We start from the raw sequence: 127475 nt of genomic DNA, 5'->3' as shown, positions 1-127475 counted from the left end.
TCTTAGAAATAATTTCTATTGTTAATTACTCTTAGCAGTAGAAAATTTTTGATCTCAAGGATTGATTATTGCTATCGTGGCAATAATTTCTACTACTAATTACTCCTAACAATAGAAAATTTGTAATTTCAAAGGTTGCTATCTTAGCAATAATTTCTATTTTAATTACTCTTAGCAGTAGAAAATTTTTGATCTCGATTGATTATTGCTATCGTAGCAATGCGTGAAATTAAAAGGAAAATAAAATGCGCATGCGTGAAAAGGAAGAAAATGAAATGCGCATGCGCAAAACAAGAATAGAAAATGAAACACGCATGCGCGGAAAGAAAGGAAATGGAATGCGCATGCGCGAATTAAATTGTTCGCAGCACCACGTGAACTTTCCTCTCATTCGTTCGTTACTCTTCTACTCTTTATGTTTCCTCGATTTATTCTCACATCCAGTTAATTAAAATTGAATAAAAGTAATAGGTGTATTATTTCTAATACACCGAAAAATAAGGGGAAAATGGAAAAGTGGAAAAAAATACAATACATATATTATAGTGTACCATATAATATAAATATTATACTAGAATTGTCTGTTATAGACCGTTACTCTTGATGACTTTTTGTTACTAAATCTACTGAATACCAACTGAACGCTTCTCTTTAAAACAAAGGTACGAAGGTTTTTATAGATATTTAGTTATTTTTCTATTTAGAGAGGATGTCTCCAATTTTTCAGCGGGAAAATTTCTGTTTTATAGATGGAGTCCCTGGTGGAGTCGTTAAATACCACAAAATAGTTTACTTGGCTGTCCATAATTGCGTGCGACCATTTTTAAACACGTTTTGCAACGATGGCGCCAGGTAGTTCTTCAGTTATGGTGTGGAACCGGAAGAGCTTATTTAAAAATGACCAACACGTGGATTTCGGGTAAAACTACTTTTTCATTTGCTGCTACGATGTCTGCACTCTTCCAAAGCTCAAAAAGAAATAGGAAATTCTTCTTTGTATTTTGAAGTATTATCCTACATAAGTACTACACAAGTAAGTTACTATCTTAAGTACTAAACTAAAGCTATCTACTTAAGTACTAAATTAGTACTTCAGTTACTATCTTAAGTATTAAGTTATTACTTAAGTTACTATCTTAAGTACTACATAAGTAATTTATTATTCTACATTAAATTTGAATTATTTTTAATTAATTATCTTGCGTTAAAGTACTAAGTTAAGTTACTTAAATTACTATCTTAAGTACTACGTAAGTAATTTATTATCCTACATTAAATTTGAATTATTTTGAATTAATTATCTTGCGTTAAAGTACTAAGTTAAGTTACTTAAATTACTATCTTAAGTACTACGTAAGTAATTTACTATCTTACATTAAATTTGAATTATTTTGAATTAACCATCTTACATTAAAGTTACTGGCTAAGAACTAGATTTTCTCTTATTCTAACATTACGCTATCTTAAAACTACCCTTAAGTTATTTTATTCTATTTTATTTATAGTAACTTAGTCTGGATGTTGTGTGACTTCTGCTTATCGATCGCCACATAATAATTTACTTTCCTTTCTGTTATGTTGCAGTTCCATTCTACACATTTGGCGTTGAAGTTCTCTGCTATCGGAACGTCTGTGTATTTGCAGAGCTTCTTAATAAATTCATTCCGTGTTTTATACCTTAGTATTTGGTCTGTAACAGCCTGCTATAATAAGAAGTTATTATAAAGAGGTAAACTTATTATTTCTACTATTATGGTGTTTATTTCTGTCTTAAAAATGATTGTCTAATATGATAAATTTTATGTTGTTTGTAGAAAGGCCATATGCCCTCCTCTGGCGGAAACTCTATCACTACGTATTTTTTAAAATTTATGTGAAATGGTTGATCAGGTCCGAGCCAGGTTTCCGTGATTATCAATATGTCTGTTGCGTTTGCCAGAAGTTTGACCTCTGAGATTTTCTTATTTATGCTGTTACAATTCCAAAGGATAACTTTTAGTTTGCTGTCCATATTTTTGTTTTTTAATTTTGTTATATTACTAATAACTTCCTTGTTTGTTTTGCTTGCCCTTTTGTATGTTCGGCTGTATATCTCGTTGACATATGTTGCATGTGTGGCTTTTTGTAGTTTCAGAATAATATACCTTCGCTTGTGGTTAAGGTTTCCTGTCCATCCATCTTCTTCATGTTTAGTATTTTTAAGGGTTGACATTTCTTAGAGCCAGATAATTTTCTCTCGTAGATTCGAATACTGAACTTATGACTTTGATGATGTATTCTTCCAGCTTCCCAGACGTTAACATTTTTTAGTGCCATAATTAATTGTATTCCTTTCCCTTTTGTGATGATCAGACATTTAGGGTCCTTGGTCTGATGCCTATCTTTAAGGTGCGTACAATTTCCTTGAAATGCCTTGGTGCACCCTGTTATGTTGTGAGCGTTCTTTCTCTGTCCACATTCTTTACAAATTTTTGCGCTTCTACAGCTTTTGGCTGTATCCAAATTTGTAACAGTCGAAGCACATTCTTATGGGTTCAACGCATGCTTCTACTCTAATGTTATATAATCCATAGATTTTAATTGTATTTGGCAATGCTGTTCCTTCGAAACTGAGGACTACCAAATTGCTTGAAACTCATTTAGATTTGCCAGTCTCCTAGCTTAGAACCTTTTGGCAAACTTAATTGGACGCAGTGATTCCGTGTAACTTATAATATCCTCCAGTAGGTATTCCTCATCATAACCCTTGATAATACCTTTTCTTTCTTTTCTGTAATTTGGTATAAGTGCCTGTACATCATTTTTACCCAAATTGCTTTTTCCCCAGATTTGAATTTGGTATCAATTCTTCTGCTCCACATTTCGCTTTGCTTATAATTTTTTCCATGGCCAACAGAAATTAGCTTCAAGATTGCACTTTTCTTGTATTCTGGCATTTAATTACTACATATGCTGACCCCGTATGGATATAATTGAAGGTCTGCGGTGTTTGAAATCTGCTTGGATTGTTTCTCCTGCATTGGCCTCTTTTTTTCAGTTTTGTGATCAAATTCTGAACTCTCTGATTCTGTGCTTCTTCTCCTTTTCTTATTTTCCTTCTTGCTTGGAACCATTTTTCCAGTTTGTAACAATGGTTCATATTGTTTCCCCTGGAAAAACCTCCATGGTCTCTTTTCCTACGCTCCAGGCCACCTGGCCTGCAGTTCAGAAATTAACTGTTGCCCCAACGCTTTGTATTTTGTTTCTTTGCTTGCTGGTAAACTAAAATATCGCCTTAGCCTTTGGAAAACTGGTGCACTATATTTGTTCAGCATCTCACTGACAATGATTTTGCACTAACAGCAAAGTCGACTGGTAGCTGACAGTTTATTCTGAATCAACAGACTATTTTGCAATCAATTTACATAGAATAATAGAACAGAATGACCTGATTGTCCACAACACAGACATTAAAAACAAAAGCAGGCACACACATACGCTCAGATAACAATTTCGATCTTGCTTGGACCACTATTTACTAAAAATAGTAATGCAAACTAAGAAAAATATGCAAACACGAGTGCCCAATAAAATTTCCAGCAAAAGGACGAACTGAGAACTATACGATACTTTACTACAGCAAAAGGAGGAATACTTGCTCTCAGGAGAATTCTCACAACGATCTACTGAAGAGCAATACAACACATCTATTGTACTTTAGTAGATAGCAATATTTTCTATTGCTAATTACTCCTAGTAACAGAAAATTTTTAATTTCGAAGGTTGCTATCTTAGCAATAATTTCTATTGTTAATTACTCTTAGCAACAGAAAATTTTTAATTTCAAAGATTGTTATCTTGACAATATTAATGTTGGTAATAGTTTAACAGGAAATTATGTAATTTAAGTTTAATTATTGTATCATAGTAAAATAATAAAATATAAGAAGTACATATAATATGTGGTAAAATCTGAACAATTAATATTGGAAATAGTTTGACAGAAAATTATTTAAGTTTAATTATTAAATCACAGTACAATAAAAGATAGAAAGGACACAACACGCGGTGAAATTCGAACTTTAATGCTAGAAATTATTTAATTTAAATTTAATTATCAAATCGTAGTAAAATAAAAGAAAAAAAGGAACACATGTAATTCTTGTACAACAAGCAATAATTAAGAAAACCGAATGTAAAGTTTAATAAAATGTTAACTGAAATTTTGAAATTATAACAGAGTTTTTTAAACTAGTGGATCGCGAGCCCAATTCATGGTTTCTTAAGCTTTTTGGTGTGAGAACCACATAATATTTATGAACATTTTTGCTTGAGCACTGCAGACAAATATCCTTTGCAGTTTTAGGCTATTAACTTTAAGACAAAAGGCAATGTGAAAATTTTCAGTAAGTACTAAAGTTAAAAAATATAATACAATAATAAAAATATTTTTTAGCGACCTCAGCAGAGATCTTTCAAGTTTGTTATTTATTGTTTAAAATATTTTCTATTGCTAATTTCTTGTAACAGTAATAAATCTGCAATCTTGAAGATCTTAGTAATAATTTCTATTGTTAATTACTCTTAGCGATAAAAAATCTGCAATTTCAAAGATTGCTATCTTAGCAATAATTTCTATTGTTAATTACTCTTAGCAATAAAAGATCTGCAATTTCAAAGATTGCTACCTTAGCAATATTTTCTATTACTAACTTCCCCTAGCATTAGAAAATTTCTAATCTCAAAGATTGCTATCTTAGCAATAATTTCTATTGTTAATTACTTCTAGCAGTAGAAACTTTTCAATCTCAAAGATTGCTATCTTAGCAATAATTTCTATTGTTAATTACTCTTAGCAATAAGAAATCTGCAATTTCAAAGATTGCTACCTTAGCAATATTTTCTATTACTAACTTCCCCTAGCATTAGAAAATTTCTAATCTCAAAGATTGCTACCTTAGCACTAATTTTTATTACTAACAGTTACAATCTCAAAGATGGATATCTTAATAATAATTTCTACTGTTAATTGCTCCTAGCAATAGAAAACTTTCAATCTCAAAAATTGCTACCTTAGCAATATTTTCTATTGCTAATGTCTAGGAAAGAGTCAAATGTAAAGGGTTAAACTTATTCCACAACATCAGAGTTGATAACACGTTAAGCATGGGTATAGAGAAAATATTGTTTCGCTAAGGACAGCAAAAAATTAGGGGGACCAGTACCAAAGTAATGTCGCTTTCTTAAATTCAATTCAAACGAATACATTTTTAACAAGTTTTTATTTTTAGTCATTAATGTAATCACCTTCGTTATCAACAACCTTTTGCCATCTAGTGTGCAAATTTTCAATGCTGGACCGATAAAAATCAACTGGTGTTTGAGTGAAATATCTCGAGATGGCATTTTGGACATCATCCAAATTTTCAAATTTTTTGCCACTAACAAAATATTGTAGCGATCGGAATAAATGGTTATTTATTGATTTTAATAATTAATCAATTAATTGATTAATTTTTTCCAAAGTTTGTCTTGCACAGTGCTTGCATTGTCGTGTTGCAGAATAATGCCTTTTCTGTTGACAAATGACGGATACTTTTCGATTAAAGATTGGTTTACTCGATCCAATTGTTCAGAATAAAGATCTGCATTAACAGTTTGTCCAGGTTTCAGCACTTCAAAATGAACAGTTTCGCGTATACTCCATCAAACACACAGAAGCGCCTTTTTGGAATGCAAACCCGGCTTCGCAGTACTTCGTGGTGATTCATTTGGAGACAGCCACTGCCTTTTGCGTTTTGGATTATCATATAGGACCCATTTTTCGTCTCCAGTGATCAAGCGATCAAAAAACAGCTCTGTATGGTGCCGTTGAAGCAACACGTTGCATGCGATGGATCGATTGGCTCTGTTTATTTTTCCAATCTGCTGCAAATGTTCTTGGATGGTCGACCAAGGTTGTTTAAGGGTGTTTGAGAGTTCTTCGATTGTCGACATGTATTTGCTTCCACTTCTGCCCTTAGCATGTCGTTGTCTAATGTTGTTGGTCTTCCTGATCGATAGAAGTCAGAGATCAAAATTACCGGATCTGAACTTAGAGAACTATCTTTGGCATTTACGAACGTCTAATGCACTTGGATAAACATCGCAAATGTCTTTGGTCGCAACTGTTACCTTGCAAAACTCAAAAAGCATACAATGCTGGATATGCTCTTTTGATATTTGGCTGGCCATTTCACCCAAAATTGCAAAAAAATTAATTATTTAGAAGTAAACAAGCCTCAATAACTTTAAAATGTCTTTAACATGACTTCGAAGTACACAATGAGCTGACAAATTACAATCAAATATCGATATGCGCATAAACGACATTACTCTTCGGTCCCCCTAATATTTTCGTATTATTTTATTAGCACCAAATTTAAACTATATTCGTTAATATGTTCGAGGACAGTAAAAGTTTCTGCGAGACGCAAAAATCAAGTCATTTTATTTTTAAATTAAATTTCACTTCAAATCTCATTTTGTTTTTAAATTGGTTGTGATATGCGAAATTTGATTAAACACATTTTATAAGGGTAGTCAGATCATATTTTAATCGTTATATGCAATGAATTCTATACCATTCACGACAATACAAGATAATACGGTTATATAAAATTAAATTCAAAATAATTCACTTTAAGATCTGAATGCTACGGTATTCATATCATTCTGCATTATTATAAAATGAATGCTATAACATTCACGTCCGAGAACGTATTATAATAAGAGAATTCCTTGATGTGACGCTAGTTAAAGTAGAGCAATCAGTGAGTCACTAATTCTATACCACGCCATGCCAAACACATAGTATTAATCGCTATAAAATATAATTACGGAGATTATACTCATTTTCTCAAGTTTTTTACATTGAAATAAAAATTTTCTATCGCTGACTGCCTTTGGCGTCACGTAAAATTTCAACAAGTGACTTACAACAAATGTTAATTTCCACAGAGAAATTGGAGATTGAACTCTCTATTCTCAGCAACAAGTTATTATTATAATATTACAAATATAAATTGTTTATGCTGAGTTTTGTAGAGTCAATTTTATATCAATTCAGGGTAAGATCAAGACTGAGATTTGAGTGTTCCATGGACATTCTTATATTGTTCATTATTTTATATTTTAATTATATTATAATTTATATTTTATTGTTCATTATTTTGTTGAGAAAAGGACCTTAATCAAAGGATGGATTTTGACTTTTGTCCAGATGCATGCCAAATGGATGACACTTGCTTGTTTTACAGTCATCATTGTTTTACAGTCAGTTTGTTTTAAATTGTTTGTAAATGTATTGGTCATCGCACTGACGTGGTTATAGAGCAAGTCGTCTTAAAACTTAAACTGCCTTTATTAAATATTCAGTTTAGCCCAGGGAATTTTAAAAACTTTAAACAAAAATTTTTTTCACCAGAAAAGAATTTAAGTCACCCACAGTTTCAAATATAATTAAATTAAAACTTTTCTTGGTCTTAAAAATAGTTGATATAATTATTGTTTCGTTAGTTTTTCATATTTTAATAAATAAATGTAATAAATAAATGTAAGGTAGTGTCTAAAATTAAAAAAAAGAGAGTGAAGTTATTCACTATTTCAAAAATCATTAAATCAAAACTGCTCTTCTTTTTACAAATTTTTTTCATTGATCTTTAAGAAGCATCATAATTAATTTACTAACAAATGTATAAGGTAGTACCTAAAATTGAAGCAAAGTGAGTGAAGTCACTGAGAGTTTCAAAAATCATTAAATCAAAACTGTTCTTCTTCTTAAAAATTTTTTTCACTGATCTTTAAGAAGCATCATAATTAATTTACTAACAAATGTATAAGGTAGTACCTAAAATTGAAGCAAAGTGAGTGAAGTCACTGAGAGTTTCAAAAATCATTAAATCAAAACTGTTCTTCTTCTTAAAAATTTTTTTCACTGATCTTTAAGAAGCATCATAATTAATTTACTAACAAATGTATAAGGTAGTACCTAAAATTGAAGCAAAGTGAGTGAAGTCACTGAGAGTTTCAAAAATCATTAAATCAAAACTGTTCTTCTTCTTAAAAATTTTTTTCACTGATCTTTAAGAAGCATCATAATTAATTTACTAACAAATGTATAAGGTAGTACCTAAAATTGAAGCAAAGTGAGTGAAGTCACTGAGAGTTTCAAAAATCATTAAATCAAAACTGTTCTTCTTCTTAAAAATTTTTTTCACTGATCTTTAAGAAGCATCATAATTAATTTACTAACAAATGTATAAGGTAGTACCTAAAATTGAAGCAAAGTGAGTGAAGTCACTGAGAGTTTCAAAAATCATTAAATCAAAACTGTTCTTCTTAAAAATTTTTTTCACTAATTTTTAATAAGCATCATAATTAATTTACTAACAAATGTATAAAGTGCTACCTAAAACTAAAACAAAGTGAGTAACATCTCTCAGGGTTTAAAAAATAATTAAATTAAAATTGTTCTTTTTTTTTTAAATAGCTAATATAATTATCTTTTATATTATAAAGCATATATGCGTTTGAGGGAAGTCATCCGTGTAGCCTAAAACCGCATTTATGTGTTTTCTCTAAGTCATCGCCTTGGACTAAGTGCGCATATATGCGTTTGTCGATTTTTTCAATCAATATGCAATAAGTTTCGTGTAAAATTAATACAGCGGCACTCGTTAGTAATTTGCCTTCGTTAGGTAGCGGTTGGGCAATATTAGGGTCAGAAAAATCCCATTTTACGTCTCATTCTCAAACCAATTAGATTTCAAAATTATTCATTCCTGTTGTAAATATCAAATTAAGTTTTTTAGTTGATTGTAAAATTTAATCTTTTAAATTGTTCATGTTTATAATACATAATTTTAATGCTGAAAAATAACAGTCTTTAACTATTTAACCCCCTGCAAAAGAATCACTATAATTTATTATTTTTATTAGGAGCATTCAGAGCTCAAAACTTTAAAGTCAATGTAGTTTAGTAATCTTGTTATTTTTTAAAGAATTAGTTGAGAAATTGCTTTAAGAAAAAATACGAAATGATACAGATGAATATTTTAAATGAAAAAGTTTCATAGAAAGATTTTTTATAAAATCTTCAGATCTTAGAGCTTCAGAACTGAAAACTTCAGAACTCATAGCTTCAACTTTTAAAGTTTCTAAGGTCAGAGCTTCGACTCTCAAAGCATCAGAGTTTAAAATTCCAGATCTCAGAGCTTCAACTGTTAAAGCTTCAGAGCCCAAAATTTCAGATCTCAGAGCTTCATCTCTCAAAGCAACAGAGCTCAAAATGTCAGATCTCAAAACCTTCTGCAAAAGAATCACTACCCAGACAACACAAGATAAGAGGGTGGCGACACCATACCGGCACTGTAGCGACACTTCCGAGGAGTGTCAGCAGATCCGTAGTCATCTACGTCCGCACTGGTTAGCTAAAATGCCGGCACGCAGTGGCAGCACGTTCTAGTTACCAGCGTAACACGCGTGCGAATGACACTGCGCCAGCACCAGCGTGACACGCGTGTCATCGTTCCATTCAAAAATTTTTTCTGCATTGGCGTAGGCGTCACATTTGTTAATGGAGAACCACCTGTTATTCCGTACAAATTAAATACGTCAGAGTTTAGATATCCGCATACGAGTACTGACAGACGTTTTGATAGTTCTTTGCCAACATTTATAGTTACTGAGAGAGCCATATATATTTTTTCAATTCGTCAAATTCGAAAATTCATGCCAATAGAGAGTATTAAATACGATGGCAGCATATTGTTTAAGGAAATGTAATAAATGATACATTTACTTATAAAATGTTGAACTAATTAAGTTACGTTCACTTTACTAGCGTATCACAATTTTCAGGTGAAAATATTGAACGTAATTATTTGTTTTCCTTTGGTACATATATTCTTGTGCTAAATGGTTTTATCGTTTGTAAGGATTATTAAATATAAAATATGCCTTTGTTACATGAGTTTTTAACGATGAGTTGAAAAAAATATTTATAAAATAAGTGTATATATTTTTACGATAAAGTAATTAACGACTTTTCTGAAAAAATCGCTGTATTAAGTTATAGTTTATAGAAAATAATAAAAAGAAGTTTTTCTATCTTTCTTTCGTGTCAGTGTATCTATTTTCGAATCGAAATAAATAAATTGCTTAGTTTAGTCAGTTTTAATATTCGTTTATAATTTTTATGCAAACAGCTTCTTCATTGGTATATATTAGCCTACGCCACTGCCACGCGTGTCACTATGGTGAGCTGATAGTGTCATTGGCACGCCGTGTCGCCCCTGTGCTATATCGCCGTGCCTTGATAGTGCCGTGACGCGCAGTGTCGCTCCAGTGCTAGCCCTGTGCTGTTACGAGAACTGAGAGGTAGCACCGTGCTAGCACAGTGCTTAGAGTTCCACCCGGTGCCATTGGCGCTACAATCGCTGGTTGTCTGGGTATAATTTATTACTGTTTGCGTGTTGAATAGTCACTTCAGTGTGGCAAAAAAGTATTTTTTAGTCCCTACGAACCGTTTTGGCCAGGAGTATTCAGAATTCAAATGGTTTTAAAGTCACAAAGAGGGTACACTTATGTTTGCATGATAAAAGATAATCTTTTATAATTTCAATATATTTTAATATAATATAATGTTAATTGAAATTATAAATATATAATTAGAGGTAAAATGCTATTCAATATTATTGATATGTACTTGTTTATTAAATAAATTCAACTCAGATATAAATATATAAATATATTTATTAATAAATTGAATTATTATTTTGTTATGTTTATTATTAATTTATGGGATAAACTATAGGTTAATATACATGTATAATTAAAATGTGTAATAAAGGACAATCTTTTATAATTTTAATATACTTTAATATAATATAATTATAGTTGAAATTATAAATATATAATTAAAGGTAAAATGCTATTCAATATTATTGATATGTACTTGTTTATTAAATAAATTCAACTCAGATATAAATATATAAATATATTTATTAATAAATTGAATTATTATTTTATTATGTTTATTATTAATTTATGGGATAAACTATAGATTAATAAATATATATAATTAAAATACAGTAAATGTAATAGTAATATAAACATAAAATTTGATATTATAAATAAATATTTTATAATTTAACTAATAATGATAAAAATTTGAATAATTAATATAAAGTTTTAATAAAAATATATATTAAAAATTTTATTTGATATGATATAATGATTGTATTAGTAATATAAATAACATTATATATGTAATGTAAACTTTTATATATATATGGTTTTACATTATGTGTAAACGTGAATGTTTGAAAATAAGAGAATGTACAATTTTGAGAGTGCTCGATGAGTGAATTTATATAAACAATGTGTGCACGAAGAGAAAAATCAGTCTTTAAAAGAAAAGCAATGGTGTATTACAATATTAAAAACAAATTTCTGTCATTTTTCCTATACATTTTATATTTTTTAGTCTATAATTAGTATTAATTTAATTGCATATCGCTGTATTATACTTTAGTATAATAAAATACGTAATAACTAATAATAAAATATTAAGAAGTAATATCTAAATAGTAAATAGTAAATACTAATATTAAACTAAATATTACATATTAATATTAATACTACATACTAATATTGATACCAGATACTAATATTGAACTAAATACTAAATATTAATATTAATACTAAATACTAATATTAAATTAAATACTAAATATCAATATTAATACTAAATTCTAATATTAAGCTAAATACTAAATACTAATATTAAGCTAAATACTAAATAATAATATTAAGCTAAATATTAAATACTAATATTGGTACTAAATACTAATATTAAACAAAATATTAAATATTAATATTAATACTAAATACTAATATTAAGCTAAATACTAAATAATAATATTAAGCTAAATATTAAATACTAATATTGGTACTAAATACTAATATTAAACAAAATATTAAATATTAATATTAATATTAATATTAATATTAAATATTAATATTAATACTAAATACTAATATTAAGCTAAATACTAAATACTAATATTGATATTAAATACTAATATTAAACTAATATTACATAGTAATATTAATACTAGATACCAATAATAATACTGAATACTAATATTGGTACTGAAACAGAATATTTAATATTAATATTAATACTAAATACTAATATTAAACTAAATACTAAATACTAATATTAAACTAAATATTAAATATTAATATTAATACTAAATACTAATATTTCAATAATAAAATACTAAATACTGATATCGTTAACATTATTTCATAATAAACGCATGACCATCTCTATTCCACACATTATACAAACTTATAAAACAATAATCCTCACTAACTTCAAACCGTATCTCTGACAAAAAGCAGTACATAGAATAATTTATCAAATATAACGTCACGCAGGAACAATTTCCTAAATCCATCAAACCGACCAGCGATTGTTCGAAGCTGATCACGAAATCGAGGGTGTCCGTGTCCTTTTCACTCCATGCCCCTGGAATTTAAATAAAAATGCAGCCCCACTAAAAATAGCCAAGCAACGATAAACAAACGAGAGCCTGGCCGCGTCGACAGATGACGAAGCCTGGCGATCTCTGCTGTTATTCACAATATTCATCCCAGTTGACCTCGGCTAGGAATCTCTAATCCATGATTCCGCTACGAGCGACAGGGCGATCGTCCATCGGTACAATCAACCCGACACGGCTCGCACCAGCGCATCGATTCTCAAACAAGCCCACCACATCAAACAATCATGCCAGAATTGGCGCAAACTCGCTTCAATTCGCTCTAATCTACTACTAACCACACTGTCGTACCCCATTATGTCACAAATGGAGAATCAATGCACATTCAACGAAGAAAAGACCAAGAAAACCAAGCACAACTCGCAAAAATAGGACTACAAGTTGACAAAACACGCATTGGACGAAGAAAAGACCAAAAAACTAAGCATAACTCGCGAAAATGAGACTATAAGTGGGCAAAACACGCATTGGACGAAGAAAAGACCAAAAAACCCAAGCACAACTCGCGAAAATGAGACTATAAGTTGGCAAAACACGCGTTGGACGAAGAAAAGACCAAAAAACTAAGCATAACTCGCAAAAATAGGACTACAAGTTGGCAAAACGCGCATTGGACGAAGAAAAGACCAAAGAACCCAAGCACAACTCGCGAAAATGAGACTACAAGTTGGCAAAACAATCACGCCAATTCACGCAAACTCGCTTCAATTCTCTCTAATCTACTGTCGTACCCCAGTGTGTTGCAAATATAAAATAAACGCACGTTCGACGAAGAAAAGACAAGAAAACCAAGTACAAATGGTGAAAATAGGACTACAAGTTGGCAAAACACGCGTTGGACGAAAAAAAGACCAAAAACCCAAGCACAACTCGCAAAAATAGGACTATAAGTGGGCAAAACACGCATTGGACGAAGAAAAGACCAAAAAACCAAGCACAACTCGCAAAAATAGGACTACAAGTTGGCAAAAAACGCATTGGACAAAGAAAAGACCAAAAAACCCAAGCACAACTCGCAAAAATAGGACTACAAGTTGGCAAAACACGCATTGGACGAAGAAAAGACCAAAAAACCAAGCACAACTCGCAAAAATAGGATTACAAGTTGGCAAAACACGCATTGGACAAAGAAAAGACCAAAAAACCAAAGCACAACTCGCGAAAATGAAACTACAAGTTGGCAAAACAACCACGTCAATTCACGCAAACTCGCTTCAATTCACTCTAATCTACTACCAATCACACTGTCGTACCCTATTGTGTCGCAAATAGAAAATAAACGCGCATTCGACGAAGAAAAGACAAGAAAAAGCAAACCCAATTCGCGAAAATGGGACTACAAGTTGGCAAAACAACAACGCCAATTCACGCAAACTCGCTTCAATTTGCTCTAATCTACAACCAATCACACTGTCGTACCCTATTGTGTCGCAAATAGAAAATAAACACGCGTTCGACGAAGAAAAGACAAGAAAAAGCAAGCCCAACTTGCGAAAATGGGATAAGTTGGCTAAACAACCACGCAAACTCGCTTCAATTCCCTCTAATCTACTACCAACCACACTGTCGTACCCCAGTGCATCACGAATATAAAAGAAACACACGTTAAACGAAGAAAAGCCAAAAAAAAGCAAACCCAACTCGCGAAAATGCGACTGCAAGTTGGGTGGAAGGTTCAGGGTGGTTATTGGACGATTGGTAACGTCGTGATCGCGTTTGAGAACCCATGTGGTCGACGTTTACACGCACGTCGATCGTTTTCCCGGATGGACCCACGGAAACCGGACACAATGGGCCCGTTTCCGGTGAGCACAAGGCCAGAAATCGGACGTGGGGAGCCCACCGCGCCCGTCCACCATCGCGTTATCTCTCCACCGTGTTCTCTTCTGCCCCCTATGGCTTTTGCCTATACGAGCGAATCATTCATCGAGACGACGTGGAAACCCGCCAACCCCCGCGCGCGTCGCGGTTTTTTTCAACATTACTTCCACGGTACGCGACCATTTTTACCGGCAGTTCGATCACGAGTGCCGCGAGCGTTGCATGGGATTGGTTCTGATGAGTTCTCGTCGGTACGTTCCTTCAGTTGACAGTAAATCAAAAAAGATTCCGTGGTGAGAGTTCTGAAGACCCCGTTTCCGTCTGTCGCGGTTTTCCTCGAGGTGGACACGCGCGTGCAACTCTCTTCGTACTTTAAGGGTAAGTAAGAGCCATATCGTGCGAGTTTGTCTTTGACAATTGCTAGGTAGATGTAAAAGAATGTTGGTTTTTAACTGTTCAGTTTTAAGCAGTTATAACTTCTTCTTTAAGAGATTTTGTTAATTAAAATAAGAACTATTTGGCGGTTTTCCTCGAGGTGGTCACGCGCATTGAACTCTGTTCGTACTTTAAGGGTAAGTAAGAGCCATATCGTGTGAGTTTGTCTTTGATAATTGCTTGTTGGGTTTTAATTTTTCATTTTTAAGCGGTTATAACTGTTTTTCTAAGAGCAATATCGTGTGAGTTTGTCTTTGAGAATTGTCAGGTAGATGTAAAACGAGTGTTGGGTTGTAATTTTTCATTTTTAAGCGGTTATAACTGTTTTTCTAAGAGATCTTGTTAATTACAATAAAAACTATTTGGCGGTTTCCGTCAAGGTGGACACGCGCGTTGAACTCTGGTCGTACTTTAAGGGTAAGTAAGAGCGATATCGTGTGAGTTTGACTTTGAGAATTGTTTGGTAGATGTAAAAGGAATGTTGGTTTTTAATTTTTCATTTTTAAGCGGTTATAACTGTTTTTCTAAGAAATTTTATTAATTGAAAAAATAAATATTATAATTAAAGAAATTTAGAATAAGAAGCATTGGAATTAGTAGCAGGTTGATACATGAGATATAAGTTTATTTATGTGTGTAGTGCTAAATTCTGGGGTTCTGGAGCCGATGGAAGTGTTCTAGGCGTATTTTGACATTGTCTTGGGTTTTTAAGTAGTTTTTTGGAGCTTTGGGAGTTGTAGCTTTGACGTTTGAAGCTTTCAGAGCTAAAGCTATGAGATCTGAAGTTTTTAGTTCTGAAGCTGTAAGATCTGAAGCTTTGGGAGTTGAAGTTCTGAGATTTGAAGTTTTTGGAGTTGAAGCTCTGAGCTTTGGAGCTTTGAGAGTTAAAGCTCTGAACTTTGAAGCTTTGAGAGTTGAAGCTCTGAGATTTAAAGCTTTCAGTTCTGAAACTCTGAGAGTTAAACCTATGAGATCTGAAGTTTTCTGTTCTAAAGCTCCGAGATCTGAAGCTTTGAGAGTTGAAACCCTGAGTTTTCAAGCGTTTAGAGTTGAAGCTCTGAAATTTCAAGCTCTGAGATTTAAAGCTCTGAGCTTTGAAACTTTGAGAGTTGAAACTATAAGATGTCAAGTTTTGTGTTCTGAAGCTCTGAGATTTGAAGTTTTGAGAGTTAAAGCCCCAAGCTTTGATGATTTGAGAATTGAAGCTTTAAAATCTGAAGGTTTGAGAATTGAAGTCCTGAGTTTAGAAGCTTTTAGAGTTGAAGCTTTAAACTTCGAAATTTTGAGAGTTCAAGCTCTGAAATTTCAAGTTTTCAGCTCTGAAACTTTGAGAGTTGAAGCCCTGATCTTTGAAACTTCAAAGTTGATGCTCTGAGTTTCGAAGCTTTGAGAGTTGAAGCTCTGAGAGCTGAAATTTTTGGCTCTAAAGAATCGAGCAAACTATCATTGTATCGCACGTTAGTTAACAGTATTTTGGTCAAAAGCTCCGTTAATATTGCGAGCCGTCTCAGTTGCTTTTCGACCTCGTTTCAACTGTAAATTGCTCTTAATTGCTTTTTTATCTAGCACTGTTAAAATGATCAAAACCTAGCTATAATCGATCTTAATTAATCGATCATATAATATTTGTAATCAAAATAAAGAGCAGAGTCTCAGCTTTAAAATGATATATATACATATTGACAATATTTGTCATAAAATTTATGAAAATTTCTTGAAAATTGTTGAAAATTTCAAAGATGAAGTTCAATCAAATGTAAACCAAAATTCCTTTTGCATCGATCTCATAATATTTGTAATCAAAATAAAGAGCAGATTCTAAGCTTGAAAATGATCTATGTCTTGACAACATTTATTATAAAATTTATGCAAATTTCTTGAAAATTAATGAAAATTTCAAAGATAAAGATCAACCATATCATATATTCAAGGATCAAGTTCAACCATATGAAAACCAACATCCCTTTTGCATCGACCTAATAATATTTGTAATGTCATTCAAAATAAAGAGCAGGTTCTAAGCTTTAAAATGATATGTATATTGACAATATTTGTCATAAAATTCAGGAAAATTTCAAAGATGAAGTTCAATTAAATGTAAACCAAAATTCCCTTTGCATCGACCTAATAGTATTTGTAATCAAAATGAGAAGCAAATTTTAAGGTTTAAAATCATTTATTATAATATTTATGAACATTTCAAAGATAAAGTTCAACCAAACAAAAATCAGCATTGCTTTTGCACCGACCTAATAATATTTTTAATCAAAATAAAAAGCAGATTCTAAGCTTTAAAAATATTTATTATAAAATTTATGAAAATTTCTTGAAAATTATTGAAAATTTCAAAGATAAAGTTCAACCAATTGTAAACCAAAATTCCCTTTGCATCGCCCTAAACATGTCAGATGGTGCATAATTTCGTGAAATAGAAGTGAAATTTGAACGAAGAAGAACAGTACTGAATGGAAAGAAACGCTTTCAAGTTCTTCAGCAGAGATAATTTAGAGATAAGAAAAATGGAGAAACACTTTTCGAATTTTCAGAGACATATTTCTCAGTCTAACGCAAATTTCATTTAAAAAATTTGTTAAACTGAGACTAAACGAAATTTTGCCCCAAAATTATTACTAAATTTTGAATTACTTTAATTATGAAGAAATTATGAAATACTTTCGTGCTGTAATTCGAAGATTGTTTATAATTAATTTCAGTGAAAGACAATTAGTGTGAGAGAAATGTTCAATTTTTATTTCGCGATACATTTGCAATTCCTTATTGTAAGTTTTATTTTTTATGCATTTTCAATTTTATAATTCTATGGCAACCTAGGAGCATTATTTAATTGTCCAAATGTTATCTGAATGTATTTTCTCGAATTCAAGGTACTGCAATAATATTTGGTCGATGCAAAAGAAATGTTTGTTTTCATATGGTTGAACTTTATCTTTGAAATTTTCATAAATTTTAAGATATTATTAAGCTATAACTCTCAAAACTTTAAAAAAATACTTAAAATATCATTTTAAAGCTTAGAATCTGCTCTTTATTTTAATTACAAATATTATTAGGTCTATGTAAAACGAATATTGGTTTTCATATGGTTGAACTTTATCTTTGAAATTTTCATAAATTTTATGATATTATTAAGCTATAACTCTCAAAGATTTAAAAAAATACATAAAATATAATTTTAAAGCTTAGAATCTGCTCTTTATTTTAATTACAAATATTATTAGGTCTATGCAAAAAGAATATTGGTTTTCATACGGTTGAACTTTATCTTTGAAATTTTCATAAATTTTATGATATTATTAAGCTACAACTCTCAAAGATTTAAAAAAAATACATAAAATATAATTTTAAAGCTTAGAATCTGCTCTTTATTTTAATTACAAATATTATTAGGTCTATGCAAAAAGAATATTGGTTTTCATATGGTTGAACTTTATCTTTGAAATTTTCATAAATTTTATGATATTATTAAGCTATAACTCTCAAAGATTTAAAAAAATACTTAAAATATCATTTTAAAGCTTAGAATCTGCTCTTTATTTTAATTACAAATATTATTAGGTCTATGTAAAAAGAATATTGGTTTTCATATGGTTTAATTTTATTTTTGAAATTTTCATAAATTTTATGATATTATTAAGCTATAACTCTCAAAGATTTAAAAAAATACATAAAATATAATTTTAAAGCTTAGAATCTGCTCTTTATTTTAATTACAAATATTGTTAGGTCTATGCAAAAAGAATATTGGTTTTTGTTTGGTTGAATTTTATCTTTGAAATTTCCACAAATTTTATAATAAATATTGTTAATATATAGATCATTTTCAAGCTTAGAATCTGCTCTTTATTTTGATTACAAATATTATTAGATCAATACAAAAGAAATATTAGTTTTCATATGGTTGAACTTTATCTTTGAAATTTTCAATAATTTTCAAGAAATTTTCATAAATTTTATGATAAATATTTTTAAAGCTTAGAATCTGCTCTTTACTTTGATTAAAAATATTATTAGGTTTATGTAAAAGGAATATCGGTTTTTATATGGCTGAACTTTATCTGAGAAATTTTCATAAATTTTATAATAAATACTGTCAATAGATAGATCATTTTCAAGCTTAGAATCTGCTCTTTATTTTGATTACAAATATTATTAGATCAATACAAAAGAAATATTAGTTTTCATATGGTTGAACTTTATCTTTGAAATTTTCAATAATTTTCAAGAAATTTTCATAAATTTTATAATAAATATTTTTAAAGCTTAGAATCTGCTCTTTACTTTGATTAAAAATATTATTAGGTTTATGTAAAAGGAATATCGGTTTTTATATGGCTGAACTTTATCTGAGAAATTTTCATAAATTTTATAATAAATACTGTCAATAGATAGATCATTTTCAAGCTTAGAATCTGCTCTTTATTTTGATTACAAATATTATTAGATCAATACAAAAGAAATATTAGTTTTCATATGGTTGAACTTTATCTTTGAAATTTTCAATAATTTTCAAGAAATTTTCATAAATTTTATGATAAATATTTTTAAAGCTTAGAATCTGCTCTTTACTTTGATTAAAAATATTATTAGGTTTAAGTAAAAGGAATATCGGTTTTTATATGGCTGAACTTTATCTGAGAAATTTTCATAAATTTTATAATAAATATTGTCAATAGATAGATCATTTTAAAGCTTAGAATCTGCTCTTTATTTTTATTACAAATATTATTATATGTATATTGACAATATTTATTATAAAATTTATGAAAATTTCAAAGATAAAGTTCAACCATATAAAAACCAACATTCCTTTTGCATCACCGTAATAGCTCTGTTTTGCGGTTTTTAACAAAATTTCTACAAAAAAAAAGGTGAACTTACTTAATAATAATAAACTTAACAATAATAATTATTATTAAAATTAATAATAATAATAATAATTAAAAGTAATAATAATCATAATAAACTTAATAATAACAGTTATAAACTAGTAAATAAAATACATATTTACGATCACGAAATTCATTCTAAGTAAATCTATCTTCTTCCACTTGATCTAAATAATGGAAAAAAATTTGTATTTGTATTGTAATTTGTATTGTAATAAAAATTGTGTACAATTTCTACTCAAATTTTAATTCAAATAAGAACATTTGCACACGTTCAGCTTTTTTTTCAGGTATTCATCGCGTCAAATAATTAGCGACGCGTTTATTCGTTGGTACAACAGGGTGATTGCATGAAATTCAGTGATTTCTGATCGTGTAATTATTTCGACGAGATATACAACATTAAATTGGTGGCTCGATTGGTCAGAATTTATAATTTTCACTCGTTCGCCGTGATATTTAATTATCGAACGAGCGACCATCCGCTTTGGATGGAGGGCTGTGATTATCGAGGCGATAAAGCATAACGCAATTAACACTAGACTTACCAGACCAGTCATTGGTTAACTGATCATGCAATTTCAATTGGAAATTCCTATTTCATGTAACATTTATTTTCTGAAATAATGTTATGACTTTTGTAGCTATAAATGTGCCCATAATTATGAAAGTAGTTTAAGTCAAAATAAAAAAAAATGAGTTTATCAGTTATTTCACAGCACATTATTTGAAACTAAATTTTATTCAATGTCATTTTTACGATATCGTCAAAAATGAACCATTAAATGGTTGTTGTAATTTCAACATTATATGGAATTCATTTAGTGTTAATTATAAAAGTGGTCTAAGTCAAAATTAAAAAACAATGAGTTTATCAGTTATTTCACAGCACATTATTTGAAACTAAATTTTATTCGATGTAATTTTTACGATATCGTCAAAAACGAACCGTTAAATGGTTGTTGTAATTTCAACATTATATGGAATTCATTTAGTGTTAATTATAAAAGTGGTCTAAGTCAAAATAAAAAAAAAATGAGTTTATCAGTTATTTCACAGCACATTATTTGAAACTAAATTTTATTCAATGTCATTTTTACGATATCGTAAAAAATGAACCATTAAATGGTTGTTGTAATTTCAACATTATATGGAATTCATTTAGTGTTAATTATAAAAGTGGTCTAAGTGAAAAATTTAAAGACATTATATAAACATAACTTGAAAATGGCGCGTGGTCGGTTATAAATCGATTAAAATAATAGTTATATTTCTTTTAAAACGTCCAACATGGACATCAGCATTGGTTAGTAATTACTTATTCCACAGCAACTCTTTCAGAAGGTTTTCCTTGGTTTTTTATTGAAATGGAATAAAAAATTGTTATTCTACATTTTCAACTTATTTTTTCATCTAGAATCATCTGTTCTTCATTTCAAACTAAGTAGGCTGTTAGTTCTATGCAATGCGATGGCACTTTTCTATCAAGCACACCCATACCCAATAAAAATTCAAAGTCGATTATCTCAAAAACAAAGCCTCGAATGAAAAATTGTTATTCTACATTTTCGACTTATTTTTTCATGTAGAATCAGCTAACCCTTTCGGTTGTATCACCAATTATCGAACAACCTGTATAATTGGAAACTTGAATAATATGTATATATGTATATACATATATTTTTTTGTAAAAGTAAAAAGTTGAAAAGAAAGATAATTGTTTGCAGTTTTAGGATCTTTTGTAGTAAAGTTTTAATATTATTTATGGTAAAGGTGTAGGATTATTTGTAAGAAAGTTTTGGGATTATTTCTAGCAAAGTTTAGAATTATTTAGAGCAAAGTTTTGGGATTTTTAACGTAAAGCTTTAAAATTATTTATGGCAAAGTTTTAGGATTATTTCTAACATAGTTTTAGGAGTATTTAAAGCAATGTCTTGGAATTATTTAGAGCAAAGTCGTGGGATTATTTGAAGCAAAGTTTTAGAATTATTTATGACAAAGTTTTGGAATTATTATGAAATTATTATGCTTTAAAATTATTTGTGGCAAAGTTGTAGGATTATTTAATCCCAAAGTTTTGGGATTATTTAGTGCGAAATTTAGGGATTATTTAGAGCAAAGTTGTACAATTATTTATAGAAAAGCTTTAAAATTATTTCTAACAAAATTTTAGGATTATTTAAAGTAAAGTTTTGGGATTGGAGTTTTGGAATTATTTAGAACAAAGTTTTAGAATTATTTAGAGCAAAGTTTTAGGATTTGTAAAGTAAAGCTTTAAAATTATTTATGGCAAAGTTTTAGGATTATTTCTAACATAGTTTTAGGATTATTTAGAGCAATGTCTTGGAATTATTTAGAGCAAAGTCGTGGGATTATTTGAAGCAAAGTTTTAGAATTATTTATTACAAAGTTTTAGAATTATTTACAGCAAAGTTTTAGGATTTTTAAAGTAAAGCTATAAAATTATTTATGGCAAAGTTGTAGGATTATTTAGTCCAAAGTTTTGGGATTATTTAGTGCGAAATTTAGGGATTATTTAGAGCAAAGTTGTACAATTATTTATAGAAAAGCTTTAAAATTATTTCTAACAAAATTTTAGGATTATTTAAAGTAAAGTTTTGGGATTGGAGTTTTGGAATTATTTAGAACAAAGTTTTAGAATTATTTAGAGCAAAGTTTTAGGATTTTTAAAGTCAAGCTTTAAAATTATTTATGGCAAAGTTTTAGGATTATTTCTAACATAGTTTTAGGATTATTTAGAGCAATGTCTTGGAATTATTTAGAGCAAAGTCGTGGGATTATTTGAAGCAAAGTTTTAGAATTATTTATTACAAAGTTTTAGAATTATTTACAGCAAAGTTTTAGGATTTTTAAAGTAAAGCTTTAAAATTATTTATGGCAAAGTTGTGGGATTATTTAGTCCAAAGTTTTGGGATTATTTAGTGCGAAATTTAGGGATTATTTAGAGCAAAGTTGTACAATTATTTATAGAAAAGCTTTAAAATTATTTCTAACAAAATTTTAGGATTATTTAAAGTAAAGTTTTGGGATTGGAGTTTTGGAATTATTTAGAACAAAGTTTTAGAATTATTTAGAGCAAAGTTTTGGGATTTGTAAAGTAAAGCTTTAAAATTATTTATGGCAAAGTTTTAGGATTATTTCTAACATAGTTTTAGGATTATTTAGAGCAATGTCTTGGAATTATTTAGAGCAAAGTCGTGGGATTATTTGAAGCAAAGTTTTAGAATTATTTATTACAAAGTTTTAGAATTATTTAGAGCAAAGTTTTAGGATTTGTAAAGTAAAGCTTTAAAATTATTTATGGCAAAGTTGTAGGATTATTTCTAACATAGTTTTAGGATTATTTACAGCAATGTCTTGGAATTATTTAGAGCAAAGTCGTGGGGTTATTTGAAGCAAAGTTTTAGAATTATTTATTACAAAGTTTTAGAATTATTTACAGCAAAGTTTTAGAATTTTTAAAGTAAAGCTATAAAATTATTTATGGCAAAGTTGTAGGATTATTTAGTCCAAAGTTTTGGGATTATTTAGTGCGAAATTTAGGGATTATTTAGAGCAAAGTTGTACAATTATTTATAGAAAAGCTTTAAAATTATTTCTAACAAAATTTTAGGATTATTTAAAGTAAAGTTTTGGGATTGGAGTTTTCGAATTATTTAGAACAAAGTTTTAGAATTATTTAGAGCAAAGTTTTAGGATTTGTAAAGTAAAGCTTTAAAATTATTTATGGCAAAGTTGTAGGATTATTTCTAACATAGTTTTAGGATTATTTAGAGCAATGTCTTGGAATTATTTAGAGCAAAGACGTGGGGTTATTTGAAGCAAAGTTTTAGAATTATTTATTACAAAGTTTTAGAATTATTTACAGCAAAGTTTTAGAATTTTTAAAGTAAAGCTATAAAATTATTTATGGCAAAGTTGTAGGATTATTTAGTCCAAAGTTTTGGGATTATTTAGTGCGAAATTTAGGGATTATTTAGAGCAAAGTTGTACAATTATTTATAGAAAAGCTTTAAAATTATTTCTAACAAAAGTTTCGGATTATTTAGAGTAAAGTTTTTGAATTATTTAGAAATAAGTTTTAGAATTATTTACAGCAAAGTTTTAGGATTTTTAAAGTCAAGCTTTAAAATTATTTATGGCAAAGTTATAGAATTATTTCTAACAAAGTTTTAGAATTATTTAAAGCATATTTCGAGCAAAGTCTTGGGATTATTCAGAGTAAAATTTTAGAATTATTTAGGGAAGTAAAGTTTCACAATTATTTAGAACAGAAGAGTGTAGCATGTACTCATTAAAAATTCAAAGTGGATTATCTCAAAAACAAAACTTCAGATGAAAAATTGTTATTCTACATTTTCGACTTATTTTTCATGTAGAATCACGCCCCTTCGGTTGTATCACCAGTTACGGATCACTTTGTGGGACCAATTATGGAGATTTTAACAGATTACTCAACAGCTAAATCGGTTTTAATTAATTTAATAAAATACTTTCATTTCAATATATATATCGTAATTGTTTATGGTTCTAAATGGTTCGAGTTCTTCAAATAATTAGCTACAAACGTCGTCGTTTTAAAACATTCACACGAAAAACTCATTTTGAATCCTACATTTGAATCTTAATAATTGATTAATTTTTAATAAAAATATATACTATTATTATATAATATAATATTAAGTATATAATAATACTGAAAGAAAATGAAATTCTTATTTATATAATAATAATATATATTTAATATTATATATTTATATATTAATTGTAGTAATATTATTACAATATTATTATTATTATATTAATTTTATTTTATTAAAAAATAATATATATTATTAAACATATATTATTATTTTTATATAAATATTTAAATATATTTAACACTTTGACACATTTCTGGCCATGCGATCGCTCTCAAAAATCCATTTTTTTTTTTCGATTGTTTATGACTGCCAGATGAAATGAAAATGATCACATTTTACCACAGTTTTTTTCCAAAAAACTTACGACGGCTATAATCGTCATTTGCTCAGCATGTCATTTTTCTATTCCCAAAGCAAATGACGGCTATAACCGTCGTTACGATTATACGCCATTTGCTTTATTAATTCAATGTATCTACTTAATTCATGAAAAAATACTTACAGAATAAATGGTTCGTCTTCACAGAATCATCTTTCGACTGCGTGAACTGAAATAGACTGAACTTTTGGTACGACTGCGTGATCGACTGTTATAGCATGAAAATTATTAGCAATAGAAACTAATAGCAATGGAATCTATTACTAATAGAAATTATTAGCTATAGAAGTTATTAACAATAGCAACTAATAACAATGGAATCTATTAGTAACAGAAACTATTAGCTATAGAAGTTATTAACAATAGTAACTAAAAGCAATGGAAATCATTAGCAAAAGAAATTATTCGCTATGGAAATTATATTGGCTATGGAAATTATTAGCTATAAAAATTATTAACAATAGTAAGTAAAAGCAATGGAAATTATTAGCTATGGAAATTATTAGCAACAGAAATTATTACCAATAGAAATTATTAGCGAAGGAAATTATTAGCAATAGAAATTACTAGCAATGAAAATTATAAGTAATGGAAATTATTAGCAAAAGAAATTATTAGCTATGGAAATTATTAGCTATAGAAATTATTAGCAATAGTAACTAATAGCAATGGAAATCATTAGCTATGGAAATTATTAGCAATAAAAACTAATAGCAATGGAAATTATTAGCTATAGCAATTATTAGCTATGAAAATTATTGGCAATAGAAATTACTAGCAATGAAAATTATTAGCTATAGCAATTATTAGCTATGAAAATTATTGGCAATAGAAATTACTAGCAATGAAAATTATTAGCTATAGCAATTATTAGCTATGGAAATTATTAGCAACAGAAATTATTACCAATAGAAATTATTAGCGAAGGAAATTATTAGCAATAGAAATTACTAGCAATGAAAATTATAAGTAATGGAAATTATTAGCAAAAGAAATTATTAGCTATGGAAATTATTAGCTATAGAAATTATTAGCAATAGTAACTAATAGCAATGGAAATCATTAGCTATGGAAATTATTAGCAATAAAAACTAATAGCAATGGAAATTATTAGCTATAGCAATTATTAGCTATGAAAATTATTGGCAATAGAAATTACTAGCAATGAAAATTATTAGCTATAGCAATTATTAGCTATGAAAATTATTGGCAATAGAAATTACTAGCAATGAAAATTATTAGCTATAGCAATTATTAGCTATGAAAATTATTGGCAACAGAAATTACTAGCAATGAAAATTATTAGCTATAGCAATTATTAGCTATGAAAATTATTGGCAATAGAAATTACTAGCAATGAAAATTATAAGTAATGGAAATTATTAGCAAAAGAAATTATTATCTATAGAAATTAGCAATAGAAATTATTAGCACTGGAAATTATTAGTAAAGGAAACAACTATTAACAATGATATTCTATTAGCAATGGAAATTATTAGCAATACCAACTATTAGCAGTGGAAATTATTAGCAATACAAATTATTTGTCTCTAAATACTCAAATATTCCAAAGCGAAAAAAAGAGTAACTAATATGCTGTCTGGCATGCTATCACTTTTTTTCTAGATATGTTATTTGATAATTTAACAAGTGTATGCGTTAGTACACTTCGTACTAACGCTGTTCTTTTTTTATTGATCAAAATATGCACAGCGGCTATAACCGTCATTTGCGTACATATTGTCAAGGATCTGACGGCTATAGACGTCATTTACGTCAAAGTGTTAAATAGATAATATCAAATATATATTATTATTATTTAAGTAATAATTTCATTTTTTTTTAGTATCCTTATATAAATTAATATTATATTACAATATTATATAAATAATAGTAATTATTTATATATATAATATTAAATATATCTTATAATTTATTATCAATTCCTTAATCATTATTAAATTACTATTATATAAGTAGTAATTTCATTTTTTTTCAGTATCGTTATATAAACTAATATTATATTACAATATTATATAAATAATAATATATATTTATATATATGATATTAAATATATCTTACAATTTATTATCAATTCCTTAATCATTATTAAATTATTATTATATAAGTAGTAATTTCATTTTCTCTCAGTATCGTTATATAAACTAATATTATATTACAATATTATATAAATAATAATACATATTTGTATGTATAATATTAAATATATCTTATAATTTATTATCATTTCCTTAATCATTATTAAATTACTATTATATAAGTAGTAATTTCATTTTCTTTCAGTATCGTTATATAAACTAATTTTATATTATAATATTATATAAATAATGATATATATTTATATATATAATATTAAATATATCTTATAATTTATTATCAATTCCTTAATCATTATTAAATTATTATTATATAAGTAGTAATTTCATTTTCTCTCAGTATCGTTATATAAACTAATATTATATTACAATATTATATAAATAATAATATATATTTGTATGTATAATATTAAATATATTTTATAAATGAACCTGCACAAGTTATTATCCATCTTATGAAAAAGTCACTTTGGACGAACATTTCTGTCACATTGAAAGCGAGCAGAGAGAACGAGCACGGTTTTAATGGAATTCCTCGACATCGTTCACCCTGAACACCTCCACACGTTCGCGCTCCCCCTAAATCCTGCAAAACCAACGAACCGTATTTCCAACTTTCAAATATTACGCTATTACGTGCTTGTTTACCTGCTGTCCCTTCGATTACCGTTATCTGCGTCTATGAGTTTGCTTTTTTCAAAATTGGCAAATTCTCTTAACTTTATTAACCCTTTGCACATGAATATCTCATCCAAGAGGACATCAGCATTGATCAGTGATTATTTATTCCACTGAAAAATTGGCAAAATTGATGAAAAGTTCTGAAACAAAAAGATTTATTATGTAATGAAGGATTATTAGATGAGATTGGTGAAAAATTGGAGAATTTCATTTCAGTAATTACCAACGATTCATTTATTGGACTGTATTATAAGAATGGTTAATGTAAGAAGCAATGATACTGTTCCTCAGTGGCTCTGCGCTGTCATAAAAACTATTATGTGCCTATAATTATGAAAGTGGTCTAAGTCAAAATAAAGAAATATGAGTTTATCAGTTATTTCACAGCACATTGTTTGAAACTAAATTTTATTCGATGTAATTTTTACGATATCGTCAAAAATGAACCATTAGATGGTTGTTGTAATTTCAACATTATATGGAATTCATTTAGTGTTAATTACAAAAGTGATCTAAGTCAAAATTAAAAAACAATGAGTTTATCAGTTATTTCATAGCACATTATATGAAACTAAATTTTATTCGATGTAATTTTTACGATATTGTCAAAAATGAACCATTAGATGGTTGTTGTAATTTCAACATTATATGGAATGCATTTAGTGTTAATTATGAAAGTGGTCTAAGTGAAAATAAATAAAAATAAGTTTATTAGTTATTTCATAGCACATTATATGAAACTAAATTTTATTCGATGTAATTTTTACGATATCGTCAAAAATGAACCGTTAAATGGTTTTTGTAATTTCAACGTTATATGGAATTCATTTAGTGTTAATTATGAAAGTGGTCTAAATGAAAAATTTAAAGACATTATATAAAGATAACTTGAAAATGGCGCGTGGCCCTCTTTCACGCGTTTCTGAACTACATAATAAACCGATAAATGATACACTTTTGATAAAACGAATGTCGCAGCCGAATTTTATTTCAACAAAATTACTAGAAGAGTCGACAACAAGAAGAGTAAAAAATACCGCGGACGAATCTGTCCCTTCGCTGCAAATACGATGGATGAGATTCTTGAAAAATGAACCTTATCAAATGTTCTATAAAACTTCTTTAGATGATTCTGAATTCCACGTTTTGGATCTTGCAACTAAAAGAGGAAGACCAAAAATATACGGAAATATTAAGCTACTTCCATTATACACCACCACTAGCCCAGTAACGAAAGAAAAACATAAAGATATTATCAGTTTTTCAGGAACATTTGACGAATCTTAAAAACTCGAAATGATAAAAATGGATCACTTTTTTAAAAAATAATTAATAAATGTTCATGAATTATTTCAGTAAAGTTATTGTTTTAAATAAAATTCGAAATGATAAAAATGGATTACTTTTTTAAAATAACTAATAAGAGTTCATGAATTATTTCATTAAAATTATTGTTTCAAATAAAACTAGAAATTATAAAAATGGATTACTTTTTAAAAATAATTAATAAATGTTCATGAATTATTTCATTAAAGTTATTGTTTCAAATAAAACTTGAAATTATAAAATTGGATTACTTTTTTAAAATAGTTAATAAATATTCATGAACTATTTCATTAAAATTATTGTTTCAAATAATAAAACTCATAGTTTTTTATTGCTTCAAGTCATTTATAGGACATTCAGTTAATTTTGAAAGTGGTCTAAGTCAATTCAAACGTTAAAAACAACATTTTCGTATGAAATTCACACAAAATTTCCTATTCATAATAAATTTCCATTAATCAAGACTAATAAAATTCTAAATAAAAAGGTCGTGAAAGCTAAGAAAGCTTCGAGATCTCAGAAAGCTCAAAAGCTTTGAAAGAATAGAGAACTTCGTAAGCTCAGAAACACAGAAGTTTCGAGAGCTCAGAAAGATCAGAAGCTTTGAAAGCTAAGAGATCTTTTAGAGCTCAGAAAACTCAAAACTTAGAAAGCTAAGAGATCTTTGAGAACTCAGAAAGCTTTGAAGGCTAAGAAAACTTCGAGAGCTCAAAAACTCAGAAGCTTCGATAGCTCAGAAAACTCAAAAGCTTTGAAAGAATAGAGAACTTCGTAAGCTCAGAAACTCAGAAGCTTCGAGAGCTCAGAAAGATCAGAAGCTTTGAAAGCTAAGAGATCTTTGAGAACTCAGAAAGCTTTGAAGGCTAAGAAAACTTCGAGAGCTCAAAAACTCAGAAGCTTCGAGAGCTCAGAAAACTCAAAAGCTTTGAAAACTAAGAAAATTTCGAGAGCTCAGAAAGCTTTGAAAACTAAGAAAATTTCGAGAGCTCAGAAAGCTTTGAAAACTAAGAGAACTTCGAGAGATCAGAAACTCTGAAGCTTTGAAAATTAAGAAAATTTCGAGAGATCAGAAACTCCGAAGCTTTGAAAATTAAGAGAACTTCGAGAGCTCAGGAAGCTCATATTTGCTTTGATAGTAAAATACGAATTTGTATCAACAATTCTGATCGTTATCGAAATTATAGTGTAACTATGAGATTGAACTTTAGCTTTGAAATGTAATTTCCCACATTTACCTATTTCTGGTACATTAAGGAGTGTTTAAGGGGTGTTACAATTTCTTACTATTATACAATACATATAATATCAGAAATTGTGCCTATCATATAGTAATATTAAATATCTAATAACTAACTTTTTCTGTAATAAAAAACTTAAAAATTTTAAGACTGGATTTAACATTAGTACTTTTTTCAGTTGCCAAATTGATTAACTCCACATAAGACATAGTACTAAAATAGGAATACCACGACGTTATTGAGATTATCCTGATGCTTATTTTTTTTGTAATTCAATTTCATCAATTGGATCAATTATATCAACTAATAGATTGATTATAATAATTTTTATTATTATAGAAAGGATAATTACTAAACGATTAATTATATTTAAATTTAATCAATAATCTTTAGAATGACTAATAAATTTTCCCTCATTAAATCACTTCTTTACTGAAAATCCTATTATTATTAATAATAAAATAAAAACTTTCTTCACACAATTTTAATATGGCAGATAAGTGCACTAGATTTAAGATTTATTAATATTGTTTTATAAGCATTTATTAAAAATTGCAACTTGACAACTATATTTTTTTCAAAATTCTAATTCTCCTTACACTGACAATTTAATTTCATTTCATAATTTAATAATAATAATTATAATTATAATTATAATATTAATTACAATAATTTTAATAATTTTATTTGCTAATTGATTCTCAAATCGATTTTTATTAAAAAATCATACTATTGAAATTATTTGAACAATTATTCCAATACTTATTTTAATACTTATTTGTTTCCTTTCATTAAAAATCCTATATTATATTGATGAAATCTTAAACCCAATCTTTTCAATCAAATCAATTGGTCATCAATGATATTGATCATATGAATATTCTGATTTTATTAATACTGAATTTGAATCATATATAATTAATGATAAATTAAATTTATTTCGATTATTAGATGTAGACAATCGTGTAATTATTCCTATAAAAACAGCTATTCGATTAATTATTACGTCAACTGATGTTATCCACTCATGAGTTATTCCTTCATGACACAGTCACATAAAAACTGTAACATTATTGACGATTATTTTTTTGGCTATTCTTTCTTATTAAGTTTATGTACCGTTAGATGAAAGCTATATCTGTATTTATGCATTCTACATTATATATTTGAATTTATATTATAACAGGAATTGTAAAAAACAATATATATTATTTTTAATCGCATTTCTCAACTTTTTGTTTTATGGAGTTAATCGATGTGTGCACTGAACGGCTCATTTAGTAATTTTCTTTTTTTTCAGAATTTCGTCGTTGGGATGACTACTTGTGATATTCACTTGAACAAATGAAGATGAAGAAATCGAATACATCGAATTTGTCACTGTACATTTCCATTCTTGCCACGCTAAGGGTAATCGTAAATGGTAAGTGCGAAATCTTTTTGAATTATGTAAATTTTTTTTGCTTTTAATAGTCGTTGTACATTGTTTCCATTGTTGCAAGTGTTTATCAACGTAACTTCAATCGAAACAATTGCTTACAGTGAAATCCGCTACATCGAGACTTGACGAAGTGCAGCCATACCCAAGAAAAATTCAAAATCGATTTTCTCGAAAACAAAGCCTCGAATGAAAAATTGTTATTCTACATTTCCGGTTTATTTTTTCATGTATATTGTTTCTGAATAGCTTGACTTCAATTACCAGCGAGAGGAAGTGAGATCCACTATATCGAGATACTCAAAGTCGATTTTCTTCAAAACAAAGCCTCAAATAAAAAATTGTTATTCTACATTTTCAACTTACTTTTTCATGTATATTATTTCTGGATAGCTTTTCTTCAATTACCAGCGAGAGGAAGTGAGATTCACTATATCGAGACTTGACGAAGTGCAGCCATACCCAACAAAAATTCAAAATCGATTTTCTCGAAAACAAAGCCTAGAATAAAAAATTGTTGTTCTACATTTTCAACTTATTTTTTCATGTATATTGTTTCTGAATAGCTTGTCTTCAATTACCAGCGAGAGAAAGTGAGATCCACTATATCGAGATACTCAAAGTCGATTTTCTTCAAAACAAAGCCTCAAATAAAAAATTGTTATTCTACATTTTCAACTTATTTTTTCATGTATATTGTTTCTGAATAGCTTGTCTTCAATTACCAGCGAGAGGAAGTGAGATTCACTATATCGAGACTTGACGAAGTGCAGCAATACCCAATAAATATTTAAAGTTGATTTTCTTCAAAACAAAGCCACGAATAAAAAATTGTTATTCTACATTTTCAACTTATTTTTTCATGTATATTGTTTCTGAATAGCTTCTCTTCAATTACCAGCGAGAGGAAGTGAGATCCACTATATCGGGATACTCAAAATCGATTTTCTCGAAAACAAAGCCTCGAATAAAAAATTGTTATTCTACATTTTCAACTTATTTTTTCATGTATATTGTTTCTAAATAGCTTCCTCTTCAATTACCAGCGAGAGGAAGTGAGATTCACTATATCGAGACGTAATCAAATGCAGCCATATCCAACAAAAATTCAAAGTCGATTTTCTTGAAAACAAAAATTCAAATGAAAAATTGTTATTCTATATTTTCGACTTACATTTTCATGTAGAATCACCTCCGCCTTCGGTTATACTACCAATTACCAATTACTCTGTATATGTAAACGAATGAGAAATCGTGTGCTTTCGAGAAACTGTGGGTGTTTCTGTCCCTCTGGTGGCGATTGTCGAAAGGTCATCACATAATCTTGGCTGTAGCAAGCAATAAATCCAAAAAACGACTCGACTTGATCATTAGAACAACGACAAAAAGATTCAAAATAGACGATGAAGACCTTTAGTATACTTGACTTCGAAAATAATGGCTTTTTGGATATTATTGAAGATTCAGATTCAAAGTAGACGATAAAAACCTTTAGTAGGTATGTGTACTAAATAATAATTAACTCAACTTCGAAAGTAATGGCTTTTTGGATATTATTTAAGAATCAGATTCAAAGTAGACGACGAAAACCTTTAGTGGGTATGTGTGCTAAATAATAATTAACTCGACTACAAAAGCAATGACTTTTTGGATATTATTCCTGCTATGCACAGCTGCTTGCCAAATGTGACTACATTCGACAATCTCCAAAGCAAATTAGCATTTTACGTAATCAGTGGACCTGACTAAACCTCTCTTTGCTTTATACTATATTTCAAAATGAATTTTAATGGGTCAATTATCTTTCAAAGAAATTGTACTTCATCTCATTGGATCGTCACACGTGTTACTCATGCAGGTAAAAAAAAAAATTATTCTGGTGGTCTTTGGTCGCGCCCAAAGGAAGCAACTGATCTTTGTGTGGAAGAGAAAAATAATAATATTTATTTGTGAGAGAACGAAAGAAGGAAAAAGGGAATAACTAATGATTGTATGCTTTCAGGACAAACAACGTGTAATGGTGGCTTAGGTCGGGTCGTTTATGAGAGACTTCCGGACCAACAGCTTCAGGGTTTCGACGAAGATATGGTAAGGAATATTTTGTGTGAAACGTTTGCCTTTTAAATGTTCAGTTTAGCTCAGGGAATTTAAAAAACTTTGAACAAAAATTTTTTTCAGCAGGAAAGAGTTTAAGTCACTCACAGTTTCAAAAATAATTAAATTAAAACTTTTCTTGATCTTAAAAATAGTTGTTATAATTATTGTTTCGTTAGTCTCTAATATTTTAATAAATAAATGTAAGATGGCGTCTAAAATTAAAATAAAGCGAGTGAAGTTATTCATTGTTTCAAAAATCATTAAATCAAAACTGCTCTTCTTTTTAGAAATTTTTTTCACTGATCTTTAAGAAGCATCACAATTAATTTACTGAAAAATGTATAAGGTGGTATCTAAAATTAAAGCAAAGTGAATGAAGTCACTGAGAGTTTCAGAAATAATTAAATTAAAACTACTTTTCTTTTTTAAAATTTTTTTCATTAATTTTTAACAAGCATCATAATTAATTTACTAACAAATACATAAGGTAGTACATAAAATTAAAACAAAGTGAGTAAAATCACTCAGAGTTTAAAAAATATTTAAATTAAAATTGTTCTTCTTTTAAAAACAAATATACAAGGTGCCCTAAAATTAAAGCAAAATGAGTAAAGTCACTCACTGCTTCAAAAATACTTGAATTAAAATTTGTCTTGACCTTAAAAATAATTAATATAATTCTTTCGCCACTAATCTTTCTAACTTTAATAAAAATCACAATTACTTTACCAACAAATATATAAAGTGTCCTAAAATTAAAGCAAAATGTGTAAAGCCACTCACAGCTTCAAAAATACTTGAATTAAAAATTGTCTTGATCTTAAAAATAATTAATATAATTCTTTTGTCGCTAATCTTTCTAACTTTAACAAGAATCACAATTACTCTACCAACAAATATATAAATATCCTTAAGTGTCCTAAAATTAAAACAAAGTGATATAAGAAGAAGAAAGTTTAGCAGTACGAGTCGTTTAAACAAATTTATTCATTTTTGCTATACTATTAGGCGTTAAAGATGTAACTAATTAATTGATCACAGGTACGAGACTCAGCACCACCTTTTAGAGTCCTCGAGAAGTGTCAAGAATTGTGTCTGCGCGATAGAACAGCGACGAACAATTTAGTTCACGCTTGCACCAGCTTTGACTTTCAACCTGGCAGCAGAATCGCTTCTTTCAGCGGTGCTGCTGAGTACGAAGAAAGTACTTGCTATTTAACGAGAGAACAAGCTCAACCAGAGGGTATAGGAAATTTAATGCTGGTACCAAATAGCGTTCATTTCACGGAAGTCTGTCTTGGTTGTAAGTCCATTGAATTATTTAGTATTCAGATCATCTTTAATTATTTCACATTCAAATTGACATTAGCAATTTCATTGCTAAACAACTGTATTTTTACTTTTCTTAAATAATATTTTCAGTTTTAATTATTTATAATGCAATATAACACAATTTATTGGGTCTCATTTTATTCCACCAATTGCTAATCAACTGTATTTTCACCAAACAAACTTTTAATAGCAAATATTAATTTCTATACATTTTCTTAATTAATATTTACAGTTTTTACAACTGTATTTTTATTTTTCTTAAGTTTCTTAATTAATATTTCAAATTTTAGCCATTTATAATGCAATATAACATAATTTATTGAGACCCATTTTATTCCACCACTGCTAATCGACTATATTTTCACCAAACAACCTTTTAATAGCATATATTAACTACTATACATTTTCTTAATTAATATTAACAATTTTTACAACTGTATTTTTCTTAAGTTTCTTAATTAATATTTCAAATTTTAACCATTTATAATGCAATACAACACAATTTATTGGGCCCAATTCTATGCCACTATTGCTAATCAACTATATTTTCTCCAATCCACAATCAATTAATAGCAAATATTAATTTCTATACATTTCCTTAATTAATATTTCCAATTTTAATCATTTATTTGTCATATACAACGAAAAGCATTATATTTTCAATTTTAATTCTTTATAATGCAATGCAACACGATTTATTAAGTCCCATTCTATGCCACCATTATTGCTAATCAACTGTATTTTCACCAGTCCACAATCTGTTAATAGCAAATATCAATTACTAAATATTTTATTAATTGATATTTCCAATTTTAACCATTTATAATGCAATATAACAATGTTTATTAAGCCTTTTTTGTTTATTAAGCAAATTTATTAAGCCTCATAATTTCTGCCATTGCTAATCAACTGTATTTTTAGTTTTTTTCATTTTCTTAATTAATATTTGGAATTTTAACAATTTATAATGCAATACAACACAATTTGTTGGGTCCCATTTTATTCCACAATTGCTAATCAACTGTATTTTTACCAGAGAATTTGTTAATAGCAAATATTAATTTCTATATATTTTCTTAATTAATATTTCCAATTTTAACAATTCATAATGCAATACAATACAATTTATTGAGATCCATTTTATTCCACCATTGCTAATCAACTGTATTTTTATCAGACAATCTGTTAATAGCAAATATTAATTTCTATACAATTTCTTAATTAATATTCCCAATTCTAACCATTTATAATATAATATAACTCTAAAATTCGTTGAAGTCTATTCATAAAAAATTCTTCAACAATTTTTCGTATTAAATTAGATATTTATTTATTTCTCTGTCCTCTTCAAAAAATAAAATCTTTTTCTTTTTTTTCTTTTCACATTTCTTTGTGTATTGTACGCTTTAATTGAAATAACTTGGTGTGAAGCTGACAGGATAGAAAGAGAGTGCCCTAATCGGCGTTACGTATTTGAGAGACACCCCAGAAAGAAATTGAAGCTACCACTGACGGATATAAAGGAAGTCAGTGCGACCAACAGAACAGACTGCGAGGACAGGTACCAATTTGATTAAATAGAATGTAAACGAGTTAACTAGCTGTAATTAATTTCTAAATGATGTACGTTTTTTGTTTTGAAGGTGCTTGAACGAATTTAGTTTCATTTGTCGGTCTGCGACATACGATACTGCTTTGAGAAGTTGTGCTTTGAGTCGTTTCACGAGGAGAACGCATCCAGAGTTGTTGGAAGACGATCCCAATTCTGATTATCTTGAAAATACTTGTCTTAATGGTGTGTATTTTTCTTTTCTTTTTTGTAGTTTTGATACATGCGTTTTTTAATTTTTTATTTTTTTTTTTTATTGCCCTGGAACTGTTTAATATTAATCTTTTTATGTGTTTGCAATTTTTCTTAAAATTTTCAAACAATCTCAATACATACACTGAATCTACAAAATGTTATTTACATGTGTACAAAAGGTGATCATTTTTTTTTTCCTTAATTTTGGTCATTTACTCTTACTCTCTACTACTGTCGTAATCGACAGAAAGAGTAGAAATTTTTTAATATACATATATTACGAAAGGCAACTATTTTTTTTCTTCACTCAATATAAAAAAAATATAAACTTCTTCCTTCAAAAAATATAAACTTTTTAATATATATTACAAAAGATAACTGTTTTATTTTTTCCTTAATTTTGATAATTCACTGATTATTCCTAATTGACAGAAAAAAATAAAAATTTGTCAATATACATTACAAAATATGACCGTTTCTTTCTTTTCTTAATTTTGATAATTTATCAATTATTCGTAATCGATAAAAAGAATAACAGTTTTTTAATATATGTATATTACAAAAGGCGACTGTTTCATATTTTTCCTTAATTTTAATAGTTTACTAATTATTCGCAATCGACAGAAAAAAGTAGTAATTTTTTAATATATATTACAAAAAGTAATTGTTTCATTATTTTTCCTTAATTTTAACAACTTACCAATTACTTGTAATTGACAACATTTGTTAATATACAATATTACAAGATATATATTAACAAATTAATGTATGTTACATTATTAATATATGTTACAATCAACAAAATTTGTTAATATATATTACAAAATGTGACCATTTTTCCTCAATTTTAGCAATTGAGTAATTATTCGTAATTCAGAGGAAAAAACAAAAATGTTTTAATATATGTATATTACGGAAGGCGACTGTTTCATATTTTTCTCAACTTTGATAATTCACTAATTATTCGTAAATGTGACCATCTTTTTCATCAATTCCAATAATTCACTACTTATCCCTTTCTTTCTTTTTCTCAAGTTTGATAATTCTCCAATTATTCATAATCAACAGAAAAGAAATAGAAGTTTGTTTAATTTTTTTTGTAAATATTATGAAAAGTGAGCGTATCTTTTTTTAATATATATTAACATCATTTGCAGCATTTGTTAATATATATTAACAAATCAATATACATACATTGTTAACATTTACTACAATCGACAAAATTTGTTGATATATATTACAAAAGGTGACCATCTTTTCCCTTAATTTTGCTAATTTACCGTTTTAACTATCCGCAATCGACAGAAAAAAATAGAAACATTTTAGTCTACATTACGGAAACCGACTGTTTCTTTTTTTTCTCAAGTTTGATAATTCTCCAATTATTCATAATCAACAGAAGAAATAGAAATTTTTCAATATACATATTACAAAAAGTGTTCGTTTCATTTTTTTCCTTACTTTTAATAATTCACTAATTGTTCGTAATCGACAGAAAAAAATGTTTTAGTATATGTATATTGTAAAAGGCAATAGTTTCTTTTTTTTTTCTCAAGTTTGATAACTTACCAATTATTCGCAATCAACATGAATTTGTTAATATATATTACAAGATATACATTAACAAATTAATGTATATTACATTATTAATATACAATATTACAATCAACAAAATTTATTAATATATATTACAAAATGTGACCATTTTTCCTCAATAATTTAATAAAATATTTAATAATTCAGTAATTATTCGTAATCCAAAGGAAAAAAAAAATTGTTTAATATATGTATATTACGGGAGGCGACTGTTTCATTTTTTTTCTCAAGTTTGATAATTCACCAATTATTCATAATCAACAGAAGAAATAGAAATTTTTTAATATATATTATAAAAAATGATCGTTTCATTTTTCCCTTTAATTTTAACAAATTACCAATTATTCATTATCAACAGAAGAAATAGAAATTTGTTTAATCTCACAGCGGAACGTCGTTGCGACGGTTTGGCGGTATTCGTGAAAGAGGAAAACAAGCGTCTACGCGGGCCGTTTGAAGTCGACATTTACACGAATCTGACCCTCGACGAGTGTCAAGCCCTCTGTCTCAGAGCCGAGAAGTACTTCTGTCGAAGTGTAGAGTTCGACGATCAAACGCGACAATGCGTCATTTCCGAGGAGGACTCTGTTTCTCAGAAGGACGACATCGGAATCAGCAGCAGCCCCAGCCATCATTTTTATGATTTAGTTTGTTTAGACAATCGTAAGTATGCTGTACTACGTATGCGAGTTGTTTTTTTTACTATTTTTTTCTTTTTTCTATAATGAGACAGAAATATGAATTTTATATAAGCACTATATTTTTAATTTTTATTTTTTATAGTGCAATATACGATTTATTAAGTCCCATTCTATGCGACCATTGAACGTAATTAATTGTATTTTTACCAAATCACAATCTGTTAATGGCAAATATTAATTTCTATACACTTTGTTAATTAATATTTCCAATTTTTGAAACGCTTTATATTTGCAATTTTTATTTTTTATAAGGCAATGCAGCATGATTTATTAAGTCTCATTCTATGCCACCATTGCTAATCAACTGTATTTTTACCAGAGAATTCGTTAATAGCAAATATTAATTTCTACACATTTTCTTAACTAATATTTCCAATTTTTGAAACGCTTTATATTTGCAATTTTTATTTTTTATAAGGCAATGCAGCATGATTTATTAAGTCTCATTCTATGCCACCATTGCTAATCAACTGTATTTTTACCAGAGAATTTGTTAATAGCAAATATTAATTTCTACACATTTCCTTAATTAATATTTTCAATTTTTGAAACGCATTACATTTCCAATTTTAATTTTTTATAAGACAATGCAGTATGATTTATTAAGTTCCATTCTATGCCACCATTGACCATAATTAACTGTATTTTTACCAAATCACAATTTGTTAATGGCAAATATTAATTTCTATACATTTTCTTAATTAATATTTCCAATTTTAACCATTTATTTTTCATATACAACGAAATGCACTATATTTTTAACTTTTATTTTTTATAGTGCAATACAACACGATTTATTAAGTCCCATTGTATGCTACCATTGCTAATCAACTATTTTTTATTTTTCTTAATTTTCTTAATTAATATTTCCAATTTTAACTATTTATAATGCAATACAATACAATTTATTGGGGTCCATTTTATTCTACCATTGCTAATCAACTGTATTTTCACTAGACAATCTGTTAATAGCAAATCAAAAAGAACAATCTGTTAATACCAGTTTTAACTATTTATAATGCAATACAATATAATTTAATGGGCCTCATTTTATTCTACCATTGCTGATCAACTGTATTTTAGTCAGACAATCTGTTAATAGCAAATATTAATTTCTATACATTTTCTTAATTAATGCACTTCGAGTTATTAGTTATCGCAAGCAATAACAACAACAAGCCAATAAGTTTGAAAGTTTGCTTTAAATGTCCTTAGAATTACATACAGCCATTTTAATTGATTTAAGTCAGGATGGCAAAACCTTTTTAAGAATTAGGTCAAATTTTGCTCATCAGTTCTTTTTAAATATCAGTTTGTGTGTCACTAAATCACTTGGAAGAGGAGATGGAAGTAAATAAAAAGGATATCAATAATATAAAAATTTATTAGAAGAAAAACGTGATAGTTGATAGTTTATCTCGCATTTTAAAAATTCTCTACAAAAAGATTTGATTTTCTTCTGCTTTTACAATACTTCCAAATGAGAAGGAAAAAATAAAAGTCGACGTCGAAATATTGTTCGCCATCACCAATCTAAACAGTGTTCAATCTTGATTCCAGAAACAAATTTTAAAAGTTAATAGTAGATGTTGAAACAAGGTGATCACTGCGAACGACTAATGGTGGTGAAACGCTATCCATCATGCATAGTACAATTCGAATAATTTTGTAAATTTGAAAGAGACATCATAGAAGGATCCTGCGGAAGGATCCGTTAGGGTTACGCGTGGGGCTATTGAGTTATTTGTAGCAAAGTTTTAGGATCTTTCATGGTAAAGTTTTAAAATTATTTAGAGGAAAGTATTACGATTATTTCTAGCAAAGATTTGGGATCATTTAGAGTAAAGTTTTAGGGTTATTTAGAACAAAGTTTTACGATTATTTTTTTACAAAGTTTTAGGATTATTTCTAGCGAAATTTTAGAATTATTTATAGCAAAGTTTTAGGATTATTTAGTGCGAAGTTTTAGAATTATGTAGACTAATGTTGTGGTATTGTATATATGTGTTGTGGTTATAGTATAGTTTTAGGATTATTTAGAGCAAAGTTTTGGGATTATTTAGAACATAGTTTTAGGACTGAAGAATTAGAATAATAAATAGGTGGTAAAAATCTCTGTGAGAACGAAACAATCAATTACAGTACACAGTGGTACGCAACTCTTTGCCAGTCTAAATTTCTCGCTAGAGTTGCAAAATTTGCCATCCATTAACTAATATTTTCGTTGTCCATCGTGCATAGTACAATTCAAATAATTTCGTAACTTTGAAAGAGACATCATAGAAGGATCCTGCGGAAGGATCCTATTGTATTATTTGTAGCAAAGTTTTAGAATCTTTTATGGTAAAGTTTTAAAATTATTTAGAGAAAAGTTTTACGATTATTTCTAGCAAAGTTTTGGGATTATTTAGAGCAAAATTTTAGGGTTATTTAGAACAAAACTTTAGGGTTGTTTATAGCAAAGAATTGTTTTAGGATTGGAATTGTTTTAGGATCATTTAGAGCAAAGTTTTAGAATTATTTATAGTAAAGTTTTAGGGTTATTTCTAGCGAAATTGTAAATTATTTATTGCAAAGTCTTAGGATTATTTAGAGCAAAACTTTAGGGTTACTTAGAACACAGTTTTAGAATCTTTTATAATAAAGTTTTAGAATTATTTCTAGCGAAATTTTAGAATTATGTAGACTAATGTTTTGGGATTGGTTATAGTATAGTTTTAGGATTATTTAGAAGCAAAGTTTTGGAATTATTTAGAACGTAGTTTTAGGATCGGAGAATTAGAATAATAAATAGGTGGTAAAAATCACTGTAAGAACGAAACAATCAATTACAATACACAGTGGTACGCAACTCTTTGCCAGTCTAAATTTCTCGCTAGAGTTGCAAAATTTGCCATCCATTAACTAATATTTTCGTTGTCCATCGTGCATAGTACAATTCGAATAATTTCGTAACTTTGAAAGAGACATCATAGAAGGATCCTATTGTATTATTTGTAGCAAAGTTTTAGGATCTTTTATGGTAAAGTTTTAAAATTATTTAGAGAAAAGTTTTACGATTATTTCTAGCAAAGTTTTGGGATTATTTAGAGCAAAATTTTAGGGTTATTTAGAACAAAACTTTAGGGTTGTTTATAGCAAAGAATTGTTTTAGGATTGGAATTGTTTTAGGATCATTTAGAGCAAAGTTTTAGAATTATTTATAGTAAAGTTTTAGGGTTATTTCTAGCGAAATTTTAAATTATTTATTGCAAAGTCTTAGGATTATTTAGAGCAAAACTTTAGGGTTACTTAGAACACAGTTTTAGAATCTTTTATAATAAAGTTTTAGAATTATTTCTAGCGAAATTTTAGAATTATGTAGACTAATGTTTTGGGATTGGTTATAGTACAGTTTTAGGATTATTTAGAAGCAAAGTTTTGGAATTATTTAGAACATAGTTTTAGGATTGGAGAATTAGAATAATAAATAGGTGGTAAAAATCACTGTAAGAACGAAACAATCAATTACAATACACAGTGGTACGCAACTCTTTGCCAGTCTAAATTTCTCGCTAGAGTTGCAAAATTTGCCATCCATTAACTAATATTTTCGTTGTCCATCGTGCATAGTACAATTCGAATAATTTCGTAACTTTGAAAGAGACATCATAGAAGGATCCTATTGTATTATTTGTAGCAAAGTTTTAGGATCTTTTATGGTAAAGTTTTAAAATTATTTAGAGAAAAGTTTTACGATTATTTCTAGCAAAGTTTTGGGATTATTTAGAGCAAAATTTTAGGGTTATTTAGAACAAAACTTTAGGGTTGTTTATAGCAAAGAATTGTTTTAGGATTGGAATTGTTTTAGGATCATTTAGAGCAAAGTTTTAGAATTATTTATAGTAAAGTTTTAGGGTTATTTCTAGCGAAATTTTAAATTATTTATTGCAAAGTCTTAGGATTATTTAGAGCAAAACTTTAGGGTTACTTAGAACACAGTTTTAGAATCTTTTATAATAAAGTTTTAGAATTATTTCTAGCGAAATTTTAGAATTATGTAGACTAATGTTTTGGGATTGGTTATAGTACAGTTTTAGGATTATTTAGAAGCAAAGTTTTGGAATTATTTAGAACATAGTTTTAGGATTGGAGAATTAGAATAATAAATAGGTGGTAAAAATCACTGTAAGAACGAAACAATCAATTACAATACACAGTGGTACGCAACTCTTTGCCAGTCTAAATTTCTCGCTAGAGTTGCAAAATTTGCCATCCATTAACTAATATTTTCGTTGTCCATCGTGCATAGTACAATTCGAATAATTTCGTAACTTTGAAAGAGACATCATAGAAGGATCCTATTGTATTATTTGTAGCAAAGTTTTAGGATCTTTTATGGTAAAGTTTTAAAATTATTTAGAGAAAAGTTTTACGATTATTTCTAGCAAAGTTTTGGGATTATTTAGAGCAAAATTTTAGGGTTATTTAGAACAAAGCTTTAGGGTTGTTTATAGCAAAGAATTGTTTTAGGATCATTTAGAGCAAAGTTTTAGAATTATTTATAGTAAAGTTTTAGGGTTATTTCTAGCGAAATTTTAAATTATTTATTGCAAAGTCTTAGGATTATTTAGAGCAAAACTTTAGGGTTACTTAGAACACAGTTTTAGAATCTTTTATAATAAAGTTTTAGAATTATTTCTAGCGAAATTTTAGAATTATGTAGACTAATGTTTTGGGATTGGTTATAGTACAGTTTTAGGATTATTTAGAAGCAAAGTTTTGGAATTATTTAGAACATAGTTTTAGGATTGGAGAATTAGAATAATAAATAGGTGGTAGAAATCTCTGTAAGAACGAAACAATCAATTACAATACACAGTGGTACGCAACTCTTAACCAGTCTAAATTTCTCGCTAGAGTTGCAAAATTTGCCATCCATTAACTAATATTTTCGTTGTCCATCGTGCATAGTACAATTCAAATAATTTCGTAACTTTGAAAGAGACATCATAGAAGGATCCTGCGGAAGGATCCTATTGTATTATTTGTAGCAAAGTTGTAGGATCTTTTATGGTAAAGTTTTAAAATTATTTAGAGAAAAGTTTTACGATTATTTCTAGCAAAGTTTTGGGATTATTTAGAGCAAAATTTTAGGGTTATTTAGAACAAAGCTTTAGGGTTGTTTATAGCAAAGAATTGTTTTAGGATCATTTAGAGCAAAGTTTTAGAATTATTTATAGTAAAGTTTTAGGGTTATTTCTAGCGAAATTTTAAATTATTTATTGCAAAGTCTTAGGATTATTTAGAGCAAAACTTTAGGGTTACTTAGAAAACAGTTTTAGAATCTTTTATAATAAAGTTTTAGAATTATTTCTAGCGAAATTTTAGAATTATGTAGACTAATGTTTTGGGATTGGTTATAGTATGGTTTTAGGATTATTTAGAAGCAAAGTTTTGGAATTATTTAGAACATAGTTTTAGGATTGGAGAATTAGAATAATAAATAGGTGGTAGAAATCTCTGTAAGAACGAAACAATCAATTACAATACACAGTGGTACGCAACTCTTAACCAGTCTAAATTTCTCGCTAGAGTTGCAAAATTTGCCATCCATTAACTAATATTTTCGTTGTCCATCGTGCATAGTACAATTCAAATAATTTCGTAACTTTGAAAGAGACATCATAGAAGGATCCTGCGGAAGGATCCTATTGTATTATTTGTAGCAAAGTTGTAGGATCTTTTATGGTAAAGTTTTAAAATTATTTAGAGAAAAGTTTTACGATTATTTCTAGCAAAGTTTTGGGATTATTTAGAGCAAAATTTTAGGGTTATTTAGAACAAAGCTTTAGGGTTGTTTATAGCAAAGAATTGTTTTAGGATCATTTAGAGCAAAGTTTTAGAATTATTTATAGTAAAGTTTTAGGGTTATTTCTAGCGAAATTTTAAATTATTTATTGCAAAGTCTTAGGATTATTTAGAGCAAAACTTTAGGGTTACTTAGAACACAGTTTTAGAATCTTTTATAATAAAGTTTTAGAATTATTTCTAGCGAAATTTTAGAATTATGTAGACTAATGTTTTGGGATTGGTTATAGTACAGTTTTCGGATTATTTAGAAGCAAAGTTTTGGAATTATTTAGAACATAGTTTTAGGATTGGAGAATTAGAATAATAAATAGGTGGTAAAAATCTCTGTAAGAACGAAACAACAATTACAAATAAACAATTACAATACACAATGGTACGCAACACTTTGCCAATACCTACTTACGAAGCGTAGATCCGCCCATAGCACGTGGTTCCGAATACCCGGACAGCAGCTCGTCCTCGCATCTCTTCTCCGATGGACGACGACCGGACACTGCATTCCAACGCTACCGAAATTCTCGTCTGAGCGGCGAATTTCACTCGGAGATAACAGGACGCAGCTTAAGCGAGTGCCTCGACGAGTGTCTTCGACAAACCAGCTTCCAGTGCCGCAGCGCCGTCTACTCGGAACACTACCATACTTGCCGACTGAGTCGGTTCAACCAACGCGATGGCCACAGAATCATCTACGATGCGGATTACGATTACTATGAGAATCTTATGCGTGAGTGTGGATATATCTTGAAGCATTTTAGTTTTTTATCCATTCATTGCCAGCTTATCAGGTATTTTGTGGTAAACGTTTATGTATCAAAACTACCAACTTACGAGGTATTTTGTGGTGAACGTTTATGTATCAAAATTGCCAATTTATGAGGTGTCTCGTAGTAGGCGTTTTTGTATAAAAATTGCCAACTTATGAAGTATTTTGTAGTAAGCGTCTATGTACAACTTACCAGATGTCTCGAACTTTGTGTTACAAAAAATTGATTGCGATTCATCATGGTATAAGCATAAACTTGAAAAATGAAATCTTGGCGCTAAGAGTAAAAACGGTCTAATTTAACGTCTGGCAGTGCATGTTAATGTATTAGAGTAATGCTTTCGGATTGTTTATAGCAAAGTTTTAAGATTGTTTAGAGAAAAGTTTTAGAATTTTTTCTATTAAAGTTTTACAATTATTTATAGCAAGGTTTTAGCAATATTTCTAACAAAGTTTTAGCAGTAAAAGGTGCGAACCGCTACAAATTCGAAAACAACCTTTAAAGCCCCAATTCTGGCACTTAGAAAAATTCAAGTAATAAAGGAAAAGCTAAATAATATTTAAAAATCCTAAAAAATAGCTAGTTAGTTGTATTCGTACCATAATCTTGGTTCTGTAATTAGAAAGACGATCATTTTCGCAGCACAGCAAAGTTTCTATTTACCTGAAGGAATAGATAGTAAATACGATCGCATCTCTGGATCGATGAAGGTTCTTCAAACATGTCTTACATTATATTCTACCCAGTGACTTCCTAGATAATATGTTATCTAAATTTCGTTTTATATAACACTGCAATATGCTTGATTTTATTATATACGGTTATTATATATATATATCGATTATTATATACCGATTTTATTATAAATAATATTCAAATATTATTTATAATATTTTATTTTAAATAACAATAACAAACTGTTATTTGTTTCATAAATTAAATAAAAATAGTATTAAAAATAAAATAATATATAATTAAATAAAAATAGAAACGATTTTATTTATAATAAAATATTATTATAAAGTATATTATTATAAAATATTCATTTATAATATAATATTATTAATTTACTTATAATAAATTTATGTATAATAAATTAATAATGTTTTATTATAAATAAAATAAAACATTATTAAAACAACATTAATATAATTAGTATAATAAACATAAATATAATAAAACATTATTAATTTATCATAAATAAATTTATTATAAGTAAATTAAAAATATTTTATTATAAATGAATATCTTATAATAATATTTTATTATAAATAAAATCGTTTTTATTTCTATTTAATTATATATTATTTTATTTTTAATATTATTTTTATTTAGTTTATGAAACAAATAACAGTTTAATAACTTAGGCATTCTGCGATCTATGGTTCCATCAAGTACAACGCAGTGGTAACAGACTTATTCAATTTCCATAAAAAGTCATCTTCATCCTCGTCCTCTGCATTGCGATCAACCAAGCTTCCTTCTTATAATCTTCGTCGATCCAAAGTTGCAGAATAACTGTAATAAATACTTTTTCCAGCTCAAGTAATTAATGATACATGTTCACGCAAAGTTTCTTCACGATAAACAGATCAGTACTTGGAAGGGGACAGGGACAATCCTGGGTACAGGCCAGACCCTTTGGGACAAGACACGAATTTTGGCAGACCTTCTCTGGGTAGACCTGGTAAATTCTCTTTTTCTAATTATTTTTATCAATAGAACTGAATTGTCATAGAATAATAAATTCTTGTTTGTTCAATTCGAACAGGCGTAGCTCATGCATGGGTGCTGCAGAGCTGCAGCACCCTCTATTTCCACCTGATATTCAACAAACCTTTTTTTTCTTCGATTCTTTGGCTAAAGTGAAAAGAAAAAGATAAGAAAAAAAATATATAAATAATGAATAATAGATAAATAAAAAATATATGAAAGAAATAAATAACTTGACTTAAAAGAAAAATAGAAAAAAAGGAATAAATAACTTAAAATATAAATAATCCAATGCCAAAATTCATAAATCAATGAATTCTAAAAAAGAAAAGAGTTACAAACAATTACCTTGAAAAGGAAAGTCATACACGAGCACAGAAGGCCAAGAAGCAATTATTAATAATATTTTATGATGTTCGTTAATAAAATCAAACGTTTCACACGATTTTATTAGAAAATTCGTATAAATCGTTTCAAAATATTCGAGAAACTTGTAAAATAACTAAAACAGTTAACTCGTATCACTCTAAGAATTTTATAGATTGATTTCTAGCTGATTCCAAGCAACGTAATGAATTTTCTTTTTTCATAAATATATTTTTCATAATTTTCTTCTTTCTTTTTTATAAATTCTTAATGACTAGATGGAGCTCGAATTGTCACACCTGTGATTTAAGCAAAAGAGAAAGAACAAAAAGGGTCATTCGATTTTGCTAGAAGCACTTCTACTCATCTTAGTCACGAGCATAACACGAAAATCGTTAACGAGCAAACATCGCGATAGAAACATCGATCTAACGAGACGAGACAATGGGCATGATGGACGAAACTCGAACTTAGTTAATTACTACGAGTGGAAACATTGGCTGCGACTTGTTACCGCTCGTCGATCCTTAAAGATGAACTGGTATCATTGTTCTGTGATTTCTTTTTCGCTAGCAACTGATCTACGAATTTATTAACTCTTTGAAAACGTATTTCGATAATTAAAGAACTGGATTTCTCTTATTTCTTTGTGTTATGAAGAGAATTGTTACTATAAACATTAACTCTTTGCACTGGGCTTCTTTCAAGTCGTTAGCAATAGAAATTAGTGTTAAAATATTGCTCAAAAATTGCTAACGTCTCTCAGCAATAAAAACATGCATTTCTCGAAAAACTATGATGGAACAAATTTAATTAATCAATTTTATTCAACAAGATTAATTAAATCAATTTTATCCTCTGTCATAGAGAGTCCATTAGAGCCTTTAATTTAGAAACTTTGTAGTCACTAATATTTTTCTAGCAGTTTGGATATCAATTACACCAATAAAGCTTTACAACTCTGCCATAGAAAGTCCAATAGAGCCTTCAATTCAGAAACATTGCAGTCACTAATATTTTTCTAGCAATTTGAATGTCAATTACACCAATAAAACTTTGCAACTCTCTGCCATAGAGAGTCCAATAGAGCCTTCAATTTAGAAACATTGCAGTCACTAATATTTTTCTAGCAGTTTGGATATCAATTACACCAATAAAGCTTTGCAACAACCAATTACACTTGCGTCTCCATTCCATTTTAAAGCTTGCAACGTGTATCTATTAAATAAAAAAGAAAAAGTATATCAACGACAAAGAAAGAAATATATATTTCCTGTAAGAAAGCTAGCTTACAAAAATTAAAATAAACGCCAGTCCATCTGGTGACGACGCAGTAACACCAGTTAATCCACAAGAACTCTTACAATACGATTATCGACACAGCTCCACTCGTCTCCATAGATCGATCATAATTAAAAAAACAATCCATCCCAAATTTATAATCTCATTACACACCTTTACAGGCTATCCAGAGGATTACGACAAGGGATACAGCAGCAGTGTGAAGCCAGCTCGATACCCAGACCGTCATCCAGATCGATATCCAGATCGTTATCCAGATCGCTATCCAGACAGATATCCTGACAAATATCCAGACAGATATCCTGACAAATATCCAGACAGATATCCTGACAAATATCCAGACAGGTATCCTGACAAATATCCAGACAGATATCCTGATAAATATCCAGACAGGTATCCTGATAAATATCCAGACAGATATCCTGACAAATATCCAGACAGATACCCTGATAAATACCCAGACAGATATCCTGACAAATACCCAGATCGTTTTCCAAGCGACAGATACCCTGAAAGGTATCCCACAAGTGGACAATATCCAATCGAAACACCTGGAGACATATTTCCAGACCCCATCGATCGCTATCCCATCAGTGATCGCTATCCAATAGGCGATCGATATCCATCCTCGGATAGATACCCAATTTCTGATCGATTTCCAATCAGAGGCAGTGATCGTCGTCCTGTTCATCCTGACAGATATCCCATTCCTGATCCAGGGATAGACGTATATCCAACAACGCATACCAGATATCCTAGTGGAATTGGTGGTCGATACCCAGCTGCTCCAGGTCGATATCCAGTTGATCGTGATCGATATCCTAATTCCATCGATCGGTATCCTGTCCCAGAAGATCCCTTGGATCGATATCCTTCAAGTGTAGGGGCTGCTAGACCTCACGTCGATCGGTATCCTATCAGCGAGAGGTATCCTGAGAAAGATCTGTACCCTAATCGGTAAGTTTAAGGAGATTAATGAGGTATTCTGAATTCTGTTAAATTTTAGTGTTGGGTTCGAATGAGTATTACTATACATATACACTACTGTGTGTAGGTATTTCTGTGGAAAGATCTGTACCCTAATCGTTAAGTTTAAGGAAATTAATGAGGTATTCCGAATTCTGTCAAATTTTAATGTTGGATTCGAATAAGTATAATAGTGTGTAGGCATTAGTATAGTAATGTGTAGGTATTTGGGGTGTGGTTTGTGGTATTTCCTATATCCTAAACAGTAGGTTTAAGGAAATTAATGCAGTATTCTGAATTCTGTTAAATTTTATTGTTAGGTTTGAATGAGTATAATAGTGTGAAGGTATTTGGGGTTTGGTTTATGGTATTTCCTGTACCCTAATTGGTAAGTTTAAGGAAATTAACGAGGTATTCTGAATTCTGTTACATTTTAATGTTCAGTTCGAATCAGTATAGTAGTGTGTAGGTATTTGGGGTTTGGTTTGTGGTATTTCCTGTACCCTAATCAGTAAGTTTAAGGAAATTAATGAGGTATTCTAAATTCTGTTAAATTTTAGTGTTGGGTTCGAATGAGTATAGTAGTATGTAGGTATTTGGGGTCTGGTTTATGATATTTCCTGTACCCTAATCGGTAAGTTTAAGGAAATTAATGCAGTATTCTGAATTCTATTAAATTTTAATGTTGGGTTTGAATGAGTATGGTAGTACACACGTAGATATTTGGGGTTTGATTTATGGTATTTCCTGTTCGTCTCGAGCAGGTGAAATAGACTAGACCCAAATGCCCTCTGTTATGTCTTCTTGGGCAGTTTACTGGTAGCATTAGAAGAATATTGGCGAGCTTAACCAGTTCACCAGGTCTTGTACTGGGTGATAAAGTTTTATTTTAAAGAAAACATGGAACTTCACAAAATCTAATAATATTAAGTCACAGATGTAGTATTGAAATGGCATTTACAGACCAGCCTTTCTAATAATTCCTAACTGGAACGGCTATAAACTTATTTCAACTGCAATCTATATTGGTTCTAAACTTCTAGTGCAAACTATGAGGACGGGTTAAGGGAAATAAAGAGTTTCATGAATGTATCCTTTGAATCACCTGCAAGTGGTATCTCATAATTTGTCACTACTCGTTCATTGATATATCCAACCAGTTCGAATAATTAACGCATCTGATTGTTAAAATTATAAATACCCCTCTAAAAATTTGTACAAAGTTCAGTATTTCGTTACAATATTCTTTGATGGCGATTGAGTCACTAGTAACTTTGCAGACCCCTACAGCATATTCTATTTAAAGTGTGCTATAGGTGTATAACAAATGTACTCTAAATAACAAACAACTAACAATCTAACAAGTGTACTCTAAATAGAATGTGCTGTGGGGTTGTAACAAAGTTACTCATGACTTAATCGTCATTAGAGAATATTATAGTGAAATCTTGAACTTTCACAAATTTCTAGGGGAGTGTTTACAATTTTACTCATTTAAGGTTATTTATGATTCTAAATAGAGTGTGCTGTAGGGGTCTGACAAGGTTACTCTTGACTTAATCACCATAAGAGAATATTGTAACGAAATTCTGAACTTTCTACAAATTTGTAAGGGGGTGTTTACAATTTTACTCGTGCTGTAGGGGTCTAACAAGGTTACTCGTGACTTGATCGCCACAAGGAAATACTGAATTATCCATGCATCGCAGAAAACTAACTAAATCTTCATCTATACAGTAAAAACAAAAGCTCATTGCCCTACCAACTCATAGCAGATAAATACGACCAATAGACTCTACTTACCTACATCAAAAAACCCAATACTTATAAACCAGCCACCATACTTATCTCTTTACAAACGATAAACACTTTATTGCTTAATAAAAACTTACATCCAATTGTTCTACATACGTACAATACCTTACAATACCTTGAACTTCATCATTTTTCATTAATTCTCAGGTACCCACCCCCATCGCACGGAGGATACCCACCAACTTACCCAGTGGACGACATATACGTACCCCAAACGCACCCAGACCGCACCCACTACGGCATGGCAGCACCCACACGACCATTGGGCTACAATGGCTTCGCCAACGAGGGTGGAATAGTCGGTGGAGGCTACATAGGCGAGGGTGGCGTCTACAACGCGCGACCATTCGGTACCAGCGGTGGCCCAATAATCGGTAGACCCCCTCTAGTATCGAAATGCGACGAGCAGGACAACTTCCGCCAAGTGGGCCCTCACACGAGGGTGCGCAAACCGTTCGTCAGACGATACACGACTGCTTCTTCTCTGGCCCAATGCGAGAGGGAGTGCGCGGACGCCAGGGACTTCGTCTGCAGATCGTTCAACTATCGACCGTACGCGGCTCCATATGGCGCTGAGAGGGACAATTGCGAGCTAAGCGATCGAGATTCCAGGGACATGGACATGGGCAATCCAGTGTACTACGATACAGGCTCCGATTACGACTTCTACGAGAGGAACAATGGCAGGCAAGGGCCAGATGCCGAATGCCTCGACGGTAAGCGTCGTTGGAGGCCTTGGACGCCGGCTACGTGGGTCACTTGGCAGGACTTTTATAGAATCGAGCCGTATTATACCCGTTATTGATAAAAAAAAACCTTCAATTATTGTATGGAAGATTGTCACTCAGACTGAATACAAATTAAATAAACCGTATGTTTGTCTCGTGAGACCTCGTTTTGCTCTCCGTTCGATGATCATCTCCTTCGCGAATTGGTCGCGGGGTGATCGAGCAGAGCCACTCGTGAATTATGATTGTGGTCGTTTCAGTGAGTCAGGTGTGTAGCGAGGACGGGATGGAGTTCACTTTGAGGACACCGGAAGGCTTCATCGGCCGCATTTACACTTATGGCTATTACGATCGATGCTTCTTCCGCGGGAATGGTGGAACTGTAAACGTGCTTCGTATCAGTGGACCTCAAGGTTATCCAGAGTGTGGCACACAACGGGTAAGACATTCAGTTCGAGGCTAACTCTTTCTAGAAGTACCTCGATTCTGAGCTGAGAAATCGGGTAACAACAACAACTTTGCTTAAACTAAGTCTGAACAAGAGAATCCGTAGTTTACGTGGAAGTGTGGGAGTCAAGTGAAATGACTGCTTACGTAGGTGGCACTTGGTGGTCGTCGTTCTTTTCATGACATGGTCAAGTCGAAAATTGTTATTCCACATTCTCCACTTATTTTTTCATGCAGTATCACCAATTACTGAGCACAAATGTATTCGAATGGAATTTAGCAAGGCTTAAAGTAAGTTCTAAATAAGTGCAGAACGAAAGAATTTCTGAAATTCGTTGCTCTCTCACTCTCAATTTCTGAATTTCTGAAGCTTGTTGCTCTCTCTTTTTATAATAAAACATTGTTACAGTTTAAAGCTCGCCAATAGAGCACAAGTGTATTCGAATGGAATTTAGTAAGGCTTGAAATAAGTTCTAAATAAGTGCAGAAGGAAAGAATTTCTGAAATTCGTTGCTCTCTCACTCTCAATTTCTGAATTTCTGAAGCTTGTTGCTCTCTCACTCTCAATTTCTGAATTTCTGAAGCTTGTTGCTCTCTCTTTTTCTAATAAAACATTGTTACAGTTTAAGGCTCGCCAATAGAGCCCAAGTGTATTCGAATGGAATTTAGAATAGCTTGAAGGAAGTTCTAAATAAGTGCAGAACGAACAAATTTCTGAAACATAAACATTGTTGCTCGAACGATGATGGATCTCTCTTTTTATAATAAAACATTGTTACAGTTTAAGGCTCACCAATAGAGCACAAGTGTATTCGAATGGAATTTAGTAAGGCTTGAAGTAAGTTCTAAATAAGTGCAGAACGAAAGAATTTCTGAAACTCGTTGCTCTCTCATTCTCAATTTCTGAATTTCTGGAGCTTGTTGCTCTCTCTTTTTATAATAAAACATTGTTACAGTTTAAGGCTCGCCAATAGAGCCCAAGTGTATTCGAATGGAATTTAGTATAGCTTAAAGTAAGTTCTAAATAAGTGCAGAACGAACGAATTTTTGAAACATAAACATTGTTGCTCGAACGATGATGGATCTCTCTTTTTATAATAAAAAATTGTTACAGTTTAAGGCTCACCAATAGAACACAAGTGTATTCTAATGCAATTTAGTAAGGCTTGAAGTAAGTTCTAAATAAGTGCAGAACAAACAAATTTCTGAAACATAAACATTGTTGCTCGAACGATGATGTATCTCCCTTTTTATAATAAAATATTGCTACAGTTTAAGGCTCACCAATAGAGCGCAAGTGTATTCTAATGCAATTTAGTAAGGCTTGAAGTAAATTCTAAATAAGTGCAGAACGAACGAATTTCTGAAACATAAACATTGTTACTCGAACGATGATGGATCTCTCTTTTTCTAATAAAATATTGTTACAGTTTAAGGCTCACCAATAGTGGACAGCGACTGAGTTTGTTAAATGATTGCAGTATGACGACACAATGACGAACATCGTCGTGGTGCAATTCTCGGACTACGTGCAAACGGGCAGAGACAAACGCTTCAATCTGACCTGCCTATTTCGAGGCCCTGGCGAAGCTGTCGTCACGTCCGGCTACATCGGTGCCGGGTATGCCAGGTCATATCGATTGAGAGACCGTGTCTTGCACCTGGTACATCTAATTGAAGTCAATCCGATCTGTTATCGGGTGTAGAATGCGGGATGCATCGCATTCGATTATCGTTAACCCCGGTGCAGGCACACTTGATATACCTATGTTACTTACTTGCTTGTAGTACTCTGCGAATTTCGCTGTTGTCGAAGACCAGTTCAGGTTTAGCGATCTGAAACTAGTGGAATGAGTGGAATCAATATGTATCAAGATGAAGAAAATTGGGTGTGGGAGTTTTTTTTTAAGTTCAGTCTTCATGTGCATTAGAAGTCATAAGTGGAATTTGGGTAACTTGTAATTTCTAATAGGCATACGGTAGAATTTGAGTAACTTGTGACTTCTAATAGGCGTATAGTGGAATTTGGGTAACTTGAGACATCTAATAGGCATATAGTGGAATTTGGGTAACTTGTGACTTTTAGTAGGAATAAGTGAAATTTGGGTAACTTGTAACTTCCAATAGGCATATAGTAGAATTTGGATAACTAGTGACTTCTAATAAGCGTAAAGTAGAATTTGGATAACTTATGATTTATAGTAGGAATAAGCGAAATTTGGGTAACTTGTGATTTCTAGCAGAAGTATAGTGGGATTTTGGTAACTTGTGACTTCTAATAGGGATATAGTAAGATTTGGATAACTTGTGACTTCTAGTAGGAGTAGGTGGAATTTGGGTAACTCGAGGCATCTAATAGGCATATAGTAGAATTTGGATAACTAGTGACTTCTAATAAGCGTAAAGTAGAATTTGGATAACTTATGATTTCTAGTAGGAATAAGCGAAATTTGGGTAACTTGTGATTTCTAGCAAAAGTATAGTGGGATTTTGGTAACTTGTGACTTCTAATAGGGATATAGTAAGATTTGGATAACTTGTGACTTCTAGTAGGAGTAGGTGGAATTTGGGTAACTCGAGGCATCTAATAGGCATATAGTAGAATTTGGATAACTAGTGACTTCTAATAAGCGTAAAGTAGAATTTGGATAACTTATGATTTCTAGTAGGAATAAGCGAAATTTGGGTAACTTGTGATTTCTAGCAGAAGTATAGTGGGATTTTGGTAACTTGTGACTTCTAATAGGGATGTAGTAAGATTTGGATAACTTGAGATTTCTAGTAGGAGTAGGTGGAATTTGGGTAACTTATAACTTCTAGTAGATGTATAATGGAATTTGAGTAACTTGTGACTTCTAATAGGCTTATAGTAGAATTTGAGTAACTTGTGACTTCCAATAGTCGCATAGTGGAATTTAGATAACTTGTGACTTCTAATAGGGGTAAAGTGGAATTTGGGTAACTTGTGATTTCTAATAGGTATGAAGATTGAACTTACAAAAAGCTCTCAAACTTGATTTTCTTCACCTTGACGTATGTTATTAAAGATACTCTCTTGAATAGCATTCATCAAGTTTAAGCCGCCAATTGTTATTTGGCTATTAGCCTAAAGTTATTAAATAAGGAATAAATTGAGAAATGCCTGCGTACTATTGTTGGAACTCTTCGACATAGAAATTGAGGAATTCCACTGTGCTCTGTTTGGAAGTTTGAGACGTAGAAATTAAGAAGCACTATTGTGCTACTTGAAACTTTGAATAGTAGAAATTGAAAAGCAGCATCGAGTTCCTCTTATTCAATACTTAAAACTGCTAGCTAGTCAATGAGGACTGCACGCTGGACGCTCTCGAAAATGGTACAACAACAATAACACAAGATTCTTTACTGATAAATAGAAAAACAGAGTCAACGTGTTGTTTGGAAGTTTGAGACGTAGAAATTGAGAAGAACCATCGCGATGCATGGCACTTTCTTTATTAATAACTATTGAATAAACAATAATCAGCGACTTAAACCTATTCAATGTTTCTTAGAAAGCTATCCTTAATAGCATATATCAAGGTCAAGAAAATTGAATATGGGAATTTTTCAGAAATTTATTCAGCGTGAGCAACGATCTTCTCTTGCAAGTCAAAATTAAATTAAATAAACAGAGTTGGCCATGAAATAGTCAATCGAACAAATTATAATAAATTACTTGAATCATTTATAACGAACTTACCAAAAATTAATTATTTTTTTACATACTAATATAACTAATATAACACATTAATAATAATAAATCGTTTCCAAAACAACAATTCGGTGTACGCGATTTATCTTCTATTATTTTCGTGTTCAAATACGATAATACTGTAATACTGTATGCATCTGCCTGCTGTACTGTTCAAAACTTGTTCTCTGATCATCCTGGCACGCTTGTGATAGTACACAAGCAGAAGCAAACAGTTTTACTGGTCGTCAGTTGCTCACTACTGATACAAGAAATAATTAAGAAATTAAAAAATACATTTTCTTTGTTCCACTAGCTTCTGTATGAACAGTGAATGAAATTGGTATTTTGCTTCATCACTTATTGGTTTCACTTTGTACCATTATTTTTATTTCTTACTTTTATTCATTGGTTTTTAGGAATTCTACTTTATTGTATCTATTATTTGAAGCGCTGAGAAGTTCAGTGAAACCTCCCATAGACTTTACAATTCTGTTCTTGATCGTTACAATTAAAAGATTTAAATGGTATCTCGTGTGGTAACAATGAAAAAAAAGATTTGTGGCGAAGAAAGAGTTCCTGAAAAAAATATATTCCATCTCTTATTGTCTTTAACATTGAAAAGAAAGGATTGTTCACGACGTGGTGCTATATATGGTGAACAAATTAATAAAACTGAAACTTGCACTGCGCAGATCAGGGTCTCCAATCCCCATCGAGTACCTCCCTGCAGAGAACACCTTAAGTTCTCGAGTGCGTTTGCTGATTCTGTATCAAGGAAGGCCAACGACGACCATCGCTGTTGGGGATCCACTAACTTTTAGACTGGAAGCTCAAGACGGGTACGCATTACTACATTTATTACAAATATATACCAACAATAAACGCTACACACCTATCCTTTGATTTACACTGAAGATGGGTTCCTCAAAAAAACTGTGTAAGTCGAAAATAATCTAAAATTAGGATAATTCAGTGATTTATTTCAAAACTAGTCAAATAAAACTAAATATATCTTAAAAAGCATAAGAATAATATAGGTCTATTCATAAAATGATAAAAGTATTGTAAGAAAGTGCGGAAAATAGAGATAATTAGATGGTTCAGTATCTATTGGGAAAGTTTATGAATGAATGAGCTTAAGAATGCCTTCTTAGGTCATTTGTGCTAGCTTTGAGGACACCTCTAACATTGTGGCCCATCTGAATGTTTAAAGCCCTGGAGAGGATTTGTTACCTGATAATTTTTACAATACAAAGGTATATACAGTGTGGGGCAGTAATTATTAGCACCTCAGATATCTTCGAAACTACAAGTTTCACAGAAATATTTGCTGACATAAAATTGCACAGTATAAAGGGGTCCATCTGTTGACGAAAATAGTTTTTTTGTAAGTGGAGGTATATCGGAGATTTGAAGGTCACCTTCATTTCTTTAAATGGATTGGTATGTTTTTACTTCTGTATTACGATAGAGCATCTTAAAACAAGTTCAACAACTTGTAACATAAAGCCATTGAAGGTCATAGAAAGTAGAGAAAGGCGATAATACGATTTTGATAGTAAATGAAGTATACGTTTATAGTAGGTGTTCGAAATGATGTCCTTCGCTGTCAGAATTTATTGACGTACAGGCTGTAATAATGTAAAAAAGTTAAAGCTATGAGATCTGAAGTTTTGAGTTCTGAAGCTCTGAGATTTGAAGCTTTGAGAGTTGAAGCTTTGAGATTTAAAGGTATGAAACTTGAAGTTTTCAGTTTTGAAGCTCTGAGATCTGAAGCTTTGGAAGTTGAAGTTATGAGATCTGAAATTTTCAGTTCTGAAGCTCTGAGCTCTGAAACTTTAAAAGTTGTAGCTTTGAGCTTTGAAACTTTCAAAGTTAAAGCTATGAGATTTGAAGTTTTCAGTTCTGAAGCTTTGAGATCTGAAGCTTCTAGAGTTGAAACTCTGAGCTTCGAAGCTCTGAGATCTGAAATTTTCAGCTCTGAAGAATCGAGCGAACCATCATTGTATCACACGTTCGTTAGCAGTATCTTGGCCAAAAGCTTCGTTAATATTGCAAACCGTAGGATATAGCTACTTAAAACGAGTTCAACGACCTGTAACATGAAACCATTGAAGGTGATATAAAGTAGAGAAAGGTGATAACACAGGCTATAATAATTCGCTGTTGCATGTCGTAAGGTGTAGTTGGTACTTTTTGTACAGTTTCTCTTTCAGTATTCCTTACAGAAAGAAATCTAGAAGTGTTAAATCTGGTGAACGAGCTGGCCACGATATTGGACTGCAGCGTCCAATCTAATGACTTTGAAATTTTTTATTCACTTTCCTTCGTGCAATCAATGAATAATATGCATCGTCGTGTAAGTAAAGGTATTTTTCTAGCAAAAGACCCAATGTAAAATTGGCATTGATGTCATGAATGCGTCATAAAGTCAGTTTTCGAAGACCCCAAGTTTATTGCTGCTCGACGTCGGTCAGAACAGACTGATCGATTTATCGATACTGATCTTAACATGTTTAACTTATCCTGCAAACTATTACCGCTAATTAACTTAAATTATCATGTTTAACTTATCCTACAAATTGTTACTACTAATTAACTTAAATTATCATGTTTAACTTATCCTGCAAACTGTTACTACTAAAACCGTAAATATTGTCGCCTTTCTTTACTTTCTATGACCTTCAATGGCTTCATGTTGCAGGTCGTTGAATTCGTTTTAAGATGCTCTATAATAATACGGAAGTAAAAACATACCGATCCATTTAAAGCAATGAAGGTGGCCTTCAAATGTCTGACATACTTCCATTTACAAAAAAACTATTTTCGCTAACGGATGGGCCCCTTTGTACTGTGCAACTTTATATTAGCAAAAATTTCTGTGAAACTTATAGTTTCGAAGATATCTGAGGTGCTAATAGTTACTACCCCACCCTGTATATAATATTATATACTTAATATAATAATATAATATAATACTATATATCTCGACTATAATAATAATTAATAATACTATAATATTCAAACATTTGGTATGTAAGATTCCCTAATTATTGGTAGGCACATGAATATAGTAATAAATATAACATAATAAGTATATAATAATATAAGGGGAATTTTAGGTAAGTAACAATTCCTTAATTATTATTATATGGACTGTTTATTTTGAAAGTGGTGTAAGTCCTTTTTAAAAGAAAAATGAGACATGACGCAATTTGTGCTTAATTTAGTGTTTCTTGTTATTATTTATAAACAAAATTGGATTCATATGATATATATATTTTAAGTGATATTTGTTATCTCAAAATTGAAATTACATGATATTTACAATTGACTAATTATGAAAATGGTGTAAGCTCATTTGTAGCCTGGAAATAGTAAATTATTTTAGTTAAATTCGCCTAAAAGAAATTTATATAATCAGATTACATGTTGATAAACTAGAACAAACATTCCCAGACTTCACATAATTAGTCTATATTTTTTAATTGCCAGATCTGCTAACATTCAATTTTCTCGAAACAAAAGAAAATGGACTTGCACCACTTTCAAAATAAACGGTCCTTCTGCATTTGCACACAATCAGAATCGTTCCATCCTCCACATATATAAAAACAAGAGGCGCAAATTAGAAAATTTCAAAGAAAATTTAAAAACCGTGCAAAAGTGAAATCGTGTAAATGAAGTACAGTGTAAATCGGAGGATAGGTGTATTTATTACAAATTTAACATAACAAACATACTCTAGTCCTCTCTACGCTATACAAATTTCCTAAAAATCTAAAAAAAGTTTCAACATGATATTCTTTCAAGTTATAGAGCAGTTACTAAAGAATTAACTAATTTTGTGCAGATACAATTACGTAACCGATATCTTCGCTACGAATGTGATAGCAAGAGATCCATATTCTGGGAGAAGCGTTCAGCTGATTGATCGATACGGGTAAGCTCTATATAAATTGTTATTTTATAGCTGCTATTTTATAATTGCTATTTTTATAGCTGCTATTTTATAATTGCTATCTTTATAATTGCTATTTTATAGTAATATAAATAATAGCAATTTATGTTTAATATCTAGTTTCATATTATGATTAATATCATAAATAAATAAAATTTGATATTAAATAATTTTATATTATGATATTAATATCATAATTTCGTCAACATAGATTGAATTATTTAATATATTTTATAGTAATATTAATAATTTAATTTTGTTAATATTATTATATATATATATATATATATATATATATATATATATATATATATATATATATATAATTTTATTACTATTAATTTTATTAATAGCAATATATTTCTATTACATATTTCTATTCAATTTTGTTAACAATATCTGTTTTGGAATTAATAGCAGTCTATGTTTAATATCTAATTGCATATTAATATCATAATTTCATCAGCATAGATTGAATTATCCAATATATTTTATAGCAATATTAATAATTTAATTTTGTTAATACTATTCTATATATACAATTTTATTAATATTAATTTTAATAATAGCAACATATTGATATTACATATTTCTATTTAAGTTTATTAAGAATATCTACGTTTTAGGATTCAATTAACTTTACTGTTCCTTTAAACATTTAACCAATTTGATCTCTCAATTTGATCATCAAAGTTTAGAAGCTCAGAACTTCAACTCTCAAAGCTACAAAACTCAAAACTTCAACTCTCAAAGCTTCAGATCTCAGAGCTTCAGAAATGAAAACTTCAGATCTCAGAGCTTCAGAAGTGAAAACTTCAGATCTCATAAGTTCAACTCTAAAAGCTTTAAAGCTCGGAGCTTTAACTCTGAAAGCTTCAGATCTCAGAGCTTTAAAACTGAAAACTTCAGATCTCATAGCTTCAACTTTCAAAGCTTCAAAGTTTAGAGCTTCAACTCTGAAAGCATCAAAGTTCAGGGCTTCAAAACTGAAAACTTCAGATCTCAGGGTTTCAACTCTCAAAGCTTCAAATTTCAGAGCTACTGAACTGAAAATTTCAGATCTCATAACTTCAACTTTCAAAGCTTCAAAATTAAGAGCTTCAACTCTCAAAGCTTCAAAGTTCAGGGCTTCACCTCTCAAAACTTCATAATTCAGGGCTTCAACTCCCAAAGCTTCCGATTTTAGAGCTTCAGAACTGAAAACTAAAGATCTCACAACTTCAACTCTCAAAGCTTCAAAGTTCAGAATTTCAAATCTCAAAGCTTCAAAGCTCAGAACTTTAGATCTCAGAGCCTGAACTCTCAAAGTTTCAGTTTCAAATTTTAAAGTTTTAAAGCCCAGAACTTCAACTCTCAAAACTTCAAAGCTCAGAACCTGAACTCTCAGAGCTTCAACTTTAAAAGTTTTAAAGCTCAGAACTTCAACTCCCAAAGCTTCAGATCTCAGAACTTCTGAAGTGAAAACTTCAAATCTCATAGCTTCAACTCTCAAAGCTTCAAATCTCAAAACTCCAAGAAACTACTTAAAAAACCAAAACGATGCCAAAAAACGACTTGAACGCTTTCATCGCCTCCAGAACCACAAACTTTTACGCTACTGGCATAAATAAACTTACATCTCGTGTGTCAACGTTCTACTAATTCTAATATTTTTTATTTTAATTAATAAAATTTCGTAGAAAAAAAGTTATGGCCGCTTCAAAGTGAAAAGTTGAAAACCAAAATTTATATATATTATAAATTTATTTATTCTCAATTAATACTAAAATAATTACCATTTTAATAAAACTTTATTTATTATTATAATAATATTTATAAAAATAATTAAAATTTTTAATTACATATAAACTTTCCAGTTTAAATGAAATATTTTAATATTAAAATAAAATTTTTAATTTCCAAATACATTTTCCAATACATTTACTATGTTACAATTTATTTCACTTATAATGAAATTGATGAGCAATTTGTACACCAAATAATATTAATTTCAATTTTAATAATTACTGAAATTTACTCTTAAATTTTATTTCAAATTAATATTGAAAATAATTATTCAATAATTTAATTAATTAAAATTCATAAAATCTTAAATATTCTACATTTTGATTTGAATTATAATTCATAAATTTTTTTAATTATAATATTTAATTATAATCTAAAAACAAGAATACATAAAAATTATTCAAGTATATCTTATCGTGCATCATCAAATTAGTTCATAAATTTCTCTAATAAAAATATATGACCGCCAAATTTAAAATTGCAATGATTTACATTTATTCCTTTTGCATCGACCCAACATTTACATTCTATCAGTACTGATTCGAACATTTACAGACCCTCGTACTATTTATTATAATTTTGGAACTAAGTAACGTATTATAATGATATTGGACTTATATGAATTAATTGAGATCGAGAAATGTATATTTGGAAAAAAAATCAATATTTTATTGTTTACAATTTTGTATAGTATGATAAATTTTGAAACACTCCCCAATATGCATTGCAGGCTGATTAGTGCATGTTTCACAATAATAATTTGTTTGACGCCTGCCACCAGGTGTTTTCCTGTCAGAGCACACAATACAGTCTCGTTTTCTTTGTCCCACATTGGGAATATGTAATTTGTTGTCCACTTTATTGTCCGCAGAAGAATATGCATTGCAGGCTGATTAGTGCATGTTTTACAATAATAATTTCTTTGACGTCTGCCACCAGGTGTTTTCCTATTAGAGCACACAATACAGTCTCGTTTTCTTTGTCCCACATTGGGAATATGTAATTTATTGTCCGCAGAAGATGTGGATGGACGCGTTCTCGACGCATGAAAATCGCCCCTCAATTGGTCAATTAGTGCTTTGACAAACTTGTGGTCAAACTTGTGTCATTGGCGTTTCATTATTTGTTTGCTTTGAGATACGATATATTATCTATGAGTTTATCACACACATTTTCAACCCCCCAAAAAATAACTTTCTCCACCATTTCAATGATTCAATCAACTTTCGCACGATCCACACGACCCATATTTGCCGTATATCCTAACATCATTTCAGGTTTATTCACTGTTACATCTCCACCGCGTAATGTTCTGTGGGTAGATTGTAATTGAGTGTTATAATAATTCGTGAGCATGGTAATAATTCTTTTATCTTTCCACGCAAGAAGCGTAGTATTATTTTTCCTGTATGCAACTGTTTTATTTGTTGAAAATGTTGCTTTTTTTATTTTCGATTAGTTTTTATAGTGCCAGTCAGATGACAATTCATCTTTCGCAATTCTTCCGCTAAAAGGATACTCGTATAGTACCTGTCGGTGAACATATGGTATCCTTTTGCATCAGGAACTCTGTCTAATAATTTCTAATAATTTATTCTGTATGAACAGTGAACGAAATTGGTATCTCGCTTGATCACTTATTGGTTTCACTTTTTACCATTATTTTTATTTATTACTTTTATTCATTGGTTTTTAGAAATTCTATTTTATAGTATTTATTATTTGAAGCGCTGAGATGTTCAGTGAAATTTTCCATAGACTTTACAATTCTGTTCTTGATCGTTACAATTAAAAGATTTAAATGGTATCTCGTGTGGTAACAATGAAAAAAGATTTGTGGTGAAGAAAGAGTTCATGAAAATAATATATTCCATCATTTATTATCTTTAACATTGAACATATGGTATCCTTTTGCATCAGGAACTCTGTCTAATAATTTCTTACACAAATGTAGCGGAATCCTTGTGCTTACTGGAAGATCCTGCTTTGCCTTTTTGTCCTTACTGGAAGTTATGCTGCCATAGTATGGAATTATTGTGAAAATACCCCGCTTTGTTGGCTTGTTCGGATTATAGGTGATGAATGATATTCTGCCTTTGAATTTTACAATCGATTCATCCACAGCGACTGCTTCATATGCTATGAAATATTGCCTAAATTTTCCATCTATATATTCTAAATAATTGCTGACTTTTGGAATACGCATTCTCATCGTTGTATTTCCTTGCGTGGGTTTCTTCAAATGTAACATCCAAAATATCTGCACGAATCTGAACCTGGTAAATGTTTCCGGAAAAAAAGGGATTCTACTATTGTCAGCAGTAGACCAGTATTCCTGAATGCTAAAAATTTTTCTTTGGTGATATCGTACCACTTGTGCCAAGTTGACTTTTGTGGAAACTGTTTGTTTCTAATTTCTTCTTTTGGCATAATTGTTTGTTTCTTTTATTATATTGTCTACCAATTCTTCAGTAAAATATAATGTAAAATAGTCTATGGGCTCTTTTATGTTACTCAGTACTTGTGGTCCGGCTATTTCTTCGTGTAAATCAAAATTTATTCTTTATATTTATATTCACTCTTCACTTGACGATACGTTGTCATGTTGCCGTGTGTTTTCTTCTGTACTACTGTGGCGGTTCGTTGAATGTGGGAGAGCTTGTACGAATTGAAAACCACGTGTATTTCACGAGAACTACTTTCTGTTCGTCCTGTGTTGCGTCTGCATACCCCTGAGGTTCCAAAAGGAATAGGACGCTGCTTTTCATATTTTTTCTTACATGGTTCTTAGACTAAGTGTTACCAACTATCTTATTCTAGAGTTATTAGCTAAGGACTAGATTTTTTCTTATTCTAATACTATACTATCTTAAAACTACCCTTAAGCTATTCTACTCTAGTTTACTTATTCTAACTTAGTCTAGATGTCACCCTATGTGACTTCCGTCTGCTGGTTGCCACATCACTCCCCTCCGAGTGAGCTTGTTTACAGGCTCGCGAATCTAACTGTCTTTTTATTAATGTATGTTTTCGGCGTTCCTTGAGTTTCTTGGCTTTGTTCGTGCTCCTGGAACGCTGGTTTTAACCGTTCTGTAGAAATATTTACTAATCTTCCATTGTGGTTAATTTTGTAGACCTTGTCTGATGTTCGTTCTATTATCTCGAAGGGTCCTTCATACGGCGGCTCCAATGGCTTCTTGGTGGAGTCGATCCGGACAAATACATGTGTACATGTGTGTAATGTCTTGTGTACGAATGTTCTGTGTTTACTGTGGTGTGCTATTGGTTGTGGCTTAATATGTCTGATGTGTTCTCGAAATTTATTTAGGAAATGGTGTGTATCTGTAGAGTCTTCGGTGTTTGTGAAGAATTCTCCAGGTAACCGTAAGGCTGTACCGTACACCATCTCTGCAGCTGAGGCCTTGATGTCTTCTTTGTAACTGGTTCGGAGTCCCAGCAATACTGTGGGTAGAATCTCGACCCAGTTTTTGTTCTGATGACACATTATTGAAGTTTTAAGTGTGCGATGCCATCTCTCAATGATACCATTTGACTGCGGGTGATAACCAGTGGTTCGGGTTTTTTCTGCTCCTACTATTGTGGTCAACATCTTAAATAGTTGTGACTCAAACTGTGGTCCTTGATCTGTGGTCACAGTTGCTGGAGCTCCGAACCTAGCTATCCACCCTGAATATAACGCGTTTGCGACTTTTTCTGCAGAGATGTCTGTGAGCGGCACTGCTTCTGGCCACCTGGAGAACCTATCTATTATTGTTAGGCAGTACCTGTAATTATTTACTGTTGGTAGTGGTCCGATGATGTCTACATGTATGTGTTCGAACCGACCCTGTGGTACTACTATTTTCTCCGGGGCTGGCTTGTTGTGAAGATTTATCTTGCCATGCTGACAAGCAAGGCAAGTGCGAGCCCACTCGGTGACATCTCTATTCATAAACGGCCAGACAAAGCTTTTGCTTATCAACTTCCTAGTTACTCTTCCACTAGGATGTGATAGGCCGTGTACTTTATTGAAGATCTGTCTTCTTATTATTTGTTGCACATATGGCCTGAATCTACCTTTTAACATGTCTCCAAATAGGTATTTATCTGAACTGTCCAAAAATTTCTTTTGGAAGTTCCACCTGTTGGAGTTTTCTGTTAATATTTTCTCCAGCTCTTCATCGTTTTTCTGCGCTGTCACTAACTCGTCTGTCAAGATAATGACAGGCATTTCGATGGGCTCTATTCTCGAAAATGCGTCTGCTATAGTATTATCTTTTCCTTCTATGTATCTAATTTTTGTAGAAAATTGGCTGATATAATCTAATTGTCTCAACTGTCGCGGGCTGGCTTTGTCAGCTTTTTGCAGGAATGCATATACCAAAGGCTTGTGATCCGTTTGGATAAGCAATTCCCTGCCTTCTACAAAATGTCTAAAGAATTTGAGACTTTTGTAGATGGCCAAAAGCTCTCTATCGTACACACTGTACCTTGTCTGGGCCTTTTCTAATTTCCTAGAGAAGAAACCGAGTGGTTCCCACTTACCTTGGTGCAGTTGTTCCAAAACGGCTCCGATTGCTACATCAGAGGCGTCTGTACGAAGAGCTAGTGGCGCATTCTCTCTTGGATGACAGAGGAGCGCAGCTGCTGCAATTTGCTTCTTCGCTTCGTCAAAAGCGTGGTTTGACTCCTCGTCCCAACTTACCAGCCCCTTGTCTTTTTTCTTAGCCCCTTTTGTGAGGTTGTTCAATGGGGCAAGCCAATGCGCTGCCCTTGGGAGGAATCTTCTATAAAAACCTAAAATTCCCAAGAAACGCCGAAGTTCGCTTATTGTTTTGGGTTTTGGATATTCCTGTAAGGCGGTTATCCTCTCCTTGATTGGTGAAATACCTGTCTCTGTAACCAGATAACCTAAATATTGCACTTTCTGTTTCGCAAAAACGCATTTTTCTGTATTTATTTTTATTCCGTTTTCTGATAGTTTCTGTAGGACGGTGCGCAGGTGCTTCTGGTGTGACTCCATATCGGGGGATGCTACAATGATGTCATCTACGTAGCAGTAACAAAAGTCTAATCCCCTCAATATGGAGTCCATGAGCCTCTGGAATGTTTGGGCTGCGTTACACAGACCGAATGGCATAACCAGAAACTCGAATAACCCAAATGGTGTTATTACAGCAGTTTTAGGGATGTCGGGCTCCGCCATGGGGATTTGATGATATGCTCTGTGCAGATCTAAGACTGAGAATACCCGACATCCATCAAATTGATGTGCCACATCATGGATGTGTGGCACTGGGTACTTATCTGGTTTGGTGATACCATTCAGCCTGCGATAATCTCCACATGGTCTCCAACCACCCGTTTTCTTGGGTACCATGTGGAGAGGACTGGCCCATTGGCTCTTTGATGGGCGACAAATGTTTTCCCTTATCATCTGTTCAAATTCTGCCCGAGCCAGCTTTAGCTTTTCTGGAGGTAGGCGGCGTGCCCTCTCTGCTATTGGAGGGCCTGTGGTCTGGATTTGATGTTCGATTGAGTATTGAATGTTCTTCCTGGCGGTTGGGTTTGTCACGTCTTTGAACTCTGTTAGTAAGTCCTTGAATTCGCTGTTTATGTCTATTGTCGTGACTGTCGGCATGTCTATGTCTTTACTTACTGTCGTGCTTTTATATATTAACGTATTTCCGTCCAATAGTCTTTTATGTCTTAAATCTACGATTAAATTGAAAAAGTGGAGGAAATCTGCGCCTATTATCGGTCTAGATACGTCCGCTATGATAAACCGCCAGGAGAATTCGCGACGTAAGCCTAGATTGAGCCCGATTAATTTTGTACCGTATGTATTAATTTGTTGCCCGTTCGCGGTATATAATTTCGGTGCGCCTACCTCCAGGTTCTTACCTTCCAGAGACCGTGGCACCACGGAAACATCTGCGCCCGTATCTATTAAGTATTCTATGCCTGTTCGCATGTCCCTGATATTGAGGCGATGCTTCCGGGGCGCGTCCTCGATTGCCTCTGCTCGTGACGCGGCTCTTAGTTTTCCGGAGTCCTTTTGTCCGGCGCGGTCCATGTGCAGGGCGGTCGGCATCTATTGCTATTTCCTTTGAATCTATTATGGTAATAACAAAAACCATTTTTCCTCTCCTGTGACCTGGAGTTGCTTCTCTGCCTGTACCATCGCCGTGCGTGCTCGTATCGCTGTGGGCTGCGGTGTCGTCTCGCTAATTGAGTCTCGATCCGCGCCAAACGTTTTGTAATGGCGGCGAGGTCGCCATCTTGCGCGCTGGGGGTAGCTTCCTTCCGGGGTTGCGTGGCGTCGGAAATGGCGGCCACTTGTGGTGGCTCCGACCATTCTCTTAATTTGTCAGCGATTTTCGCCATCTTTTCCAGCGGAGTCTCTTCTAACAAAGCTAGAATTTCTTGTGTCCTTGTGGGTAATCGCTGTATCCACATGGTCCGCATTGCGCTCTCTGTTACGCTTTTCCCGGCTAGCTGTTTCATTTCCCTTAACAGCTCCGATGGCTTCCTATTTCCTAGCTCTATGCCAGAGAGGAGTTTCCGTAGATTGGCTTCTTCCGACCTGGCCATCCGCTCTATCAGAGCCTGCTTGATGTCCTCGTACGTTGATTGTTCCGGGGGTGCTTCTATCACGTCTAATATGATTTTCATTGTAGCCTGATCCAGGTTCCTCACTACCGCTGAACTCTTTACCGCGTCCGCTTTTATATTGTATGCGGCAAATTCCCGCTCTAGCATGGTAAACCATAGTCGCGGTTCTTCCTTCCAAAATGTAGGTAGTTTTACGTTCCTAAATTCACTTGCCTGAATCTCTTGCGTTGCTTCTGCTACTTTCTTAGCCATATTTCTTCTTTTTCTTTATAACACGGGTTTCGGCACCAAATGTGGCGGTTCGTCGAGTGTGGGAGAGCTTGTATGACAAGGAAACCACGTGTATTTAGCGAGAACTACTTTTATTTGTTTTTACGTTACGTCTACACACCCCTGAGGCTCCAAACGGAATAGAACGCTGCTTTTCATATTTTTTCTTACATGGTTCTTAGACTAAGTGCTACCAACTATCTTATTCTAGAGTTATTAGCTAAGGACTAGATTTTTTCTTATTCTAATACTATGCTATCTTAAAAACTATCCTTAAGTTATTTTACTCTAGTTTACTTATTCTAACTTAGTCTAGATGTCACCCTATGTGACTTCCGTCTGCTGGTTGCCACACTACTTTTATCGCTGTCACCATCTATGCGAACTCTTCGTCGCCTTCTTGGTGGAACGAAATCACTATCACTGCTGTCGTTTTGTTCTACAGTTAATCTTTCTAGCATGTCTGTATAGAGGTCTATCTGCAGCTCATTCACTACTATTTGTGTCATGAGACTCACTCGTGGTTGGACGCTTTGCCATTCTATTGCCATTCTAATAAAAAATATGAATAAATATATGGGTTGAAAATTTCTAATTGTTATTACTAACTCACAAGATGATATTTACCAAAATAGCTTTTACCAAACAATTTGTTCACTAAGAAAAGAATCACTTTTCCGATTTTCTCACTCGTTAGATCTATGTGTACTGCTCGAAGCTTCAAACTAGACTGAGCTCAGCTTTGGAAATCCTTTCCTCCAGATTTAGACTTGTTTATTTATAATTATAAGTACGTGCTACAAACTCCTCTTATCGCTCTTTTCAAATGGCGCTCAGAAGTGCTCGAACCGTCTTCTCAGAAGTTCTCTCACGTTCTCGTCTGACACAAAACCCGCTGACATTTCTTGTATACATCTTAGCAAATTTACGGTATTTTGATTTAATTTCTTGTGCCATTTCAAGGAGAAACTTCAAAGAAACGTGGATGTCTCAAAAAGTTAATAACCTTGAATAATAATTTTATTATTATTAACTTAAGCAATGCTATTACTAGCATTAATAAACTAGAATGTCGCCTGAGAGGGGACATTCGAGTGATATGCTAAGAATTACGATATCCATGTTTGCAGAGTGCAAAGGGCTAATTTTCTAATGTCGATCTAACGTTCTTGAACAGCTGTCCAGTGGACAACTACGTGTTCCCCGGATTGGATCGTTTGCGAGAGGGCGACAGCCTCGAGGCGCGTTTCAACGCGTTCAAGATCCCAGAATCGAACTTCCTCGTCTTCGAAGCCACTGTGCGAACGTGTCGAGACGGCTGCCAGCCTGCTTACTGCTCTGGCGGGACCGGAAGAAGCGAGCCGTCCTTTGGAAGACGACGAAGGGACGCGTCGAGAAACGACACAGACGATGAGAACAACGATGTCGACGCAATGGTGAAAGATAATACGAACGACACGACTCTCGTGTTTAATTCGACTATCCTTGAAAGTAAAAAGAAGAACGCTGTAGAGGAAGAAGAGGAAGAAGAGGAGGAGGAGGAAGAAGGAGGAGGAGGAAGGGAGGATGGAGACAAGAAGAAGGAAGAAGAAGAAGAAGAGGAACACGTGAGAGAAATGATTGAGGTAATTTTTATAAAAAGTTAGTTTCGTAATTATTAAAGATTTATCTATGCACGATTTAAGAAGATTCAAATTCCATTGCGGTAATTTTTCTATAAAGTTAGTTTCGAAATTATCTGTGCACGATTTAAGAAGATAAAAGTAGGCCAGAGATCCAAGTTCCATTCAGGTAATTTTTCTATAATGTTACTTTTGTAATTAAAGATTTATCTAGACACGATTTAAGAAGATAAAAGTAGACCAAAGATCCAAATTCCATTGGGATAATCTTTCTATAAAGTTATATTTCGTTAGATTTGTAATTATTAAAGATTTATCTAGACTATTTAAGAAGACAAAAGTAGACCAGAGATCCAAGTCCCATTCAGATAATTTTTCTATAATGTTAGTTTTGTAATTATTAAAGATTTATTTGTACACGATTCAAGAAGATAAAAGTATACCAAAGATCCAAGTTCCATTGGGGTAATCTTTCTATAAAGTTATATTTCTTTAGTTTTGTAATTATTAAAGATTTATTTATACACGATTCAAGAAGACAAAAGTAGACCAGAGATCCAAGTTCCATTGGGGTAATCACATTGAGGTAATTTTTCTATAAAGTTAGTTTTGTAATTATTAAAGATATATCTAGACACAAGTTAAAAGTAAACCAAAGATCCAAGTTCCATTGGGGTAATTTTTCTATAAAGTTATATTTCATTAGTTTTGATTAATGATTAAAGATTTATCTAGACACGATTCCAGATTCCTGGTTTTCTTACCACTGGATTTGCAACGTTCTGTACATTATTTGTATACAAATAGATGGCGTTTGTGAGGAAGTAGAAGCGTTCCTCACAAGTTACGGTGGAATAAGGATTTGCGTTTGCAATTTAATCATTTACACTCGGATGTCCCTTCTGAGGGGACTTCCTTTAGCATTGATTAGCGATTACAGAGTTTAAACTTAGTCTGCCATCTCAGGGCTTCAACTCTCAAAGCTATAAACCTCAAAACTTCAGATCTCAAAGCTTTAACTCCCAGAGTTCAAAGTTCAGAACTTCAACTTTCAGAACTTCAACTTTCAGAACTTCAACTTTCAGACCTTCAACTTTCAGAACTTCATAGTTCTGAGCTTCAACTCTCAGAGGCTTCAAAGTTCAGAACTTCAGAGTTCTTAACTTCAAAGCTCAAAACATCAACTCTGAGAGCTTCAACTCTCAAAGCTTCAATGCTCAGAGCTTCAGAACTCAGAACTTCAATTCTCAAAGCTTTAATGCTCAGAGCTCAGAACTTCAATTCTCAAAGCTTTAATGCTCAGAGCTCAGAACTTCAATTCTCAAAGCTTTAATGCTCAGAGCTCAGAACTTCAATTCTCAAAGCTTCAAAGCTTAGAACTTCAGATCTCAAAGCTTAGGCGCTAAGAGCTTCAAAGCTCAGAACTTTAACTCACAAAGCTTCAGAACTCTGAGAGTCAGACCTAAAAGCTTCAACTCTCAAACCTCTAGAGCTCAAAACTTTAATTCTCAAAGCTTCAAAGCTCAAAATTTCAGATCTCAGAGCTTCAACTCTAAAGGCTTCAGAGCTTAGAGCCTCAGATCTCAGAGCTTCAACTCTCAAAGTTTCAAAGTAAGAACTTCAATTTTCAGAACTTCAGAGTTCTAAGCTTCAACTTTCAGAACTACAGAGTTCTGAGCTTCAACTTTCAGAACTTCAGAGTTCTGAGCTTCAACTCTCAGAACTTCAGAGTTCTGAGCTTCAACTCTCAGAGCTTTAGAGTTTTGAGCTTCAACTCTCAGAGCTTCAGAGCACTGAACTCCAGAGTTCTTAACTTCAACTCTTAGAGCTTTAGAGTTTTGAGCTTCAACTCTTAGAGCTTCAGAGCTCTGAACTCCAGAGTTTTTAACTTCAACTCTTAGAACTTCAAAGCTCAACATATCAACTCTCAGAGCTTCAACTCTCAAAGCTTCAAAGCTTGGAACTTCAAATCTCAGAGCTTCAGAGTTCAGAACTTTAACTCACAAGGCTTCAACTCTCAAAGCTTCAGAGTTCTGAGCTTCGGATCTAAGAGCTTCAAAACTCAAAACTTTAAGTCTCATAACCTCAACTCTTAAAGCTTGAGAGCTCAAAACTTCAGATCTCAGAGTTTTAACTTCACATTAGTATTATAAACTTAGAACACTGTGAGATAAAAATAATAATCTTTGAAGTTGCCTTTCTCTAAATCTCTGAAGCCCAACCAATTCACCCAACAGTATCATTTCTTTTATATACATATTAATCCAATACATATATCATATTAAAAAAAATCTTATACATATCTCAATCCAATACAAATCTCATATTAAATAAAACCTCATACATATCTCAATCCAATACATACTTCAATATTAATTATATACATATTAATCATGAGTACACAATCAAGAATAAAGTAAAATGCCTTGAGACTAAACAAGTTTCTCATCGCAGGTTTTGGACTCGAGAATGAACATCGATGATGAAACAGTGGTCGAACGGCAGACCACCATTATGGAGAACGTTTGTATAACACCAAACGAGTATTATGGCTTGGTGACTGCAGTTGCTGTGTTGGTGGTGCTGCTAGCATCCGTGGTATTGTTGTCCATGCTGATTTACAGGTACAGATAATCGTTAATGTTGTTAATTAACCCTTAGAGCTCTGAATACTTCTGACCGAAACGGTTCGTAGGGACTAAAAAATACTTTTTTGCCATACTGAAGTGACTATTCAAGACGCAAACGGTAATAAATTATAGTGGTTCTTTTGCAGAAGGTTAAATAATTAAAGACTGTTATTTTTCAGCATTAAAATTATGTATTATAAACATGAACAATTTAAAAGATTAAATTTTACAATCAACTAAAAAACTTAATTTGATATTTACAACAGGAATGAATAATTTGGAAATCTAATTGGTTAGAGAGTGGGACGTAAAATGGGATTTTTCTGACCCTAATATTACCCAACCGCTACCTAAGGAAGGCACATTACTAACGAGTACCCCTGTATTAATTTTGCACGAAAATGATTGCATATTGATTGAAAAAATCGGCAAACGCATATACGCGTCTTCAGTCCAGGGCGATGACTATTTTTACGTTTAGTTAATCAAAATTTCATAAAAATAATAAATGTATTATTTCTAATACACTGAAAAATAAGGAAAGAAAGCAAAAATCGAAAAAATATAAAATACACATGTTACTATGACTATAAAAATGTAAGAACATAAATATTATACAAGATAAACGAGAGAAAATATAATGAAAAATACAAAAAATATATTATACATTGTATATGTTATTTTAAAATTTATTTTAAAGTTATTTTATATATACTTAATACCTATATATACAAACATATAATATCTTAAAAGTAAAGATTTCATTAATGAAAAAACGAAGATATCATATTTTTAATAAAAATAGATAGATATCATTATTTTATATATATATACATTATACTACTCAAAAGAAACATGGCATTAAAAAATCATAATGCATATTATAAGGCATGTTACCTGTCTTGTTCTTTTGGAAATTTAAAATAATATCGTTTCACGTTGAGTTGTTTTAAGCATCCCAGTATTGCACAGTTTGGCTGCTTTTTTATGTCCATTTCTTAATTATTAAATTAATGCAGCAACATCTGAAACAAAGCTAAGATCAAAGTGCTTCCAAAGAGAATATATAATTCAAAATATTTATATAAATTAACAATTCTCTTAAATTATTCATCAAAATACTTCCAGAAATTAACAATTATTTTACATTGATCCTCTTTTGCTTTCTTTTCTTTTTCTCCTAAAATCTTCGAAAGAGCTTGAACGTGGCTTCAACGCTTTCAAGCAGCTTTCAATAGATATTGAATTCCCTCGAAATTCAGCTTCAGGTTTGGTTAGATATTCAATCGTCTTTTTATCTGCTAAGAAAGAGAGAGAAAGAAAAACACAAAATCACATTTGTTAATTGGGAACCACCTGTTATTCCGTACAAATTAAATACGTCAGAGTTTAGATATCCACATACGAGTACTGACAGACGTTTTGATAGTTCTTTGCCAATATTTATAGTTACTGAGAGAGCCATATATATTTTTTCAATTGGTCAGGAAAATTCATGCCAATAGAGAGTATTAAATACGATGGCAGCATATTGTTTAAGGAAATGTAATAAATGATACATTTACTTATAAAATGTTGAACTAATTAAGTTACGTTTACTTTACTAGCGTATCACAATTTTCAGGGGAAAATATTGAACGTAATTATTTGTTTTCCTTTGGTATATATATTCTGTGGTTTTATCGTTTGTAGGAATTATTAAAAATAATATAACCCTCTGTTGTATGAATTTTTAACGATGAGTTGAAAAAAATATTTATAAAATAAGTGTAGGTATTTTTACGAGAAAGTAATTAACGATTTTGCAGAAAAAATCGCTGTACTGAGTTATAGTTTATAGAAAATAATAAAAAAAAGTTTTTATATCTTTCTTTCGTGGCAATGTGCCTATTTTCGAATCGAAATAAATAAATTGCTTAGTTTAGTCATTTTCAATATTCGTTTATAATTTTTATGGAGCTCTAAGGGTTAAGGTTCGTTTACAGGATTTGTACCAATTTTTGTGTAAATGGTTTCAGAAAGTACGCTTACTCGATAATAACGAAGAACCGTAGGCTTGATAAAGCGTGCAATCGAAGCAGCCATTCGGATGATGCGTACAGCAGTCGTGCGAACAACTTTTCCTTCTTGAGGACGGGTCTTCAGAAACCGTTTCAGTCTACGTACGTAAATTATTGTTAAATTAGTGGTCATCGTTCTTGATAAATGGTGGCTATTTAGATGTTGCATGGCTGTTGTGGTAAAAGGTGGTAGATGTAACAGCTTGAAGGATGTAAATGTTTCTCTTTTTTTATATTGTATTTGTATTAGGTTGAGGAATAAGTTCGTAGCGTTTTTATCGAAGACTTTTGTTTAACCCATTCGCTGCAAAGCTCAGATTATATGAAACTATTTCCATTGCCATTTATATTTGGAGTGGTATTGTTTACCAAAGTTCTGTAAATATACTGTAAAGCCAGTATATTATAATATATTGAAAGTAGGACGAGTTTACTCGTCTTGGCAACGCCTAACACCCTGCCAAAGACGAGTATACTCGTCCTTGGCAGCGAATGGGTTAAACGAGCTCGTGAGGCACCCAGGCTCCCAATCTTTCGGTAAATCTCATTGATTGAAGGTGATTGAGAATCGTTTTATGATCGCAATTCATTTTTTCCGCCAATTCACGACTGGTTTGGCGACCGTTCTCCTTCAAAAGTGATTTGAGACGTTCTTCATCGAATTCAGAAGGCCTTCCGCTGTGGGGCGTGTCATCGACGTCAAAGTCGCCATTTTTTGAACTTTGCAAACCATTTCCGTGCTGTAGACTCGCCTATCACACCTTCTCCATACACGCCGCAAATGAAAAGCAAAGATAATAAAAAATTAAATAACTCAAAAATACAATTGACCTTGTTTTGTAGAGCAGAAAGAATTCTATCGAATGAATACTTACCCTTTGCCAAACAGCAAACAAGTCGTTGTAAAATAAAAGAAATATAAAAACGCTATGAACTTATTCCCCAACCTAATATTTATCATAGTATAGGTGTTTAAGGTGGAGAATTTTGTTTGTCAGTGGCAGAACACAAGAGTATTTTATTTTTGATGGAAAAGGTTACATTTTCTAATTGAAAAATTAAACAATTTGTGAGTTCTCGAAGCTTCTGAGTTTACTGAGCTCTCGAAGTTTTGTTAACTTTCAAAGCTTCTTAGCTCTCGAAGTTTCAAGAACTTTCAGAACTCAGAAAAATTTGGAAGTTCAGAAAACTCAGAAGCTTGGAAATCTCAGAAAACTCAGAAGCTTGAAAATCTCAGAAAACTTCGAGAGCTCAGAAAACTCACAAAACTTTAGAAGCTCAAAAAGCACTGAAAATTCAGAAAACTCTGAAGCTTTGAAAGCTAAGAAACCTTCGAGAACTCAGAAAGCTTTGAAAGCTAACAATACTTCGAAGGTGCAAATAACTTTAAAAGCTCAGAAAACTCAGAAGCTTCGAGAGGTCAGAAAGCTTTTAAAGCTAATAAAACTTAGAAAACTCAGAAGATTCTAGAGCTCAGAAAACTCTGAAGCTTTGAGAGCTCAGAAGCTTTGAAAGCTAACAAAATTTCGAGAGCTCAGAAACCTTCGAACTCTCAGAGAACTCAGAATCTTAGAAAGTTCAGAAAGATCAGTAAACTCAGAAAGCTTAGAAAACTCAAATCTTCGAAAGCTAGTAATCCTAAAACATGAACTAGTTACTACCTCAAACTAGTTACATTTGTAATTCCATTAATTACATAAATTGATATCGACAAAATGACGAAAACTTCGAAGAATTCTTTTGGGGAACTTTATTTCTAATGTGTGCGAATAATCTTTCTGCAGTAAGCACTGACTTCATTCGCTACGAACATTCGAACAAATGCCCCGGGACTGATTCTCGAGGCATTTGGGTTGTTAAGCATTCAGTTGATTCGAAATAATGCAAAATAAAATACTATCAATGCACGTTTAGAGTGAGATACTTATGGAGGACGACTATAGTCGTCTGTAGTGCCTTAGTAGGATCTTATCGAGGACGATTATAGCCGCTCTTAGTAGCAAAAGGGTTAAACCTTTCAGATTGCTACAAAGTAAGTAGAAGTCATTAACACTTTGACGCACATTTTTGACTTTACGATCGCCCTCAGAAACACATTTTATTGTTCTTTGTTTATGACAGCCAGATAAAATCGGGTGTAAGTTGTATGTTTCGAAGTGAAAATTATCACATTTTACCACAGTTCTTCCCAAAAAACTTACGACGGCTATAATCATTTGCTCAGCATATCATTTTTCTATTCTCCAAGCAAATGACGGCTATAACCGTCGTGACGACTATACTGCATTTGCTCTACTAATTCATTGTATTTACTTAATTCATGAAAAAATACTTACAGAATAAATGGTTCGTCTTCACAGAATCATCTTTCGACTGCGTTAACTGAAATAGACTGAACTTTTGGTACAACTGCGTGATCGACTGTTATAGCATAAAAATTATTAGCAATAGAAACTAATAGCAGTGGAATCTATTAGTAACAGAAATTATTAGCTATAGAAGTTATTAACAATAGCAACTAATAACAATGGAATCTATTAGTAACAGAAATTATTAGCTATAGAAGTTATTAACAATAGTAACTAAAAGCAATTGAAATCATTAGCAAAAGAAATTATTAGCTATGGAAATTATATTGGCTATGGAAATTATTAGCTATAAAAATTATTAACAATAGTAAGTAAAAGCAATGGAAATTATTAGCTATGGAAATTATTAGCTATGGCAATTATTAGCTATGGAAATTATTAGCAACAGAAATTATTACCAATAGAAATTATTAGCGAAGGAAATTATTAGCAATAGAAATTACTAGCAATGAAAATTATAAGTAATGGAAATTATTAGCAAAAGAAATTATTAGCTATAGAAATTATTAGCAATAGTAACTAATAGCAATGGAAATCATTAGCTATGGAAATTATTAGCAATGAAAACTAATAGCAATGGAATCTATTAGCAATGGAAATTATTAGCTATGAAAATTATTGGCAATAGAAATTACTAGCAATGAAAATTATAAGTAATGGAAATTATTAGCGAAAGAAATTATTATCTATAGAAATTAGCAATAGAAACTATTAGCACTGGAAATTATTAGTAAAGGAAACAACTATTAGCAATGATATTCTATTAGCAATGGAAATTATTAGCAATAGCAACTATTAGCAGTGGAAATTATTAGCAATACAAATTATTTGTCTCTAAAAATACTCAAATGTTCCGAAGCGAAAAAAAAACTAATATGCTGTCTAGCATGCTGTCACTTTTTTTCTAGATGCGTTACTCAATAATTTAACAAGTGTATGTATTAGTACACTTCGCACTAACGCTTTTTTTTTTAGTGATTAAAATATGCACGACGGCTATAACCGTGATTTGCGTACATATAGATCTGACGACTACAACCGTCATTTGCGTACATATAGATCGGACGGCTACAACCGTTATTTGCGTATAGATCGGTCTGACGTCTATAAACGTCATTTGCGTGCATATAGATCTGACGGCTATAGACGTCATTTGCGTATACATCGATCTGACGGCTACAACCGTCATTTGCGTACAGATCGATCTGACGGCTATAGACGTCATTTACGTCAAAGTATTAAGTAGTTGGCACTGAGGTACAGATTGCTGCGAAATAAGTAAAAGTCATTAAAGGATATTATCACAGAAATCGAGAAAGCAAATGTTTTTTTTCTTCAGTCGAGTCAAACCAGACAAAGACGAAGCAATGCGTCTAAAAAATTCTAAAAAATTAAATATATTAAAACTCAACATATTATCACAAACGCAGAAATGGAGTAATTACCTGTGAATTATTAAAATTCAACTAACAAAATTATTATAGATTTTTTGAACTCGTTTAAAGCTTTTAATCACCACTATTATAAATTGCTAATACATATCTGTAGCTGAGGGTGTCCTAAAGAAGACTGAAACTGAGTATTGTTTAAACAAAACACAGTATCGTCTTGTTGGTGATGTTTTATTTTATAATGATCGACTATTTGAGGCATGCAGTGCTGTCAGATAAATAAAAAAAAAAAAAATAAAATAACAAAAAAAAAACAAAAGTATCTCATGTAAAATATAATATAAAATAAAAATATATATGGTATGAACGTATATGTGCGCCCTAGAGCGTATATATGTATAGAATAATATTTGCAATTAAAATAAAAAGCAGATTCTAAGCTTTAAAATGATCTATATATTAGCAATATTAATTATAAAATTTATGAAAATTTATCAGATAAAGTTCAACTATATAAAGATCGATATTCCTTTTACATCGGCCTAATAATATTTTTGATCAAAATAAAAAGCAGATTCTAAGCTTTAAAATGATCTATATGACAATATTAATTATAAAATTTCAGAAAATTTCTCAGATGAAGTTCAATTATATAAAAATCGATATTCCTTTTGTATCGACCTAATAATATTTTCAATCAAAATAAAGAGCAGATTTGAAGCTTTTAATTTTATCACTAATTTAATTTAAATTATTATTTTTTCCTCAATTTAATTTTTTTCTGAATTTAATGAAAATTATTATTTTTTCTTTGATTTAATTGCAATTATTATTATTACTTAGAAACATTTGAAATAAGCTTTAAAATGATGTATATTATACGCTCTTCATGTATGAATGGTCATTTTTCTCAGTAATGCACTTACATCACTTTCAAAGAAACTTCTGTACACGAATTCATTATTAAACATCTCAGCCTGAGAAAACTCCAAAAACACAGAAGCTTCGAAAGCTCAGAAAGCTTAGAAAACTTCGAGAACTCAAAAAAGCTACTAAAACTCAGAAAACTTAGCAACATTAAGAAGATTCTAGAGTTCAGAAAGCATTAAAAATTCAGAAGACTCAGAAGCTTTGGAAGCTAAGAAAACTTCGACAGCTCAAAAAGCGCCTAGAGCTCAGAAAACTTAGAAAACTCAGAAGATTCTAGAGCCCAAGAAGCTCAACAAAACTTTGGGAGCTCAGAAAGCACTGGAAGTTCAGAAAAACCAGAAGCTTCGAAAGTTCAGAAAACTCATAAGCTTGAAAGCTAAGAAACCATCGAGAGCTCAGAAAGCTTTGAAAGTTCAGAAAACTCATAAGCTTGAAAGCTAAAAAACTTTCGAGTAAAAAACCTTCAGAAAACTTTGAAAGCTCAGAAAACTCAGAAACTTTGAAAGCTTACAGAGCTCAGAAAGCTTTGAACGTTCAAAAAACTCAGAAGCTTCAAAAGCTCAGAAAGTTCAGTAAACTTAGAAAACTCATAAAACTCAAATCTTCAAAAACTAATAAAGCTAAAAAATGAACTATAGAAACTTTGCACTATAATTTCTGAACTAAACTGTACTTACACCAGTTTAAAACTAATTATATTTGTAATTCCATTAATTACGTACATTTAAAACTGTTTATCACGTTCCCTGCTAAATCGTTTTTTTAAAACTTTCCATTCAGTTCCATTTGCAATTGTATTGTTTTATTCCTGGCGTATGTCTTATAATAATTAAAATAGTACAAAAATCATAATTATCAAGAAAAGTGTGTATCGTTTAAAATGTATAACATAACAAACCAATAAATTTATTTTTATAGGAATTTGTTCGACAAACACCTGAACGTTACTCTACCAAGCTAGTTGCATTTTCACATATAATTTTTTTCTATCATGTCTATATTAATTCAAAATAAAACATTTGAATTGAAATTAAGTTCGCATAGAATTACAGAGGAATATTACGGTGAACTTTGTTAAAACATATAATCAACGCATAAGTGTGGTTTATCCACGCAACTATCGCAGAATGTTGCAACTTTTACAGTACAGTTTCTTGCCAATTGGGAATTTAAATTTTTAACATTTCTTTCGTAACAAATTAATTAATTTGCAGTGCCTTCTTATCTGAATAAATGACTGATCGAAACACGAGAAGTGGAGTTAAAACAAATTCCGGTCAAAAAGATTGACCATCACGCCTCATGATCAAATGAACGTACCAGAAATAGTATTAAAGATGCCCATAAAAAGATTGCATAAGGAAGTTTTAAAGGACTCTTCATTCTACAATGAAAGCGCCATCCTGCTGTATGGATGTATAAAAATTACATACTTTGTAGCATAGAAGCTGATAAGCAATATTGCAATGTATGGAAATTTACAGCTTACTTTGAAACGTTGAACTCAGAAGAGCCATCGCATTGAATAGAACTTTAGAAATCAATTTCTTCGACACGTAGACACTTATAAGCGCCATCCAGTTGCATGGAACTGTAGAAATTGTATTTCTTGAAATATAAAAGTAAATAAGCATTATTACGTTGCATAGAACTTTAAAACTTACTTACATTGAAACGTTGAACGTAGATTAGAACATCGCGTTGCATAGAACTTTAGAAATCAATTATTTTGACACGTAAACACTTATAAGCGACATCCAGTTGCATGAAACTGTAGAAATTGTATTTCGTGAAATGTAAAAGTAGATAAGCATTATTACGTTGCATAGAACTTTAAAACTTACTTACATTGAAACGTTGAACGTAGATTAGAACATCGCGTTGCATAGAACTTTAGAAATCAATTTCTTCGACACGTAGACACTTATAAGCGCCATCCAGTTGCATGGAACTGTAGAAATTGTATTTCTTGAAATATAAAAGTAAATAAGCATTATTACGTTGCATAGAACTTTAAAACTTACTTACATTGAAACGTTGAACGTAGATTAGAACATCGCGTTGCATAGAACTTTAGAAATCAATTATTTTGACACGTAGACACTTATAAGCGCCATCCAGTTGCACGGAACTGTAGAAATTGTATTTCGTGAAATGTAAAAGTAGATAAGCATTATTACGTTGCATAGAACTTAAAAAACCTACATTGTAACGTTGAACTTAGAAGAGCCATCACATTGAATAGAACGTTAGAACTCAATTATTTTGATACGTAGACACTTATAAGCGCCATCTAGTTTCATGGAGCTGTAGAAATTAAATACCTTGAAGTGTGGAAGCTGATAAGTGATAACTATTGCGTTTTATAGAATTTTACAGCTTACTTACTTACGTATAATGATAATACCAAATGGCTTAAACGCAAAGTTCTCTTTCTGAAAAGTTCTGAAAGAGTAAAACAGCCAACATGTTTATAACAATTGCATTTATTATTATCATAACTAACGTTTTTTCAAAAATGCTCTTACACAACTTTCAAGGAAGACTCTTGGCTCGTACATATTAGACAAGTATACATCTTGTTTTCTGTTTACAGCTCCGTTTCTCGATCGATGAGTAACGTGATTGGGCAACACGTGAGTTTGTCGTCGACTGCTCTGGAAGGTGCTGTGGGATTGTCGTCCAAGAGAAGAACTGGCTTCGACCCAAGCGAGCCGATTTACACGGATCCATCGTTGTTCGAAGCAGCTCGTTGCTCCTCCCCAAAACCAGTTCTCGATGATAATTTCCATCTGATGTGAAGATCGATTCTCTTGTTCGTTTGCTCTTATCGGTCGACTGTGGATGTTTATACGATTCGAAATAATAGAAAGGCGTTAGAACAGCAGTAAATGCTGGAGACGTAAGACACATTGGGATCGAAAGTTCGTAGAAATTTGATCTATGATTGCTTGTCTTATCTCGATATGCAATTTAAAGGAAACGTAGAAATTATCTTTTAGAATTTATTTTTAATTTAAAGCTTCGAAAGTTCATAAGCTTTGGAAGCTAAGAAAATTTGGAAAACTTCGAAAGCTTTGAGAGCTCAGAAAGCACGCTTGGGAGTTTAGAAAGCTTTGAGAACTCAGAAAGCAGGCTTTTAGAAGTCAGAAAGCTTTGGGAGCTCAGAAAGTAAGCTCTTAGAACTCAGAAAGCTTTGAAGCTCAGAAAGTAAGCTTTGAAAATTCAGAAAGCAAGCTTTGGGAGCTCAGAAAGTTTTGAGAGTTCAGAAAGCAAGCTTTGAGAGCTTAGAAAGTAAGCTTTGAGAGTTCTGAAAGCAAGCTTTAAGAATTCAGAAAGCTTTAAGTGCTCAGAAATCAAGCTTTGAGAGCTCAGAAAGCTTTGAAAGCTCAGAAAGCAGGTTTCTAGAACTCAGAAAATTATGAGAGCTCAGAAAGTAAGCTTTTAGAGCTCAGAAAGCAAGCTTTGAGAGATCAGGAAGCTTTGAGAGCTCAGAAAGTAATCTTTTAGAATTCAGAAAGTTTTAAAACTCAGAAATTAAGCTTTTAGAACTCTAGAAAGCTTTGAAGCTTAGAAAGTAAGCTTTGAGAGTTCAGAAAGCAGGCTTTGAGAGCTCAGAAAGTTTTGAGAGTTCAGAAAGCAAGCTTTGGGAGCTCAGAAAGCAAGCTTTGAGAGATCAGGAAGCTTTGAGAGCTCAGAAAGTAATCTTTTAGAATTCAGAAAGTTTTGAAGCTCAGAAATTAAGCTTTTAGAACTCCAGAAAGCTTTGAAGCTTAGAAAGTAAGCTTTGAGAGTTCAGAAAGCAGGCTTTGAGAGCTCAGAAAGTTTTGAGAGTTCAGAAAGCAAGCTTTGGGAGCTCAGAAAGTTTTGAGAGTTCAGAAAGCAAGCTTTGAGAGATCAGAAAGCTTTGAGTGCTCAAAGAGCTCATCAACTTTAAAAGCTAAGTTTCACTCATTTCCAATGAAATCAGTTTGTTTAGTGACTGAATATATTTCTTAACGATACGAGTTTACATAAATATCCACAGTTTACTTATTGTTAATTTAATACACTCGAAAGTGAAGAGCGAGAAACAGAAATTTCGATTGATTCTGTTATATCATAATAAGGAGAAAATATAGATATATCTGCATTTAATTAATAAACGATCAGAAAATTCATGTTTCACCAGAATTTCTAATAGAGTCATCAATCTCAGCGACAACAATTGAAAATTTGATCGTCCACGCTGTATTTTTGAATAACTTTCATTCTGACCAACAAACATGCGGTACTTGTTATCTTTTAGTAATCTAAACGTTTTGTTATTGCTTCTCCCTTCTTTCGTTCGTTTCTCTTTAGTAATTTCAAACAGAGTACTAGTCAAAACTACTACTGGCCACTGCCAACTGCTACTGCCAAGTCGATAATAGTTTCTGAAAATTTATATAAAAAAAGAAACCAAAAATAACTTGCATTGTATTATTGTACCGTGATCATCTGTTAACGCGTTCTTTAAGCAACAGAATTCGTGTGTAATTTTTCTAACAATTAGATATAATAGAAATTTATTCTTAATTTCTCTAACAATTAGATATAATAGAATATTTGAGATATAATAGAAAAATGTGAGATATAATAGAAAAACAATTTTTTACATTTCTTTTTTCTGACAACAGAAATGAAAATTTTGAACAAAAAATAAAAACGTTCAATCCATTACAAAAACAAATTGCTAAAGCTTGAAAGCTATTTCTGTTTACCAAAATCTACTCACGCGTACAGGTTTAAAAAATAAGAAAAAAATAAATAAACATGTTTTAATTTTTTTTATAGATATTATTTTAACTTTACTTAGTTAAAGCTAGATTGATTTTAAAAACGTAATAAGGTTTTACATACGCGATTCTCTAAATATATAAAAATATTAAAAAGTTTAAAATATATACATGTATCACTACAAAAAGTCTACGAATAATTGCAATGAATATTAAACTGTACAAAATGCATTAACATGTCGTAACAACAACAAGAACTTTTTTATAACTTTATTCTTTAAGTAAATAATGTTCACTGTTAGAAAATACGATCTATAAATTTTGTGGTTTATAATTTTGTATATGTTTGGTGATGTTCAAAACTTTTTACTTTTCCTTCAAATTAAAGAAAAACTTCAGAACTTTTTTTTCCTCTGCATGATTTTTGCGAGTAATTTTCCATGTTCCTAATTCTAACTACAATAATCCTCCCTTCAATCAAATTTTCTGTAATACTCAATTCAATAATTGCAAAAATTGCAAATTTTCTATAACATTACATTAGTAATGTAAAAATTGCAAATTTTCTATAACATTGAATTCAATAATTGCAAAAATTGCAAATTTGCTATAACATTAAACCTAATAATTGCAAAAACTCCAAATTTTTTATAACATTAAATTTAATAATTGCAAAAATTGCAAATTTTCTATAAAATTACATTTAATAATTGCAAAAATTGCAAATTTTCTATAAAATTACGTTTAATAATTGCAAAAATTGCAAATTTTCTGTAACATTAAATTTAATAATTGTAGGTATTAATGGGCATTTTCAAATTTTTATTATGACTTTAAAGTATTGTCAGAAAAATAAAAGTGTTTTTAAAACTAGATGTTAAAAAATGTTCAGTGAGTCATAAGTAGCAATACAGAATTACAGGCGTTTGTTTATTATGATTTCAACTGTAGTTAGAAAGAAATTACTATAATAATAAAAAGATATAACAGAAATTGAATATTGCCTATTATTGTATATTTCATCGAAGAGAGAAAAAATATATTCAAACTTCATAATCAATTTTATTCATGTATATACATATTTTTGCATAATCTATGATATTTTATAACCATAATCTATAATCTATTTTATTTATACACTTATGTGCCCATATTTATGAAAGTGGTCTATGTCAAAATTGAAAAAAAATGAGTTTATCAGTTATTTCACAGCACATTATTTTAAACAATATTATTATTTTAAACAAATGAAATTTTATTCAATGCAATTTTTACGATATCATCAAAAATGAACCGCATTACATGGTGGTTGTAATTTCAAAATTATATTATTATTTCATCTAGTGTTAATTATGAAAGTGGTCTAAGTGAAAAATTTAAAGAAATTATATAATAATAAACCGATAATTTAACAAATTTTTGGTATCGAGTCATTCCTTTCTTCCGAATGACCGTGATTTTGGGTCGATAGAAATGAAAATGAAAAAAGCAAATTACTTATACAACTCTGATGCATTATTACGAATTGGTAGAAAAGTGTAGAAGAAGAAATACATTTTCTTGAAAATGTGAACCTTATAAAATGTTCTATAAAACTTCTCTAGATGATTCTGAATTCCACGTTTTGGATCTTTCACCTAAAAGAGGAAGACCAAAAATATATGGAAATATTAAGCTACTTCCATTATACACCACCACTAGACCAGTAACGAAAGAAAAACATTAAGATTTAAGAATCTTCAAAACTCGAAATGATAAAAATGGATTACTTTTTTAAAATAATTAACAAATGTTCATGAATTATCTCATTAAAATTATTGTTTCAAATAATAAAATTCATAGTTCTTTATTGCTTTAAGTCATTTATAGGACATTTAGTTAATTTTGAAAATGGTCCAAGTCAATTCAAACTTTAAAAATAACATTTTCGTATGAGATTCACAATAAATTTCCATTAATCAAGATTAAATAAAATTCTGAATAAAAAGGTCGCATAATGTAAAAATATTTTTTCATTTATTCAAATGCAATTCACTAAATATCTCGAAACAAGAAATATATGACTTAGACCACTTTCATAATTATGGGCACATATAAACTCATTAATTAAGAATATCGAACATATCAAATATAGCCTATTATTGTATATATTTCATCGAAGAGGATTCCTCTTTTTTTATTTCTCTGAGAAAAAAAGAAACAAATGGACAAGTCCATCGTCCAAATTGTAATTTCACTTTCTTCAATCTTCCTTTACCCTGTCAAGCTTGTACGTGAAAAGAAGCATCCTCAGCCTCGCCTCTTCTTTGCGATAGTGAGCCTCTTCTAATTTAATCCTGGCCTCCTCTTTCAACATCGCCGCGATATCAACTTTCATCTGCGCCTCCGACAAAGCCAACACGTGCAGTTCCTCCTCTTTGTGGTGAGACCTTTTTGTTCTGCGAGGCTGCTCGTTCACGATCGACGGGGAGACCAATGTTTGGGTTGTGTTCGATTTGAACAGCAAACGATTCTTCTCTGTTTCACCTTTGCCTAGTTGCTCGACTACAGACGAGTGCACGTCCTTCGTGTATTTACCAAAACTGTCATTTACTGGGCCACGTGGCAACGAGTTCGCTTCGATTTTACTGTTGATGGAATCTGAGGTGACAAAAAGCATTTTTCAATCAAATATAACGTTACGACGCGAGGAAATGATTTCAAAAATAGATTAACAAGTGTATTTTCATTCATTTGCATTCCTGTGGATGTTAGCAATATGAACTATTACTGAGATAACAATTTTTAATAAATGAAAAGGAAATTTGCTATTGATAGGAAACGTTAGTAATGTTATACAAATTATTGCTAAGATAGTAACCTTCAAGATTGGAAATTCTCTATTGCTACGAAAAGTTAGCAATAGAAACTATTGCTAAGATTGCATTCATTTGGCTTGTTTTTAGATATTAGCAATAGAAAATATTGCTAAGCACAGCAATCTTTGAGATTGGAAATTTTCTGTTATTAGGGAAAGTTTACAATTATTTCTATTGTTAATCAGTTAATTGTGGAATTTAGTTTCAAAAGATCAGCACAGGGTGCGGATTTAAAAACAAGCAACGACGTGTATACACGTCGAACGCAGGGCAAATGGTACATTCTACGAAAAACGAGGAAGGATTACATTTTTATTCGCCAAGAAAACTAACAATTCGTTTCTCAATACATTATTCTTACTAAAAGCTTGAAAATTGTCAAAAAATAATAAAATACAGAAACAAGAAAAATTGAAGATAGCATGAATAAACAAGAAAAATATGAAAATAGTTTGCAAAATTTCGAGCTATCTATGCGTGATATGTTTCAAAGCACGGTACTACGCAAAGTACGACTTCACAGGTCGTACATCACAACTTTGTTTCCTTGCGTTTTCCATTTTTCGAGCAAACGGCACATCTTTGGAGAGGATTTGGTTTTGGCGGATGTGACCCTCGAAGAGTTCTGGGCATTTCTTGCTGTCATCATCAACATGGGGACAATGCCGTTGGCCAATTTGCAAGAATATTGGTCGAAGAATGCCGTTAGTTATATTCCTTTTTATGCGGATACATTCATCAGAGATAGATTCAGCCAAATCTTCTGGATGCTTCATCTAAAATCCATCCCAACAAGCAACACCAATCCACGAACGCGCCTACAACGCGTAAGTTGTTTTCTGGAATATGTCAGCTCTAAGTTTTTGGACTATTTCATCCCGGGCGAACACATATGTGTGGACGAATGAACGGTAAAATTCAAGGGTCGAATTTCATTCATAGCATATAATCCGAAAAAGCCGACAAAATGGGGTATCAGAGTTTATGCTCTAGCTGACTCAAAAACTGGCTACATTTGTTGCATTTTGCCGTATTATGGATCACTCATCACAGAGCTCTTGGTCAGACCCGATTTACCAGTATCAACACGAATCCCGTGGTATTCACTTATACCAAATGTTGTTGGAGAAAATTCCAGGTGCTCAGGGGCACCATATGTACACAGACCGCTACTACACTAGTTGTATCATAGCTCAAGAATTATCCAAACTGATCTTACCGGAACAATTTTGACAAACAGGAAAGAATTGGCCAAAGAAATAAAAAAAAGCCTAATTTTTCGAAAACACTCACGGTCGCGTATCGACAAGGCAAGACGTTAATTTTAGGGTGGAAAGACGAGAGGGTTGTCACCTGTTTAACTACGAGGGATGACGACGGTCAGAAGAATTTCTCGAGGTGGTGTCGATATCATGGTCAAGAAACCCAATGTGGTACACTGAATTATATAAAATATATGGGTGGTGTTGATCTGGCGGACCAATATGCGTCAACATATTGTTTTTTGCGAAAATCGCTCAAATGGTGGCGCAAGCTTTTTTTTTGGAGCATGGAAATTTCCCTCATCAATTCGTACATTTTGTACAAACAAGAAAAGATCAAGAAAGGGGAAAAGCCGCTGAGCCATCTGCGGTATGTCAAAACACTCGTGGAACAATTGAGAGGACTGCATCGCCAGTAAGCATCTACGTCACATTCGGATGAAATCCGACTTAACGGGAAGCTCCACATAATGGTAAAAGGGCCAAAAAGGGACTGCAAAGTTTGTTCTGACCGTAGCACGCCTGGAAGTAGGCGAAAAGTCACGTATTACTGCGATACGTGTCCTGAGAAACCTAGGGGATGCACCTAGGACACTGTTTTATAAAATATCACACCAAAACTAATTACAGAGTGTAATATGTAACAAAGTTTGTTGTTTTCAACATATAAATGTATAAACTGGTGAAATTTTATTATTCGTATACGTTTGTTTATTTATAAATGTTTTTAAAGTATTTGTAAAGTGTTCCCAGAATTTGGCCGACACCGTCTCGAGTTGCTGATTAGCGCAAGCGAAAAAGGCCTCGAGTGCAGAGGGTTACTATCGCACACCGTTTTTCTTTTTCTACCATACTCTCCATACGAAGTACACAGCGGTCGCATTGGTAATATAAAGGGAACATACCATCAAATAATATTCTTATTACATTTTATTGAGATTTAGAGTTTTTATAGTGAATGGTAATTTTTTATTTTACACGACGAGTATACACGTCGAACGCACTACACGTTGAGTGCCACGCGGTTTTATAGCGACTTCCCCGTCAGGCCGCGTGCACAGATACCTTGGTACAGCAATGTTATTTCTTAGCCCTCAGAATGTCAGTTCAAGATTCAGAAAGTGACAATAGCGAAATTATCTTTGCTAGAAGGCGGCATAGAGTGCGCATTGTTTCTTCATCAGAGGAAGAAGAAGAAAGGGAAAGAATTTTTACCTTTACTATCATATTTTATACTGTCAGTCACTGGTGACTAGCAATTCACCAGTCACTGGTGAAGATAGCAATATTTGAGATTAGACATTTTCTGTTACTAGGGAAAGTTAGCAATAGATACAGTAAAACCTGTTTTTGTGCGGTGGACCCCATAAAAGAAATCGTAGAAAAAAGTATTTGGAAATTTTACTAATATTTGCATATAATAAACAACTTTGTACGATATACCACCTAAAATCCTTTTTATGCGGCAGACAGGGACCGCATAAAAAAAGTCGCACTTAGAAAACACATCAATTATTTACAAAATAGATGAGAGAATACTTTCCATTAAATGAAATAATTAAATTATACCTGGAAAAATTGTAGAAATATTTTATTCTTCATTGTACATACACATGGAGAAGTTTTCAAGTTCCATTAAATAGTTTGCTGCTACTCGTCGTAATCCAAAACGCGCATCTTCTTCTGACGAATTGGTCTAAAATCGCTTTCGTCGCTTGAAGATAGGATTTTAATTGATTTGTTTTTTGGTACTATGATGAGCAAAGCATCGCGAAGTCCAGATATATCGTCGTCAATAAGACCACGTGATCAGAGCTCGTCCACACATGTATATGTACATTGATAGGAAACATTAAACTGGTGCCAATACTGCTGAGATTCATATACCGCATAAAAATAAATCGCACGAAAAAAGTCGCACACAAACAGATTTTACTGTAATTATAATTAAAAATTTATAGAATATCATTATATTAATGATCTTCCATCAATAATAGATGAAATTTTATAAAAAGAATGATGCAAGATTTTATCTATCAATAATATTTACAATAATATTTTAACTATCAATAATAGATGAAATTTTATAATTAGAATGACGTGAAATTTTTTTACAGTTTTAAAAGACTTAATTATTTTATTATGTTTTAATAAAAACAGAGAAAACTGGAAAATTGTGAGTATATAAAGTGTTTTTAGATAACTTTTGAAACTTAATATGGTGAGAAGAATTTTTTTAAATGGAAAGCAAAAGGGTAAATTAAAAACAGATTGGAAAAAAAGAGATGGAAGCATGGAAATTTCTGGAAATTTGTAACTTTACTTTATGTAAAATTCATATTTAGAAGAAGAATTTTAGTATCAGTTTTTTTTCTCATCGACGCAGCGTAGAATAATTAATAAAATTACAAATAATCCTTAAAATAAAGGGAAATATGATAGACATGTATTGCAAACATTGTTCTTATCCAAAAATAGTCTATTTTCAAAATTTCCCCCAAACAAAGTGTAACAGATTTTTTAAAATAAGGAGATCCAATTTGTTAAATATTTCACGTGAAATATATAAGAAATGCAAGAAATAAGAAATGTTAAAAACAAGGTATGTAAGAAATAAGAAATGTAAGAAATAAGAAATCTAAAAAAATGGGAAATCTAAGAAATAGGAAATCTAAGAAATAAGAAATCTAAAAAAATGGGAAATCTAAGAAATAAGAAATCTAAAAAGATGAGAAATCTAAGAAATAAGAAATTTAAAAAAATGGGAAATCTAAGAAATAAGAAATTTAAAAAAATGGGAAATCTAAGAAATAAGAAATTTAAAAAAATGGGAAATCTAAGAAATAAGAAATCTAAAAAGATGGAAAATCTAAGAAATAAGAAGTCTAAGAAATAAAAAATGTAAGAAATAAAAAAACTTAAAAGTAAATTATAAAATGTATAAAGCAAAATATGGGGTGGAAGATGCGGAAATGAAAATAAAAGGAAACCAGTTTGTTTTCTATATTTCTATAATTACCTTCGTCTTTCAAAATTTGGTTTGATGGTTTCACAGTGCAGACACTTTGCAACGTAAACGGTTCAGATTCTTTTGGTTCGAACACGACGTTCGGTGGTAGGCCTACAGTTCCAGTGGGCATAGGCAGTTCCAGCATAGAATTTCCATTATCCCAACTTTTCGACTTCGCGCGATCTTTAGACAGATGACAAAAACTTTTCGAAATGCCGCTATAAAGAAAAATGTTCAGATATAATGTATTTAAAGTGAAAGGATATTTAATAGCTATATATTGTTGGATTATTTCAACATGTTAACGTAGAAACTGTGAAAATTTAGTCTATAAATACAATGTAAGTATAACTTTAACTCTCAAAACTTCAGAGTTCAAAACTTAACTAAAAAAAAACCTTCAAATCTCAGAGTTTCAAATTCTCAAAGCTTCAACTGTCAGAACTTCAACTCTCCAAGCTTTAGAGCACAAAACTTCAGATCTCAGAGCTTCAACTCTCAAAGCTTCAAACCTCAGAACGTCAGATCTTAAAGCTTCAACTCCCAGAGTTTCAAAGTTCAGAACTTTAACTTTCAGAACTTCATAGTTCTGAGCTTCAACTCTCAGAGGCTTCAAAGTTCAGAACTTCAGAGTTCTTAACTTCAACTCTCAGAACTTCAAAGCTCAAAACATCAACTCTGAGAGCTTCAACTCTCAAAGCTTCAATGCTCAGAGCTTCAGAGCTCAAAACTTCAGATCTCAGATCTTCAACTCTCAAAACTTCAAAGCTCAGAGCCTCAGGTCTTAGAGCTTCGACTCTCAGAACTTGGAAACGAAAATGGAAAAATTCTCTTGCTAGAAATTCTCTATGGAAATGTAAATATTCTAGAAATAAAAAATAAAAATTTCCAATGTACCTTAAATACAGAATTAAAAATTATCATCAAATTTATATTTACAAATGAAGGAAATTATAAAATGTTAGCAGAAAACTAATCACCATGTAAATAAAATAAACCCCTATTTAATTAAGGAATATTTAATCATTTTTTAAAAAGATGCAAAAAGAGAATAACGAATTTTAATTAAGAAAATTTTAATGGCTTTCTTGATGCAGTTTCGTTATACCTGTAAGGTTTGAGATTTGGGGTAATTAAAAATTATTAATTAAAAAATTATTAATTACTAAATTATTAATTGCAAACTTATTAATTATAAAATTGTTAATTTCAAAATGATTAATTATAAAATTATTAATTATAAAATTATTAATTATAAATTTTCGCAATGGGTCACTAGGTGACCCACAGGTCATAGGTTGCTGATCACTGCTCTAAAATCTCTCAATAAGCGTTGCACTCGACTCCCTCGAATCTATTTAACCAAAAATCCAACAAAATTTTCTTTTTACACATATTTACTTCATTTTACAGAATTACAAAAAAGAAGCAACAAATTCCCTGCAGTAACAACATTTTTGTTAATTTTAATCACGAGGCGTCACTGAAACTGTTATCTGCATGTATTAAAACTGTTTCAACATTGGTAAATATTAATTACCAAAATCTGTTCACGATAAAATCATTTGTTATGTTTATAAAAAATGTATATAAAAAATTATATAAATTATATAAAAATTATATAAAATTTATTATATAAAATTATATAAAAAATTATATAAAAAAAACGTGCTTGTATTTTGGCTGCACGTTTACAAATTTTTCGAGAGCGGCGGAAAATGAAAGGAAGAAATGTTAGAAAACGTTTGAGCGATAGCGAGAAATCATATACCAGCGTTTCAAAAAAAAAAAAAAAAATATTCAATAAAATTGGCTTTTGAAGCCTTCGAAAATTTATTTTTAAATTTATTTATTTATTTGCACTGTACTAATTCTTGCTGATTAATCATTTTATGCTAATCGTTATATTTAGATTGGAATTTTCAGCTTCAGTTGCCAGGATCCCTTTGAAGTGCTACTTGATGACGGGCACGATGATTCCTTTACAAATTTACAAGATTTTTTTCGCAATCTGATGTTCTACTGTGAGACTTAAATATCTTAAAGCTTCTATTTTTCATTTTAGGACATAATGCATTAACTATTGCATTCATTCCATTAAATATATGAACCGTTTATTTTGAAAGTGGTGCAAGTCCATTTTCTTTTGTTTCGAGAAAATTGAACGTTAGCAGATCTGACAATTAAAAAATATAGGTTAATTACGCGAAGCATGGGAATGTTTGTACTAATTTATCAATATGTAATTTGATTATATAAATTTCATTTAGGCGAATTTAACTAAAGTAATTGACGATTTCCAGGCTGCAAATGGACATACATCATTTTCATAATTAGTCAATTGTAAATATCATTTAATTTCAATTTTGAAGTAACAAATATTACTCAAAAAAGTATATCTCGTATTAATCCAATTTTGTTTATAAATGGTAACAAGAAATAAAATAGGATTAGCATTTTTTATTATGAACGTCAATTATATTTATATATTGTTAATCTTGTGGCAGTGTTCTGAAATATTCATGATGCACAGAAGGTATATAAGGTAACAGCTGCTGCATATCCTTATATTTTTCGAAAACAATAGGCTTGGCATCGTGACACAACATTTAAATCGAACAAAAGCATTGGCATTTTTTAAGAGATTAAATACTAACTGATTATAAAGCAAAAAGTTTTAAGATATTAAATACTAACTGGCTATAAAGCAAAAAGTTTTAAGATATTAAATACTAACTGGTTATAAAGCAAACAGTTTTAAGATATTAAATACTAACTGGTTATAAAGCAAACAGTTTTAAGATATAAAATACTAACTGGTTATAAAGCAAAAAGTTTACACTGAATTAAGCATCAATTACGTAAGTATATTTCATTTTTGTTTAAAAGGGACTTACACTACATTCAAAATAAACGGTCCATAATGTAATACGTACCGTAATTTCTTCTCCTCTCGATTACGTTTGCACGCTTTCATATTCTCCCAGCAACGTCGCAATTGCACAGCCGAACGGACACCCTGTGGGCCGACCATCGAGTTATACTCGTTGGCCAACTGAGACCATGCTGATTTCCGTTTGTACATCGATATTGGGTCCGACTTTTTGTCCTCGATATCTTCGTACTTGTTTATCAAGGCTATCAGGATCTCCCTTTCCTCGAAGCTGTACGTCTTGCGAGTGCTTTTCAGCGTCGACGAGGCCATTTTAGTATAGAAAAAATGCTACACTCTCGCGACGGCCTTCCACTGTTTGTTTATTCCCCCTAATCTGATTTATGTCGCGCCGAAAGCTTTGTACATGCGTACGACACGATTCGAAAAACAGCTCGACAAAGGATTCTAAACCTGTACTCAAAAACTGTTGGTTTTCATTGACAATCAAATACAAAAATTAAGCTCTTATCCTCGAGTGAGAAGACATGGCATTTCTGTTCAGATATATGTTTCTATGAAAGGCGATGGGATTAGTAATCGATGCTTGAGGTCATCGGGTCTACGTGTTTTAATTTTAGTTCAGTTCTCTATTTTGCGCTTTGGAAATTTTATGTTTAGATAATTTACGCTTAGAAAACTTACGCGCAGAAGTTTTGCGCTTGGAAAGTTCAAGCTGAGAAATCTTGCGCTTGGAATGTTCAAGTTAAGAAATCTTGCGTTTAGAAATTTTACGCTTAGAAAACTTACGCGTAGAAATTTCGAGCTTAGAATTCTTACGCGTGGAATGTTCAAGTTAAGAAATCTTGCGCTTAGAAATTTTACGCTTAGAAAACTTACGCGTAGAAATTTCGAGCTTAGAATTCTTACGCGTGGAATGTTCAAGTTAAGAAATCTTGCGTTTAGAAATTTTACGCTTAGAAAACTTATGCGTAGAAATTTCAAACTTAGAAGTTTTGCGCTTGGAAAGCTCAAGCTGAGAAATCTTGCGCTTTTGAAATTTTATGTTTAGAAATTTTGCGCTTGGAAAATTCAAGCTGAGAAATCTTGCGTTTAGAAATTTTACGCTTAGAAAACTTACGCGTAGAAATTTCAAGCTTAGAAGTTTTGCACTTGGAATGTTCAAGCTGAGAAATCTTGCGCTTAGAAATTTTACATTTAAAAAACTTACGCTCTGAAATTTTGCGCTTTTGAAATTTTGTTTGGAAAAATTTACGCTTAGAAATTTTGAGCTTGGAAAGTTCAAGCTGAGAAATCTTGCACTTAGAAATTTTACGCTTAGAAAACTTGTACGTAGAAATTTCAAGCTTAGAAGTCTTGCACTTGGAATGTTCAAGCTGAGAAATCTTGCGCTTAGAAATTTTACATTTAAAAAACTTACGCTCTGAAATTTTGCGCTTTTGAAATTTTATGTTTAGAAAAATTTACGCTTAGAAATTTTGGGCTTGGAAAGTTCAAGCTGAGAAATCTTGCACTTAGAAATTTTACGCTTAGAAAACTTGTACGTAGAAATTTCAAGCTTAGAAGTCTTGCGCTTGGAATGTTCAAACTAAGAAATCTGCACTTAGAAATTTTACGCTTAAAAAATTTACGCATAGAAATTTTGGTACTTTTATGCAAATAAATATAAGTACCAATCCATATGGTGATTATTGCATTATAATTTTAGTTAATATTATCTATATGGTGAGAAATTGCCGAAGTTTGCTTTTTAATTATGTCCCATGTAAAGAGATAAGCGTCGCATGAAAGAAGCGATTAACTCTCAGACAATAAAAACTGTCAAAATTATTTATAACAGTTAAAATGCCACTGACAACTGCTTGTACGACATATTTAAAACATTGAAAGAAAGACGGAATCAAGAAAAACATACAGAAAAAGAAGAATAGTCTAAATAACATTAAAGTAAAATATAGTGAATTCGGAATATACAGATCATTAAAAAGTATTTTCAAAAACAAATTCTTCTTAGTACAATAATAATTCCAGTCTTGGATGATAATAATTTTAGTAATAAGTCATAATATGTTAAGAAAAGCAGTTGTTTTGCTTGAATTTTGTGTCCACAGCCCGCGCATCGACACGAATTTTATGTTATAACTTTTAAATAAAAAGATTTCCCAGGGTAAGATTTATACCATTTAAAGAGCATAAAATGAGCTTCCTATACTGAGTTTTTTGTTAAAATCTGGCGATACTTTTTTTGGGTATAGCAAATTTTCGAAATTTTTCACTAATCCTGAAACTAAAAATATGCATAAAAAAATGACTTAAAAATTCCAAAAAAAGAAAAAATTATATATCATTCGAAAGCTTAATTTTTTGTGAGTTTTTAGCACAAAATTTAAGTCGATATCTTTTTTCAGTCAAAAGTATAGTAGTATATATATATAAAATATATTTTTTATATATTTCTCTTTGTGACACCAATTTGAATATTTTGCAATAAGAGTTATATAAATAATAAAACGACATAAATAGTTGCATTGTACATGATACATCGTTTTATCATTTATATGACTCTTATTGCAAAATATTCAAATTGATGTCAGAAAGAGAAATATATATGTATATATAAAATATAATATAATATAAATTTAAATATATATATATATATATATACACCCACAATATTCATTAACACATTGACGCATATTTCTGGCTATGCGATCGCTCTCAGAAACACATTTTTTTTTCGATTGTTAATGACTGCCAGATGAAATGAGGTATAAGTTGAATGTTTCGAAGTGAAAATTATCACATTTTACCACAATTTTTCCCAAAAAACTTATGACGGCTATAATCGTCATTTGCTCTGCATGTCATTTTTCTATTCCCCAAGCAAATGACGGCTCTAATCGTCGTAACGACTATACAGCATTTGCTCTACTAATTCATTGTATTTACTTAATTCATGAAAAAATACAGAATAAATGGTTCGTCTTCAAAGAATCAACTTTCGACTGCGTCAACTGAAATCGACTAAACTTTTGGTACGATTGCGTGATCGACTGTTATAGCAGTCATTTGTCTCTAGATACTCAAATGTTCCGAAGCGAAAAAAAAGCAACTAATATGCTGTTTGGCATGCTATCACTTTTTTTCTAGATGCGTTACTCAATCATTTAACGAGTGTATGTGTTAGTACAATTCGTACTAACGCTGTTCTTTTTTTATTGATTAAAATATGCACGACGGCTATAACCGTCATTTGCGTACATATTGTCAAGGATCTGATAGCTATAGACGTCATTTACGTCAAAGTGTTAATTGCGCGAAGGGAAGTAAATAAAAAATTTCGAAATCATTTGATTGGACGCAGCGGTCCAATATCGTGGCCAGCTCGTTCACCAGACGTAACACCTCTAGATTTCTTTACGTGGGGAACACTGAAACAGAAACTACACAAAAAAGTGCCAATTACAACTTACAACATGCAACAGCGAATTATTACAGCCTGCGCGTCGATAAGTTCTGACAGGGATGGTCATCATTTCGAACATCTACTACAAACGTATGCTTCATTTATTATCGAAACCATATTATCGCCTTTCTTTACTTTCTACAACCTTCAATGGCTTTATGTTACAGGTCGTTTAATTTGTTTTAAGATGCTCCATCGTATTACAGAAGAAAAAACATACTGATCCAATTAAAAAAATGAAGGTGACCTTTAAATGTCTGACCTGCGAACTATTACTACTAATTAACATAAATTATCATGTTTAACTTATCCTGCAAACTATTACTGCTAATTAACTTAAATTATCATGTTTAACTTATTCTACAAACTATTAGGTTGGGGAATAAGTTCATAGCGTTTTTATATTTCTTCTATTTTACAACGATTTATTTGCTGTTTGGCAAAGGGTAAGTATTCATTCGATAGAACTCTTTCTGCTGTACAAAACTATGTTAATTGTATTTTTGAGTTATTTAATTTTTTATTAGTTTTGAGGCTTACAAATGGAATACCCAGGAGGCAAAAATCAACAATTCGACACCTGATCTTCTTTGCTTTTCATTGGCGGCGTGTATGGAGGAGGTGTCATAGGCGAGTCTACAGCACGGAAATGGTTTGCAAAGTTCAAAAATGGCGACTTTGACGTCGATGACACGCCCCGCAGTGGAAAGCCTTCCGAATTCGATGAAGAACGTCTCAAATCACGTTTGAAGGAGAACGGTCGCCAAACCAGTCGTGAATTGGCGGAAAAAATGAACTGCGATCATAAAACGATTCTCAATCACCTTCATTCAATGGGATTTACCGAAAAATTGGGAGTCTGGGTGCCTCACGAGCTTGTTTAAATAAAAGTCTTCGGTAAACACACTACGAACTTATTCCCCAACCTAATATTACTACTAAAACCGTAAACATTGTCGCCTTTCTTTACTTTCTATGACCTTCAATGGCTTCATGTTACAGGTCGTTGAATTCGTTTTAAGATGCTCAATAATAATACGGAAGCAAAAACATACCAATCCATTTAAAAAAATGAAGGTGACCTTCAAATGTCCGACATACCTCCACTTTCAAAAAAACTATTTTCTCCAACAAATCGGCCTCTTTGTACTGTGCAATTCTGTATCAGCAAATATTTCTGTAAAACTTATAGTTTCGAAGATATCTGAGGTGTTAATGATTATTGCCCCACCCTGTATTTAATAAAAATTTAAATTTGTTCTTCTTCTATTACGTACATGAAAATGTATTACTTGTAATTACAAGCATATTAATATGCATATGTATATTATATGCTCTTGTTAAACTATACATTCTATAGTACGTAATATTTCATTTTTAGTGGATAAAATTATTGAAATCTGGCCATATTATTACATTTTGATCTGCAAATGGTATTTTTTTATATAATCGATTAGTTCTCTTTGGAACAGAAAAGTAATTTTGCGCTTGGAAAGTTCAAGCTGAGAAACCTTGCGCTTAGAAATTTTGCGCGCTTGGAAAGTTCAAGCTGAGAAATTTTACGCGTAGAAATTTCAAGCTTGAGAGAGAGTACAAGGCAAAGGTCACTTCCAGTGCGTGGAAATAAAGACCATTATGGAAAAATAAATCGCCATTAGTTATTTATAAAAACCATATTGTGGTACCATATATTATATTTCGTTAATTTGCAATAATCCTTATGGTAGCCATAATAGATCAGACCTTTTCTACCAGTCACGTTTAAACTTTCAAAGTTTTCGTAGACTAATCCAAGTATAAGTATCGAGGGCGTCTCTTCTAGTCCTTCCTCAATTTTCACATTTTTAAGTTAGATAAAACGTGTTCGAGTAGCTAAATTGTCAAAGTGTGAAAATATAACTTCGAGAACGTTTTCTGACAGTTTGTGATATAAATTTCCAACGAAATATGGAAAAATGTAAGTTGAAATATTCTTTCCTTTGATAGTTGAATTTTGCCTCGAAAGAAAGTGATTTTTACCATGATTTGGTAATATTCGACACATAATTCGTGACGATGTATGTAACACGTAATGATGTATTTGTTTAATAATTATTTTTGCAAGCAATTTTAAATATTTATAACATATAATATAGTTCAATAATTATGGATATTAAGTATGCTTTAAATTTTGATACCAAATAACCGTAATAGCATTTTCATACATCAATCATGAATTCTTTATGTGTTTGTAAATAGTTTATAATTTTTAGATATATTTTGCAATATATTCAAAGTTTATAATCAATTTTATTCATATATACATACTTTTGCATAATCTATGATAGTCTATAACTATAATTTTCATAGATCAATCATAAATTCTTTTATTTATATAGACATGTTTGTATAATTCTGTAATTTAAAAAAGGAAGTAATATTTTAGTGAAAAAAAACACTGGATCAAAAAAAGATGAAAAATAATGGGATAGTAAAATGAGTGTTGTTTTTTCTCAACCTGTGTTCCCCAACTAATAATGTTTTGTTTTCAGAAGATTTCGGTAAAGTCAGTGTTTGTTGCGATAAATAGTTTTAGTATTTTTTAAAGCACAGCTGCTCTAATTTTAATCACATTTTTTTCATAATATTCATGCGCGAAAGAGTAGAGTCAGTGTTTGCTTTGTAAATGGCAATAGCATTGTAGTTTTTTATTTATATAAGATTATATTTTAAGATAATATTTTTTTTATTCTTAATTTAATTTTTAATATCCGTTGCCCTGAGATTAGAGTCAATTTGCTGCCTACCTAAAGGCCTACCTAAACTACTTATCTAGCTGTGCTTCAAAAGCAAAAAATGTAAGTAATCTTTCGTACTTTACTTACAATTCCAAATTTGATAAACTTTTAATTTTTTTTAATTACTAAATTAATATACTTGCGATTGATTTATTGTAACCAATCGCAAAATTAATTTCAATAAAGTAAACTAATAATCAAGAATATTAGCAAGAACTTTCAAAGGCTAAATTATAATAATGTGATTTCTGTTTAAGCTTTTCAGCTACTTCGACGATGGATTCAACTACCACTTCTACCCTGACGACAACACTCATGATGTCCTCCTAGAAGTAAGCAACATTTCTTAATATTTTTTCATAGCTAATTCATCGTGTAGTAACACGAATTTTAATTCATAATATGACTTTCTTCAGGCATTTGCCATATCTTCGACGACTTCACTGAAGCAGCAGCAGTAGCAGCAGTTCCCTCCAGACATCAGCAGCATCCCTGATGACTTTCTTTAGATATCAGCAGCATCATCGTTCTACGATCGATGAGTCGCATGCCTTCCACCACCCTAGCTATTTTACGACCGCGAACACGTGAAACGTGTACGCATCGAAAACCCAATTACATTAAAATCCATTTATCTGATTTAGCGTTTACTCTTAGAGAATTAGTTGTATATTTGTTAAACCAGTGGAAGTACCCCCGCAATTTGTTAACTGATAATGGCACAGAATTCGTGAATAAGTCCTTAACCTGTTATTTAAGCCAATACGGGATCAAACAGACCACGGTGCCCCCATATCTTGCTCAGGCAAATCCGGTGGAGCGCGTAAATACAACATTAAAAACGATGATTATCTCTTTTGTGGGAGATGACCATCAAAATTGAGGCGTTCACGTCCCTGAACTTTGTTTCGCGCTCAACAGAGCTATGCAATCGTCCACCCAGATGACCCCTGCGGTCCTTAACTTTGGTAGAAGCCTGAGACCCGCGAAGAGCATCCTGAAGGAGTTGCCGTTGCGGTGTGTAAAGATAGAATGAAACAGCTGCCGTTAATCCATGACTGGGTGAGGAAAAACCTATCAAAAGCGGCTAGCAGGCTATTATAATCGAGGTCGCGTGCACCAAGAATACGAGGAGGGAGATTTAGTGCGCAGACGAAATAGGGTTTTATCGTTCGCTGCGCAGAGATTCGCAGCAAAGTTGGCACCCCGTTTTAAAGGCCCTTATAAAATTACCGCGAAATTATCTCCCGTCGTGTATCGAATTCGAATCCCGGGAAAAAGAACGCAACCCAAAGTCCATATCAAAGACCTGTTATCCTAACAACCACCCTTTAATCCACCAGAAACCAATGAATCTAATACTACTACACCCTCCAGACTGATTCATAAAATAAGTCCCACAAGTATAGTAGCATCTGCATAATTAACCCCCTTTTTGCTGATTGTAACGGGTATCCCGTCACATGGTATGCAACACATTGGTAAAATCTGTTGCAGAATATGGCTTATACCTCTATCATACATCAGGAAGAAATAGGAACATCATAGACAAGGTTCATCAAAGTTCATGGAATTGAAGAGGGTCAATGGAGATGTTGGGGAAGGCAAGTCGAGGTAGGTCGCCGGTATGTACAGTTTACGAAACTGTGAGTGTTAAGTGCTCTGCAAATACGGCACTCTGCGTAAGTACTCTTTTCGATTCCAATTTTCTTTCCTTTTATCCCCCCCGTCTTTTCTATCTTTATCTTAAGGGTTCGTTTGGTAAGCTAGAGGAAGGGACGATCATGAAGAAGATGTCTTTCTTTCTCTGACGGATTAGCAGATCGCGTAGCAGATCGTGGAGCAGTTGGAAGCTTGGTCAATGAAGGAGACCCCTCAATTAGATGAACAACAGAGTAGGTCCTGCGAAGAGGTGATCGCTGCCTGCTGTCCACTACGACGAAGAGAATGTTCCTTGGGATGTGAGAAGAATCTCAACCCCTCTTTAACCCCCTTAAAGAGAAGTCAAAAATTAATTAAGTTGACAATGTAGAATAAAAATGCTTTGATTAGAATCTTGTTTTTAAGAGAATAGAGTTTAAAAATTTGTCAAATATGCATGTATTTCAATTAAATTTGACTTGATTACTCCACATAAGATTTTTAAAGTCGATCTTTTTTATCAGACTTTCCGTGGTATCCACCTTAAGACGGCATCTGTATATATTGCCTGTTAGAAACTCCTCAAACAATTGGAAAAGTATGGAGCGGAAGAAGACAATTACAGGGAAGGGATTCACAGACATAATATATGAAGAATGGACAATATCTAAAGAATGGAAGAATATAATTCTAGGGAAAGAAGAAGAGGACAGGATAGACATAAACACAAGAGAAGATACGGAAGGAGAACAGGGAATGGAGATAATCATAGACAAAGTAAAGGGAATAGACACATTGCCTTAAAAAGTAATGAAAACATATGCAAAAATGCGCTCATAGACAGAATAATTATGGAATGCGGGTTTAACCCTGATAGCACTATCAAAATCTATACGGATAGGTCCAAAATTGCAGGGACGTAATCAAACGGGATAGGACTGATAATCAATGCCAATCAAGAATGGAATGAAACCTCAATAGGAATAAATAAAACAGCGATAATCTTTATCACAATAGCAATAGCAATATAAGTAGCTTTGGAAAAAATAGAAGAGTACATAATCAAAACGGAAGAAAACAGCTTTGTAATCTTAACAGACTCAAAAAGTATGTTTAGCAACATTAAGAAAACTAAAGGAAGGATGAAAAATAGGGATTCATAATTCAGCTACGAATTTAAGCTGGCACCAATTGCAAGCCTGGTTTAACGATTGCCTCCAGTCAAAATTTACAAAAATCCTCGAATTTTATGTACCGGGGTCACATATTGCCACATAATGGACATTCTATTGCCTGGGAGCCTGCCATTAAAAATGTCAAGTTCAACACTAATCTTGAACGTGAATATATACAATCGAAGCGATAATGAAATTCAAGAGTTTCGCGGAGAACGTGATCGCCAGCAAGGCAGTTGCAATTGCAATATCAATAGATATTAGGAATGCGTTCACCTCCCTTTAGTGGAGTACGATTTATAATGGCGCTCGAAAGGCACTAATTTACACGATACCTACGAAGGGTCGTGAAAAACTAATTGCACGATCGTGCGATACTCTATAAAAGTATCGACGGAACGAAGGAGAAAATAAATTGTAACGTTTCTTAGGGATCATAGGCATGTCTAGGTGGAATGTAAAAAAATTCAGTCAAGGGCCGAGTTCTTGAACAGAGAAGGAACCGTTTCCTTACTCCAAACCCCCTTGTTGCTTGTCCTTCTAACGGATGACACGTTCGCGCAGACCAATGCCAATTTTTCAAACATTGTCTTACAAAGCACAGTTTATCGAACACGGTCCTATTATTGCCAGAAGCGAAACCGACAGCACAAATCTGTGCGTCCAACAAAAAAATAGACAGAAGCAGTCTTCGAGACACTTATAACAAAAGAGGTACGAGCGCCAAACAAAGCGAATAAACTGAACATTTCGCTAGAACTTGACTCTCATACCTCATCGCCGGTTGCAGCTGCATAATATTGCATTGCTTTATTCTTTCTTCATTTCGTAATACTGCTTTCTGAATTTTGTAGATATCATTTATAATTTGACTTTTATTAGCGTTTTCTCAAACCTTAGCAAATTCATCAAATTGACCCAGTATAGGTACGATACTTTTTTGTAATATTATACCAAACGTATTATCAGCTATTAATTTATTATCGAATATTAATTGTAGGAGTAACTTGGTGCTGATCTTATAAAATTATTTTTAAATTGAAAATTCATAGATAAGGGATTTCAAAGAGGATTCAAAAAGTAGAAAAGTAATTCCAAAACATTAAATACAATTCTTTTATACTCTTATGCATTGACAACAGAATTACAGGGAAAAGAAGAAATAATTTGTACTAATATAGTTACTACTCAAATTTCTTGATTCATCGACTTTCGTTTTTTATTAACTTGACAATTCACGATTTCCGCCAATATTATTGATGATTTAAAAGTGAATATACACGTACTGTGAATAGAAACTAATATAAATTGTAGTAAAAATTTTGTAATGCAATAATTGTAAAATACAATAAACTGACAAGTTTACTTAATATTTCCTGTGGGACATGGTGTAACAGATCACGGTACATATTTTTCAAATTATAGTATTTTTTTAGGCGCATATTAGTGTGGTGTCTGTAAAACTCGATCAAGACTGCTCGTCAATAAACAAAAGGTCGACCGTCTAAAATCCATCGATGATAATAAATATGATTAGAATGAAACCAGTATTTTTCAATATAAAATCGATAACTCTGTTTATGCGTCACGATTTCGCGATTCATAATTACAGAGTGCACTCTGTCGAAACAACAACAAGTTTTAAGCAAACTTTGAAAATAAATCATAACGCTCTGGAATCACAAAATCGTATTTTTCATCAGAACAAACCACATTTGTTAAGGTAGAACGCTGTTACTGCGATTATCTAGAAACAGAACTTTTTTCTCATCCCAAAAAGATATACTCGTGGCACTGAAAAGCTTTCGTTATCCAATAAAAACAAAAGCAATAGTAGTAGTAAAATTAATCGATCATTCAACGCGTAAACCAAATTCTAGTGTCGACAGCAGTGTTTACGAATCTCAACGACTTCCTACAGAATTATATGATCTAACGAGTTCTCCAATTTGAATAATTTGCATTTAATAAACACAGATTATTTCGACAGTGATCGAAATGACTTGATAAATTGGTTGCCAATGTGCATGGTTTATTTCATCAGCGATCATATTTAATTGGCTCATGTCCAAATGCTATGACCAATATACTGCAGTCAGACAATTCTGGGATCGAAGAAAAATAGCTGCCTACGATATTTTCTTTCTCAGATTTTACTCTTCAAAAATTTTCCATTACAGTCTTCATTTAGCGCGAACAACCTCTTCCGATCTTCTAATATCCCATCTTGCGTCTCTGATTTCCGAATGCCACAACGATTAATCTTCCAAGCGTGTTCCAATTAGTGCGAAAATTGTTCTCTCGACTAACATAGTACGTGTAGATAGATAGCATTGTGCGTGACGATTGCTGACTTATGGCTAAAATGTAACTGCTAGCCAGCTTCAGAATTCGTTGTTACGCAATTAAGAGTTGCTCGTTTAATTCTCATAGTAGAAATATGCTTTGATGCGACTTTCTTTTTCTTCTATTTTTATTATAATTTGTCATCGGCACTCAAGTATTATAATACTTGTCAACCTACTTGTGTATTGTCTTCAAATGGATACCATTTAGTGGTTACTATGCTCAGAACTCCACTGACAATTAGTATATGACTGAAGGTACCTTGTTGGACTTCCTATCCGAATTTGCAATGAGGAGAAAAGAACTTCACCTTGGACACCATTAGATGTCATTAGTTAAAAGGAGCAGTTAAGAAAGGATGGTTAATGTGGCCCAATGTGGTATTTATGGCTGCCATCATATCCTCTATGACGGTATTAGCTTTTCACCAGAAAAGAGAGACTCGGTTACCCAGTTTTTGGGTCCGTTAACTACTTTCTTATGTTATCTGATGTCAGATAGACAGTACCTAGCAAAATGGCTTGTGACTGTTAAGAGAGCCCTTGCACACTGTTATAAGACACAACTGATGTCTCTTATTACCGATTTTGAACTTGTAGCGACCATTAGGCAAGCTCAATGAATGTTCCTCCTCCTCCTGTGGTATTTTCCTATATTCTTATTGCTGTCGATCATAGAGTAAGAAACAGCACTTATCGTTCAGCTGTTTTGATCAAGTCTTTCAACTGCAGCCGGCAATGGTCGTGGGCACTCTTACAAAATCATCCAGAATATTAGATGGACCATTAGCCTCGATGAAGCGACTGATTCTGTGACAAAACAATCTGCATATCATTCAATGTTTGGCACTTGTAAAGAAGATTTATCCTTATTAAAGCGAATAACAATCCATGTCGCATGGAACACGACAGAAGAAATGGGGGATGATTTTCAGAAAATGAAAAATCGCAGGTGGGTAGTGTAGTGTTATCCAGGATCTGCAGAATTTCAAGTCGGTACTTGAGGCCCATCTTCTTCACCGCACTCGCCAAAAATGACTTCGACATAACCACGTGTCTCGTCGTTGGTAGACGTCGATAATAGTAGTAAACTGATCCATTCTTCAATTTTTCTTCCTTACATCTTGATGCAATGGTACCAATTATCAAGAAGTCCAGCTTACTTAGCTTCCTGCTATGTCTATAATAGTTTAAATGTATTCTGTAGAGAATCGTTGAATCTTGCACACTGTGCATCACTTTTCTTAGTATCATTTTGAGATTAACAACCTGTGGTAACGAGTACGTCTATTCGCATAGAGATTTTAGAAATTTCAATGGCATATAATACATTCAATTTTAAGTATTCTATGTTCCTTCGAAATTAAATAATTTATAAAATGACGACTTACAATCACCCTTACCATATAGTTACATTTACACATTAACCAATGATTCTTTATCTTTTAACACACTGCATGGGGATGTAATTTTCCGTGTTTTTGTACGTGAAGCGATGCGAGGGAACTATAACAGTACTCCACTATTGTCTATCCCGTAGCTAAGATTACAGTTCCTCGATTTTCAACGGTGCCTGTAATACCACATAATAAAATTACAGTCCTCTGCTTTCAATATTCGCTTTTATGGAATTGCGACCATCACAGCATCTACTACATATAAATATCACGTAACTAAGGTTACAGTCCCCGTTGCCAAAACTTGATATTTGCGAGCTGTGATTACTGTCCCTCAGACCCCCAGACTGCAATGTGTTAATTTAATGAATAAACTAATTAACTAGAGAATCAACTAGCAACAGCGTACTAACTATACACAATAAAGGCTTTATGTGATCTTTGCTGGTTATATTTCACATGGACAGGTGGCACGACCTTTCGTTCTAAATTCGAGATTTAGTTCGTGACGCAGTAATTCGAGTCTTACGCCTACATCTCTCTAGAAAATCTCATTCATATATTGACCTTTTGTTGATATTTCTGACATGATTTATACGTCGCTTTCCAAAATCAACTATAGTCGCAAGGATTATTTTGTCTCAAAGTTGACCAAAAGTTAGAAAAATGCTCATTTTCGACTGACGGAAAGTGTTTTACGAAACAAAAAATTTGAGCTACTAAAAATGCTACACGTATTAAGAGCATATATGTTTATATACCTGGTAGTCGCGGTGAACGAGTTCAAATAAAAGTGTACCTGACTCCACTGGTTCCATAGTTAAACTATGGACTAAACTAAAGGTTGTCAATGCATTGTAACAACAGAATATATTTGAAAACTGTATAATTTGCAAGGAACAGTTGAGATGAAAAAAGGAAAGACTAATATTGAACAAGAACGAAAAGAAAATGCAAAAAATAGGAATATGCTTGGAATAACTGTTTCTTCTTCTGATTCTAATAATACCTTAGGGTAATCATTTCGTGAGCGTTCAGCATCTTGTTTTGTAGATAACAATATAACGCATAAACAAGGAAATAATATATTCTCCCTGTTGCATTCCTATTCATGTTTTTCTGATTTGCCAATAGACGTTAGAACAATTTTCAATGTGCCACGCGATAGTTGAGTTGTGTCGGTGGTTCCACCAGGAGTATATATTCACTGCGACTCAAAAGCAGAAATCATTAAGCGACTTCTTAAATCTCAACACGTACGTAACATTAGACGATTAAAATTAGACATTCATAACCATGGATGTACGTTAGATAAATCTAACGGTATCCACCTTCGACTTATTCAAAAATTCGCAGAAATGTCAATATTCCAAATACAAACTTAATAATTATTGGCATTTATAGAGGTAGTCAAAAGCCTCACAGTCTTGTTAGTTTGTTTGAAAGATTAATTTCCGACATCAAAGAAATCATAACCAATGGGAGGATCAATCATCAGGGCACTACACATTTTCAATACCATTAAGATGTTTTATAGCTGATACACCAGTTGGAGCCGTCATTTTATATCATCGGGGACATAAGTTTCCACGACCATACTCAAAGTATGGTTCTTTGCGTTCACCATCTTGTTTTGTGGATACCAATACAACGCATAAGCAAGGAAATAATATATTCTCTCCGTTGCGTTCTCATTCATGTTTTTCTGATTTGCCAAAAGACGTTAGAACGCATCTCAATGTGCCACGCGATAGTTGAGTTGTGTCGGTGGTTCCACCAGGAGAATATATTCACTTCGGCTCAAAAGCAGATATTATCAAGTGATTTCTTCAATCTCAATCTGTAGGTGACATTAGACAATTAAAAGTAGACATTCATACCAGTGGATGTACGTTAGATACGTGGCGAGCGCGTTGCGCGCGATGTTCGCACAGCGGCGTTGCCAGTTTTTTCCGGGGAGAGAACTTTCTGGAAGGTTCCTGCGGCCGTTTGGCAACTACACGTTGCTGGGAGCGATACACACTTCCTCTCGGAGTGTCGCAAGCCTAACACGTGCTTTCGCCTTCCCATCGCGTACACGTTTTCTGATACGGTCCTTCGGTCGGTATGTGTGATCCACGAGGACGCTCGTCTCCACGCAAATTGTATCCAGAATAAAATAAAGTGGACTTGTGTAGTAGAAACGTGATTTATCTCCTACTCGACCCTACAAGTATTACCCTTAAAGTTCTGCCCTAGAGCCTTCCACGAAGCCCATGACTGTCCCCAAACTTGCGACTTAGGAGTGGAGAAAACGTATCAACGGTCGATACAGGACTTCTCGTGGCCAGGAGTCTTTCAGGGCGTTGTTAAATTCGTTCGCGGTTGTAGAATTTGTCAACTTAGTAATGTCGCTCAAAGTGCCCCTGCTGGGTTAATGCGCGAAAGAACAACCTAAGGACCGCGGACGGTAGTTGCTGCAGATGTTATGAGGCCGTTTCCGCTGAGTAAGAATCGACATAGATACGTGGTAGTGTTTCAGAATTTATTCAGGAAATACCTGGAACTCAGGCCTTTATCAGGTATTTATTAACCAACAACGGAACTGAGTTCGTGAATAAGTCTTTGACCCGATATCTGAGCCAATACGGGATTAGACAGACCAAGGTGCCCCATACCATGCCCAGGCAAACCCCGTCGAGCGCGTGAACAGAACGTTAAAGACGATGATTATCTCCTTCGTGGGAGACGATCATCGAAATTGGGATGTTCATCTTTCTGAACTTTGTTTCGCACTCAACACAGCGGTACAATCGTCCACCCAAATGACCTCTGCCTTTCTTAACTTCGGTAGACACCAGAGACCCGCAAAAAGTATTTTGAAAGAATTGCCGGTGTCCTCATACGAGAATCGAACTGACCCTGCGGTGTGGAATGATCGAATGAAACGACTACCCTTGATCCATGATTGGGTAAGAAAGAACCTATCGAAAGCGGCTAGCCAACAGGCGGGTTATTATAATCGAGGTCGCGTGCACCGGGAATACGAGATTGGAGATTTAGTGCGCAGACGAAATAGTTTTATCGTCCGCTGCGCAGAGATTCGCGGCAAAGTTGGCACCCCGTTTTAAAGACCCTTATAGAATAACCGCGAAGTTATCTACTGTCGTATATCGAATTCGAATCCCAGGAAAGAGAATGCAACCCAAAGTCCATATCAAAAACCTGTTATCCTAACATCCACCCCTTAATCCACCAGGGATCAACGAATCTAATACTACCACACCCTCCAGATTGATTCATAAAATGAGTCCCACAAGTATAGTAGCATCTGCATAATTAACCCCCTTTTTGCTGATTGTAATGGGTATCCCGTCACATGGTATACAACACATTGGTAAAATCTGTTGCAGAATATGGCTTATACCTCTATCATACATCAAGAAGAAATAGGAACATCATAGACAAGGTTCATCAAAGTTCATGGAATTGAAGAGGGTCAATGGAGATGTTGGGGAAGGCAGGTCGAGGTAGGTCGCCGGTATGTACAGTTTGCGAAACTGTGAGTGTTAAGTGCTCTGCAAATACGGCACTCTGCGTAAGTACTCCTTTCGATTCCAATTTTCTTTCCTTTTATCCCCCCCCCCCCCCGTCTTTTCTATCTTTATCCGCCATTACAGAATGCTGAAACCTCGAAATTCCTCGTCCAAACGGGTCGAGACGGCCGAGGCGGCGGAAGCTCGGTACGCCCTAATAGGGTACGGAGATACCGACCCTCCAAAGATAAGACTGAACTGGGAGACGGAACAGGCCAGGCGATTCTATGCAGACCTCGCGGCCGTCCTCCAGGTCGCGGAAAGGGAGGAATACCGGATCGGGAGAGGCCAATCCCACGGTACACCTGGAGAGAACGCGCCGCACCCTCCAGTGCGAAGGATGTCCCGATCCCGCCAGGTCAGGACTCTGAAAAGACCCAAGTTACCCTCCCCAGCCCCAGGACCTGCTGAGCAACCCACACCGCAAGCTCTCCCAAGATCCCCGCATAAGACAATCCGTACCCCGATAAACCGTCCCTCCTCCTCCACCACCCCCTCTTCCTCCTCCTCCTCCTCCTCTTCCTCCTCCCCCTAATCCATATCTCATAACCCCCAACCCGAGCCCTTACCCCCCAAACGCCCAAACATCCCATCCCTTATGTCCCTCCAGGTAACCTGTCCTCAAGAACCCTTACCGCCCAAACATCCTGTCCCTAATGTCCCTTCAAGTTACTCGTCCACAAGACCTCCTTCCCCCCGCTCTCAGCACGTTCCCTCAGTCCCGGTGCTGGGCGTGTGGCGGTGCCGGGCACATAGCCCGGAGGTGCCCCAACAAGATCGAAGACCGCCCACGACCTCGATAAAATTCCCCCTCACCCTCTTTTCTTTTTTTTTCCTCTCTTCTTTCATTTTCTTTTCTTTTTTTCTCTCCCCCCCCCCCCCCCCCCTCCAGGCATAGGAGCCAACATGTACACCCAAGAAAAAATAAAATAAAATTATACTAAGTTCAGAAAAGGAAAGAGAAAGTTAGTTTTCTATTGTAGTCATCCTGGATAATTCCTACTCCAATTCTCCTCCGAATACCACGTAGAGTAATTGCAGCGGGTGGGAGAACTGGGGAGAAGAGCGGAAAACTGAGTAACTGAGCAGTCACAGAGCGGTATAGCCTATCTACCCCCTCCCTAGTTTTTTTCAGTCCATCATCATTTCCCGTGCCCCTTCTCGGATCCAAAATCACAACCAAGACGCTCTAGCACATAAGTGAGAGTGAATGAGCGGGATACGTATGGTTGTGTGTGTGTGCTCAGGTTATCCAAGAGATAACCATCAGCAAGTGGAGGGGAGTTGTGACGTCACCACGTCACAAGACTCGCTTTCACACCCCCCCCCTGCTTCGGTTAGCTTAGCTCGCTGATCACCGCCCATGCGAGAAGCGCGAGGCGGACCATCGCGATACCTGTATTTGCGAGAAGCCTGAAATACGCGATGGCAGAACCTTTCCCCGTTCCCCACCCCCTTTCTTTTCTCTCTCTATCTTGCGGGTTAGACTGGCGAGTTAATAGCAGAAACGACCCAGAAGACGTCCCTTCATCGGATAAGCAAACCGCGGGTTCGCGGAAGGGCTGTGCGCCAAGGTAGCGTGACAGGCTCGACGGTGGAGGAGTCGGAAAATGAGTAAAAGGAGGAGACCCTTAAATCCAAGGGATATGATCCAAGGCCCTGCGAAGATATGACCGCTGCCATCGTCCATGGAGACGCATAGGATGGTTTTTGGGTGTGAGAAGAACCTCCACCCCTCCCCTGAACACATTAAGAGAGAAATTCAAGATGTACAGCGGACCTGCAGGTGAGCCGTGGAAAGCGCGGAGCGCGATACGCGCCGCAGTTTGAATGATCCAGAGGACCCCCGCTGGACACACCAGAAGGGGCGATCAGGGAAGATCACCGAAATCCACTGATCGATGCCCCGAACAATCCCGAAGCGTATAGCCCTACCCCACCAAGGAGCCCTAAGGAGGATCTAAGGGGATCTGAAGACCCCCAGCAAACCTCTATAATGAGCTAGCCAGCATGAAGACAGCCTCTTATTCTTCTCAACGACTTAGCGACTACTTAGCGAGCAACCGAGCAAGCGATTATACGGAGCGATTCGGAGAGAGAGAGAGAGAGAGAGAGAGAGAGAGAGAGAGAGAGAGAGAGAGACGGACTGAACGAGATCCATAATGGTTGGAAACGAGAACGTGAATCCTTATACGCTAAAGCGTCCCATTTGTTCCCTGCCGCATTTGTGATATCGCGTATTGTAATTTGTATTGTATAACGAGTGGTGATCCCCGGTCATTCGCGGCGTGTCGTATACCCTTTTGTAATACCGCGTCGAGGCAATCTAGGAAGAAGCCGTGAGTTCAGTATCCCGCGACCCTATATTGCGCACTCGGCTAGAAGTAGTCGAGCGAGGGAGTATTTCGAAATTTCGAGGATTATCTTGCACCGGGTTTCCCCGGATTGCGTGGTCTAATAGTTTTTGCTACTCCCTGAGTAGCTGGCGCCCAAAAAGTCTCCGCCTCGCAGTTACGAAATACTCGCTGGATAGGAAATTCTTTGTTCTGTATTTGGCGTTGGCGAATTCGTCGACAATCATACCACGCGGATATTTTGTACCCCGATATTCTGTACCCCAGATTAAACTTCTGTATACCTCTTTATTATTGGTTCTATATAGCCCCTTTCCTTGCGGATTGTAACGGGAAAACCCGTCACAAATTACTACTTCTGACAGATTATGATGGGAACCCCGTCACAAAGTATACCTGACTCCACTGGTTCCATAGTTAAATGACTAAACTAAAGGCTGTCAATGCATTGTAAAAACAGAATATATTTGAAAACTCTAGAATTTGCAAGAAATAGTTGAGATGAAAACAGAAAAGACAAGAACGAAAGAACAAGAACAGAAAGAAAATGCAAGAAATAAGAATATGCTTGGAATAACTGTTTCTTCGTCTGATTCCAATACTACCTCTGGGCAATCATTTAAATATAATGCACAAAACAAGAAAATAATGTATTCTCCCCGTTGTCCACCAAGAGAGTATATTCACTTCGACTCAAAAGCAGAAATAATTGAGAGACTTCTTCAATATCAATACGCAGGTAACATTAGACAATTAAAATTAGACATTCATAACGATGGATGTACGTTAGATAAATCTAACGATATCCATCTTCGGCCTATTCAAAAATTCGCAGAAATGTCAATATTCCAAATACAAACTTAATAATTATTGGCAATTACAGAAATAGTCAAACGCCTCACAGTCTTGTTAGTTTCTTTGAAAAATTAATTTCCGATATCAAAGAAATCATAACCGATGGGAGGATCAATCATCAGGGCACTACACATTTTCAATATCATTTAAATGTTTTATAGCTGATACACTAGCTCGAGCCTTCGTTTTAAGTCATCGGGAACGTAAGTTCCTCGACCATGGTCAAAGAGCAAAGTAAGTGGTGTACGTGAAAAAGGTCGATATGTTTCCAGTGATATAAACCATCTGCTAAGAAGTGGGAGGTATATGTTAAATGTGTTGACGAGGACCATCGCGAAGACCAGCGAAGTGTTTTTCGAATATATACATTTCGTATGCCTAGGTGTTATCTGCTTGAGTAGTAGATGGCAAGTATTCACGTTATTCAAAGTTATCAAGTAGAGATATTCATATATAATATCCAATAGAATGATAAGTTTAAAGGAACGCGCCACAATTGAAGGGACTCAGAAGATTCGAAAGACATCCGTCGCCACGGAAACAACGCTGAAACGTACAGCCCACCCCACCAAGGAATAAACCAAGAAACAAGACAGCAACAGATAGGAGAACGAGTGAGTTCTTTTTTCACTTCTCCCTTTATCATAATAAATATAAACGGTAATTTGGTTTTTTAGGAAACCGGTTATTCTGCGTGCGTCACTTCATCAAATCACGAGTGCGTTATTATCCGTGGCAAAAATGATAAATTAAAACCAGACATCGTTTTTTCTTACAATGACGCTGAAAAGGGAGTACATCTATCCGACCAAATGTCTTTATATTACAATTGTTTACGCCAAACAGTAAAATGATATACAAAAATTTTTATTGAACTGTTATGCGGAACATGTCTGGTAAATGCATGGTACGTTCATAAAAAATGGGAAACTAAACGTTTCCTAGTTTTACAATATAGAGAAAAAATTACTGATTATCTGCTGATAAATGCTGGGAGTCCCACTAGAGAAGTAATAATGAGTAAACGGAAACGTTTTCCAACTTCGTACGAAGGATACGCAAGGGAAACGAGAAAGCGATGCAAAGAGTGGGTTTCCGAGAGCATAATATCGTTGGGTAAAACTACGTAGAAAACTAAACGCGATAGGCCGTCTTCAATATTTCCATTATCACCAAATATAAAATTATTTCGAGCAACAGAGAAACGGCCTTTCGAAGAAATTTAAAACGATCGCGCAGAAAACATGCCCTAGATGGGTGACAATAAAAAAGCCACCAAATGCAGATTGCTGGAATATAAGTGAAAACGTTATCACATTTTTTGTGGTAAATAATTAGAATAACTACTTCTTCTTCTGATTCCAATAATACCTCAGTGCAATATTTTTGTGAGCGTTCAGTATCTTGTTTTGTGGATAACAATATAACGCATAAACAAGGAAATAATATATTCTCTCTGTTGCGATCCCATTCATGTTTTTCTGATTTGCCAAAAGACGTTAGAACGCATCTCAATGTGCCACGCGATAGTTGAGTTATGTCGGTAGTTCCACCAGGAAAATATATTCATTTCAGTTCAAAAGCAAATATTATTAAGTGACTTCTTCAATCTCAATTTGTAGGTAACATTCGACAATTAAAAATAGACATTCATACCAATGGATGTACCTTAGATATTATGTATATGCCATATTTGTGGTAAATGTCGAGTTCAATTGTGTTTTGTAAAAAGTAGAAACTGCTTCTCAAAATTTTATAGGGATTGGGATTGAAAATAGTGAATTTTATAACTGTTATAAGAAACACAAACAAAAATTTGTGTATCGTATCTGCTACTTACTTCTTTTTTAGTTTGTTAAATTTCGTTATCGATTGTTGTAAAATATAATGCATTGTTTCGCTGCTAGCGCAAATCTTTCCAAGTAAATTATTCTCTTTTTATATGCAGCACTTTGGATAATGTGTACAATTTAATGTACATGTTGAAAAAGAAAACTCAAAAAAACCTGAAATAAACAATGACTCCTTGTATATTAAAAAATTATGTCCCAAATCATCTAATGATTAAAAAAAATATTCTTGCTTTTGAAAAAAAATCAGATCTGTGAGGATTATGGCCATCAAAAACGTATTACTTTTGATACAATTTTAATAATGCTGTTGAAATACGTGCAAATGGTACAATCTTGATCCATGCGCCATCTATCTTTGTACAGGAGAGATGAAAGCGGTAAATATAAGATTGCGAGAAGGCGATGTAAAACATTTTGTTTCGAGAATAAGCGTAGCGAGAAAGAGGATAAGAAAGTTTTGGTTTCTTTTTCTACGATATATATTAATTTCTTACTGAGGAGGAGAATTACTCATCAGCCTCAAACCTCAATACACCAACAAATGCTAAATAAGTGGATAAATTATATACCCTTAGAAAAATAACAACATTCTATTACCATTTTATTAGTTACCAATACTTTTAAATATCTCACTTTTAACATAAATGAACTTGTACCACTTGCAAAATAAACGCACCAGTGTCGAGACTAAAAGCTGATTAATAGACTATCAGTTGGGTAAGCGTCGACAAAAAAACGATTAATAAGCTAGGCTTCCGGTAAAAGCATTGGAGACAAAAACCGATTACTAATGAATAAAATATACCAACAATTTATATCACAAATTTCTAAACAACGTCCAAAATAAATTTCTGGTCGTAAACAAAATTTTAAATGAAATTAAAAGTGTTGAGATGCATTGTTAAAATTACTGTAAAAAATTAACAAAGCCATACCATTGCATCAACTTTAAATATTCAGGCGCCATTACACAAGTACAGGTTGCCCTCGTATAACACAGCATCTCATAACGCGAGGCTTGCAATCCTAAAGATTGTGCGGTTAATAATTTAACATTAAAACAATTACAAGAAGGCTTACTAAACTTAGCTGAAAATCTTGAGTCATTTTTCTTGAATACAGACCCTTCCACTGAAAGTCGAAAATTCGAAAGGGAGCTGCAAAACTGTCTAGTTCCATACCGAGAAATTTACAATTACCTAGTAAGAACCAGCAAGCAGAGTACAATTACTTCTTTTTTTTAAAAGGGTAGAAGGTACAAAAACTTTAAATAAAGAAAAATGTTCCGAAAGTGAGGGTGATATTCCACCGAGAAAACGTTCTCGATTGAGAGATTATACTGAGCAGTGACAACGAAGAATTTCATTAAATTAGGATTGCGTTAGATTAAAATAATATTTTTTGTTTTTTTTTTGCTTTGTGCTATACATACGTTTATATTAAAAAAAAATTAAGTTGTTTATGTAGGATTAAAAAAAACTATTTGTTTTTAATAAGTTATTGGAACTCCCCTTTTGTACCAACACTGGATATCATACACCACGGCATTCTATAGGAACCTAACTACCGTGTTATAGGAGGGTTCTCGATTCTCGAATTCGAGGCCAACTCAAATTACAAACTTGTAAACGCTGCACTTTCATCATATGTATCGTGAACAATTGAAATATAACAATGAATGTACTTACTTGGTATCTGCTTGGAAAACGGAAATTGAATGAATGGGTCCCCGAAAATCCCACACCTGGAAATTACTGACCTCGCTCGTGACGCATCGATACGTGAGAAAATTCCTGATCGTGTTCACGTAACGTATGAATAATTCCTCCAGTTTGTACGTCATTAAAATTTTCTGTTCCATGGTAAAACGCTGTAACTACTTATTCCGCACCAGGTAGTCTGTCTGCAGTCATTACAACACTTGCATGGCCTAGCAATTCTCGTACCAAAGTCCTGAAAGATTTCAGATTATAATTAGTTATCAATTTATTCAAATTTCTACATCTCTTATCTATGAAGTGGGAACTTGGAAATCTGAAACAATTATATATCATAAATGACTGCACAATGTATATATAAATTTCTCTTAATAAGTTTTTTTACAAAAAACCAAACGTAGCACACACTATTGTCGTTTAACACATCGCAGGCGGTAAAAAAAGATCACAGTCTAAGAAAAACAATAGCTGAAAGCAACGAACTGTAATCTCTGTTACGTGACACTGCAGATAGGAGACTTACGATCACAGTTCAAAGAAAAATAAACGTTGGAATCGAGGGACTCCAATTTCAGTTACGCGATAGACAACAGTGCGTCTGTTAGTTACAAAATTCAGTTTCTTCGCATCAATAACATTCGTAAGTTATCAAATTAACTAGAGCACGCGAAAAAACTGAATTTGTCTGCTACAGTTTGAAAAACGTGAAAACTTGATCGGCACTCAACTTGACGCTCGCGCCAATATTAATAGAAATACCTAATTGGAACAAATGTCAATACTTATAAATTTCTCGAAACTATCATCTTTATTACAGTGGCGCAAAGAAATGAATGCAGTGTAAAACATAGAAATCGCATAATAAAAAATTCGTGTTAGCGGCACGGGCAATCAATATAAAATTAGCGTAGCGTTCAACGTGTTAATAATACGTATAGTTAGTAAGAACTTTGAGTCATATTCGAATTTCTCCAGTAGGCGATTAGCAGCACTATAAGTGATATTAAAATTTATATTTTCGACATATACTGCTAGAATTTCAGTTAAAAGTATATAAAAAAAATTGCAATTTACTTCTTTTATTATTAACATTAATTACTTATTATATTACATATATTCTCAATCTACCCATTAGAGATTTAAAAAACAGACATTAATGAAAAAAACAAGAAAGTTCAACAAAAAGAAAAACAAAAAACAAGGAAATTTTTTTATATCAACAAACATAAACATTTGAAACTGATAATGAGATACATAATCTACAAGTCAAGAAAGCAATGCTATAAGTCAGTTTATAGAACACCTTGTATGTTTAACATATAAGTTGGTCCTATAGTGAGATACTTAAAGCCTTCTATGTCTTCTAATACCTACTTCAGAAGACGATCTTCTATGAAACATTGTATGCAGTTCTAGCAATTTGGAAAATAAAATACATTTATAAAAAAACTTTAATTATTAATTACGATACAATTACAGTAAAGTAAGTAACATTTCTTGATAAAAAATCAACGTAGAATCCATTTTTATTTTAAATAAAAAGTTGAGTAATTCTTTTAGAATAAAATATATGTATAGATCACATGTTCTTGTATTCACATGTATGTAAGAAAATAATTAACTAGACATATCCAGTAATTGTATTTTAAAAACGTTTAAAAAATATGTCTTCCACACTCGTTCAATAGCCATTGAGAAACTGACTCGATTATGAATTAACAGATAGCTAATATTAAATTATGCACAGTTTGAAAATTTTTCTATGTTTAAAATAAGAAATTAAATTTTCTTTAAATGTTTCCATGTGTAATTCAATTATCTATTTTGTTTGAAAGGCATTTTCCCGTTATTTCGTAAATCTTTGACATATTTTCTACGTAAAACTTTTTTTTTATACGGTCTCTCTCCACCGCATAAAAAAATTTTTTTCAATATGTTGCAAAAAATTATTTGTTATAGCTATTTATTAAGTTTCTGAATATTTTGTTTATGCTGTTTCTTTTATTCGGTCTCTATTTATCGTACAAAAGCAGGTTCGGCTGTACGCGCAAAAACACCGTAAAGATGACGAGTGTTATTCTAATATTACTGTTGTGAGCTATTATTAATATAATTCTACCATCAATTGTGTCTTTATCGTAATAAAAGAGCCTATATATTTCGTTAAAGCATATTCGTTCATTATAGCTGTTAATCGTAAAGAAATTCTTCGTTATAATACTCGTTTGTCGTAACAAACCCTACTATTTTATTATTATTATTATTATTATTATTGTTATATTATTATATTATTAGTTTAAAATATTGTTTACGTGTATAAAAAAGTAATTATCAGTATGTTAAAAATTGAATAATTATGCTATATTATATGCAGATGATGTAATGCATAAGTATGTGGAATTCCTTCAACATTGTTAACACGTACACACGTATACCCTCCATATTAAATTTATTGCATTGTTGCATCGTGCATCTTAAACTCTACACGCTTTCCCTGATACATATGATCTTTATAATATTGCAAAAATTGCAAAGTATATTTCGGAAGCAAAACTATCTAAGCGTTCAACTTGTCAATAATACATACAATTAGTAAGAACTTTGAGTCAGATTCGCATTTCTCTAGTAGGCGGTTAACAGTACTATAAGTGATTCTGGAATTTTCAACATACACTGCTAGAATCTCGGCTAAAAGTATACTAAAAATTTTTAGCGCTTAGCGATTTACCTCTTTTATTATTTATATTAATTAATTATTATATTACATGAATGAAAAAAAACAAGAAAATTCCAGCAAAAGGACATCAGATTGATCTCTTCTCAATCGGTGCACAACTGTCTAACTGTAAAGCGTGGAAAGTATTGTATCTAAAAATCCATCCGGCACGAAACACATTAATGTAAGTAACGTTATATAAATAAAATATTGTAACGTTCAAATTACTTTCGCAACGTATTTACTCGACAGAGGCGTACACCTGTGATGTTTACAGAAAACGGGCGAAGGACGAAAAACAAAAGCGAACAAGAGTCACGTATCAACGTAATGCCGTTACCAGGAATATTACGAATGTTCTCGAATTCAACGAAATATATCAAGAAATATTTCTTTGTACGTTGATACGTACGTAAAATGATAAAATAAGAAATAGATGCTAACAAATTAGTTTAGTAGCTCAATAATACGATACACAAACCGGCTTTTTCACGCGGCGTAAATTATTACGTAATAGAACGGTACACGTGGACGCAAAATCCTTAAATTATAGTATCTTTAATTAAATGAAATGAACTTATTGTTAATAAATCCGTTCAACATATATATATTCATCATATCGAATACGAGGTAAAACTTGCCAAAATCACAAAAAGAAATAACACGAATAATATAAATAAAAATAAATTTCAACGACCAAAATGCAAAACCAAAAAATAAAACTGTTAAAATTATAGCTAAAAATAACATATTTGAATATTCAACTAAAAAAATTATAGTAAATATTCTTCTATAATATTCAACGCTAAACCTGAAACTAATTCTGACTCACCCTCAATTAAATCAAAAAGTGTTCGATTTAATTCAAATAACATTCTTATTAAAACATAAAATACAATGGAAATAATAAAAATCTAAATCTTATTATCAATTGATATAATCCTTAAGATATATGCTCCAGATTACAAATCAATGATCGAAAGAATAAAAAGAAGAAGGAAAAATAGAGTAGAGAAAGTAGTACTTACTCAGAGTGGCGTATTTGCAGAGCACTTAACATTTACAGTTTCGTAAACCGTACTTATCGGCGGTCTGCCTCGAAGTGAAGAACGACGCACAGTACTTTCTTCGATGGATAGAATTATCCGTTGGGAACAGGTGGTGGATAGTCCTCATTGATTGGCCGTCGAGATGGACTCAGCGGACAGCTCATCGATTCTAATTGGGTGTTCATTTCTCTGTGGGAAGGAGATCGTCGAATCCTTACTGATCGTTCTAATAATACAGTGGGGGCTCCAATCTTCACTGACGTTGTAAGATATTGCGCGCGATAGTTTTCTTGGAAATTATTTACACCTGGATTTGTCTCGACTGATTTTCTCCACTCCCAGTAAAGTTCTGATAGAAATTGTATAAATTCAATTTTATGAATATGTTTGTAGTATTTTTACAGGTTAATCTTATTTTCCAATTATTTTCACGGTCACTTTACATTTTCAGTATTTTTCTATTCAGTGATCTAATTATCACTGTCTTTTGTTTGAAAAAAAGAGATACTGACTATTTTTATTAAAGGTAGATCTAGTGTCAAGTAATATACAATTCAATTTAAATTTTCCAAGCCCTTTTCAGGATTCTGAAACTTTAAGTTGAATTTATAAGCAGTGTAATAAGTTAACGCAAGATAATCATCGTTGGATCAACAAGAATTTTATTTTTCTCTTCTTTAGTTTAATTTTTACTCCTACAAGTATCTCAATTTGTTTGGTCTTTGTAATAATTAATAATCACATCGATAGGTAATACAGTAATTAGTTCTGAATCTAAATCGGTAAAAAGAGGCATACTGATTTGTGAGGTTCTCGTAATATGATTGCTTTTGGTATGATGGAGGTTTTTCAATTCATGAAGACTGAATTTCCTAATTTTTGTTCTGAATTTGCCAACGAGTCAACGAAGTCAACAAGATCACCGAATTCTTCGCCATCAATGAGAGATACATGCGTTTTTAGTTGTAATTACTTAGATATAATTATTTGTAATATAAATATAATATAAATATAAATATATAGTTATTTTATGTACACGCATATGTTTGTATGATCGCGTTCGTATAAATGCTACAGTATTGTACATAGAATCACCGTATATCGATTTAGAACACTACAGCATTATCATATGTTTACATGAACTCTACAATATACTTTATTTACGTTTGGTCGCGGGCAAACGTGCACGATACCCCCGCCGCTGTAACGGTCGTCGTTACTGTGGTGGCCGTAACCCCGGTCAAAGTAAGAGGGTCCATAATTACAAATACTTATCGCGAATTTATCCGACTCGGTACTCCGAAGAAAGAGAACGCAAATTTGGAGAAATAGGGATACAATATGCTATGCAATATAATATGGACTAAATTACATTAAAAAAAAAGAAATAGAGAAAAATATACCACAGACCAAGAGCAATCAATAAAAAAAGAAAGGAGGAAAGAGAAATGTCACTTCCCCGAAGGGAACGCCAAAAACACAAAAGACATCAATGACTGTTCTCCTGCCGGATTAACGGGAAGACAAATTTTGAATCTTCAACTCCCGTGAATCCGACCTGGCAACCGGCAGTCAACAGTAGTGGCCTTGAAATATTATACGCCGCGGCGATAACGCTTGTGGTGATCCTCGCTCGAACAAAGAAAAACAGTAACATTCCCAATAGGTCACTACGACCCGTAAACAAAACTCTCGTTGCTGGAACGCCGAACCTAGCTATCCACTCTGAATGTAGCGCGCTTGCGACTGTTTCTACAGAGATGTCTGTGCGCAGCACTGCTTCTGGCCAACTGGAGAACTTGCCTATTATTGTGAGGCAGTATCTGTAATTGTTTACTGTGGGTAATGGTCCGATGATGTCCACATGTATGTGCTCGAACCGACCCTGCGGTACTGCGATTCTCTCAGGGATCGTGTTTTTGTCGATACGAAAAGCAATGCATTTACAACAGAAGAAATTAAAAAAAAAGAAACAGAATTATATTGCTAATCATCGGCAGTCATCCGCTGCCGCGAGCGAGATCATCACTCCCTCCTACTTCTTCGAGTGGTAACTTCCTACTAACTCCTGTCGTCGATCTTCGTCGTCACCGACGTCTTTACAGATGCATTGGATGTCCCGCATTTCTTGAAAATAAAAATCTCCTTCCTTCTTCAGCTTCGCCATTGATCTCCTCAAATTCATGACCTGCAATAAGTAGTCACACAATAACTACAAGGAACATCGTAAACGCGTCGAATGATATCGCGACGAATAATGAGTTATTTTATTTTTCGCCACAAATTTAAAACTCTGCTGTTCAGATGAATCAAATTTTTTACTTACGATCATCTTTTACTTTTCATAACTGTGCAGTAGGTTCTTCGAACATCCCGGAAGCGCGACTATTCGCAACTCCTCCTGCTTTCGATTGCCGACGAGCTTTGTTAACTAAATTCGAAAGTTTCATACATCATTTTACGAAACATATCATTTTTTATTTTACCAACTAGCTCTACAGACGTATAAACGAATCGAACGCATCCTTATAAATTTTGCAAGTAATAGGAGAAATGTATCTATTTATTAAAATTGCTTTCAGAAATATTAATTTCTGTAATTTTCAATACCAACAAGAATGATACAACAAATTTCTCTAATACGCGTTTATACGTATATTATATTAAATACGTACTTTTATAAAGAAACGAAGGCGAAGGACTTAAGGAAGGAAGAGAATAATGGCAGTAAACGTCTGTGTAACAAGTGCGACGACTGATAATTTGTCCGGGCATGATCTGTGCCGTGGGTTAATGATAGTTCTTTTTAGTCACGGCCCATTCCCGTTATCTCCAGGAGGAGGGCTCCCGTAAAGGCTTTCTTCGCCCTTACCTCTTCAATACAAATTTCAGATAACGTTATCCGTTTTTTGGTCGTCGCCATAACGTTCGCATACGTGGCAGCGCACCCTTGCGAGAGAGCGAGCGCTACGGCGGCTGTATTTCGATTTTTCGAGATCCAAGGCTCCCCCTTCGTCTTTCTTAGACTATGATCACTGTTTGCCGTTTGCAACGTGTTAAACGGCAATAGTGCGTGCTGAGTTCGGTCTTTTATAAAAAAACTTATTAAGAGAAAATTATATATGCATGGTGCAGACATTTGTAATACATATTAGTTTCAGATTTCCAAGTTCCTATTCCATAGATAAAGGATATAAAAATTCGAAAAAATTGATAGCTAATTATAACCTGAAATGTTTCAAGACTCTGGTACGAGAATTATTAGGCCATGCAAGCGTTGTAATGGCTGCAGACAGACTACCTGGTGCAGAACAAGTAGTTGCAGCGTCTTACTATAGAACAGCAAATTTTAATGATGTACAAACTGGAGGAATTATTCATTCGTTATGTGAACACGATCAGACATTTTTTCACGTACCGAGGTCCGTAATTTCCAGATGTGGGATTTTCAGGAACCCTTTCATTCAATTTCCGTTTTCCAAGCAGATAACAAGTAAGTACATTCACTATTATATTTTAATTGTTTACGGTACACATGATGAAAGTGCAGTACTATTCTTGTTCAGCGCTTACAAGTTTGTAATTTGTGTTGGTCTCGAGTTACTTGTGTCACGCGCTTCAAGTTGCAACCTAATGGCGCCTGAATATTTAAAGTTGATGCAATGGTGTAGCTTTTTTAATTTTTTATAGTAATTTTAACAATGCATCTCAACACTTTAAATTTAATTTGAAATTTTGTTTACGACCAGAAATTTATTTTGGACATTGTTTAGAAATGTGTGATATAAATTGTTGGTATATTTTATCCATTAGTAATCAGTTTTTGTCTCCAATGCTTTTACCGGGAGGGTAGCTTATTAATCGTTTTTTTGTCGACGCTTACCCAACTGATAGTCTATTAATCAGCTTTTAGTCCCGACACAAAGCGAGATATTTAAAAGTATTGGTAACTAATAAGATGGTAATAGAATGCTTTTGTGTTTCTAAGGGTATATAATTTATCCACTCAATTAGCATTTGTTGGTGTATTGAGGTTTGAGGCTGATGATTAATTTTCCTCCTCAGTAAGAAATTGATATATACCGTAAAAAAAGAAACCAAGACTTTCTTATACTCTTTCTCGCTACGCTTATTCTTGAAACAAAATGTTTTGCATCGCCTTCTCGCAATCTTATATTTACAGCTTTCTTCTCTCCCCTATACAGATAGATGGCGCATGGATCAAGATTGTACCATTTGCACGTATTTGAACATCATTATTAAAATTGTATAAAAAATAATATGTTTTTGATGGCCATAATCCTTACGGATCTGATTTTTTGTTCAAAAGAAAGAATATTTTTCTTAATCATTAGATGATTAATAATTATAACAATGAAGTAGAATTAAAGCTGTATGATAACAGCGATTACAGTGAATTAGAGAATGAAAATGATGGAAACAACAATGAATTGCAAAGTGATACTGACAGTAATGAAGTAATACCAGTACGTCGAAAACGCATGCGGCTTTTATCGAACGATAGTGAATCTTCTATCGAACAATTGCAAGAACAATGGATTTGGGAAGAAAAAGAAAATCTTGCTGATATAAAACAATTTCAAGAAATAGCTGGAATCAATGCTTTGTACCTGCGCAAATTAGGTGATAATCCTACACCATTGAAAGTGCTAGACCAAGTTCTTACTGAAATTTTTTGGAAAATGATAGTAGAAGAAACGAATAGATATGCCAGTCAAATAATTGCGAAAGAAGGTGCAAATAAACGAAACCTAAAGTGGTTTCCAGTAACTGTGGATGAAATGAAAGGATATATTGCATTATGTATTCTTATGTCTCAAGTAAAAAAATCTAAATTGGGTTCATATTGGTCAAAAAGAACTATTATAAATACTTCAATTTTTCCAGCCACTATGCCACGGGATAGGTTTTTTGATATCTCAAGATTCCTTCACTTTACATATATGCCGTTATATATGCATAAAAGTCTCCAAATAACTCAAAGGGTTAAAGACACTTACAAGATCATTAGATAGTTCTTTTAAACTCAAATATTACTTGAAAGACCGCTCATAAACAACTGCTTCATCGTTTTCAAACACTTACAGGAAAACTCATGTACTCCGCAAATTTGCTCTCGCCCGCTTTTTAGAATATTCCACGCACATAACATTTGAAACCTGAATTATTTGATTAACTTTTAAATTAAGATAATTTCATTATCCTACACTATGGTGACGAGCCATGAAACTTTATGGAACCACTTTTGACACCGGGAACCATGCAAGTGCTGTCGATAATATGAAATTTGTAACGGATCAAACGAAAAATGTATTTGTGATTTC

The 127475-nt window shown here is 32.4% G+C and overlaps 2 protein-coding genes and 2 pseudogenes across 2 annotated transcripts; 2 read left to right on the top strand and 2 right to left on the bottom strand.

Annotated features, from left to right (window-relative positions):
* Window positions 1-5891: 5891 nt before the first annotated feature.
* LOC143430486 (histone-lysine N-methyltransferase SETMAR-like) lies at window positions 5892-6351 on the bottom strand (annotated as a pseudogene).
* Window positions 6352-30411: 24060 nt separating this feature from the next.
* Window positions 30412-31205, top strand: LOC143430485 (cytochrome c oxidase subunit 2 pseudogene; annotated as a pseudogene).
* A 294-nt stretch (window positions 31206-31499) lies between these two features.
* Nompa (no mechanoreceptor potential A) lies at window positions 31500-83236 on the top strand. The gene is made up of 19 exons (XM_076906760.1): window positions 31500-31582; window positions 33600-33685; window positions 34736-34997; window positions 36458-36587; window positions 36670-36821; window positions 38814-39089; window positions 45393-45704; window positions 47336-47431; window positions 49287-49470; window positions 49519-50082; window positions 52054-52622; window positions 52895-53073; window positions 54563-54711; window positions 57489-57635; window positions 60650-60739; window positions 70605-71052; window positions 73504-73673; window positions 75698-75841; window positions 83026-83236. The coding sequence occupies exons 1-19, from the start codon at window positions 31504-31506 to the stop codon at window positions 83228-83230; spliced, it is 4242 nt and encodes a 1413-aa protein (XP_076762875.1). The 5' UTR covers window positions 31500-31503; the 3' UTR covers window positions 83231-83236.
* A 4192-nt stretch (window positions 83237-87428) lies between these two features.
* LOC143430521 (uncharacterized) lies at window positions 87429-95563 on the bottom strand. The gene is made up of 3 exons (XM_076906837.1): window positions 95253-95563; window positions 92311-92534; window positions 87429-87829 (listed from the first exon to the last, which is right to left on the bottom strand). Exons 1-3 carry the CDS (start codon window positions 95519-95521, stop codon window positions 87429-87431), a joined length of 894 nt encoding a protein of 297 aa, XP_076762952.1. The 5' UTR covers window positions 95522-95563.
* Between the last annotated feature and the right edge of the window lie 31912 nt (window positions 95564-127475).

This window comes from Xylocopa sonorina, chromosome 14 (genome assembly GCF_050948175.1).
Source record: "Xylocopa sonorina isolate GNS202 chromosome 14, iyXylSono1_principal, whole genome shotgun sequence".
NCBI classification, from domain to species: domain Eukaryota; kingdom Metazoa; phylum Arthropoda; class Insecta; order Hymenoptera; family Apidae; genus Xylocopa; species Xylocopa sonorina.
Note: the sequence above shows the minus strand (reverse complement) of the source record. Positions and strands in the feature narration are given on the sequence as shown.

Excerpts from the sequence above, each read along its gene's own strand:
- Nompa (XM_076906760.1), top strand. The coding sequence starts at position 31,504 with ATGAAGATGAAGAAATCGAATACATCGAATTTGTCACTGTACATTTCC. Across the intron at positions 34,998-36,457 it reads CACGGAAGTCTGTCTTGGTT|CTGACAGGATAGAAAGAGAG; the intron begins GTAAGTCCATTG and ends CTTGGTGTGAAG. Across the intron at positions 50,083-52,053 it reads AAAGATCTGTACCCTAATCG|GTACCCACCCCCATCGCACG; the intron begins GTAAGTTTAAGG and ends ATTAATTCTCAG.
- LOC143430521 (XM_076906837.1), bottom strand. The coding sequence starts at position 95,521 with ATGGCCTCGTCGACGCTGAAAAGCACTCGCAAGACGTACAGCTTCGAG. Across the intron at positions 92,535-95,252 it reads CGAGAGGAGAAGAAATTACG|CGGCATTTCGAAAAGTTTTT; the intron begins GTACGTATTACA and ends TTTTCTTTATAG. Across the intron at positions 87,830-92,310 it reads CGAAGGTAATTATAGAAATA|CAGATTCCATCAACAGTAAA; the intron begins TAGAAAACAAAC and ends TTTTTGTCACCT.